The following is a 134854-nucleotide window of genomic DNA, read 5'->3' on the forward strand; positions in this document are numbered from 1 at the left end:
ATGCAGATGAACAAAGACGATATTACTCTTGTTTTGAAGATGGAAACTCCCTGCTCACCATCTTCTCACTCGACACCACCCGAACCGCCTCCTTGGCCTCCTCCAATTTCTCCGCTAGCTCACCCTTTTCTCCGAAGAGCTCAGAGTTCTTGCCCTCCAACTCCACCACTAGAGCCTCCAATCTCGCGACTTTGCTGGACACGGCCGCCACCTTCGCCTCCTTCTCCCAGAGCAACTTCTGCGACCGAGCCCTCACCATGACAGCTTCCTTGAACCGCGTGTAGACCTCACCCTTGGCACTCGCCTTCTGCGCCGCCCGCCCCTCCGCATCCTGGAGCAACCCCTGAATGGCGGCGAGGCGGGTACGGAGCGCGGCGACCTCGTCGGCGGCAGCGCGGAGCGGCACCGCGAGGGCGGCCTGCGCCACCGCGCGCTTGGTGGTGGACAGCACATTGGCGTCGGCGGAGAGCTCATCGAGGCGCGCCGTGAGTGCCGCCACCTGCCCCCGCCGCTCCGTCACCTCCATGAGCAGCATGGTGTTGAGCGCCTTCAGCTGCTTCGCCTTCCGGTCCCGCGCCTCCTGCGCCGGCGCGTCCTCCGCGGCCTTCACCGGCGGCACCTCCTCCGCCGTGGCATGGTTTCCATTGCCATTGGTGGCGGCGTGGTTGCCGTTGCCATTGGCTGCAGCGGGAGGGAGGCTGGCGGTGACGGCGGCCCAAGGAGGCCGGCGGTGACGGCGGCGGGGGCCGTGCAGGAGGGAGGCAATAAATGAGGGGTAAGGGTGTCTTCCATAACTTTTAGTCCACTTTAGTCGAGCCCCCTTGGACTAGAGGACTAAACCCTTTAGTCCATATTTTAGTCCAACTGTTTGCCACTTTAGGGACTAAAAGGGGCTAAAACGGGTGGACTAAACTTTAGTCCAGGTAACGAAACAGACCCTAATAAAATTTATTTGTTTTGGACTTCAAATTTAAGCGGCGACAAAAAGAAAGAGCAGACATTTAGGTTTGATAATTTCAGCAGTGTTTTAGAGATAAGTTTTTTTTTCTCAAAATGTATTCGATATGCTTGTTTGTTAAGATCAGCAGCGGAAATGAGTCATGATGCCTTCTTAAGGCACGGAAGAGGTGGGGAGTGACGCGAAGCGCTCCTGCCTTCTTGGATCTTGAAGATGAGCCCCCTCCTAAATTTGTGTGGGGCCGCCAATGACTAGGCTAGGAGATAGTAGACCAAAGTGTCATCAGCATCATCAACTAGGATCGTGGAGACAATTGGGCACTCCTAGTTGTGAGCTTAAATATCAAGTGACTAACCAATGTATATAGTTTTTTAATGGTAAAATAGCTAAATTTGTCCTTGAACTTTCGAGTTCGAAGGCCAACTTCACCTCCAGTTCTTGAAAGGTCCAGTTTAGTCCTCAAAGTTCTATTTTTGAGTCAATCTCGTCCTCCATATGTTGAGGATAGATTTCCAGGACCCGCAAGGAAGGAAAAAGATAGACTCCTATTAGGATTCCTCCTACTAGGACTCATACCATGTAATCCTACTAGGACTCCTTCTTGTAACCGACTAGTAATCCCACCCCCTGAGTATATAAAGGAGGGTAGGTGTACCTAGATCGACAGGCTCAGAACCATCATCAATAGCCAACAACCAGGCTACAGAACACCCAAGCGCAAGGTGCAATATACAACACCCCAAACAGGACGTAGGGTAGTACGCTACTTTGGCGGTCCGAACCTGTATAAATCTGCGTCTTATGTCCTCGCTTTTACCTTCGAGTACCAGGTCCGACGATTCCACACCAACAAATCTACTACCTCGGGATACCCATCGGTAGGTTGTCGGGTATAAAACACCGACATCTGGCGCGCCAGGTAGGGGTGAGCTTGAAAGACCTCATCATCAAAATCAATCTACTCGACAAGAAGAAAGTCACCGAGTCAGAGTTCCGAGCAGACAAATCTACGTCGAGACATAATTGATGCGCTCCGTGTTCCAATCAAAGACCGAGTCGGTTTCCGTTGTAGGCTGCTACGTATGGCTCATCGATCAAGTCACGTGCATATTGAGGCAAATAATCAAGTTGCCAATGACTACTTCGACTACTCGTCTCGACTAGAAACTAGTCGAGGGCGGGTTTCATGTGATCAACAACTAGTCATAATAGACTCCGACTAGTTGGCTTCATCAATGATCGACACGGCTTCGTCGGCAATCGTCCACGAATCAAGGTAAGTTATTTTTTTATTATTTTATATAAATTTTCCAACTTGTTTTTCGCATGCAAGACAACGCACCAACTACCTATCTGTGTATGTCTCTCGATGGTAATTACCCTCCAGAGCTAAACTTTACCAACTATTTCAAGGCATGTTGACCGACAGCCACGGGCTTGGTACACCGAATTATGGATGCTACAACCATGGGTTTGGTGCACTGAGTTTTGGAGGCACTGCCACGGGTTTGGTACATTGAATTTCAGAGGCAATAGCCATAGATTTGATGCATTGAATACTAGAGGCTCACAACAGCTACACCCTAAAAAGACACAAATCCTATGCGCACAACATGCACTCTTCTCGCTAAAAGTCAGAAACGTCTCAACGACTACTTTAAGCGCAATCGCTCTCTCTTTTGTCGCAATGCCAACTACTCATTTTCAATGTCTTCTCTTAGTGGTCGTCAATATTCTTGAGCAGAACACGCCTTAAATTCGTGGTAGCCTTAGATCTTCTAGCCTAAATGCTAGCACGCACACACAAGACAAAAAAGATCTTAGACGAGCAAACAGTAGTGCCAGTACGCGTACATGAGACACAAAGATCTCACACACGTAATGGCAATAGCTAAATAGGAACTGAGAGCCTAAACGTAACAGGCTAACTATTCGGTAGAAATATGGCCGAAATAAGAGCATGACACACAACATTTACATGACATTCATCACTGAATAAAATTCAGCAGTTCCAAAATCTACAAATATACTACATAATGTATGCATCTCTTTTTACAAGTCAAGCTTCGGCGAGGACTCTCATGGATGCTCAGTGTACCAACAATGGCTCTGCTAGCTCTCAAACTCGAGGGCTAAGCGTCAATAACTACTCAACGTGGCTCCTATGACTCACCTAGCGCATAAGCTCGAGGGCTGGACGTCGCAAAACTACTCGACGTGGCTCATACGACTCACCTGGCACATAAGCTCGAGGGCTAGACGCTGCAAAACTACTCTAATGATGACTTATGTGAAGACTAAAGATCCTCGAATTGATTATTTAATCATTCCAAGGCTCGAGGGCTCATAAACTACACCCAAGATTTTTCAAGATGAAAGAAGAAGATTCAAGATTGTATTAACTCTCAGCTTGATTCTTCAATTCAACCTAAGGATCAGGGGCAACTCCATATGGAGTGTGACTTATTCCACCCTCCATATCACATTCCAAAGATGAATATTACAAAATTAAGATGATCAAGGGCTTGAGCACACTAAAGTCTCATGGTAACTTTGAGAAACTTTGAAAATTCAGCAAGACAAAGTACTCGAAGAGCACCAAAACTACTCGGCGAGGATCTGAAAAGTACTCAAGGCTACTGCATTTGACTATGAAGCGCTCGGGGGCTTGTTGGGGATAGATCCCCAGTACTTGCAAGGAAGGAAGAAAACGGACTCCTACTAGAATTTCTCTGTAATCCTACTAGGACTCATACCATGTAATCCTATTAGGACTCTTCCTTGTAACCGACTAGTAATCCCGCCCTCTGAGTATATATAGGAGGGCAAAGGTATCTAGATCGGCAGGCTCAAAACCATCATCAATAGCCAACAACCAGGCTACACAACACCCAAGCGCAGAGCGCAATATACAACACCCCAAACAGGACGTAGGGTATTACGATACTCTGACGGCTCGAACCTGTATAAATCCGTGTCTTGTATCCTCGCTTTTACCTTTGAGTTCCAAGTCCGATGATTCCCCACCAACAAATCTACTACCTCAGGATACCCCTCGGTAGGTTGCTAGGTATAAAACACCAACACCATCCGACCTGGACCTCCATGTAGGCGCGCCACATCATCCAACCGGATCTTAGGATTTTGCTAGATAGGTCAAAAGTCTAAATTACCCTCCATTTCCTTCTATATCCAATTGCTCTTCTTTTTTTTTTCTCTCTCTCACAGCTGGCTCTCCCTTATCCCTTCCTTCTCCATCGCAGCTCCACCTCCAAATCGACAGCGCTGATGGTGCGTGGTGGATGGCATAGCAACGGAATGACAATATGAATGGAAGGAAGAACCCTCAGCGATGATGAATTGGAGCGCGCACGTGTAGAGATGGAGGTAGGCACCAATTTTTCCTCAAACTGGAATTTTGGGAATTTGGTGTTCAAATTGGTTCATTCCTACAACTTGTCGACTGATACATGGCGATTTTGATTGTTTCTGGCAGCTCGAATGTTTTCTCGACAACAGAAGGCATGTTCGCATGTTCTTACCGCCATGGTCAGTACCCGAGATTTCACACAAATGGACCAAGAGAGGAGAAGCCAAATGAAAGAAGGGCATATAGGATGTTTGTTCATTTGCTATAGTGGACCATGTGCTTAGGTGACGTAGAATGCCTAGTTGGCTATCCAGCTCGGATTAGGGATAGAATTGAACCTAAAAACTGAAGTTTGAGGACTAAATTGGACCTTGCAAGAGTTGGGAGACCAAGTTGATCTATTGACAGAAGTTCAGAGATGAATCTGACTATTTTACCTTTTTATCGAGTGGCCATGTGTTTTATAGTCTAATTTAAACAATCTCCGACAGGGAAACGAGTTATTAACAAGAACCCCCAACCGACATTTTCAAAAAAAAAACAACCACCTAAAAAAATAACTCTCAGAAAATGTCCTAATTAGACTAAAACCCTTTTGGTAATTGAAGAAATTCTAAAAACATCGCTAATCATCAAACACTCGCAAAAAAGCACTTTGGAATAAGGTTGTTAGGATTGGAATTCTAGGCGTACAATGGATCATAGGGCATACGTTATCACATTTTGCAAAATATACATTTTTATGTAAAAATGAAAATGTACAATATGTCATAAAAATGGCCTATAATTTGATTTTGATAAATTAAATTTATTTCTAAAAACTCAATTGGGCTTTTCACATTATTTTCAATCCTCCTTAATTGTAAACAATATTTTATCACAAATAATCATTTAAAAGCTCTCATATAACAATTATTACATTACTAGTATTGTATGACAACACGATAAATGAGTATCAATGTGTAAGGATATAATAAACCTACTGACAAAGCTCAATTTCTTATAAATGTGTAATTTTAGATGTCGATAATTTTTTCCCGTTGGGATCGTGATCTGTATAGGATCCTACCAATCTCATGGGATCGTGTAGAACTCATAGCATCGTGATACTATGAAAATTAAGATGCACAAGGTGGGATCGGAACCATTTCGGTTATGTAGCTTACCATTTCGGTTATGTAGCTAAGATCACAGTGTCTTAAGATTATCTGATCCGGATCAGGATTTCTGAGAAATTAAATGTTGAAACGTGGTAAATCTTGGTAGTGTACGTCTAGTAAACTCCAGGGAATCTTAATCAACAAGCTGGACGACGTACACGCACGCAAGAAAGATTCTATTGTAGATGAGTCTAATATAAAGTTATCCTAAAGAAAAGAACCCAATAATAATATGATCTATACCGGCTTAGTAGTCAAAGTCTCCGCATTCGAATCCAGGGAATCTCGGCAAAGGATAAGAGATGCACGATACGCATTACCTAGCGATGTCATCACCGGTGCGTGTCCACACTTAATTCCACTCATAGGAGATCGCTATCAGTGGTAGTGTAGATAGCCCACGTCATCATCCCTGATTTCCAATTATCGCCGCTGCTGCTTTCACACGTACGCTGGCTGTCGCCGTACGCGTGCGTGCCTTCACACGGGGACACAGACAACTCGAGGAAACCCAGAGATCGAAGCTAACGGTTTTCAGAGCTGTTGCGTGGATTTTTGGCATCCTATAGGCCCAAATCGTATCTCGAGTCAACGCGGGCGTGTGATGGTTTAATTTCAGCATGCTCTGCATTGCCTCCTAAATCAACATGATCTCTGCATAAATATAATCAACAGCTCTCCTGCTCAGTTCATTTTAAAAAAATAATTTTGATCAGCGAAGACGACTTGAACTGTACGTCCTCGGAATTGTATTCCTGCTAGAGGTATAATCTGAATTGTATTCCTGCTAAAGGTATGAACGCCGACTAGCCGTGCCGCTCCGTACCAAACGCCTAGTAGTATTATTCAACGGTAACCGTATAGCGATGTGATGGGAATCTACGTTCAGCTTGACTTTGAGTAAAACATAAACCACAGGCTAGGCAGGGAATAACGATCGAGATTTTCGGCTGACGCGGAGGGATGATCCTGTCGTACTCTCATTAATCCAGTAATTCGATTAACATTTTTAAAGGGCTGGCATGTTGAATGGGAATTCTTCTTCATGTCGATCTGCTGCACATTGCATGTACACTCGTAAGGTGATCTTCATGGACAGCAATGCCGTGAAGCCGTGACAGTGTCACAGTGATTCTTTGGAGGGAGCTCTCCGTACTCTCAATCAGAAGTTTAGAAACGCAGGGCCTGTTTGGTATGGCTCTGGAGCTAAACTTCAACAACTTCAGCTAATTTTGCAGTCAAATATCTTAGTTTCAAAATTTCATGGAGCTGCCAACTCCATAGAGCTGTAGTGCAAATGGAGGTGGAGTTTTGGAGCCTCCTCTTTTGCAGCTCCAAAACCACCCAATATGATGCCACTGATTAAAAAAGCAGTTCACTTCTTTCTCCCGAGACCTCCTACGCTGTGACTCCCTCCCGCGCGTGTTCCTCACACCCTCCCCCCTCCCCCTCCCCCACTGTCTAGGGTTTGGCCGCCGCCGACCGTCGTCGTCCACCCGAACCTTCCATCAACACACCACCGGCCGGCCCCTCCTGCTGCCCCTCCCTACCACCGCCGGCCGTCCACCCCCCTCCCCCGGCCGCCAACCCATCCTCTCTGCCCCGCCGCATCCCACCATGCCGTTGTGCCTATCCTACCGCGCTGCCACCCCAACCACACCGCCGGCCCTCATCTAGCAACACCAGCAAACCCATCCCACGGGCCGCAGCCTTGTGCTAGCTCGGCTGGGGCCTAGCGTTGGCGCGAGGAGGTCCTGTCCTGCGTGAGCTGCTTGGCTACCTGAGAAAGAAGAAGAAGGGAATAAGAGGATGATAGGTGGGACCATGAGTTGGGGGCAAGAATGACAATTCACCTTCAAACTCCTTTTTTCTGGAGCTGGGGATACCCTCCAGCCAAACACCTCCATCAGACAGCTCCACCTGAGGTGGAGCAACTCCCCCTAAAGTTAGAGCCATATCAAACAGGACCTCAGAAACTGTGGCCACTTGATTATTCAAAACGCCTAGCCTAACTAGCACCACTTGGAACCTTGTTAGGATCAAGCTCCATGGCCGGCGACAGAAAACAACATCCAACTAAACGAAAAACAAACACTTCTAGAATCGAATAGTAATATCAAGGGAGGAAAAAGAAAACAAATGCATGGCCGGAGAGCAAGTGTGAGTAGCATCCAATCAGAACGGTCAGCAAGTCAACGGGCGCCGTAATGAGACAGCCTGTCTCACACTCCCAACGCCGGGATGGCATCCCCGCCGTCCGGTTCGAAACGAACGGCAGCGAGGTTGCCCCTCTCTGTGGGCACTCCTCCTCACAGCCGCACGCGCGCGCAGCCATGCCAACGTTCCAACCGCGATAAATACTGACACGGCCTCAAAGGCCGCGCTCCAGTCAGTCCACACACAGAGACAGACGAACTCAGACTCGGAACAGTGCGGCGTCGGCCATTGGCCAACCCGAGATGGCGCCGCAGACTACCGCAGCCGGCGGCGAGGAGACGGTGGAGGAGGCGACGACGCTGCGCCACCGGCACAACGCGGCCAAGGGTGGCGGCGGCGGCGGCGAGGAGGGGCAGGCCACCCACCAGCAGGTGGAGGACGAGGCGGCGGCGGCGGCGGGGGCGCTGTCGGTGGAGCGCGCGTTCGAGGGCCAGCCCGTGCCGTCGTGGCGGGAGCAGCTGACGGTGCGCGCCTTCGTGGTGAGCTTCTTCCTGTCCGTCATGTTCAGCGTCATCGTCATGAAGCTCAACCTCACCACGGGGATCATCCCCTCGCTCAACGTCTCCGCGGGGCTCCTCAGCTTCTTCTTCGTGCGCCTCTGGACCAAGGCCATCGAGAGCATGGGCCTGCTCAGGCAGCCCTTCACGCGCCAGGAGAACACCGTCATCCAGACCTGCGTCGTCGCCGCCTACGACATCGCCTTCAGCGGTACGGTACCTTACCTCTTCTCTGCAACCTGCTGGCTTGCTGCAGAGCACTTTTGGTCTTTTAGACGGTTTTGCATTGGATTCTTTGGTTACTGATAATTGTAAGCATGAAGTCACGAACACAACTAACAATTTAATTATTAAAGTCAACTTCGAAAGGAAAAATCTCGCAGTCAGTCATTAAGAAACTGTTTATGGAGTACGTTGATTCTTATGTAACTAGCTACCAAGATGGTACACGCAAGTGGCAACTTGAAGCACGTCTGAATACTGGCGACCTCGAGCTGAAATAGATGACCTAAAATCCGGATGGGCTAGACTCTGTATAGCTTTGAATTATTTGAATACTTGCTTGACATGATGGGGTGTGTCCCAGGGATGTGACGCTGCTAACTTGGTAGAAGCATTTTCGCCTAATACTAACTCAAGCCTAATCACAATCAACCGTTGCGGTTGCTTTCTGCTTAGCACGTTCAGGAAAATATTAGATTGTTCAGCTGCATAATTAATTTCCTATAAAAAAGATGCATAATGAATGTCAAGTAACAAGTGCAATATTGCTTGTTACAAGGGGGACAGTGATGCCTTGCTTTTCTTCTTCTTCTTCTTCTTCCTCCTTTTCTTTTAGTTTTTTTTTTAAAAAAAAGGGAGTCAGGAGCACTGTCGCTATCACTTGTCCCGTCGTTTGTGTGGAAAGTTATGTATGTGATAAAATTGTGTACTGATCCATTCTGACTGATAGGTGGGTTTGGCACTTACTTGTTTGGGATGAGCGAAACCATCGCCAAGCAAGCAACGGAGGCTAACAATCCTCAAAATGTCAAGAATCCTCACATCGGGTGGATGATAGGATTTCTCTTCCTTGTCAGTTTTATCGGCCTATTTGCTCTTGTGCCTCTAAGAAAGGTGAATCTTTTACTTATTTCTGCGCCTAATGCTCTTGCTCATTACTAAATAGTAACATTATACACCAACATAATCGGCAACTGTTATCGTTGGTACAGATTATGATTGTCGACTACAAGCTCACATATCCAAGTGGCACAGCGACTGCTTATCTCATCAATGGTTTCCACACGCCAGAGGGTGCCAAGCTTGCAAAGTAAATTATCTGAGTGTCGTTTTCTTCTCTGTTGTAGTTATTGTGTGCGGTGTAATCAATGTTACTGACTGCATAAATTATATGTTCAAGGAAACAAGTGAAAGCACTAGGAAAATTCTTCTTGTTTAGCTTCCTTTGGGGCTTTTTCCAGTGGTTCTACACTGGTGGAGACAGTTGCGGGTTTCAGAACTTCCCTACATTAGGCCTCCAAGCTTATAAGAACAGGTCAGAGCATTACATTATCTTGGTAATAGTGCTCTAAATCTGAAAACGATTTTGCTAGTTTATGACACTAATGGCTTTGAGTATATACATGTCTGATATCTGAAACCAGCCTATTGTAAACTTATTGGTTTGGTTAGCAGAATGAAATCAGCTTCCATTACTGAACCTGAACTTCGTATTTCAACTTTCAGGTTTTACTTTGATTTCTCTCCTACCTATGTTGGAGTTGGGATGATTTGCCCACACATTGTGAACGTGTCTGTTCTACTGGGAGGCATCCTTTCCTGGGGAATAATGTGGCCTCTAATACGCAACAAGAAGGGGAGTTGGTATCCTGCCTCTCTACAAGAAAGCAGTCTTCATGGACTGCAGGGTTACAGGGTAAACATCAACAGTCAACACTATCACCCATCTTCTGTTTCACTGCTGACCTTTTTCGCTACTTGCAACCAAGCAGCTAATCTGCTGAACAATGCAGGTTTTCATTTCCATCGCTATAATTCTTGGAGACGGCCTGTACAACTTCGTGAAGGTGCTCATTCGCACCACTGCCGGCTTTATATCCATGATGAAGAAAGACAGCACCCTTCCAGTTTCAAACGATAGCAGCCCCATCACTGAATCTGTTTCATTCGACGACGAACGCCGCACCGAGCTGTTCCTGAAAGATCAAATCCCCAAATCAGTCGCCTATGGAGGGTACGTCGCCGTCGCCGCCATCTCCATCGGCACCCTTCCTCAGGTCTTCCCGCAGCTCAAGTGGTACTACATCCTGGTCGCCTACATCTTTGCACCGGTGCTGGCCTTCTGCAACGCCTACGGGACCGGCCTCACCGACTGGTCCCTCGCGTCCACCTACGGCAAGCTCGCCATCTTCATCTTCGGCGCGTGGGCCGGCGCGTCCCACGGCGGCGTCCTGGTGGGGCTCGCCGCCTGCGGTGTGATGATGAGCATCGTGTCGACGGCCGCCGACCTGATGCAGGACTTCAAGACCGGGTACCTGACGCTGGCGTCGCCGCGGTCCATGTTCATCAGCCAGGTGATCGGCACGGCGATGGGCTGCGTCATCGCGCCCTGCGTGTTCTGGCTCTTCTACAAGGCCTTCGCCGACATCGGCCTGAGCGGCAGCGAGTACCCGGCGCCCTACGCCATCGTGTACCGGAACATGGCCATCCTCGGCGTGGACGGCTTCTCCTCGCTCCCCAAGCACTGCCTCACGCTCTGCTACGTCTTCTTCGCGGCGGCGATCGCCGTCAACCTGGTCCGGGACCTGGTGCCGAAGAAGGTGGCGAGGTTCATCCCGCTCCCGATGGCCATGGCGATACCGTTCTACATCGGGTCCTACTTCGCCATCGACATGTTCATCGGCACCGTGATCCTCTTCGCGTGGGAGGTGATGAACAAGGCCAAGGCCGACGCGTTCGCGCCCGCGGTCGCGTCCGGGTTGATCTGCGGCGACGGCATCTGGACGCTGCCGCAGTCGGTGCTCGCGCTCGCCAAGGTGAAGCCGCCGATCTGCATGAAGTTCTTGTCCAGGTCGGTGAATGCCCAAGTGGACACTTTCCTGGGAAATTAGCTCAGTTGGGGAGTTCGGCTAGGAAAGGGAATTTCCTGGCTAGCCTGAACCCACGAACTTGTATTTTGCTGCTGCTGTGAAATGTAACTGATGCTGTATCATCATCAACCTTGTACTATCTGCTTTGCTGTATGTTAGTAGGTCTGTGCCACAGTAAAGGTTGCCAGCGTATACGCGTACTTGAGCAAGGGTAATTACATCTCGGTTCAGATTTCGTAACCACCTGTATCTCGTCATCTCGTCTCTATCCGAAGGCTAAACCAAAACGTATTTGACCCGAATTTGCCTTCTCCAAGCGAGAGAACATCTGGGCCGTGCAAATCCAATCGGAGGGCCGGTAAACCAGAGCGCTCCCCGGCCTCGGTTAACAACCAGCGCCAGCCCCGGCAGCCCACCAGACCATATCGTTCAGGATTCTACCAACTGGCTTCCAATAAATACGCCGGCTCCCAAGTCCCAACAATCTACCAAGTCACGAACAGAGAGAGGTCACCATGGCGACGCCGGCCAGCGCTCCCGGCGGCTCAGCCGCCAATGACGCCGCCGACTCCATGGAGCTGGGCTCCAACCTTCTCCGCCGCCGCCACGGCGGCGGCGGCGGCGGCGGCGGCGGGGCCGGCAATGCCGAGGAGGAGACGGTCTCGGTGGAGCAGGCGTTCGCGGGCAAGCCCGTGCCGTCGTGGCGGGAGCAGCTGACGGTGCGCGCCTTCGTGGTGGGGGCCCTCCTCTCCGTCCTGTTCAGCGTCATCGTCATGAAGCTCAACCTCACCACCGGCATCATCCCCTCGCTCAACGTCTCCGCCAGCCTACTCAGCTACTTCCTCGTCAGCCTCTGGACAAAGGCAATCGAGAGCATGGGCCTGCTCAAGCAGCCCTTCACGCGCCAGGAGAACACCGTCATCCAGACCTGCGTCGTCTCCGCCTATGGCATCGCCTTCAGTGGTAATTAAAAAGCCCAAACCAAAGCGCTTGCGGTCATTAATTTCTCTTTCTGTGCTGTCTTGCTTGTAAGATTTCTAAGAAGGAACAACGATTTTGGTGCATCACCAGTGGAAAGGCGCACTCTTGTTTATTTTTGGCTCTTAGCTTAGACTAAATCTAGATTAGATCTATGGCACGATAGTACTCACAAATTGTATTTATCAGAAAACAACTTTTCACCAAACAGTCTTCAGCTATCAATAAACCTGGTGGATATTTCAGAGTTCAGAAATTAATTGTGAGTGTGGGCAAGACACTATTCCCTGCTAACACTTTAGATTTACATTGCCTGATGATGATCCCTACAACTTTTCTTTACTTTCAGAATGGCAAGATAGTAAAATAACATGAAATCTCTTGATTTGTAATTCACAAATTTCAATTGAGCAGGTGGGTTTGGCAGCTACCTATTCGGTATGAGTAGCACTATTGCTAAACAGGCAACAGAGGCCAATGATGCTCTGAATATCAAGGACCCTCACCTAGGATGGATGATAGGGTTTATGTTCCTCGTCAGTTTTGTCGGCCTTTTCGCTCTGGTTCCTCTGAGAAAGGTAGATGCTTCCTTTCCCATTCTAGTTCTCGAATCTTGAGGGGCAATTATATGTTCAAACAAACTTTCTATTGTTTTATCAACTGAGAGTCTGAAATAAATGTTTTCAGATTATGATTGTGGATTACAAACTGACTTACCCTAGTGGAACTGCGACCGCATACCTCATCAATGGATTCCACACACCCGAGGGTGCCGAGCTTGCAAAGTAGGCAACATGAACTCAGCTGGCCAGTGATTGTGAAATCAATATGTGTTTACTGATAATACCAATAACCTATTTCAGGAAGCAAGTTCGAACATTGGGCAAGTACTTCTCACTCAGTTTCCTATGGGCCTTCTTCCAGTGGTTCTACACAGCTGGGGATGACTGCGGATTCAGCTCCTTCCCAACACTCGGCCTTGAAGCTTACAAAAACAAGTTAGTACCACTACACACTGGTCTCACATTAACAGTGCTAAATTGCCACACGGTTATTGACTAATGCATGCAATATTATTAATATCTCTAGCTTAGTAGTTGTCTGCTGGTTATTTGATCTTATGATAATGTTCTCCTGTTTTCTAGGTTCTATTTTGATTTCTCAGCTACTTATGTTGGTGTTGGAATGATATGCCCATATATTGTAAATGTGTCTCTTCTTCTTGGAGGCATCATCTCGTGGGGAGTAATGTGGCCACTGATCAGCACAAAGAAAGGAAGCTGGTACTCTGAATCTCTTCCGGATAGTAGTCTACATGGACTTAATGGTTATAAGGTAAATTGTAATTGGTCGTATTATCATGCAAACTTTTGCTTTTCACAACTACACACATAGAACTGACAGTGTAACACTGCAGGTGTTTATAACCATAGCAGTAATTCTTGGTGATGGCCTGTACAACTTCTTGAAAGTATTTATCCGCTCAGTATGTGCAATCATATCAGTGTACAAGAATAAAAATGCAAACACTCTTCCGGTATCCGATAATGGCACCCCTATCCCTACGATTGAAACCGAGTCATTTGATGACAAGCGTCGCGTTGAGCTATTCTTGAAGGATCAAATTCCCAAGGTAGTTGCACTTGGAGGCTATGTCGTTCTGGCAGCTATAACTATTGGTTGCCTCCCTCTCATTATCCCACAGCTCAAGTGGTACCATATTTTGGCTGCATACATCCTTGCACCTATACTGGCCTTCTGCAATGCCTATGGATGTGGCCTAACAGATTGGTCCCTCGCCAGCACCTACGGTAAGCTTGCTATTTTTATCATTGGTGCGTGGGCAGGTGCTTCGCATGGTGGTGTGCTTGTAGGATTAGCTGCATGTGGTGTCATGATGAGCATTGTGGGAACAGCCTCTGATCTGATGCAAGACTTCAAGACGGGGTACCTTACTCTGGCCTCGCCAAGGTCAATGTTCATCAGCCAAGTGATAGGCACAGCCATGGGCTGTGTTATTGCACCCTGTGTCTTCTGGTTGTTTTACAAGTCCTTTGACATTGGTGCAAGTGATGGCGCTTATCCAGCACCTTACACCATCATGTATCGTAATATGGCGATCCTTGGCGTGGATGGCTTGTCCTTGCTTCCAAAGCACTGCCTCACACTGTGCTACATTTTCTTCGCCATTTCCTTTGCCATCAATTTGATCAAGGATCAAGTGCCAGAGAAGGTTGCGAAGTTCATCCCCATCCCCATGGCAGCAGCAATTCCTTTCTACCTTGGCCCGTACTTCGCAATTGATATGTTCTTGGGCAGTGTGATACTCTTCTTTTGGGAATGGAAGAACAAAGCTGAAGCCACATCGTTCGGACCAGCAGTTGCGTCGGGCTTGATGTGCGGTGATGGGCTGTGGGCACTGCCCCAGGCTGTTCTTTCTCTTGCCAATGTGAATCCTCCCATTTGCATGAAGTTCTTGTCAAGGTCTGTGAATGCCAAGGTGGACTCCTTCCTTGGGAACTAGATGATGGTTAGATAGAGTTTTTTTTTTGTTTCGTAGTTGAAGCGGTTAAATAATTCTAGTCATGTAAATTTATTAGTCTCATTGGGCAGTGGTCGTTTTTTTAGTAATCAAGCACAATTGGAGAAGCTGTCTGGGTTGTTTAGTGCTGCTTGTCTGGTTGCTCTCTCTGAAATGAATTTATCATGGTCGAGATTATCTCCAGATTTCTGTTTATACTGAACCTTTTCTTTTGCTCAGATACAGTTGATAAATAATCACGAGAAGCAAGATTGCAAATTTTCTTTTTTGGCTAAGCCAGGTCTCTTGGTAGAGGGTCTAATCTTATAGAATTCAGACTTCGTTATAATAAATGAGAGTTTTGGGGCCGAGTCTTAAACAGGAACAGCCATCAGGTAGGTTCAGTTACGTAACCGGAGGACAGACTCAGCTTCAGGGCATCTCTTGCTTGAAATTGCCCTCGCCGCTGCCTGCCCATCGGTGGCGGTACCTTTGGGGGCTGTGATGGGCTGTTTTTTCACTGGGTCTAACAAAAGGCAGAAATGGACGCTCATCAAGTAAGAACAGACTGCAAACTTTTAAATATATATTTAGTTTTTATAAGTAAAGGACAAAGAATAGAAGTGGTTTCGGAGAAACGAAAGTACTAGTACACTCCAAAATCGCAAAACCTTGGCAAGTGTGACAGTGATAAAAGATAGGCAGCCAGTATGCCTGCATTCTACTTCTTTCTGTGTCTTTGCAGTGTTGGTGGCTGTTGCAGAATTGCTTGTCATTGTTTGACAATGTCTGATCTCCGTGATGCTAATTAGTACTCTTGACAATGCTGCATATTGTGAAGGCATCCTCTTCTGGGAACAACGTGGCCTCTGATAGGCAACAAGAATCTCCTAGAAACTAGAGTGCCCGGATTCTATGCGTTGGATTGAACCAAACATGGGGATGGCTGAAAACTAACCAGATGAGCGAGCCGATTCAACCCCCATTCAGTTGTTCAACCACCCCTAAAATTAGAACAGCAATGCATCTGGGAAACGGAAAGCATGCATGAATCTCGACCGGCAAACATCTGATCCTAGAAGCACGCATGAATCTCGAATCTTGACCAGAATCTCCCTGCCCCCAGCGACACTGACATCTGTCCCCGCCACCAGATCATATCAAACGCACGCCAGCGATCCCTAGTTCCCTACTGCCAGTGCCAAGTGCCACAAGCATCAGCCCAAGTGACGCGCACTGAGACGGCATGGCGCCGGCCACCGCCACCGCCAGCGCCTCCGGCGGCTCAGCCGTCCACGACAGCGCCGACGCCCTGGAACAAGGCACCAGCACCCAGCTCCGCCGCCGCTACACCGGCGGCCAGACGGGCGAGCTGGCCGACGACGGGATCGTCAGGAGCAGGGCGGGCAAGCAGGAGCCCGCGCCGCCGTCGGTGGAGGAGGCGTTCGCGGACCTCCCCGTGCCGTCGTGGCGGGAGCAGCTGACGGTGCGCGCCTTCGTGGTGGGGTCCCTCCTCGCCGTCGTGTTCAACGTCATCCTCATGAAGATCGACCTCACCACGGGCATCAACCCCTCGCTCAACGTCTGCGCCAGCCTCCTCAGCTACTTCCTCGTCCGCGTCTGGACCAAGGCCATCGAGGGCATGGGCCTGCTCAGGCAGCCCTTCACGCGCCAGGAGAACACCATGATCCAGACCTGCGTCGTCTCCGCCTACGGCATCACCTTCACCGGTAAAAGACCAGACCCCAGCGCTTCCCTTTCGTTTGTTTCGAGTTCGTTGTGCATTTCCCGGCTCTCGTTAATTACTTTTCAATTCCAGACTATATCCATATTAAATCTATGGTAGAATGGTATTCGATATTCATAACTTTATATATGTTTGAAGATGATTTGGAAGCCAACGCAACAAAATTCTATTAGCCCTCCAGGGCAGGATCTATAGTGTACAAGACACGTCGATCGTGAGCCAATAGTTATCTAACTAACTAACTCCTAGTCAATTGGATCTGTTCCTAAGGGTGGCTCTGATCGTGTTAACAATATTCATCAGAAAGTAAATAGTCAAACTACAGAAGATTAGTGCATGGTTGGTTCTTTTGCAGCATTTCAGGCGATCTGTCAAAATATGTTCCAGTTGATTTCCTCATTATCATTTCAGTCTCCAGCTCTATAGCAACATCTGTTTGCAATTTGCATGATGGAGTTGGCTTGTCCTCCAGTTTTGAGATGACTAGCATGCATCCAGTTCTTGGTCTGCCCAACCAAATCAAACCAGCAATGAATAAATTGAGAAAATTGAACACCATGTGAAAGGATTTGCAACTGCAGAATGCCACCAACTTGAAGCAAAAGAAGCCTCAATTTACATAAACATACAGAGAACCCTATACTAGGAGTTAAATCCAAGTAAAATGGAATCAACATAAACAAAAATAACATCAGATCAAGAACATAGAAGTCACTGAACAAAGAATAATTGCCGACTCACAGATAACATGCACTGTCACCATTTTGATTGAAACAATCAAAACATGCACTGTCGCCATTTTTACTGCAAACATCTCCGGTGAAGGCTTCTCAAATAAAATCATCACCAAAAACACACATGAATTATTAGATGCTGACCAAAGTGAAAGATGTTACTGCCTGAGGCTGAACGAGAATTCATACCGACATCACGTTCTCTAGTGCACCCATCTCGGCACCTCACACTCCCTGTCAAGCACCCTAGCTTGTTTAGATAGGCGAGTATACATGGAATCAATAACAACTACCAGAACGGAAAAAAGAAAGGAAAAGGGTGAAGGGATAACAGGTCATAAAATCGCTAGTCCAAGAGCTCATAAAACAATAACAGTACAGATACAATGGACACTGGATTGACTATCGCAAAAAATTATCTGACTGTTGTGTAGTAAAAATGCAAAATCGTGTGCATGTGGTGATATGCGTACAAATGAAGGGGGTGGAGGGAGACCAAAGGAACAATTGTCTTTAATGCTACGCAGGAATCAGCAGCTTCATTGAAGACAACATGGGTTTGGCAGGAAAAGGAAGAGGAATATCGTGCGGGGGAAACAGTGTTCAAACTTGCGACTTCTGGCAAAATTAGGCTTAGAGGGAGGGCCCCATGTCTTGCGTAGAAGAAATCATCATTTGAACACGCCACGATTTATTGGGATGGGTCGAACCATGTGAATGAATGAAAAGAGCCCTCACCTTCTTTGGCTGGATCTTCAAAGCTTTAGAAAACCAGTTCGCCACACCCCCTACCCCTGTTATCAGTCCTGTGTTGCCTATGCTAGCACCCCAAAATGATCCCTGACTTTGTACAATTCCGTAGGGCACACTACAGAAACACAACCTATGCTTGTTTGCTTGTCTTCTTTTCGACCACCCAATCCACAACAAATCTAACGGAACCACTTGAAATATCGATAAACATGGAAATTTTAGAAATTAACTCTGACTAGGCAAGGCATTGTTCCCTGGAACAAGGACCATGCGTGTATTTTGGGATAAAATCCCGGAAGAAGATTATGGATGCTATACTGACACAGAAAATACATTTAGATTTGACATTGCATGATGATTCCTACAATTTATTTTGTGGTACTTTAGCATGGTGAGATACTGAAACAATATAATCATATCATATAGTTACGATTCACACATTCTAATTGAACAGGCGGGTTTAGCAGTTATCTGTTTGGTATGAGCGGAACTATTGCTAACAAAGCAACAGAGGCAAATGATGCTCAGAATATCAAGGAACCCCACCTTGGATGGATGATAGGGTTTATGTTCCTCGTCAGTTTTGTTGGCCTTTTTGCTCTGGTGCCTCTGAGAAAGGTACATGATTCACTTTCCCACTCTATTCTCCAGTGACATTTTGCAAAAACAAACTTTCTGTGATTATCAACAGGAATACTTGTTTTCAGGTTATGATTGTGGATTACAAACTAACTTACCCAAGTGGCACTGCGACCGCTTACCTCATCAATGGATTCCACGCACCCCATGGTTCCGAGCGTGCAAAGTAGGCAACATGAACTCTGATAGCCTGTCATTGCTAAAAAAATCAAACATTGTTGTTGATAAGATTCATATTCTATTTCAGGAAGCAAGTTCGGACGTTGGGCAAGTATTTCTCACTTAGTTTCCTATGGGCATTCTTCCAGTGGTTCTACACAGCCGGGGATCACTGTGGATTCGGCTCCTTCCCAACACTCGGTCTTGAAGCTTATAAAAACAGGTCAGCATAAATGTGTCCTCAACAATAAGTAATTCCAATGCCAGAAAGAGTAGCTCCCAACTTATTTATAGAGTGATTATCACGCAGTCATGGACTAATGCGTGCTGTCTTCAGATGCATCAACTAATCCCTTTAGCTGAGTTGTCTGCTGGCCATTCTCGATTCTATGATCATTCTCTCCTGTATGATTAGTCATCGTCCTTGTTCTTAACTCGGTTAGCATTTTCCAGGTTCTTTTTTGATTTCTCACCGACTTATATTGGTGTTGGAATGATCTGCCCATATATCGTAAATGTGTCTCTTCTCCTTGGAGGCATCATCTCGTGGGGAGTAATGTGGCCATTGATCAGCACAAAGAAAGGAAGTTGGTACCCTGAGACTCTACCAGATAATAGTCTACATGGACTGCAGGGTTACAGGGTAAACTATAATCTGGTCCTACTAGCATGCAACCTTTTGCTTTCCGCAACCAAATGTATTACCCAGAACTGACGACGCAACACTGCAGGTGTTTATAACCGTAGCAGTAATTCTTGGAGACGGCCTGTACAATATCTTGAAGGTACTTGGTCGCATGATAGAAGCCTTTGTATCAAGGTACAGAAACAGAAATACAAACACACTTCCTGTGTCTCACGATGGCACCCCTGTCACTACCACTGAAACTGAGTCATTTGATGACAAGCGTCGTCTTGAGCTATTCGTGAAGGATCAAATTCCCAAGACAGTTGCATTTGGAGGCTATGTCGTTCTGGCAGCTATAACGATAGGTTGTCTCCCTCTCATTATCCCACAGCTCAAGTGGTACCATATTTTGGCTGCATATATCCTTGCACCTGCACTAGCCTTCTGCAATGCCTATGGATGTGGCCTAACAAATTGGTCCTTTGCTAGCGCCTATGGTAAGCTTGCAATCTTTAGCTTTGGTGCGTGGGCTGGTGCTTCGCATGGTGGTGTACTTGTGGGATTAGCTGCATGCGGTGTGATGATGAGCATCGTGGGAACAGCTGCTGATCTGATGCAAGACTTCAAGACTGGGTACCTGACTCTGGCCTCGCCAAGGTCAATGTTCATCAGCCAAGTGATAGGCACAGCCATGGGCTGTGTTATTGCACCCTGTGTCTTCTGGCTGTTTTACAAGTCATTTGATATTGGAGCAAGCAATAGCGCTTACCCAGCACCTTACACCATTATGTACCGTAACATGGCGATTATGGGCGTGGATGGCTTGTCCCTTCCAAAGCACTGCCTCACACTATGCTACATTTTCTTTGCTGCATCCTTCGCCATCAATTTGATCAAGGACCTGATGCCGAAGAAGGTGGCGAAGTTCATCCCCATCCCCATGGCAGTAGCAATTCCTTTCTACGTCGGAGCATACTTCACTATTGATATGTTCTTGGGCTGCGTGATACTATTCATATGGGAATGGAAGAACAAAGCTCAAGCAGACTCATTGGGACCAGCAGTTGCATCCGGTTTCATGTGCGGTGACGGGCTCTGGGCACTGCCAGAGGCTGTTCTTTCTCTTGCAAATGTGAAACCTCCCATTTGCATGAAGTTTTTGTCGAGGTCTGTGAATGCCAAAGTGGACTCCTTCCTTGCGAAGGAGTGACTTCTAGTTTGGTAGAATAGAATTAGCTTCCTTCCATAGTAGAGGTGGTTAAATAATTATAGTTATGTAAGAGAGTGTCATGGGGCAGAGTAATATTTTGTTTTTGTAATCAAGCAGATAAGAGAAGTTGTCTGATTGGCTGCTAGCTAGTTTGATAGAATAGAATTATCTTCCTTCCATATTAGAGGTGGTTAAATAATTCTAGTTATGTAAATTAAGAGTGTCATGGGGCAGCAGTCATATTTTGTTTTAGTAATCAAGCAGATAAGAGAAGTCTGATTTGCTTAGTGCTGCAATTGTCTGGTTGCTAACTCTAGAATTGAATTTCATGGTCCAGATTATCTCTTGTGAAGCAAGATTTCAAAATCTCTCTTGCTAAGCCAGAATCTTTATGTATGGTCGAATGCGATAAAATTCGGACATCTGAAGGAACACTTACACAGGAACGTCCATCAGGTTCAGGTATGGAATCGGAGGATGAATGCCTGACGCTTGAAACGAGATGCAGAATGCAAGCTTACCTCGTTCCTGTCGAGCTCGTGCTTCCCGAAAACCACCGCGTCCCGCAGGTTCGCCCCCTCCCCTTCCCATCGCCCATCGCCACTGCTTCCGCGCATCTCTTCTTCGAAACTGCCATTGCAGGCAGTCAGGCACCAAATCCGGGAGCGGACAGTACGGCGAAGCGGACATAGCCTGAATGCGAGAGGTGGAGTCCGGAAGGGGTCCGGAGATTCGCCGGTGTTGGTCGCCGAGCCAGAAGACATCGCCGCTGCGGCGCGTAGGGCGGCCACCGGCGGTTTGGTGCCTGAAGAAGGGGCGCGCGCGTCCTACAGTATCAGATCCAGAGCCGCGGCTGAGTGCGCTCTGTTGACGGTGCGGCGGCGCGGGATGCATCACGGCACCCGCCGCTGGCAGCGCGGGCTCGTCGGCCGGCGTGGAGTTTGCAAGGAACCCCCAATTTGCGATCCGGTATTTTAAAAAAAACCCTAATTTGGATCGCGATTAATAGTCACGATCCAAATTAGGGGGTTTAATGTAAAATGTAGATCCAGTATTTAAAAAAAACCTTATTTTGGATCGAGATTAATAGTCGCGATCCAAATTAGGGGGTTTTATGTAAAATATCGATCCAATATTTTGCGTTCTACCCCTTACTATTTACAGACATACCCCTCCTTCATATTGGCGATCGCCGCCGCCGACGACCTGGCCCGAGCCATCCATGCCCTCCCCCTCTTCAAACCCTAGCACCGGCTATCCACTCCTCCGCCCCGGCGCCGAGGACCGCGCGCGATTCGCTTCATCCGAGCCGAGGTACGCGCGCGCCTGCGCCTCGCCGATCCGCCGCGCTGCTTTGATCTATGATGCGTGCTTGGACGAGGTGTGACCTCCGGTGCTGTCGTGCCAGCGATGACCGGCGGCGGCGGGTCGCGATGGTGGGGGCACTCCCTGGTGCCCTATGTATAGCAGTGCAGACTTGTGCTCTTGCATTCAATCAGAATCTTAATTTGCTTCACTCGAAGTTGCAGACATTTGTCTAGACCAAAATTGCTACATTGACTTTTTTCTCCAATGCTGTTTTGTGAGATTATCAAATGGCCGCAGCAATTCCATCTTAAGATAGTTGGCTACTTGGATTTACACATCCTGTGCATATCCGCCTTACAGTCCGAACAGTTGCTGTAAAGATTCCTCATTAGATCGGATGCAAGTTCAGTTGCAGGCATTGCAGTTAGAACTGCCGAAGTATGTCCGGCACAGGATTCTGAATCATGATGTCTGTCACTATTTCTGAATTCTGGCGAAGCACTACTCTTTTCACGAAGACAGGCGTGACTTTTCCTACCGTCCTCGCTGCGATCCAGGAAAGGTCGCCGATCATCCAAGATGTCTGTTTTTGAGCCTTCTCGCTGGATCACGGGTGGGCAATACTGATCCGTTCAGGGTCCTGAACAACTGCCGCCTGCCCAGCCCCTCCATCAACGCCCGTGTTCTCGTCGATAAGCTTGTGCTCTGCTGCCGCGTCCGCAGTGCCGGTATCACTGACGCGCCATTTCAGCTCCAGTGCCGCGCCATCTGCCGGAAGGCGCCGTCTAACCGCTTCGCCGGCACGGAGATGCAAAGATTTCGTTGTTGCGAATGGAAAACTTGCCATTTCAAGCGTTCAGTCCTGCCAAACTAGCATAGCAAGAGCCGAGCCACGGGCGCACCGCCAAATCGCCATCAGCCGGGCGCACCACACCCCCACGCGAACTGGATCGCTCCGAGGCTCCAGTGCATATATGTTGGTGGCCGTCTTGCAGGAAGGTCGAAGGAGACTGATCGGTGATCGCTGACGTTCTGGTGACTGAAGATACGCGCATAGGTTTCGATCGTAGCAGAGTGGAAATCGCGAAGCCATGGCGTCCGCTTACGTACCCGCGCAAGGTGGCGCCGCCCAAATTGCGACGAGCCCAGTGTGTGGTTGGGTTCTTTTTTTTTTTGGAGTTGGAGTTGTGTGCTTCACCGACAAGGCTGGGCTTTTGTTTGGTTCAATTGACAGTTCAGCCTGAACGGATCCCAGTCTGCACTCTGCAGCTACAGCAAATGAACGAGCTGATGAAAACAACCTCGCTGCAATCCTCGCCCCGGCGTCTCGGTTCCTCAGCTGCTTTGTTGCTTCTTGCGAGACCAAGAGTTGCAGCATTTGTCTTCACGTAGCTATGGTCCGCGTTTCACGATGCATAGCTCGCCGAAACTACTGGATGCTGCGGCCGGCTGACAATTATCAAAGCTTCAGGCTTCAGCTGTCAGGATTCCTGTAATTACGCACGAAAGGTGTCAGCGACAGCCGCGATGCGCCCATGGAAGGACAAGAACGTATGTCTTCCTTGCTGCAGCTAGCCATTTCCAGGCTCCTGGGTTGTTTGCTCCGAGGCTCCAGCATATATGTTGGCGACCGTCTAGTGCGTTGCAGGAAGAGGCTGACGTACTAGTTACTGAAGATCAATCAGCTCTTAGCAGAGTGGAACTCGCGAAGCCATGGCGTCCGCCTACGAGCCGGCGCACGGTGACGCCGCCGGTACCGGCGGCGACGTGGACCGGGGCGAGGTGAGGCAGAGGAGCAGCAAGCCGCAGAAGAAGCCGGGCACGGACATGGAGGCGGACGACGGCGACGAGGGGAGGGGCGCGGAGGCGGCGGGCGGCGGCTGCGAGGTCACGGACTCGATCGAGTGGGTGTTCGAGTCGGAGCCCGTGCCGTCGTGGCGGGAGCAGGTGACGCCCCGGGCCCTGGCGGTGAGCCTCCTCCTGGCCGTCGTGTTCAGCCTCATCGTCATGAAGCTCAGCCTCACCACGGGCATCATCCCCTCGCTCAACGTCTCCGCCGGCCTCCTCGGCTTCTTCTTCCTCCGCGTCTGGACGGCGCCAGTCAAGAACCCCGGCAGGCGGCCGTTCACGCGCCAGGAGAATACCGTCGTGCAGACATGCGTCGTCGCCGCCTACGGCATCGCCTTCAGCGGTAACGATACACCGCCAGCTCTGCTCGGATCAAAGCTTAAATTTTGGCTTTGACTTTCCGCCTTTGTACGCTGGGATCAGGTGGATTTGGGAGCTACCTGTTTGGCATGAGCGAGACGATCGCCGCCCAGGCAGCTGAAGAAAACAACGCGGATAACGTGAAGGAGCCCAGGCTGAGCTGGATGATCGGGTTCCTCTTCCTCGTCAGCTTCGTCGGTCTCTTCGCTCTCGTTCCCCTGAGGAAGGTGGCTTTGAATCTATTAGTAGCTAATCTTCCGATGCAAATGTTTTCTTGGATCACTGATCGGATCTGAATCTGAGAAAGCGACTGATTTTACTTCAGGTGATGATTGTTGACTACAAGCTCACGTATCCGAGCGGCACCGCTACTGCGCACCTGATCAACGGTTTCCATACACCAGACGGCTCTGAACGCGCCGAGTAAGGCCCAGTTTAGTTCCTTTTAGTCCATGGATCCATGATTGGATCCATGATTAAAGGTGGACTAAAGTGCTATTTGGTTCTTGAACTAAAATGAACTGAAGGCATTAAATGTTGTGGAAGGATTACCCTTTTGCCTTTGCTGCCCCTGGCGCCAAACTGGTGCTCTAGAGCCAAAAACTTGTAACTTAACTAGAAGCCCCTAGAACATCTTAATCATTGGGCTTTCGCTCTTCTTATTTGGAATTGTGGTTGTGTCTATAGTACTGCTTGTTCTCTTGCGACTGTTACTGCTCAAAGGACTTGCTATGAAGCCTTCTTCATCTGGTTCTTCACCCTCCTCATCACCCAAGCCCCTCATCACCCAAGCCTTGAGGTGTAGAACCTAGGATGCAAGAAGCTTGTCCATCCACTGTAACCCCTCCGAACATCTCTATAAGTTGTCCAACATATGTAGGCACATGCATGAACTTCTTGCATTTCTGAAAACCACAAACAAGTGGTCAGTTACATAACAATAATAAGAAAGACATAGAGCAGTACATTACATATAACAGAAAAGTAATTCGGTTACCTTTAACTCCCTTTTCCACCATGTTGTAGATGTTATGATACTACCATCAAGTCTTCAGCCTAGAGCAATACTAGTTTTCAACATATTCCAGAACAAGTACAAAGTCTTGCATTGTGTCCATCTCTTCAGTTGCCTAACAGAAAGGTTGAGTCCAGTCTTAAAAGAGACCTTGTCTCATGTTATTATAACTTTTACATAACATTGTTCCATTACAACAATTCACTGCCCTTATTTGCTCAACAGCAAGTTTACAGTAAATATGTGTGTTTTCCTCGAACCAATCGGTCCTATCATGAAGATTCTATTATAGAAAATGAAGTGTCACACTAGGCATTGCAATGACAATCTACTGGAGAAAAATGGAATGACAGAATTAAATGGACCTAACAGATCACAGGCAATCATCTACAATTTCATCTATCATATCATGACATGGTCAAAATGGATTCACATGATCATAGTGTTATTGATTCACAAGCATTCACTGGCTTCACAAGTATACACACATGGATTCATAAGGATACATACCCAATTACAGGATACAAAGCCAATTACCTGGGAGGATGTTTCAGAGGCGTCATCTTCTTCTTCATCACCGGCGTCAACATCCAGTGGATGCTCATAGCCGTGGTCTCCAGAGGAGGATGCACCACGTCCTTCTCCCAATCTTCCTCCCCCACGGCTCCCCCCTGAGCCCCCTCTGCCTCCACGCGTAGCGATGGCTCCTCCATGTCCTCCGCCCACTCTCCCTTCACCGGATGAGGCGGACCTGGACCGGCCACCACGCCCTCCGCCACCACGTGCTCCCACCCTGCCTCCAAGGGCCCGAGGAGGAAGATGATGCTCCAGTCCAACTTCCCCCCTATAGGAACTCCTAGTACGAGCCGAGATTGGGGAAGACGCCAGCCTCAGAGTTGAGGTCCAGGTATTCCATGTGGCGGCGGGGAGCGAAGAGGGAGGGGGCCAGCGGTGAGGCGAAAGGGCCGAAGTCATCTTCGTCCACATCGTCCGGGGGAGTGCGGAAGCTTCGGGTAGCGGATGAAGACGCCTGAGACAGGAACTCCCGGTAGTTGTCCATGGGTGCGGTGGTGGGGAGGGCCGGGTGCGGTGGTGGGGAGTGCCGGGACCGGCAGCGTGGGGACAAGAGGGAGGGGGCGGATTCGGCGTGGGGAGGTTCAGAACTGGTGGATCCGGCGTGTGGAGGTTCGGGGGTGGCGGATCCGGCAGGGGGAAGGGAACGAGCGGTGGCGGCGGTCGGAACCGGGAATGGAGGTGGCGAGCGGCGGGCGGCATTCGAGAGGGAGCAAGCGACGAGGAGACTGGTGGCAGGGGTGGGAGGGCGTGGCCGCCGGCATCGGGGAGGAGCCAGCGGGCGGGCGGCGTCATGGGGGAGGGAGCGAGCGGTGGATGGGTGGCGTTCAAGGGGAGACTGGCGGCGGGGGTGGGAGGGCGCGGGGGGTGGGCAGTAAGGAGTGTCAACCAAAGATTTTAGTCCATTTCAGCTGGGGTATGGTGGGCTAGAGGATTTTAGTCACCTTTTAGTCCTGGTGTTTGGGACTTTAGTCCACCTAAAGTGCTCATATTAGTCCAGATTTTAGTCCAAAGTAACCAAACATCCCTAGGTACTAGTACGGTGACATATGCTTAGACTGATTATTGCAGCCATCATCAGCTTCGTTCAACGATCACAATTTATTGCAGGAGCCAAGTGCGCACACTGATCAAGTGCTCCGTGGCCAGCTTCCTTTGGGGCTTCTTCCAGTGGTTCTACACGGCCGGGGAGGGCTGCGGATTCGGGCAGTTCCCTGCACTAGGCCTGACAGCTTATCAGAACCGGTATCTGAAAATTCACTGAAAACACGCCGCTGTTTTCCTTGTTTCTTTTTGTTTCGAAACCAGCGACTTACCCCTGTATTCAGCTCCTTCGATTCAGTTGTCACATGAAACCTTTTTAGATATAAAGGAGTTGTCACATGAAACTGAACTACTACACTATCTTCGTCTTGTCAGGTTTTACTTTGATTTCTCGACGACCTACATCGGTGCAGGAATGATCTGCCCGCACATTGTGAACATCTCAGTCCTGCTCGGAGGAATCCTATCGTGGGGAGTCATGTGGCCTCTGATAGCCGAGAAAAGAGGGAGCTGGTTTGGTGCTGAACTTTCAGACAGTTCACTCGAAGGAATGCAAGGCTATCGGGTACTAGTGTGCCTATTTGTCATCATCTGTTGAATATATCCTGATTCCTGATCATGTTAAAGAAAACAGGACTTCAAGGTGATGTTCGAATCTGATTTAAGCTAGGCTATCTGAACTGTTGCAGGTGTTCATTGCCATTGCCATCATACTAGGGGATGGCCTCTACAAGTTCGCCATGGTGCTCACGTGCACTGTCGCCGCGATAGCAGCGTCAACCGAGAAGAGGAAATTCTTCGGCGCGCTCCCCGTGAACAGCGACGACAGAACGATCTCCGGCAGCGGCGCCGCTCCCGAGACGCCGCCCTCGTTCGACGACGCTCGCAGGACCGAGTTCTTCCTCAAGGACCAGATCCCGACGCCGGTGGCGATCGGTGGCTACGTCACCGTCGCCGCCGTCTCCATCATCGCCGTGCCTCACCTCATCTTCCCGCAGCTCAAGTGGCACCACGTCCTGGCGGTCTACCTGATGGCGCCCGTGCTGGCCTTCTGCAACGCCTACGGGATGGGCCTCACGGACTGGTCCCTCGCGTCCACGTACGGCAAGCTCGCCATCTTCGTCTTCGGCGCGTGGGCCGGCAAGCCCCACAGCGGCGTGCTGGTGGGGCTCGCCGCGTGCGGCATCATGATGAGCATCGTGTCCACAGCGGCGGACCTGATGCAGGACTTCAAGACCGGCTACATGACGCTGGCCTCGCCGCGGTCCATGTTCGTCAGCCAGGTGGTCGGCACCGCCATGGGCTGCGTCGTCGGGCCCAGCGTCTTCTGGCTCTTCTACCGCGCGTTCGACGGCGTCGGCACGGAAAGGAGCGCGTACCCGGCGCCCTACGCCATCGTGTACCGGAACATGGCCATCCTCGGCGTCGACGGCTTCTCCAAGCTGCCGAAGCACTGCCTCACGCTCTGCTGCGTCTTCTTCGTCGGAGCCATCGCCCTCAACATGGCCAAGGACCTGGCGCCGAGGAAGGTGGCGAGGCTCATACCGCTCCCCATGGCGATGGGGATCCCGTTCTACATCGGCTCCTACTTCGCCATCGACATGTTCCTGGGGAGCGTGATACTGTTCGCGTGGGAATGGGTGGACAAGGCGCAGGCGGACGCGTTTGGCTATGCCGTCGCGTCCGGATTGATCTGCGGCGACGGGGTGTGGACTCTGCCGCAGGCCGTGCTGTCGCTTTTCAACGTGAAGCCGCCGATCTGCATGAAGTTTCTGTCAAGAGGTGTTAATTACAAAGTGGATGACTTCATTGGAACATTGTCTTAGAAACTCGGGGAAGAAGCCACCTTTCCTGCTTTCCACCAGCACACACTCTGTTCTGCATTGTCATGCTCCAATTAAGACTGAAACTGTTCTAGTACTACCCTGCATTGAGTATCATGCTCTAATTAAGACTGAAACTATTATACCCTGCAATGTGAAGCCAGTAAATGAAAAATTGTTATGGTGAACCACTTGGCAGTGGAAACGATACTGTAGTACAGGATTGTGCCAACAAGTATTTGTTTCAACTTTCAACGAAAACTAGATATCTTCACATTTATTATCTGAACTGGGTACAGTAAATTGTGTTACCCTGTATTTGAGTTATGAACATGACCGGTCAATGGCAAATCATACCCATTGATGTTTATTCTTTACATTACAAATGACTATCTTAGTCTCACAGATATACCATTCAGATCAGATAGCCAGTAGGTTACAAACCATCAATCTATCTTCTGATCGAAACAAGTGGTTGCAACTTTCAACTTGAATTCCAGCATCATTTTGGCAGTAGTACCCGGCATATGGAATGCACTGTATGTAGCATTGCAGGATGAAGCTCCATCTGTAATTCAGTAATGCACAGTACTAATTCACTTAGGAGCTTTATCCAGGGTTTTCTTTAGATCAAGGAGTTTTGACCACCTTTGGCTGGAAATCTTCTTTCTCTGGTTACTACCATCTGTGATTTTTGAAGATAAACATTATTGACAAGGATCTCTACAATTTCAGCATCACCAACTGAAAATAAGTGCACTTAATTTGAGCAAGCGCTTACTTTGCCATACGACCGTAGACTTTTCGCAGGCCTCTGAACAGGAGCTCTGCATATGATGTAAACATACTAATCAGCAACATAGCAGGTAGTTTCATTCCAAAAGGAAAAGGGGTAACATAGCAGGTAGTAATCCTTAATCAACATGGCATGCTGTAGGGTTGTTGTTAGGGCCATTGTTTCACCTTAGCCGATGCCGTTAATCGTACGGTCTCTTGGATTACCGAATCAAGATCAACTTCCTCTCCCGGTCTCACATAGATGACCTGTTAAAGGATGAAAGAAGCTGTAACAATATCCTCATACTGATGTGTGGATGCAGCTTCTGAAATTGAGTAACAAATACAGAAATGTGAGTAGTGCTGCTTCAGAAATCAGAACTCATACCGACGGATCACTATCGCCGAGATAAGGCAGCCCGCTCTGATCTCTTCTAGATGACGACAGAACCGTGAGATTGAACTGCTCATCGATCTGCAGAGTGCAGAGCAATAGCATGTCAGCGGTTCTATAATGTGATCTAATGCTGCTCCGGGTTATTGCAGTATTTTAAATCGTGTCATAAAACGAAGAAGATTTCAAGTGAGAGTACAGTACGTTTGTGCAGTAGGGCGAGGAGCAGGAATCGCAATTTTTTCTGAACGATGTCAGGACTCGCCCTTTTATTGACATCCCAAACTGAGTGTGCTGAAAATCAGGCAGCACAAATATCAGTTCCTCGTCTGCATACCTGCTGGACCTCCCTCACATCATGTTCTTCAGACACAGACACTGCAGGCTTCAGGAGAGAAAGAGCACTCACGCCATAAGCCAAGGCGATTTACCTGCTGAACTACAAGGTGCACGAGCACATCGGCGTCCCTCTGCCCGTCCTCGATAAGATCGTCCAGGTGCAGCTGCCGCATCGTCAGGTCGAAGTCGCTGCTCCACTGATCCCCTCCGCCGCGTGCCGTTCCCACGGAGACCAGGCTCTGCCGCGCGCCGCCGGTTCCCCTCCGGCGGCTCCTTCGGACGCCCTGGGATCGAGTCAAGCAGCACGGAATGAGCTGCGGCGGGATCATCCGAACAAACTGCCGTGGATGGACGCTACGCTATGCACCTGCGTGATTTGCACTTTCTTCAATGGCTCGTCGTCTTCAGTCGAGAGCTGCGCGTGAACGGCGAGGTTTCTGCATCGGGCGCCGCGGCTTCGGCTGCCTGGGAGCGGCGTCGTGGCCGGATTCGGCAGCAGCCTCAGCGCGTGGTTGCAAGCTCTCGCCATGATTTCCAGGCTTCGCAGTTCAGCAGAGCTGTGCCTAGGCTGCGCTGGCGCTCAAGGCCTGAAGCTGAAGATACTACTGTTAGCTTATCAGCTTATCGTTTGCTCCACCGTGGCCTCAGTGACATGTGGCGCTGGTTCATCAGTATGTTGGTTTTACGGCTTTACTCCTAGACGTAACGTAAGGCACTGAACTACACGGCGTCATAAATATCATTTTTGCGTCAAAAATATAACAATGATAATACATGGCAAAATTATTTTTCTATAAAGGTACAAATTGTTACAGCTTGAGTTTTACACCCAACTTCTCAACAAAAAAAAAAAGAGTTTTGCACCCAACCATCCGTTATTACAAGTTTAGCCAGTAGTTGAACGATAGTTGGGGGGAGAGAAGATGGAAAACAATTAAGCACAAATCCTATTAATAAGCATCCACCAAAAAGATTCCAGAAGACCTCCACAATGTGCAACACACCCGCTTCATCTTTTCCAGGACACTCTCAGGCTAATCTTTTCCTTCTTCTTCCTTCTCATTTTCTTCTTTCTCCTCTTCATGTCTCTCAATTAAGTTATAATCTTCACAATTATCACACGGCCATGTCTTTCTGCACTGTGCAAAGAGTACTTACTGCAATCACTTATGCACAATGCTCTATGCTCATATACGCATCACTCTTACAGCCTTACCTGATGAGTTCTGTCAATATCTTCACGAAATCTTCTCTGACATTATACACAAATTTCAGCTATCACCACTAACATATCCTCTGCTGACCATAAAAGGAATATCCCTTCTGCTGACTTTGTGTACAACCCTCATTTGCTATTGAATTTCTTGATTCAAATTTTCAGAGTCGACTGTAACTGTGTTTGCTGCTGTACCAAGTCATGGCTGACCAGCAAAACCAAAATCTGAACAACAAAGAGGCCAGAACTGAAGATATCGTGTGAGGATGATATGCAAGAATTTATCACCATATCATTCTTCAGTCTTCACTTACAATTGTCAATCACTTAGAGCATGCGGCTTGTTTGTGACATCTGTTGCTGTCATGAGATACCGTTTGTTATCTTTTGTTCATCACTTCTTGTACCCTGGTAATTCGACACAGACAAACCTGAAAGTTCACTTGGTTGCCTGAATTTCATACATCTTCTGAATTCTGATCATCAGTAACTCGGTACTGAAACTCTCGCTTGCACCAAAAGGAAGGCATGGCATTTGCGTATGAGAATTCTTTAGTAAATCCGGCATCTTAAATCCAAACTACTATCTGAATATTGACCCATCACATATTTTATTGCTCTCACATAGCCTTATATCCTCAACTCTGAATATTTGAGGAACTTCTTCTGAACCTCTTTAGTCTTTACACATGACCTCTGAAATCTACAGCCCAAACTCACATTTGCAAACCTGCACTTGGCGAGTAGTTCATAGGAGAAACATTTTATCCAAGTATCCAACGAAATACTAGCATCTCATCCAAGGATGAAACCTGACAATCTGTTGCAGTAGGGGTTTGTGATCAGGACAGCTTAGTTTGCTTCAGAAATAGTGATTAAGTTTACCGCGCGACAATGCATTGCCCGGTCGCCGCCTCGTCGTTCGTCGAGCTACGCCGGTTTCAATGCGCCATCACGTTCTCCAGGCGTCGCTTGCTCTCGACGCGCCGGCCTTGGGCAGCATCTCATCTCCCAACGAGGCAGGGCCGTTAGCGGTGGCGCATGAGGGGGTCAGATGGCGGCGGCTAGGCGCGTGAATTTCGATTGGGGCTGGCGGCGTGTCAAGGGATGTATGACGGCGCGGCGCGGGGGTCGCGGAGGAACGCAGTGGCGGCGCGGGGGTTGCGGAGGACGGCGGTGGCGGCGCAACCTCGTCAGCGCCTCAGAGGCTGACCGCCAATATTTGCAAAATACACCCCGGTTTTGGATCGCGATAATCGCCATCCGATTATTCACATATAAATATATAATCCTCTCATTTAGATCGCGATTAATAGTCGCGACCGAATATTTTAAAAAAGAAATCGGTAATTTGCACGGGACCTTCAAATTTACTAATAGACCTTGATATTTTTCAAAACAACCCTCTAATTCGGATCGGGTCGTCCCGTCCGGCAACAGCCGCCGTTGGCGGCCTGCCGCCATCCTCGCTACCTGAATCCGCAATCCCCATTCACCCTCCATCCAGCGGTTCGCCTCCCTTCGAGCGGAGAGGAGCGGAGCGAGCAGCTGCGAGGTTTGATTTCACATCGGGAGCCTGAGCATGACAACGGTCCGTAGCTGTTTGGCATGCGATCTGACTGATATGGTTGCACAAAGCTAAATTTCAATTCGACCGTCACGTCTCGACCACATGGTCGATCTGATCACCAGGCACCAGCTGCCCACCCACTTGCACATGGTAGTGCCCGCTGGTCCTTTATCTCTTCAGCAAGCAAAAAAGAACTCCCGTTCTCTTCTCCCTCTCCGTCAGCCCCACTGGAGCGGCGGCCCGATGGATGGGAGAGCGCGGCCATGCGGGTCGACTCCGCTCCGGATCAGCAACATGTGGCACAGCGTGGCGAGCGGCGAGCTCCCGTCGGGAGTCAGTTACGCGAGGAGCGAGCTCCCCGTGGAAGGTCCCCGTCGGGAGCCGGCGGCGACAGCACCAAGCTACCCGTCAGGAGCCAGCGGCACAAGGGCGAGCTCCCCATCGGGAGCGGCCCAACCTGTGCGAGAGCCGGTGAATCTGCTCATCTGGAGCAACAGATTTTTTTTTTCCTTTTTCCCTATCCCCTAATTTTTGTCCTAAATTTTGCTTCAAATATTTTCTTCACAATTTTTTCCTAGAGTTTGCTTCAAAATTTTTGTTGCACAACTTTACTTCAAAATATTTGTAAGTTTGGTTGCAAATTTTTGTTGAAAACATTTTGTTAAAGTTTTTTAATAACTTTTTCTCCGTAAACTTTTTTAATAACTTTTCTTAATTTTTTTGCAAATTTTGCTACTACAAAAGTTTCATTTGCAAATCTGTACGTCTGAATAAATTTATTCAAAATATTTGTCATAAATTTTGTATGTAAAAGTTTGTATATATTTTTCTTGTGATTTTAAAAATAAAATGATGACCTGTGTTGCATGTAGGCCTGGGGCAACGCGTCGGTTCGGACCGTTTGTCGGAGATCGACTTCCTCACAGGCGATCGTAAACTTGCGGTGACCATGTGGTTGCTACTCCATACCTCTATATTTAGGCTGAAACTGCTTGGTCTGGGAATTGGAATAATTGACTTTTTTTGTTGCTGGAATTTCATCTAGGGTAGGCGAGATAGCAAACATGGAGTGCGACTCTGTTTGGTGTTGTACTGCTGTACCAACTCCGGCGATGAGCCGGTGCCCGGTGATCGACCATGGCTGCTTCGAGTTGCTGCTGCGGCATGGCAAGCGAGGTAGGAGGAGGTGCAGCGAACGGCGTCAGTGGGGCACGGGCGGGTGGCCGAGATTCAGGGTGAGCCGCATGGATTGACCTGGTGTGCATGCCGCCTCACGCCGGCCAGTGCAGGGGAAGCCGTGAGCCCACTCGTGATGGTAGCTTTTTCAGGAATTCCGAGTTGAGCATCAATGTGGCAGTAAGCAGAGTTTCAAATAGAACTAGGGAGTTGTTGTTGGCTGGTCTCACAAAATGCTGCAACTGATTGAATGACATCTCAAAAATGAGTCCCAGTGCAAGCACAGCAACTGAACAAATTCCTGAAAACTGCCTACCCTCACAGATTGAGAAAACACAGCTACAGAGTGCCTTTTTTCTAACCAGGATTTGAAAATTTGTGTGGGAAATTAGCTCGTGTAATTTAGGCTGAAACTGCTTGGTTGGGGAGCTGGAATAATTCACTTATTTTGTTGCTGGAATTTCATTCGGAGTATACGAGATAGCAGACATGCAATGCGACTCTGTTTGGTGCTCTACTGCTGTACCAACACCGCGATGAGCCGGTGACCGACCATGGTTGCTCCGAGTTGCTGCTGCGGCATGGCAAGCGAGGTAAGAGGAGGTGCAGCGCATGGCATCAGTGGGGTGCGGGCGCGTGGCCAAGGTCCAGGGCGAGTCGCGTGGATCAGGGCCAGTGTGCATGCCGGCTAGTGCAGGGGAAGCCATGAGTCCACTGCCATTGCAAGTCGAAGTCCTTGTGTTTGTGTAAGCCGTGATGGTAGCTTTTTCAGGAATTCCAAGTTGGGAATCAACGTGGCAGTAAGCAGAGTTTCAGATAGAACAGTTGTGTTAGCTGGCCTCACAGATTGCTGCAACTGATTGAGTGACATGTGAAAAATGAGTCCCAGTATAAGCACAGCAACTGAATAATTTTTGAAAACTGCCTACCCTCACAGATTCAGAAAACACAACTGCAGAGTTCCTTTCTTCTAACCTGTGTGTGGAAATTAGCTCGTGCGGAGCACTGCAAATCAGAAACACATGTTGCTGTAATGCTCAGTTGTACTCAGGGAATTTGGTATAGACAAACCTGAAGGTTAAGGAATGGGCATGCGCATATGAGAATTCTTTAGGATCTCCAGCATCTCTAATCTAAATTAGGACGAGCTGACTGTTGATCACACGCATCACAATTTTTTCTGCTCCCATATCATCAACTATATAAGGAACTTCTTCACACGCATCACCATCCAAATTATTTACAAATAGATCCCGGATTGCAAAGTGCTCCCTGGTTCGGATCGGCAAGGACTGGATAGACCGTCGCCATCCTCAGCGAGGATTCCTCGTCACGAAATCATCATTCTCCGTTCGATCCCCTCCGATCGGTCCTCCGATCCGCTGCCTAGAGCAAGGACTAACAGGAAAAGAAATAAGATGTGTGGTTCTTCGCCCTCCAAGCGGAGCTGAGCGAGCAGCAGCGAGTTTTTTTAGTTGGAATGTTGCGATCCATTAATCACGATGTCCATCCAAATCGATGGGACAGTAAAACAGTTAGACTCGAATACATGGTCTAAAAATGCATTTCTGTCCATATACATCAATCTATACCTACTATTAAGTGAGAAACGTTTCTGCCCACTTTTTTTTAGTTCGGTCCAACTTCTATCATTGACGGGTGGACCCTTCCAGATGAATTATCAGTCCGCTGCCTCCCGTGCCCGTCGCTGCCCCTCCTCTCTTTTTCATCCATCCTGACACTCTCCCTCTCTCGTCCGCCGCCTGTTGCTCTGTTAGCCGTGCACCGTTGCTCCACCCCATGCCGGCAACCCAGCATCGGCCACCCCTGTCTCCGGCTGCGCCAGGGCTGGCGCCTGCAACCTCGCCAGCTTGCCCTGTCTTTAGCCCGCGCCGGTGACCTAGCACCGGACACCCCTGCCTCAGCCAGGGACCAGGTGGCCTCGCCTCGCCTAGCCTCACGCTAGCCGGGCGAGCCCCACCGTCATGTCCATCCGCCTCCCTATGTACGAGCATCTTGATGGGGGTGGCGGTGGCCTCGATGCGGCCTGAGGAAGTGGTGGTGGCCTCGATCCTCCCTGCGTAGGAAGTTGGAGGGGGGAATTGTTGATCTGGTGCTTTAATTTGGAGGAAGGATGGAGTAGCTGTCGATCTGCAGCTCTGCTCATGGAGAAAATGGAAGGAGCAGACAAAAATTGCAGGTGGCTTGCATCTCGCAAGGAAGAAGAAAGAGGGGAAAAAAGAGATATGGGCGTATATGGGCAGTCTCACACAGCTTTTGCCCCAACAACGAAGTATCGGTAATGAGATATTAGGAATCTGCGGAAGGAGATAAAGAATACGTGGAAACTAGAATGTAAATAATAAAAAAATATATGTAGATTCAGGCAAAGAAAAAAAATCACATGTTAAGCACGTTTCGCCATAGTAACGCACGGACATCTTGCTAGTAAATTAGAAATGTAGTCTTCTCGGGACGGAGGGAGTATCCATTTCTACAACTAAGCGCCATAGCAGCTAAAGTATGAGCAGCCATAGTACACTCCGGGGTAGAAAGTTACATGACATACATTAAAAGCAGAGTACGATTTGGATCTAATTTCTCTGAACGTAGTGCCCAGGCCCCAGATATTTGTCGGCCTATCAATCCCTGGCCAAGCCGGGGCAACGATGGATGGTACGACACAATTCAACAGACCAGCAGGCTGTACTGTCCAGACGGTACTTTTGTTTTTAGATATAAAACTCAGGCCGGTACTGGACGGCCCAGCCCGACATAAGTACATAACAGTCGAGAGCACGCGGCGTCTCAAGTCTAATCCCGAGCCCAAGTCGTGTCAATCAAAACGGTGGGAAAGCTGGATCGTACGGCCACGATCTAGATTGGGATTCCTGACCGCTCCTGCCTCCTGGCGGATGCCTGCTGCTGCGCTGCCTGATGCCTGGCAACAAATCTCGCTTCTGGCCGGTTGGCTTGGCGAGCACATGGAAAACGCCAGGCACCCTGGAATCCCTCGCCGTCGTGTCAGCGCAGCAGCTGGCCGCATCAGGCATCACCCATTCTATCTAGTAGTCCGCGGCGAGCACTAGCGGCCGGCCGTCGCTGCCTTTTGGCGCCCGGGTGCTCTCAGGTCTCGGTCAGTCGGTCACAACTCACAACTTCACAAATAAACAAGTGCGGAAGTGAAGTGCCCCTTCAATCTATTCGTAGTCCTTTACGCTTTTCGGCCTTCAGTAACAGCAGGATACACCCCACTCCGGCGATTCTTTTTTCTTGAGCATTTGGACGCGTCGGCCAATCCCCGTCTGATCTTTCTCCCGGAGGATATGGGATCATCATCATCATGCCCTAGCGAGTTACGTGCACGAGCCATGTCTATTTGTTGCCAGCACTTGTAAAAAGCGTGTGCATGCGTAGAAATCACGTTGCGACGGCGCCCAGGTTCCAGTTTCAACCACGTCGGAACGCCGGCCGCTGCTGCGATCCTATCCTGCGCGCACTGGACGAGCACTGTAGTTTTCACGGCCGGTTCTTTCCGATCTGCGTGCGTGGAGGAGTGGAAATGCACGCACCTTCCGGCCATCGGCGGCCGAACTTTCTGTCGGGGAGGCGACGGGTGAACGAATCCGGTTGCGGCGATACACGTTGCAGGAACCAGGCACTCCGGATGTGGAGGGAGCGAATTGAGAGTTTTGCATTGGCTCGTGTTCTTTCAGGGATGATGACAGTATATTTGCATCAGCAGCGGGTGCTCCCTCCTGACCTCGTCCACGAACGACCCGACGTTCCGGTCCGCCGCGCGCCTCGCCTCCGCCGCCACGACGCGCTCCCTCAGCGCCCGGACCTTCTCCCGCAGGCGCCTCCCCTCGCCGGCGTCGTCCATGACCCTCCCGATGCTGCCGCTCACGTCGCCCCACGTCATGCCGCCGGCTAGCCTGAGCCCGATCCCCCACGGCCCCGTGATGTAGGCGCAGTTGATGAACTGGTCCCCGGACACCGGGTAGCACAGCAGGGGCACCCCGTGCCGGATCGCCTCCAGCGTGGAGTTCCAGCCGCAGTGGGTGAGGTAGCACCCGACGGCGCCGTGCCGGAGCACGTCCTCCTGCGGCGCCCAGTCCACCACCTTGCCCCGCCCGGCAGCGGCCACGCGCTCCGCGAAGTCCTCGGGGAGCCCCGCGCGCCAGGAGGGGTCGCGCTTGAGCGCCCACAGGAAGGGCCGGCCCGTGGCCTCCAGCCCCAGCGCCAGCTCCCGGACCTTGTCCGGGCCGATCGACCCCACCCAGCTGCCGAACGAGACGTACACCACCGACCCCGCGCGCTGCGCGTCCAGCCACCCGATGCACGTCGAGTCCGCGCGCCACATGCTGGGGTTCTTGCCGTCGTTGTTGTTGCCGCACGGCGGCTGCTGCTGCTGATGCTTCGTGCCGCCGGGGAGCAGCGCCGGCCCAACCGGGAGGACCTGCGGACTCTGCCGCGCGAGGCGGTGCACGTCATCACCGGCGGCAACGCCGGCCTCGCCCGGGAAGGAGTTGACGAGGACCCAGCGGAAGCTCCTGGCGCGGTGCAAGTTCTGGAGCCAGAAGGCGAACCGCGACCTCTGGGTGGCCGAGTCGCCGACGAGCCACGGTAGCTCCCCGGCGCGGAGCTCCACCTGCGCAGGGAGGATCTTGAGGCCCCGGATCATCTGGTCGCCGGCGTCCTGCTGCTCATCGTCGCCGTCGGACGAGTCGCTCGACGAGATCGGTGTACCTTCACGTCACGAAAAGAAAAATAACACGAGCTGTTAGTTCAGGGGAACAGAAAAGACGGCGATAAAGTACATGGTAACCGTGCAAGGTTCCTAGGTACTATGCGACGACGTGCTCGATCGCGACGATCTCCGCGCGTGTCGCGAGGCACCGGCCGCCGCCCCGTCACCTTCGGTTCCGCACCGCACGTGTTCAGTTCTGGGCCAATCGCATGGGGAGTTGAGGACCAGAACGTGTTCAGCTGTCTTCTTCCGTCCGTCCAGAATCCAGATGCCCGAGTGCTTGCAATTCCCGGACTGATACTGTGCCATTAGACTACTACTAGTAGGAAGATTATACATCTAGAACTCCCCATTTGGGGCCATGTCGTGCAGATCAGGGTCAGGACCACACTTTGCTCCTCGTGGCACGGCTAACTCCGATCCGTTTCTTTCTGCATCATGGCCACCGAAGCACCGAGAATCGTGCTGGCTCCAAAGGGGACGTGGAGATACTCCTATTTGGCATCCTCTTTTTTGTCTGTGACCGAATTATTCTTCGCTATCCACTCCGAGACGCATTGCAGGAGATCGTGCCGGAACAGAATATTTTTCAAAATCTCAGCACGAAAAGGAGTACTTTTAAAAACGAAAAAAAATCATGCTGGACCTGTAAGGAAAGGTAGGAGCACATCACGTGTCGACTAGCGCTGAGGGAGATGAGTCAACTTTTTTGCGAGATGTGGATGTGATCCTGCTGGGCCAAAACTGAGCCGGAGGCGCACCTCAAAAATGGCAGAAAAGAACGTGGGTCTGGCCCAGCCAGTCAGATGGATGGATGGACCGGATCCGATCCAGAGTGAGTGGTTGGGTGGATGGGGCCGACGCCAAAAGGATGACGGAAAAGGAAAGATCGGGTCCCTCACTCTCTCGCCCGGCTCGGCTGTCGCAAGTCGCAACGCCTGAGCTCAAGGAGGAGAAGGTAACAAGCTTGGCAAGTCTAATCATGCGACGTGCCACTCCACATCAGCTTTAAAGCTAGCGAGTGATTGGGTGACGCAGCTGGCAGGAACATTGTAAGCGTACGAGTGGTACTTCGTACTTCTATTGTCACATGCTCCAGTTGGACGTACCACTCAAAACTTTTTGAAATTTTATAAGACGAAAAAAGTGCTACCCTCCTATCTGAGTTTAAAATACTGGGTATAGGACAAGTTAATTAGTTTGTTTTTCTTTGCTCCTTTAACAAGATAATAAGTCTACTTTTGAACTAATTAGCTTGCCCTAGGCATAGATTTTAAAAAGAGTTAGACTGTTATGGTGTGTGTGTGTAATGACATGCATTTGCTCACATTATTCTTTTGCTAACATTACTCTCTAGAACAAAACTGCAGGCTCGCATGCCTAGGGTTAACAAAGAAGCAAACCTTTTTTTTAGAAGAAGACAGACTTACTTTGTTCATTTTTGTTAAAGCTTATACCAATTTCCACTTGTTCCGTGGTGGATATACACTTCTGATTCTTTATATTACTTTGCGATGTCGGGCAGATTATGTTAGTGAGTGGAAATCCCAGGTGAAAATAAAGGAAAGAGGGAACACTTTTATCCGAGGAAAGTTATGTGGCAACTACCTGAGATGGAGTTTGCGCAAAAATTAAAACGAGGGGGGTTTCTCCTAGACAATGCATGGAAAACTTTCTACGTTCCTAGGAAGCCTTTGTATAGCACTAGTCGGAACCTATGATTCAGGATCGTGCCTCCCGGCGGCACAATCCAGATTCCAGAAGGATCTCAACCAACAGTTGTTTCATGCATGAAGCTAGCCCTGTGGTCAGCTCGCTACCATGCCAAGCATATGCACAGGTGAACGAAGGAACTCAATTGTTTTTAGTTTCCTCCATCGCAAGGTCAACTCTAGCATGTTACATGTCCGGTGCAACTCGGAACAAGGAAGCTGTAAGGCGCGTGCGTGCGGGACTGCGAGTATGCGTGTTATTATATCGTACCAGATTCCGAGATGAGGCCCTTCTCGATGAGCTCCGGGATGGCGGCGACGATGCGGTAGCTGGCGAGCATCGCGGGCCAGAACCCGACCGCCGGGACGCCGCAGCGCGTGGCGACGGGGACGGCCCACGACGCGAGCACGTCGACGACGACGCAGGCGACCGGCGGCCTGCTGCGGGGCGGCGAAGTGAGCATGCGCTCCAGGTGCGCGGGCATGTGGTGCTCCATGGCGTGCACGATGACGGCGAACCCCGGGGCGGCGTCGGAGCCGGAGCCGTCCTCGGCGATGCCGCTGGGGATGGACGCGAGCGCCACCCCGCCGCAGGCTGCTGCCGCGCAGCCGCCGCCGGAGATGCGGCGGTGGATGAAGTCCGGGACGGCGACGGTGGCCGCGACGCCGTGCGCGGCGAGCGCGCGCGCCAGCTGCAGCATGGGCGTGACGTGGCCCTGCGCCGGGAACGGCACGAGCAGCACGCCCGGGTGGGTAGTCACCGCCTCGGCCCCCATGCGGACGTCTCGATCGATCAGCGTCGTCCGTGAACGAAGGCTACGGCCTACGGAGGGGGGTTTCCTTTGCTGGCTTCACCGTGGTCTGGGATTGGCGAGGCACCGAGCGCAGCGTGCGCGAGGTTTTATAGCCGCCGCGCCACTGTCCGGCTGGCTCGCTCACCTTCCCGTTTGTTTAGTGGGGGCTTAGGGGCTTTCCAACCTCTTCTATCCGAGGCAGGTTACGCTAACGAGTTGGCATACATCTCATCAGGTATGGTAGTGTGTCGTATAGCGCGGCCTCCCGCCCGTGTCGCCCCCAGGTGATTCGAAGATTCGTCGCGGGCTTTTTTGGTCGCGCTCGCGTTCCCTCCCGTGTCCGGCGGCGACCACGGCGAGCCCTAGCTAGTCGCCGGGCGGTAGCTCGCAGCACGCGCGCGCGTGGCTCGCCGAGGGCGTGAAGCATGTGTGCCGACTGCCGAGTTGTAAATTACTGCTCCTTTATATTAGAAATTTAGGCATTTTACGGTATATATTAATTCCGAATATTATTAAGTAAATCATGATTATTGTGAAGGGTTCAGAACATGTGCAAGTATTTATGTTTAACATAATTTAATCATGAACAGAATGGAACAAAAGAACCAGAAAAGGTTTAGAGTGTACTCAGGGGTAGGACCATTGTCGGAGGCAATGGGTGTGCCGTTCCTAGAACTGGAAGTATCAGACATTGTGCTTTCCTGAAACTTCAGTTCGAGCTGTTCGATATAGTCGATCAAAGTCGATGCAGTGATGATTTAGTGCAGCGTAGTCCCTCGGACGGCCTTCGGGAAGTAGTAGGACATAGTCGTTCGCAGCGAGCAGTCGCGCAGAAGATGCGCTCCCTCGCAAGCTTTGTGCGCGCAGAGGCTTGTGACGGAGATGCGAAAGTAGCAGCGGGCAACAACAAAAAGGGAAGAGAGAGTGGTTTATCTGTGTGCGTTAATCAGGGGGTGTTTGGATCCTCAGGCTTTAGTTCCTGTCACATCGAATGTTTAGCTACTAATTATGAGTATTAAACATAGACTATTTACAAAACCAATTGCACGCTAAACGGCGAGACGAATCTATTAAGCCTAATTAGTCCATGATTTGACAATGTGTTGCTACAGTAACCATTTGCTAGTGATGGATTAATTAGCCTTAATAGATTCATCTCGTCGTTTAGCCTCCATTTGTGTAATTAGTTTTATAATTAACTCATATTTAGTTCTTCTAATTAGCCTCCGAATATTCGATGTGACACGGACTAAACTTTAGCTCCAGAATCCAAACACCCCCTCAAAGTATGAGCATCTTTTTATAGACATAATTCAACGAACTTGGACACGGTTGATAACCATTAACCAGCCATCAGTTACTAGTAACCTCCAGCCGTTACTAGTCATTGGTGACATAGCATCAGTTATTAGCTATCAACTCGTGATTAAAAACTGCAAAACCGGACCAAATTCAGCCCACACATCACCGCGCCGCGCTGCGGCACGGCGAGTGAGCCTGCGTGGCATCCTTTCTCTCTTCCTCAACTTCTCAATTAGTGGACAGATAGTCCAGGTTAAGGTACTCCTTAACCTATTTATGATTAACCAATTTAACCACCTAGCATTAATCGTGGGTCTTGAGATTAAATGAAATAAATAGATCTAGCTCAAATATTCCGACACTCGATTATATATGTCAGCTGTTTGAATCGGACATGGCTTGAGTCTTACTCAAAGAAATTCGTACTCGTCTTGTCGTGGAAATTGCACGGACGCAGGGGATGTTAGGTGGTCAGAAGCACCTGGCCTGACCCCCGGCGGCAGAAATCGATCAAAATACAAACACTGCCTGTTACTGCCTATTTACGCAAGTGTACAGATCCCCGGGCGTGTTCGGATCCACGGTTTGCAGTGTTCATGCTGTGTTAGTACTGGCCAATCACGTCTCTGTTCTGCATTTACGCGGGGCAATGCAATTTGCCACGAGGAGGACAGGCGGCTGATCATGACCAGCGGGGAGCTCGATGTGTCAACTTAAAATAGCAAGCCACTACATGCGTGCCATATCGAAAGGACCACAGGCCCGGTGGAATTGCGCTCGTGCCAGACTGCAAGATGAGCCTTTCCGCTTTGCCGATGGGACCGGGGTACGGGAAATTGCCAGATTATGTGGTCGGAGCTCGGTCTGTGCTCCCTTGCTCAGGCGCCACTGTGTGCCGACCACCGCAGCGTCATCCCCATGCAAAATCCTGCTTATATATAACTCGCTTTTTGCCGTAGGTCTGGCTGTAGGCTAGCTCTGTGCAGTGTACGTAGCCTTTGGAGAAAAAGATCGAAACGTGCTTAAACGAAGCGGACTTTTCGAAGGGAGTGTATGTGGACGTATGGTTAAGCATATGCATCGAGACAGATAAGGCTGTTTCCGGAAAGGAAAAGGGGCTAGCGCGACAGATAAGGCCGTGCAGCGTGCATGAAAACACACGTGTGAACATGACCGGCTCACAGTCTCGGTGAACTGGATGCTAGCACGCTGCTGTCATACTCATACGGTTGAGTTCAAACCCTCACTTTCGCATCCGTAAGGAATATACTGTGTCAGGTTTCTTCTTATTAAAGCTCTGAGCATGTGTACATGTCGTCAGGAAGTTCTTTTCTCCTTTCACGGACGTGTCCGTGTCCAAATCCGGTCATGAAACGAGGCGATATGTGCTGATCACTATTGCACGCTGTACTACACTACTAGCACCGGCGACGTAGCGCGAACACAAACACCGGAAAAATTAACAGGCGAGAGCCGACTAGTTAAGGCGGACGGCTATGTTCATCCGTTTGATGAATTGATTGGACGATCGTTCTCGTTCATTAGCTTAAAAGACGTCACTGAAACTGCTAGAAAAATGTAAAGCGTTCTCTTCCATAAAATGGCAATCGGGCAGAGATGCGCCTGCCCAGTGCCCACTTTCATCGTGCTGCTACATTTGCAGCAGTGGGCATTGGCCCGTTGCTGTGCAGCAGTACAAAGGCCCTTTTTCCTCAAGGAGAGAACCATATTGGCCACTTGTTAGCAAACACATTACAAGTGTGCGCAGACATCCTTGAGCCTATGGAGCTGAGAAATATATTTGCCTAAGGTGTTTGGTTCACGCCACACTTAGCAAACTCTATCCCATATGCAATACACTTTATTACAATACCTTACATAAGGCATGGTTAATAAATTGCTAGCCACACCTTAATTGAAGTACGGCAAAAGTTATGGTAACTAGCCAAACACGGTGGGTCTACTAGTTCTGTATCCCTCAACTTGGGAGCCGCCAAGACCACAACTCTCAACTTTTGAAAGTGTCGCGATACACTGTATTCACCCACATCATAGCGATTTTGACTGATGTGGCAAGGTTTTTGAGCACACATCGTGATATGGACATCTAACTTCAGCGTTAGTGAGCACTCATCACACCATGAATGTCATGTCATGATCGATGTAGAATTGTATATGGAAACCCTCTTTCATCTCTGCCTCATCTTTTTAATGCCATATATATCAACAATTTATTCGGCAAAAACTATTTGATTGAAGATCATTTATCACTTGTTCACTGTTCACATGCCTCGTCCAACAAGTTTGGCCGGCCCAGATCCGACTGGACCAACCAACCTCGCTCGAAGCGACCGAGAGAGGCCCAATCTCTTTTCCCAAAGGGCCCAATCTTCTCCTATGGGCCCAACCTCTCTAGCGAGGGAACCGAAAAGGCCCAGCCCACGAAAAAACCCAAACCAATGACAGCCTCACCCACCTCCCTCATTCCGGTCATTCTGTCCCCCTACCTTGCGGTTGCGGTTATGTGAATAGTGCCCACAAGATTTGATCCTCCACCGTCTCACTCTCACCTTGTCCTCCCCCCGCTCCCCACCATGGCTCCTTTTGGATCCCACCCTACCCCACCATGCGCCCCCCTGGCCCCACTCGTCTGACTCTACCCCCTACCTTCCCGTCCCGGCCTCGCCTGGTCACCGCCGCGCCCAAACCCAATCCCCTAAACCCTAGCGCCGCCGCCGCCATGCTGCGCCGCCTCGCCGCCGTCGCCCCGCGGGCCTTCTCCTCCTCCTCCTCCCCGCACGCGCCGCCTGCGGCGGCGTCGGGCTACACCCCGCGCCGCGAGTACGGGCTGGTGCCCATGGTGATCGAGCACACCTCCCGCGGGGAGCGCGCCTACGACATCTTCTCCCGCCTGCTCAAGGAGCGCATCGTCTGCATCCACGGCCCCATCTCCGACGACACGGCCTCGCTCGTCGTCGCGCAGTTGCTCTTCCTCGAGTCCGAGAACCCCGCCAAGCCCGTCCACCTCTACATCAATTCCCCCGGCGGGGTCGTCACCGCGGGCCTCGCCATCTACGACACCATGCAGTACATCCGCTCCCCCGTCACCACGCTCTGCATCGGCCAGGCGGCCTCCATGGCCTCGCTCCTCCTCGCCGCGGGGGCGCGCGGGGAGAGGCGGGCGCTGCCGAACGCGCGGGTCATGATCCACCAGCCCTCCGGCGGCGCGTCGGGGCAGGCCTCCGACATCGCCATCCACGCCAAGGAGATCCTCAAGGTGCGGGACCGGCTCAACAAGATCTACGCAAAGCACACGGGACAGGCCATCGACCGCATCGAGCAGTGCATGGAGCGGGACATGTTCATGGACCCGGAGGAGGCGCACGATTGGGGGCTCATCGACGAGGTCATCGAGCACCGCCCTGTCTCGCTTGTGTCTGATGCTGTTGGCGGTGATCCGCCGAACCTCGGTGGAGGCGGAAATGGGGAGAATAAGGGAGCGGAGGAGCCATCATCGGCGTGATGGATTGTCACAAGGTGCAATCCTTTTTGCGTTTCCTTTAGCTGTCCTGTTGGATTTAAGGTTTCATTCATACATGAGGTGAATAACTTAATTTCCTGGCTGCTTGGGCTTATCCAGTAGCTACACTGTTGTTTTGCTACTTGGATTAATCTGTTGCTGATAACGAATGCTACGTGGTTTTAGCCTTCATCTGTGGAAAACTGATGATAGATGCATTGTTAAAGGCTTAAAGTGTTTGTCTGGATTCAATCAGTTCTGTTTATAAAGGATAAAAATCAGTAATCACAACCTCGCAACATTGGGTTGCATTTTGTACTGGCCCTGATTTGGAGTACCATTTCATGATTATCATTGCACATTCCCTGGTGTTTCTAGTTGTGTTTTGACTTTGAGCATTATGCGATGTTAGTATTTCAAGTAAGTTCTATAATTCATCAGTACTCTGTCATCCTCTAGAGTTTTTCTTCCACTTGTTTGGTGCATGTCACTTGATAGTTTTTTTTTTGAGGGGCTGAGTTCAAATACAGTTTTCTATCTATAACTGAGTGAGCCTCTCATTTAATTTCTTCTGGTAGCACAACTGGATACTCAATTTTCTATGTTAGAAACTGGAAGTGACCCCGACATATAATAGTAGTCAACCTTTAAACTGAATCTCCTATGTACGAATATTTCTGTGCTGTCCTTGTGATATGCCAGTATGACACATGAAGCTGAGCGTAGTGCTGTTATATCGACCAAATGGTTAAAGTCATCCAATATTTTGATAAACTGGAATGGAGCTAATGCATGTGTGTACTTTGAGTATAGTTTCCCTGTTGCCTACAATGCCTGTATTAGTGTAACAGACTATTACAGGTTTTGGCAGTTTTAGGCTTAGTAGGGCCTCCTTGTTCCTAGGACCTTGCACTGATAAAACTGCATATCACTGAACGAACAATCTGAGGTACTGACAGCAATATTTGTTTCATTTAGGGCTTAGATCGTGTCCAATAGTTCCATCTAATCCTGATGTTCATAGCAAGACTCAAGGACATTTCTAAGAGCTCTTTTAAAGAGCATCCTTTAGCTCATGTATGTCTTCATAGCAGCCTGCATTTTAAGTTACCTTTCTTTTGCTTAGTCTTCTCATTACAACTACTATGAGCTCCCTTATCAGTTGACATGTGTACATTTGGATTCATAATACATGAACACCACATCCTTTAAAAATCTGAAATTACTATCTTTTAATATCATTAATGTCTTGCCTTCTTGTTTGCTTTTACCTTTTTGTAAGGACTAAGTGCTGTTTGGCAGATAGAACAGTTGAACTAAAACACATCAACTCCATGATGTTATTGCAGGAATATCTGAGCACCCAACTAGATGTTCAATTCGATTGATGATTTATGCCTAGAGTTCCAGATGGATGATGTGTGCTTGATTCTGGTCTTGTGAGCTGGAGATTTTAATGGGAGTTTTCAGCGGTCAATATAACATAAAAGCTGAATCCTGACCACTGATAGGAAGCATAGTACATTTTAAATCTGCCATTTCTGATTCTGTTTTGAGCGCCAGGGCCTACATTACTGCTTGCTGCTTTGTTGTTCCTGAGCACCTAGTCTGAACAATCTTTTCCTTTTTTAGCCTCTAATGCTTTGATTTCTGAATCTGTACTTTGTTTTGACATTCATCACGCAACCCAAAAATTGAGTGCATCGCTTGTTTGTGTTGCTTCGATCTTCTGTTGGGGCAGTTTTCCACACTGTTCTGTGGATGATGAGACATTTGTATCTTTTGGTTAACTACCCAATTCAACAGTCTTCAAAGAAGAATATTGCTGATAGTTGGCAGTTCTGGGTTGAAGATGCTGCTTTGGTGAGTGGTGGTTTTCTGTGTTTATTTTCAGAAAAAAAATGCAGTGAGCTGCTTGAGTAGAAATCGTCAGAGGCAGCCCTCAGACCGTGTAACTACAGCAAAACGTGTTCCTTGCCCTGTTCTGTGTCAGCACTTGCTACACTGCCAGCTTGCAGTAGATTTGATCAACTAGATCTAGATGGGGGCTTGTTGCAACACAGCGCAATGGTGGTACTGCTATGTCGAGTTAATTCATCAGTACCGAGTCATTCTTCTGTACTTCATAGTTTTTTCTTCCACTTGTTTGGTGCATGGCACTTGATAGTGAGGGGCTGACTTCAAATACCGTTTTCTATCTATAACTGAGTGAGGCTTTCGTTTCATTTCTTCTGGGGCCTGGGGGAACAACCGGATACTCAATTTTCTATACTAGAAACTGGAAGAGACCTTGACATATATTAGTAGTCAACCTTTTAACCGGATCTATTATGTATGAATATTTTTGTATAGTCTTTATGATGTGTCAATATGGCACATGAAACTGAGGGTAGTCCTGCTATACAGACCAAATCGTTAAAATAATATAATATTTTGATAAACTGAAAATTGAGCTAACGCATGTTTGTACTCCTGAGTACAATGCCTGAATTAGTATAAGGCCAGTCTCAGTGCACAGTTACCAAGATTGAGAATTAGGTAACTGTGCCTGTTGAGTGTCATTGGGATGAAACTTCTCTCACATATGATGAAACTCCTCATTCTCTCTCCTCATAAATACCTTGCCAAGTCAGCAAAATTGGTGATGTGGCATGGAAATTAATGCTCATGAAACCCTCTATGAAACTCCCATTGACACTAGCCTAGCAGATCGACAGGTTGTGCCAGTTTTGGGCTCAATTGGAGCTTTCTAGGATCCAAGACTAGAAATAGTGTAATACTGCATATGGGACAGTCTGAGATGCTGGCAGCAGTATTTGTTCTATTTAGGGCTTAGATACTTAGATCAGATCCAATAATTCCATATAAGGCCCAAGGATATATCTAAGAGCTCTTTTAAGGAGCATCCTTTGACTCATGTATGGCTTCATAGATGACGCCTGCGGCGTGCATTTTAAGCTTCCTTTCTTTTCCCTAGTCTCATTGCAACTATTATCAGCTCCCTAATCGTTTGGCTTGTGTACATGTGGATTTGTGGTATATAGACACTGAATCCTTTAAAAATCTGAAACTACTATCTACTTATATCACTAACGTCTTACCTTCTTGTTTGCCTTTATCTTTGAGTATGGGACAGACTATGTGCTGCTTGTCAGGTAAAACAGCTGAAATAAGACACATCAACTCCATGATGCTCTTGCAGTTCAGGAATATCTGAGCACCCAACTAGATGTTCGAATTGACCGTTGATTTATGCCTAGAGTTCCAGATGGATGATGTGCTCTTGATTTTGGTTCCTTGAGCTGGAGACTTTCATGGACTTTTCATCGATCGGTATGACATAAATGATGAATCATGAACATCGATAGGATATTACATTTAAATCTGTCATTGCTGATTTTAGTTTGAGCTCCAGGGCTTACATTTATGTTCTTGTACGACAGTTTGGAATTTGGAGCCCATACCATAGTCTGAACGATATTTCTTTTTCTGTTTTAGCCTCTAACACCAGTTTTGGATTCTGGTACCTTGAGTGCGCTGCTTGCTGTTTGTGTTTCAGTTTTCTAATTGGAAGTTTTCCATGCTCTGTTCTGCGGATGAAGAAACATCTGTAGCTTGAGGTTAAACTACTTAATTTAACTCCCTTGTAATTAGAGTATTTGTTGATAGTTGATACCCTTCAAATATGCTACATGCTATTTGGCAGACAGAATAGTTGAACTAAAACGCATCGACTCCACGATGTTATTGCAGAAGCGCCCAACTTGTTGTTCAATTCAACCAATGATCTATGCCTTGAGTTCCAGATGGATGGTCGTGTGAGCTGGAGATTTTAATGAAGTTTGCACCGGTCTAACATAAAAGATGAATCATGAACTCTAATAGGAAGCATGTTACATTTTAAACCTGTTATTTCTGATTGTTATTTTGAGCACCAGGGCTTACATTACTGCCTTCTTCTTTGTTGTTCTACAACAGTTTGGACATCTTTTTTTTTTTTCTTTTTTAGCCTCAAATGCTTTTGACTGGAATCTGGTGCTTGTTTGATGTGTGTCACGCAGCCAAAGATTCTGAATGGATAGCTTATATCTATTTTTCACCAGTTTTCCATTGGGCAATTTTCCACTCCGTTATAGGGATGACGAAACATATGTACCTTGTGGTTAAACTACCCAATTTTAACACCCTTCAAAGGAGAGTATTTGTTGATAGGTTGGCGCACAATTCTTGGTTCTGTGCTTCAGATGCTGCTCTGGGAGAGTGGCTGTTTTCTGTGTTTATAATTGATCAGAGAAACATGCCGCGAGCCGCCTGCCTAGAAAATCGGCAGAGGCGGCCAAGACGTGTAACTACAGCTGACACGTACAAGACGTATTCCCTGCCCCTTCTCTCAGTGAGGGCTTGGTATACAGCCTGCTTGCAGCAAGATTCGATCAAAGATCAAGATGGCTACTTTGTCGCCTTGTTGCATATTGGAGCTAGGAGGGGATTCCATGGAACGTTTACATCTGCCTTCCCGTTGAAGATTTGCAGGGGAATACAGTCACGCAACACATAACCCATTCAAGCTCAAGCTTCGTAGCTAAGCAAAACGATCTACTCCTGCTACTTCAGCAGCTGGCGCAGCGAGTGGGCCGGAGAGCTCGCTCCCCGGCGGCTAGCGGGTGCGCGCGGCCGGGAGGTCCTGGCCCCGGAGGAAGTGGTAGAGCATGGCGAGCGAGCGGGCCGGCGCGAAGAGCGGCACCTGGTGGCCCGCGCCGCGCACCGTCACCAGCGTGAGACCCTCTTCGTACTCCACCGCCCACCCGGCCACCTGCTGCCGGTAGTACCACGCCCGCCACCCGCCCCACTGCGCCACCGCGTCGGCCGCGGCGGCGGACGCGTTCGCCCTCAGCCTCTCCCGCGGCCGCAGCCCCATGGCGTTGATGCTGTACCGCGTCGACGTCACCGGCACCCGCCCGTCCGTGTCGCCGCTGCAAAACGTGCCATGCCATGCCATCGCGGGGTTTTCAGTTCATCAGTGACATGGCTCACCGTCAGTAGTATGGCAGAAAAAGGAAATGCTCGAAGTCATGTACCTGTAGACCCAGACGCGCAGCCCGGCGGCCATGAGCTTCTTGAGGATGGGCAGTATGGTGGCCGGCGAGTCGTTCCATTTCCTTATCACCTCACTGCAGCACAGGCACGCAATAAACAACCGTTACGTTCCGTCAGAGCGGATGCTGAAACCGTGCAGCAGCTTCGCAGGAGACGAAAAATACGCTACAGCCGGTGCAAAGCAGAGGAGTCAATGCGCGTGCAAGTTGCAACCGCGCCAGATCTGAGAAGGAACTGGCCGGTGCTGCACTGCTGCTGATAAACGTATTCATGGCGGCTGGTGGATGAGTAATTGGTGGACCGTGGACGACAAGGTAAACAGTGCACGCGCGCTGGAAGGGCCGGCCGTAGGCTGGCAGCATATGCAGAGAGGGAAGAACAGTGACTGCGGAAGCCGGGCGTGCGGACCTGCAGGGCGAGTACGGGTAGGGCAGGCCTGTCCGGTTGGCGTGCAGCGCGCGCTGCACGTCCCCGCGGTTGAAGTACTTGGTCACGTACGCCTCCGTGCACGGGTCGTATCCCGCCGGCACACGCTTCAGCCTGTGCCACGCATCCTGCAGGTGCCCCAACGTCACGGGCAGCCAGGCAGACGAGAGAAAACCAATCAGCCAGTCACATCTTAACTTGTGCCCTGTCGTGTTCAAGGACAGTGGGGAGAGAGAGCAGCGTACATGCTTGGAGAGGAGGCGCGGCGCGGCGACGAGACTCGCCGGGCGCCGGGGCTTGGCGGCGGCGGCTGGCAGCAGGCACGTCGGCGTGTAGATGCTGTAGATGTCGATGTCGTCGTAGGCGCCCAGGAAGGCGCGGAGCGCCGGGGAGCAGCCCTTGCCGGGCCGCCCGCCGTCGGCCTCCTCCTTGAAGGAGTCGCACTCGCGGCGCACCGCCGAGTAGAGCTCGTCGGAGATGATGGCGTGGCTCCAAGCGTACTCCACCATGCCCAGCTGGTCCGTCGCGTCGTTCAGCACCGCGTTCCCGATCTGCCACACCATCGCCCCGTCAGCAGCAGAAATGGTTTTGCTTTTCCGACAGAGCGGCGAACAATGCACGCATGAAATTACTTTTATTTTTTTACTAGAGTTCTAGGGAGCATGCGTGAAATTATTACTGCCAGAGCAGGCGCAAAAGGGTTTGTCACGAACCACGCTTTTTTTTTTACCATGCTGGTTATTGGAGGATTATTAAAACTAAAGCGGTAAAGCTCCCAGGGCGGGGTATATCCGCATGCACGCTTATGTCTGCCATCTACTTTTACTACAGCGCAGCAGCACTGATTCACTTCTCTCTCTCTTTTCCTTTCCGTCTCCGCTTTATCTTTCTAGAATACTAACTGATGGCCGATTTGCTGAGCTAAGGCTGCTTAGTAGTAATCCTAATGGCATGATTGCAGGCTTAAGGGGCCCCAGCTTTGCTGTCAAGTTTCCTCGTAAGGGGAGCTCAGGCCTTAGGCAAAGCTTACCATGAAACCTTTGATGTTGATGGCTCTTTCCCTGCTCGCCCCTTTCCTCCCGTCGTAGATGAGCTCCGCGAGCTGGGGAACATAATGCCCTGAAAAAAGCGCGATGCAGAGGCGTGTCACTGTTTTTTCTTTTTATCGCAGATTATGATGCAGCTTAAGAAAAAAACTGAGGTTTTGGGCCGTCTGATTTACCGGCGTAGCTCTCCCCGGCGATGTAGAAGTCCCGGGTCTTGAACTCGGGGAACTTGTCGAGCCAGTTGAGGAGGAAGCTGTACGAGTCCTGCGCCGTCACGCGGTCGCCGAGCCGCCGCAGGTCCGCCGTCCGGTTCGTGTAGGAGAACCCGACCCCCACCGGCGCCTCCAGGAACAGCAGGTTCACGGCTGAGAAACCATTGCAATCGAAAGGACCCAGTCACACAAGATTCATCCAAAATTCAGAATTCAAATGAGCAGCAGAAAACTTAAAACTGTGCTTTGATGTTGCTTGCTTGCCTTTGTTCCACGCGTAGGCGTTGCGGGTGAGGTTAGCGCCGTAGCTCCTGACCAGGAACGGGCCCAGCTCCTGGGCGGCGCCGTAGGCAACAGAGGAGCATCCAGGCCCTGCAATGGCACGTCGCGTTCTTCAGACCATCACAGGCATCAGTCAGAACGGAAAATCATCGTCCGATCACGCGCTTGCTACAGTGCATTCGTAGCGATCGAGTGTTTCGCCACAAGGGCAGCCTTATGTGTCCTTATCCGTTCCTCCATTGGTTGCTACTGCAGTTCTCAGAGGCGCCTATGGGAATTGTTTACAGGCTAGATGCGTAGGCTTTTTGGGCACTGTCTATACCGAGGCCTTGGCCTTGCAGGAGAAAAGAAATGCAAAGGTGAGGACAGAGCGGAGAGCGGGGCGACGAGACAGCTGATTTGCCAATCAGAAAGGCCGCTCTGCCCTTCCCTGGCGGTCAAAGCGTCAAAGACTCGTACTTCCGTGCAATCAGTAATGCCTACTACCCTTTCTTTTCGGACTATAACAAATTATCAACTGCAGATAAGAAGATTATCACTGAAGTCAGGAGATATAGCAAGTAATAACTCTGACTGACTGACAGAGTCTGAGACTGAATGATACGCGTGAAGCGTCATGACAAAAGACTTGGATTCTCTAGTTTGGTTTCAGACGAACACATGCTCACGTGCATTAGTATCAACTTTAAATCATATAATATAATCTAGGATTACGGCTCATAATCCCTCTTTTTATCTTTACTGTGCCGTCCTTTGGTGGTGGTGGTGCCCCATTGGCCCCCCTAGAGCTACAGCCATGTGAAGGAATGCTAAAGGACAAGTCGAAAGAGAGAGAACAATATCTGGTCGCCTGATGGCTTAACAGTGTCGCCAGTGCTGCTGCAGCGCAGGTGCGGGGGCGAGAAACTGCATCGCACTCGCAATGTCCCTCCGTGGTCGCCGGCCGGCCGGAACAGCGAAGCTTTCTCTCTTCCAGGACCAGGGCGCAGGGCCCTGCTTACCGCTCGTACGGCGGCGTCGAGCCTTCTTTTGCTCTTTCGCAGCGTCTTTTCTCCTGCGCCGGGAGGGAAGGCTTTGCTCTCTGCAGCCTGCCCCGAGATCCGAACGCATGCTCTCGGCTCCTCTCGTCCTCTCCCCCTGTGGATCCTGGTGCTTTGCTTTGGGGAGCTTTTGCTGCCGGAAAGCATCGTTCTTCCGGTGCAGCACGGTGACCACCACACGGGGGGCCACGGCCTGTGCTTTCCGACTTGCCGACGCATTTTTCGTTGGTGGAAAGAACAAACATGAATGCGAGAACATCACTGATCCTACAGTTTTTACTTGGATTCGTGTCATCTACCGCTATATGTGACGGTTTCTGTTTATCCTATATTACTATCACGTTTTTTGAGGAATCATATTCCTATGTCACTGCCTAGAGATGCAACTATATTTGCAAACAAACAAACGTTTCATTGAAATGTCACTGCCTTTCGTTTGTGAAATGAGAAGCAAATGGAAGAATCAGAGATGGGCAACAATCACGGGATCTACAGAGCTAGGGAAGAAACAACCCCAGAGGCCAGAGGCTCAAGTCGTGCGTACCTCCGTTGAGCCAGAGCAAGAGCGGCTTCTTCTCCGGCTCGCGCTCAGCCTCGAAGAACCAGTAGAAGAGCGCCTTGCCGCTGCCGCCGCCGCCCGAGCCGACGTCGACGTAGCCGGCGTAATGCCTGAACCCGACGGCCGGCTGTCCGGGCAGCCCGGTCACGAGGTCCGCCTCCGGCCGCGGGCTCCTCGGGGACACTCCGGTGGCCGAGTCCGGCGCCGTGGCCAGCGCGAGCATGAGCACCGCCATGGCCGTAGCCACAGCCATGGTCGTTTCTACGGGCAAGCGCGGCGTGTGGCGATGTGCTCTGCCTCTGCGCGTTTGACCGGAGTGGTGAAATGGGGGAGGGAAGGGCGGTTTTAAGGGCACGTTTGGTTGGTTACCAATTGTGACCCTTCCAAAAAATTGGCGCGCCCTCAAAATTTGGCCTGGGTTTGGTTGCCTGCCGATCATTGGCTGCCAACTTCCTCCTTTTTTTTTTTTGATAAAAGCTGCCAACTTCCTCCTAGTTGCACCACAGAACCAACGCGCGCAAAAACACAGGCGGCCAAATCGCTCGCCAACAATTTGGCAGCCAACGGAAGCTCCAAGAGCTATGTGGCAGCAGCTTATTAGCTGCACGAATACCCAAAAACAAGGATTAATAGGCTTTGATCGATAATATCTCCTAAACGGTAAATCTAATTCACAATATGTTTGCGTATTAATACTTATTACAATTAAATCTACAAAACAAAATCTTAGTTGACTACATTTAGAGGTAAAAAAATTCAAGACATGTGAACCCCACATGTCATGCTTACATTATATACAATATTTGACAACTACCAGTAAGGTCACAATCCAAACATTACTGTGCCCCGGTTTTGGCATCGCCCATGATTTAATCGTAACCAATATTTGGCGCGGTAAACCTGGCACGAACCAAACATGCCTTAAAAGCAGAGGAGGACGTGTGGGGGTGGGGATAAAGTGGAGGCGAGGGGGTTGGCAGTAAATGTTTTTCATTTTTAAGTTGCCGTAGCGGGGGCAGTTAGGAAATGAATTTGCTAACCACAGTGGGTGATTGGAGGTACCTTCTTGGTTATCTGGCTCACATCCAAACTTTTGATTCCTACTAACTGCGTGTCAGAGCAGTTGTTTATACTACTATGTACGTGGGGTTTTATAGGATTTCTAGGATTCTATCACGTGACCAGGTTCTGAATTCAGATTGTAAGAGAATGCAATTTGGTTTTGTCATTGTCTTGCATTGAGCGCTCCTACATTAAAAAATGCCAACCGATTTAGCGACTGAAGTTTAGTTGGCAGTTCGTGCGTCAATGGGATTGGGCGTAGTGGCGGGATGTCAGCGGCTTGTAACTGCCAGGCGCAGCAGCCGGCAGTCTGAGGCACTGCTGCCAGGAACAGTTACGGACATGATAGTATGCCAAAAACGGGACGGTTTCAGCGTTGAATAGCATCTCCGTGTTCATTCTGGAGAACTTGCATGCCTACATTGAGCACTACTAGTAATGCTAAACGACCAAGATGGCTAGCTACAAAAGTGAACAATGCTGCAGCACAGATTGATCAAACGCATTACTCCGAGATGTACATCCTGCACCTGCAACGTCACGCTCCAAGCTCACTCTCTGATCGCCCAAGCTTCAGCGAGATCACGGCACCCTTGCAGCTATTCTCCTCGGAGAAAAACGCGTTCAGGTCGATCTCGTCAAGAAGCCTCTTCCTCGCCTCCTCCACTCTCCGGCTGCACGCGAGCCGCTCCAGGGCCTGCTGCTCCCGCCCATCCGGCGGATGCGGCGCGCTGCTGCTGCCTTGGGCCTGCAGCTCCTGCCCATCCGCCTGCGCCGCGCGCTTGCGCTTCTTCCTCGGCCTCTTGGGCTTGTACTGGCCGAACCTGGCCTCCAGCTCCTGCTGGGGGCTCCACCGATGCCCGAACGCTTCGAATCTCCTGAGAAGGGGGATTGAGAGCAGAACACAAGAGGGACGTAAACCATGATGAACGCAGCAGCGATTGCCATTGTTAGAATGGAACGCGTACGTACCTGGATATTTCCTCCCAGAGTCCCACCTTGCCGAGCGCGTTGGCGAGCCGGAAAGTCTCGTCCATGCTTCCTCTGATGCTGTAGAACAGCTGCGTCTCTTCTTCGCTGAAGGGTGTCGACGACGAGGAGCTCTGCTGCCCAGGATCCATTGGACTTTGACCGTGAATAGTTCCTCTTAGCTTGAAGCTGCATAACGAAAAGGCAAGAGCCGTTAAATTGCACTGTGACAAATTGAAAGCTTAGTGTGAGCAACTGAAATAAGTGTCCTCGCTTAGATCAGTTAGACTTCTTAAAAAAAAAACAAATCAATGGTCGAACATAAAAACAATTTCAACCTCAAGTGCATTTCCTTGATCGCTTGCACGCACACGTATAGTTGTGATTTAAGAAAGGTGCCTTCAAAATTTCTTCCAACAGCCTCGAATATTGCTGAAGGCACCTCTGAGAAACACATTCAAACTAAGCATCGAGGCAGAGTTAGCTACAAAATCAAAATCCACCGAATTGTTTTTGGAACTAACAAACGAAACCACATTGGAAGCAATATTTGTAACCAGGCACAATAGAATCAGCTCATGATCAGCTGCAAGTAATGTTCCAATTAGTTCCATTGCTTTATCAATCGACCGTAGGAGTAGATATGATCCATATGCAGGAATGCAGGATGCGGATACTGGTAGCGCACGAAAGTTTTATGGAGTGAGCATAGAAATGTTCCCACCCATCCGATTCGCACTATAGGTACAGACAGAAATATAGAACCAAACAATTCCTGAAACGGGTATATCCATTTAGGAGCTACTCGCGAAATTACATAAGAAATGGGAGATCATACATTCAAGATCTGATTAATAGCAAAATTAGTACATAAAAGATGAGAGATAAAAGATCGAATCTGGAGATACTATCACAGGAGTACTAAATTAGTGCGCATGTCATATTGTAGTGGCAAACGAAATGATTGTGCTAGCGCAGAACAGTTAGACATCTGAGAAAATTCCTGCTCTAAAACGTCACAACTGAAACCGATTTGAACCTCAACAAGTGCAACGACATTTCCTTGATCAACTGCACATATGTTGCTAATCTCTTGTAGGGACTGATCAAGCATGGCGCTACTCGTTGAATAGAATTCTTGCAAAAAAAAAAAGGAACAATCCGGCCGCGGCTTTAAAATCGAGGGCCATCTCAACAGAGAAGTCGGTGAACGGGTGCTGCGCGAGGACTGAGGATTACCTGGATCGCCTGGTTGGTTGTAGGCTTGTAGCGGTAAGCATTCGCGCGCTTGGGGCCGCGCAGGCGGAGCTCGGCGATGGTGGCGTAGCCGCGTAGGAGCTTTCGGCGAAGCGCAGTGGAGGATTCGTACCGGGGCTCGGCGACGGCGTCACCAACCGGTGCAGCGTGCAGGCAGGACTAGCGGTTGAGGGGCTCGGCGGAGGTGGAAGCTCGGCGACAGCGGCGTGGGTGGTCGAAATGCCGGAGGCGCGGCTGCGTGATGGCAGTGCTCAAGGGGGGAGGACCTCCGCGGCAGCGCGCTGGCGAGCCCTAGCGGCAGCTCAAAGTGATGGCTGGCTGGTGGCTAGCTCGCTGCTTCTCCCCATATATCTCCGTGTGTGAATTGACCTGCGATCCAGTTGGAGGGTGCACAATGACGGTGGTCGGCCGGCCAGGAAGGTTAGGCAGGCGTTAACGTCATTTTCCCAATGCAAGAACGAACAAACCGGGAGTAAAAAGTTGATTCGCGCAAAGTGGGTTTGCGCGCCCTGTTTCCATGTATCCACGGCTCCACGCCAACCCAAGTCGCACTAGCCCATGTGACAGGTGCGTGTTGTCTGATTATGGGAGCAGTCAATTTGTTACCACTATTAGGACAAGGTCTACCTCGTAGGCTCGTCGTAGCTACACTACCAGCGCAGTAGAGTACATCCTTGCATTTGCATTTAGCCCCGATTTGATTTTAAGGAGTTCCTAAAATTCCTATCGAAGGTTTAGATACTAGTTAGAAGTATTAAATATAGATTAATTATAAAATCAATTGCACAGAAGAAGAATCTATTAAGCCTAATTAGTCCATGATTTGACAATGTGGTGCTACATTAAACATGTGCTAATGATGGATTAATTAGGCTTAATAGATTCATCTCGGGAATTAGTCTCCATCTGTGTAATTAGTTTTATAATTAGCTTATGTTTGATCCTCCTCCTCCTTCAAATGTTCGATGTGACATGAATTTTAAACACTCCTCAAACCCAAACCCCCAGATTCTGTATTGCACTGTGTGACATCGATCTCTCTATTAGGCCGTCACACGATGGCACCGTGACAACGACCTCAAGTTACCGGGGAGTGACAGCCGAGTTGCTGTGGTTTGGGAGCCCCGACAACCAGTGGTCCAGTGGCACGAGAACACCATGTCCATGTCACCTTTGTATACGTGTCTTACTTGCTGTTGACCATGAGTTTGATTTTTTTTTTTTGGGTATGTGCACGCAATGTGATCGGTCACGACTCACGACGCAATGTAGGTGGAGTGACACGGCCGAGCTCAAAATATTTTGGAAGCTGTATCTATGACTGTAATCAGCTCTTTGCTTTGCGCGGCGTCGATGCAGTGCATCAGGCTACAAAACCAGATGGCTGCATGCACACGCACTGGACCAGTGTTGAGATATAGTCCTTGCAGATAACAAGGGATAAACTCTATTTTAGTAATACTAGCAAAATGCCCGTGCGTTGCTACGGTAAAAAATCTATTGTGTTTTCCAAACTAATGACATTTTATACCAACACAAATACTGCCGTATCCTTTTTTTCTTTTCGGTTCCCCATAACAACTATATCCAACATTTTCTAAGTTTAAGAAGTTGGTTACCACGCATCAATTCTAACGTCCAAGAGCGAAAATATATCACATCACATTTAAACAGTACTCCTATCAGTCATATTGTTTGCTTGATATTTTCACCATTACCCAAAGAATGAGTCGCCCCAGCTATCTGATTGTGCAATTTAAGCAGAAATGCCACACACGGCAAGAACTCCACGGCTCTACTTGAACATACTTCACCGAGATGTTATATATAGACTGTAACAGAATAGAATAGCTTAATGCAGAAGAGCCAGCACAATGCAGCAACTGTCAACTGGAGATATTTAAGGCTATAACATTGCTAGTATGGCTGTAAAGCAGATTTCATGGTAGATGCTAGATAACAGCCTACCATATGCACAAGGATGGTCATTTATTAAAGCTGCCAGATTAAAAGATTGGATGATCACCATTTCAAAAAAAAGAAAGAAAGAAAGAAAAAGAAGACAGATTGGATGATGGTCTTAAATGATTTGCCTACGCAAACCCAATTTAGTATTTCTGCACATCAGGTGCGTTCCTCATGCTACATCTTTTGATCTGTGCCCTTGAATTTCAGGTAAGGTAGTGCATTACCTGCTCAAGAATTGTAAAGAAAAAAAATACTCGCAAACACAAAACTATTTTAAATTTGAAGTAAGCATCTCAGATTTCCATGTTCGTCAGTATAATTTTCATGTGTTTCTGATACAAAGTGCATTTGTATGCCTGCCTGAAATGCGATCTCGAGATCGTGCAACCCTCGTTCAAGAAAAAGAGACCGTGCAACCGTGGTTTCAATGTGATCTGAAAGAATTTTCTGCACATTATATTAGTCTGCTGCTAAATCATTCTTGCACTTTGAAGGTCCGGCCAGGTATAGCAAGCACACACCTGAAATAGTTTTGAGGGAAGTATCACAAAATGTTCATTGTAACAGACAGTAGCCTGCTGTTTTGGCACTTGACTTGAACATGAAGCTTTTAATTTCTAATTGTTTCTTTCCCCCATCGGCAAGAATGCTACTAACACCACTGGTGCATTGTGCCATTAAGCCATAATTTTAATTTTGGGGTCTCATCTTTGGGCTACCGTGTATGGTTCTGATCTATGTTCATTTGCTTGCAGCTCCAATAACCATACAGCAGATGGGTCAGAACAAATAAGCTTGGCCTTCGTCTGCGCACACGGAAGACATCTGAGTTAGCTGGGAGATGATATTGAAGGTCAAAATAGTTCCTGTGAATTGTCTAAAATTCCTCGTATGGTAGTTTAGATTCACATGTTCCTAAGTTGCGCATTTGTATGTCTGTAATGCGATCCTTCAGAATTCAGATCGTGCAATCGTAGGTTGCTCTTCTTGTGCCCTTCAAAGGCCAAACCAGGGAGCACTCTGTTTCCTTTGTGCGTTTGCTTTCCTGTATTTCCTATTACTCTACTCTAAAATCATCCATTATGCCACAAGAACTGATGCTTAGTAATGTCAAGAAAGCTGTCCTAAATGTTCAGCTATAATCTCGGAACTGTGTTCTTACAAGAGAAATCGTTGCTGCACTCTGCATGCTACCACAAACCACATTGACACCTAGTACTGACAGCGAAATTTTACGAGAACACGAAACAAGCAAGGGTTTGAGTTTGGGGCTTGTGACAGCGCACCATTTCCTGGAGATCTCAAAGGAACTTGTGGCACTTGGGTTTGCTCGGATCGTCGGGCTCCTCCGCTTCTGTTGGGGCCTTGACTTCCTCCGCAGCATCAAGAGAGGCCCGGCAGAGTTCCCCGGTCGTGGTCGTACCAGCGCTCTCGCCGACCGCCGCCCTCTTTCCTCCAGGCAATGCCGCCGCCGCCGCCGTCTTTGCACCAGAGTCCTTGTCGCCCGCCTTCCTCTTGAGCCTGGCCCTGCGGCCGCTGCCTCCTCATCAATCTCCTCCTCGATTCATCATGGGGATTGGCGGTGGCGGGCAGAGGAGCACGAGATCTGGGTGATGACGAGGAGCCCAAGCTCCAGGCGGAGGTTGGCAGCGGCGTTGGGCGGTGGCGGCCAGGCGCGCGACCAGGACACGGGGCAGCAGCGACCTGGGAGGCGGGTTCGAGGCGCGGGCGGCGGCGTGGAGCACGGGAGCGCAAGGCGTTGGGAGGAGGTGGCACGGGTGAGCAGGTGGTAGGAGGTCGCCCCTTGCCCTCGCCCTCGCCGCGCGCAGGGGCAGCGGTAGCCAACGGGGCACCCGCTCCGACTGCCGCCCGCACCCTCGCCCCTCGCCCTTTGCTAAGAAAGGAGAATCTTTTTGCCGTTTAACCCCCTCTCTTCTCTCATTTTATCACCTGAACCCCTTTCTCTTTAGAATATGGACTGCTGATTGATTTCTAAAAATTTCAGGGGCTTTTTTGCAAAATAGGACGACGGACGAAAAAAGTGTGGCAGAGACACTAATAATAGGTATAGATTTTGTAAGGGCCAAACGACATGGTTGCACACGCATAAGACCAATGAGATAAACTCCACTTTAGTGACATTTGTAAGAAGGGCCAAACCTGGGCTGTTCACAAGAGATAAACCACATGATGTGCTATGGGTCATGGGCCTTGCTAAAGGTTTGTTGGGCCGGTGCGGACATGAGCTGCTGTTGTGCGTGTGCGGTGTGCCACTGTGCCCAGCAAATACGTCATGACGCGGCGCCAAATTTCACCTCTAAGTACAGCTTTCTTAATCAAATCAGCATTCAACGCAACAAAACTGATAGGAAAAGAACACACAGGTAGTCCGCACATCATTCTCCACATACCTTTTACATTATTTGGGCAGATAATAGCACAATATCAGAGTTCTGAACAAGTTTTTTTTTGGGTTGCAAAGAGATATCTGAACAGTGAACAAGTAACAAGCACTGCATAATCGGATCTGCAGAAAGGAGGAAACACAGATAGCATAATCTGAACAAGTACATAATGTTGGCCGATCCAACGAAGACTTGGTGTTCAAAAAGCATACACACAAGGGACCCAATCACTAGGATGCATTGGGCACGCACACGAACGCGATGCAGAAGCGCATGCAGTTCAACTGACACAGATAAAGGCGCGGAGAGCACCCGGATCACCTCACTTGGCCACCTTCCCCAGCGCCGCCTCGAACCGCATGCAGTCGACGATGTAGGCGAAGCCGTAGGCCATGTTGGCGAGCGTGGCCTCGTGCAGGTCCCGGCTGGCCGTGGCGGTGGCGTCGGCGGAGAAGAACACGCGGAACCCCCTCACGAACGCGTCCCGCGCGGTGGTCTCGCAGCACAGGTTGGTCATCACGCCACACACGACCACCTCCTCGGCGCCCGCCCGCCGCAGCGCCTCCTCCAGCCCCGTGCCGGCGAAGGCGCTGTACGTGCTCTTCTCCACCACGAGGTCCCCCTCGGCGCGCCCGGCGCCCGGGAGCAGCTCGGCCGCCGGCGTGCCGGCGTCGATGCGGTCCCCGGGCCACCACTCGCGGAGCGGGCGGCTGCGCGGGACGTCGTCTCGGTCGACGTGGCGGGTGTGCACGACGGGCATCCCCGCGCTGCGGCAGAGCGCGACGGTGGAGGCGATCGCCGGCATGATCGGAGCGGCGAGCGAGGCGAAGTGGCCCTGCACGTCGATCACGAGGAGAGCCGCCTTGCGGGGGTCCGGGTCGCGCCGGCGCGTCTCGTACCTGGTGTACGTGGGCGCTGGAGGCGGCATGGCGGGCGGGGGACGCCGGCGGTAGTGGAAGGTGGGATCCTGGCTGCGTGCGCGGATCAGGGAGATCTCGAGGGAATCAGGAGGGGTTTGGGCTGTGGGCTGTGCTGGTTGGTTGGTGCCGACTGCCGCCGAGTGGGGAACGAGAGCGAGGGAGCTAGGACTCCGGAGACTTCCAGACGCGACAGATACACCCGGACACCCCCCACCCGGGCAGCAGGAGCGCGAGTTGGAGCGAGCGGCCCAGGCCTCCCGTTGCCGGTTTCGCATGCAGATCGACTCGCGACGACCGTAAGGCAAGGCACGCAGCAGGTGGCCATAAAGGGCCGTTCCTGGCCTCTGAACAGTAGGAACATAGCGCATGGTAGGCTGTAATTTTGTAATCTATTAGATATACTAAAGTGGCTGGCTTCGGGGTGAGATCCATGTATTGTTCATGTGGGATCCACAAACTGTTCAGTGGGATCCATGATGGACCCACGTACTATTCAGGTGGGACTTGTGCACATTGGTGATGCTACGGTCCTATCGAGTGAGTTCCATTATTAAAAAATTAGGTTTTTCCCATTATTTGAAAGTATAAAATATATTTAATTATTTCTTGTATATAAAACCAATAACTAACCTTTGTATACCGCATTCACATGTGGTAGCCTACTACTTTTTGCACTGCTTTTACTTCATAAACTCATAAATTATGATTGAATTATTCGTTCATTGCTAATTTTATCCTTTGTCCCTACAAAACTAATAATCAATGTAAACCAATCCGTCAGCTATATCTACTAGCACCCAAAAGTTAGTGAATTCCTAAGTAAAAAAGTTATTTGTACCTCTATATCAAAATGTTTGGGATTGGCGCGTTCTCAGATTATGAGCTACTGTGCCACCGATTTAATGTAGCTTTTGAATTTGATTCAATACATCGTTATGATGTTGTTTTGAGTATAGTAGAAGACAATATTTTTTCATTATTACTTTAGATTAATCTTTTTGTATGCGGGCCTGGCTAGTTTATTTTTCAAATAAGTGGCAATTGTACCAGTAATGGGCTGCTCCCCGTAACCTTTTTAGACGATAATGCAGACTTTGTCGTATTCTGCGGTATGTAGACGCACCCGCGTCCTCTGGGGTCTGGGAAGTGGGAACGGCTCCACGCTCTCGCTCTACGACACCCCCGTCGGCATCCGCGCGCTCGTCTGCTGGGAGAGCAAGATGCCGCTCTCGTCGGTTCATCCTGGGCTCCTGGCGCCCTGGCGGCGAGTCAGTTCTGTACCTCAGGAAGGAACTACTCGCCCCCGCCCGGGTACGCCATTCTCCGGCTTCGACGAGGAGCCCGCGCCGGGCGCTGTTGTCTCCCGCCGGGGCAGTGTGTCGTCGTCTCGCCGTCCAGGACTGGACCGTCCTCGCGGTGCCCAAGTACGACGGCGAGGGACTCCCCACAGCCGATCTAGGTGCGTACTGCATTATTTAAGAGGAAACGTGTCGTTGTGCATCTCCTGGCGCTGACACGTTTGCTCTGTGCCCTGCTAGTTGGATTACTCTGACCCACACCAATCCACAGCAAACTCAGCTATATTTGTATTATCTAAATCCAAACCAATCCACGTAGAACTCATGAGTTTGTTATAAAAAAAACTATGGTTCATAAAAAAAACTCGTATATATTTGAAATAAATATGAGTCCGACATGTAGGTCCTACATCAAGAGCCGGACTCTAAAACTAAAACGTCGTGTTCACACTGAAATTGATCGAAATTTGTTGAAGATGACAGAGTTTGAGTGCCCGCTACTTTATGCTAAATAGTATGGCTAAACATACATTTGGGTCCTGCATTAAGAGCCGGACCCTAGAATTAAAATCTCACGTTCACACCTTAAAATTTTAGCAAAATTCATCAAAATTTGTTGGAGATAGCTCAATTTGACTGTCCACTATTTTGTGTACAATAGTATGGCTAAACATACGTGTGGGTCCCACGTCAAGAGCCGGATACTAGAATTAAAACCTCGCGTTCACACTTTAAAATTTTAGCAAAATTGATTGAAATTTGTTGGAGATGACTCAGTTTAAGTGTCCGCTATTTTGTGCAAAATAGTATAATTGGATATATATATGTGGGTCCCATGTCAAGAGTCGGACCCTTGAACTACAACTTCTCTTTCACACTTAAAAATTTTAACGAAATTGATTGAAATTTGTTGGAGACGATTTAGTTTAATAATTAGCTACTTCATGCACAGTTGGACTTATATGTGGGCCCACATCAAGAATCGGATTCTTAAATTATTTTGTGAATCAAAATAATACAACCCACTCTAAACCACTCCTAAACTATTTCTTCTTAGGAGAAATCTAAACCAAACTAGAATCGGCCTATTAATAACCAATCTAAACAACTTTAAAAAATCCAATCCATTAAAACTATTATACCCGATCCAAATAGCAGTGCTATCTGTGCGTGACTTCAGTGAAATCGTTCCGGCCAAGTTCGATTTCGACGTGGTTGGACACTCCTTGAGACTTTGGGGTACGGTTCCGGTGTTCGACTTCGACTTCCACTTCCACTTCCGGAAGGGCTTCACCTGCAGTCCTTGTCCTGCATAATACGGAGTGCAATCACTATTCGAAGTCCTGAAGGCATGAACGGCTGAAACTCATCGATGGACAACGGACTCCCGGTGAATATAGCAGGCTTATGCCAGCGTGTGAATAAATCTCACAAAACGTGTCATCTCGTCAAGAAAATATTGCATCAACGAATCGTTGTAGGAAGAGTATGTATATACGTAATATAATTCTACAATAGTTGATCGCACCGTGCAATTGCGCGTGCGGCGTGGCTTATCTGCGACGTGGTTATGTACATTCTGCTCGCGTGCATCGCAAACTTGCGTGTCAACCCGGGCAGGAACAGCTCCGATTCTTTTCCTCTGATCGCTAGCTACAGACTACAGTGTTTGCCCAATGCTCCAAGGCATATGGATCAGAGTTCTGCAGCACTCCTGCAGATTCGGTAGACCTGATCTCACCTTTCATGTAGAGACGACCACTAGCTCATTGCAATAAAAATTAGCATAAGATACAGCTTATCCAATGATCTAACTCTAAACACGTAATTCAAAATATAAATAGATCCACGTATCAGCCCCACGTAATAAAATATATGTACGAGACTACCTCTTGATTAAGAGGTAGCTCTTCTTTCTTTTTTTCTTTCTCCCTCTTCCACTAGATAAAATATTATATTTTAATCTTATGAGCTAGCTGACAAGACCTTAGCTTGTGATGATGCCATCGAACCAAAACAGGCCTGCTCGCTCGTCAGCACTGTCATGGGCCAGGCAAAAACAAACAGGTCTTTTTACTAGTAAGGCCCAAGTGTGGCCTGGCCCCGAAACGGGCGGTCTGACAAAAAAAAAAACAAGAAGAAGCAAGGACAGTCCTGGGTGGCTCGTGCACTCGTGATGATCCGTGATCAATCACCAGAACTAAACTGGACCATCTCTCAAATTCTCAACAAGTTAGGTTAAGAAAAGCACACGATTTGGTGAAGTGGAGTAGAAGACTAAACAAACCTCAACAGGTAGCGTAGGTAGCTTTGGCGTGACTCCTGGAGCACGGCGGCTACAATTTTACGTCGCCCCACGCTGAGACTGTGACGGTGCGAGCGCATGGTTTTCTAAGGGAAGATCACGGCAAACATCTTTCGTGTCCAGAGCACGTATCTTTAGTGCAACGATCCTATGCGGCTAAAAGCAACATCCCACCACACCGGCGATAATCTTTGGAGACGCCCTCTTTGCTCCTTTGCCCGTCCTCATCAAAGTGCTGTGGCACGCCTTTCAAACTTTAAAACCGAACATTGACGGCACGGTCCAGAGGCTAAGCACGATCTGTAACGGAAGTGTGGCACGCCTTTCAAACTTTAGACTGAACATTGACGGCACGGTGCAGGCCTAAAGGCGCGGCCTAGCTAGGCACGGTCCGAACGGAACGCAGGAGATTGTTCAGCGACGTAGCAACCTCGAGCCGCGTACTGACTGACAGCACTGAAAAAGCTGTGCTTCAGGTACTGCGGTTCTTCAGTACGGTAAACTGAATTTTCTGAGAAAAAGGACACTCGAACACGTTCGATTGACAGAGCAATCGCCCAAATAATTGGAACTTGGAAGACAGCGACAAGGGGGAAAGGACGGTCAGCTACTGTTGCCTGTTGGCAGCACGAAGCCGCGAGGAAGATCCCGATTTGATGCCTGGAGGGATGATTGGATTGGGAATAATTGTAGCCATGACCGCGTACGGCTGGCATCAGGCTAATCCTAGTGGTGGCATCGTCAACAAGAAGGTGAAAGAAGGTGAAATTATGTTTGAAACTACCCCTTCAATTTATAATTTCATGACACATTCAAAGTGGGTTTTCGTACCAGAGAGTTTCATCTAGATGAAACTAGTTCCTTCTCTTCCCTCTTAAATTTCCTGCCATGTCATCGGATTAGCTGATGTGGCACTATATTTAATGTGTATAAAACTCCTGTAAAACTACCACGGGAAATAGCATTACAACCTCACCCAACAGCTAGCTACATCTAGATGAAATTAGTTCCTTCTCTTCCCTCTTAAATTTCCTACCATGTCATTAGATTAGCTGATGTGGCATGTGTATAAAACTCCTGTAAAACTACCACGGGAAATAGCCTTACAGCCTCGCCCAACAGCTAGCTAATCTCCCCTGTCGATCGATGGTCCAAGGTTTTGCAGGTAAATAAATACGATAAAGCCCGGCAAAGAAAGAAAAAGCGACACAAAGGTAGGATGGATGTTGGTGGTGCCCCAAGCGCCACCTTTGCGAGCGAGGCCCACCAGGCCGCGCTAAATACTTCCAAAACACAAGCTCGACGGGCGCGGCTGCATGCACAGTAGACACACAAGATGACACTGTGACAGTCCAATTGATAATCATTGCACCAGATGGGAAACACTGCTGCTACTACTCGATGCCTAGGCAAATACTGTTAGGCTGTTCGGTGTGTTCGGCGTTTGAAAATTTTGGTGTGCAAGAAATGGAAACGATCGTCCAGGTTTTGGTGTTTTCGGTACGGTGTTCGGTTTTACTGAAGTCAAACCGAAGTCCATACCTCATCTTTGGCCCTGTCTAGTTCCCCTCAAACTCCCAACTTCGACACTATGCAAAAAGAAGATTCCCCATCACATCAAACTTGCGGTACATGCATGGAGTACTAAATGTAGACGAAATCAAAAACTAATTGCACAGTTTTGTTGTACTTTGCGAGACGAATCTTTTGAGTCTAATTAGTCAATATTTGGACAATAATTCACAAATACAAACGAAACGCTACAGTGTGCTACAGTGCTACAACAATAATTTTGCATCTCCAAACTTTGGGCAACTAAACAAGGCCTTTGTTGTGGCTATCCCTGTCCAAGCCTAGTAGGGAGACGGAGACCGCACCATGCCGCCCTGCAAGCGCCTGCCCTGCGGTCGTGGGTCGCCGTTGCTTGGGACGTGCACCGTGGTCGGCGGCCGGTCGCCCGCACTGCCGTTGCTCCATGCATGCGTAGCGCTGCAGCGGCCGCTCGCTGTGCCCCCACCGCCACGTGCCGGACCAGTGGCCGCTCGCCCGCACCGCAAGCTCATAAAGCCGCACCAGCCACTCGTCTTGCTGCCTCGCGCGCCTCGAGGACGGGATCCTGCGAAGCTGTGGTGGATAGGGTGGGAGGCGCCGATGCGGGAGCAAGACGGGGAAGAAGAGTCCGATGGAGGGATGGCGAAAAGAGGATCGATGGTGAGATGATAGGGCGGTGTGGCCTTGGGCTGAGATAGGCCAAAGTCCTTATGCGCCCACCGGAGAGTAAGGATTGAACGGATGCCAGTAGTACATCGGTGATTCGGCTCGGCTCGGAGCTGAAACCGACACCGACGCAAAGGACCGATTTGGGAAAAAAATCAAAACTGACACCGACCCGAAAAACCAAAAAAGCCAACATTTCAGTTCGGTCGGTTCAATTCGGTGTTTTTTCTGTTTTGGTTTAAAAGTGCCCACCCCTAAATACTATCACAGCCTGTCACATGATCCGGGAACGAGATGGAATGGGATCTATGTGGGAACGAGATGGAATGGAATCTATCTTAATAGGAATAGTTCTCCTTTTGACCGCTAGCGGGGATGTTTGGATCCATGGACTAATTTTTAGTTCGGATCACATCGGATATTTGATACCAATTAGAAAGACTAAACGTGAACTAACTATAAAACTAATTGCATAAGTCGTGACTAATTCGCGAGATGAATCTATTAAACCTAATTAATTCATGATTAGTGCATATTTACTATAGCATCACATGGTCAAACCATGGACTAATTAGGTTTAATAGATTCGTCTCGCGAATTAACCTTCATTTATGCAATTGGTTTTATAATTAACCTATATTAATACTCGTAATTAGCATCTAAACATTCGATGTGACATGAACTAAACATTCAATGTGACGTGGACCGTACTTTAACCTATATTAATACTCGTAATTAGCACCTAAACATTTGATGTGACATGAACTAAACATTCAATGTGACGTGGACCTACTTTAGTCGCTGTAACCAAACGGGCTGAATCCACAATCACCACCTGTTCCCAGCTACTGACTGACGCGCTGCAAGTATTTGCGAGCGTATTTAAAAAGCGTCCGAGTAGATACAGCTATTAAACTCCCAGCTACCCGCCAGAATCGCGCATTTAAAAAGCGTCCGAGTAGTAGAGCTACCACGGCCAGATAAGCCGCCGGTCCATCATGAGCCTGGTCCACGCGCCGCGTGCCCCCGCACGTCCACTAGCGCCGGTCTCCCTCGCTCGTTCCCCGTCGACACGCCGCCGCCGGGGAGCCGAGGGCAGCGTGCGGTGCGAAGCCGTGAAGAGGACGAGCTCAGCTCGGGGGAGAGGAAGGAATCTCTCCCAACCAGCCAGCACCCAGCAGCCAGCATCCGTGCTCCCGCAACCTACCTCCCCCCTTCCATTCCCCAACAGCCCCACGGCCGCGTCGCCTTCCCCTTCCGGCCGAAACCACCCGCTTCCTCATATCAATATATTCACCGAATATTCAGCTCGGCTGATCCGCTATAAAACGAACCAAACCAAAAACCAAGACCAACCCGCCCGCCCGCGCGACATTTTATCCGTTCCGGTTGGACCCATGAGATATTTCGTTGGGATCCCGACGGCGCACGGGAGGAATTCCGTGTGGTGGTAACCGATTACAAACTCTCCAGAGTCAATTCATCAGCCCATAAAAAATTTTATGGGCGGATCACCCGTCGCCGCCCAGGAAGCGAGCGACGACGACGCCGCCCGGGTCGTGGTGCCAGTTGCGGGATCCCACGTCGAGTCCGCCTCCAACCCCCTCCCTGCTGCGCCGGGTTCGGTGACCCCTGTGGCGGAGGGCGACCAGGAGCACTCCAAGCGGGAGGCACCGGCTGAGGCGGCACCGGCGGCGGCGGCGGCGGCGGCGGCGGCGGCTTCGGTGGAGGCTAAGAAGGAGGCGGCGCCAGCAGCAGCAGCAGGCGTGGAGGCCATGGCGGTCACCGTGGTGCGGGACGTCGAGACGGGCCTGGACGCGAGCACCAGCGACCAGGGCGGGGACAAGCCTTCCTGGTTCACGCCTAAGAGGTAACCCAACCCCGTAGCAGAGCTCGATTGAGCACCATCGTCTTGTCGTGGAACTCGGTTGTGGTGGGTTTGATCTGTTTTCGTTGCATCTGGTTTTCTGGGAGCTCTGTGGCGGTGCTGGCCTCCGCCGATGGTTCGAGGACCTTGGGTTCTCTGGAGGTCCAATTGAACGCGCTGGAATTTAGCTGTTTGCTTGGTCTGGGAAATTTGGGTTCTCCGGAGCTCCAATTGGACGTGTCGGGCCGTAGCTCGTGGTGCGAGAGATTTGGGTTCTCCGAAGCTCCAATTGGATTGCTGCTTGGCAATGGCTCGGACTGTGTATTTTTGAGCTTCTGGCGATGTTCAAGTTGCGGTGGGATCTAAGCAGGCCAACGGAGATAGCCATTAATTCAGTAGTTCGATGGGACTAACTAATCATCGGGGATGGCGTGTAACGATGTTCCGTTAGTTTAATCCGAATTTGCTTAACGCGCTGGTTGTTCCATTCGTGGCTTGGAGTTTTCGAATTTCTACGTTTCTCCTTGTTTGCTTGCTTTCGTGGTATGGATCTGCGTTTTTAATTCAGTGTTGGTTCGATCGATGGGCTTTGTTTTATTAGGCAACAGCTGGCGACCTTTTCCAGTGAGTATAAGGTTGCATTTACTTTGATGTGCATCGAAATTGGAAGGGGCCTGGAGTTTGGTTTGATCAGCTTTTATTGCCTGTATTCTGCTGGGGCATGGAAGCGCTTTGGATCTCAGTGTTAGCGAGATGGGAGCTGGAGAGAAAGTTTGTTATTTGGCTGTCCTCTGGTCATGTGAACATCTGATATGAAAATGAGGTTTCTGCTGTATGGTCACAGACTCACAGTTAATACTTTTAGTACATCATCATGTGCTCAGCATTCCACTGAATTAACCTCAAGTTTCATGCTCCTTTTATCTCACTTTAGAGAGAGGGGAGGTTGTAGAGGGAGAGAGAGAGAGCTGTTCACATGATTTATTGTCACAATCAGCTTGTAATGTAGTAGTCTACAAATTCTTCTTTATGTAGATTGCATTGGCATGGTGTATCCGGGTATATATGTATCTTCAAGTTATATATTTTGCTTGAGTTTTATTATTTTTCTACTCGTGCAGATTACTTGTCATGTTCTGCATTATCAACATGCTAAACTATGTTGATCGAGGAGCAATAGCAAGTAATGGTGTCAATGGTAGCCGCAAAAATTGTTCTGGTGGCACGTGCACCTCAGGCTCAGGAATTCAGTAAGTTTTATGAGAATTTTTTCTTAAACTGTTCATCTTTAACATATATATCAAATGGAATTAAAGCTGGAAACTCCAGAAAAGTTTTATTCAACTTTCTTTTGCTGATGTGATCCCCTCCGTATTTTTTATTAATATAAGTCGCCACTTGTCTACTTTCTTAAGATGCAATATGTTGGCCACACTCTTTCCATTTACTCACTATCTGTCTTACCATGCTTGGCCTCTGTAGGGGAGACTTTAATCTTAGTAATGCTGAAGATGGTGTGCTGTCCTCAGCATTTATGGTTGGATTGTTGGTGGCTTCACTGATATTTGCTTCCCTGGCAAAAAGGTTAGCTCTCTCTTCATTCTTGTGTTTAGGGCTATGGACGTCCAAGTTGTCTGTTTGGTGTAGGGTGGATGGGATAAGCCAGTTTTTTGTGTGGTTGCAGGGATGAAGTGGATGGAATTAGAATATAGTTAACTAAGATATATATTCTTAGCTCTATTTAGAGGTTTCTATGCAAGTTCTCAAAAGTAACAGTATAGTATTAGAAACTGGATAATGAAATGTTCACTAATGGAGCTCTAGCTCATACTTATTGATATATAGTTATATTAATTATGGAAAAGCAAGAAGTATTACCAATAAGAAGAGGAATGTTCTAATACATACTGCAGATTAACAAATAATAACAAGTATGTATTGCGAATTGCGATGGAGGTGAATGCTGTAATTCATGTTTCATGTCCCCCAATATGAAGCGCTATTCATTTTCCGTTTGTGACCAATTTCCCTTCCTTGCAGACATAATCCTTTCAGGCTTATTGGTGTTGGCTTGTTAGTATGGACTATCGCAACAGCTGGTTGTGGGGTCTCTTTTGATTTCTGGTCAATTACTATATGCCGCATGTAAGTGCTTTTTCATCTCTTTCAAGTATCTGTTAAGAAAGGTTCAATGCCAATCATCTAATTGCATGGTCATTATCCAATTTTTTGTTACTCAGGTTAGTTGGTGTTGGTGAAGCTTCATTTATAAGTCTGGCAGCTCCATTCATAGATGACAATGCACCAGTAGCTCAGGTTCTGTTATTGTACTGCCTTTGAGATTGCTTTACTGTAAACATCTGTCCAAAATTAATAGCTACCTCTGTGTGTAGTTGTGGAGAGTTTAGTCCCACACTGGATAGTGCTAGCACACACTTGGGATCCAAACTTGGTAATTCTGGGTTAGCCCCTTTTGGATGAAAACTAGGACAAATGTCCAAGGGAGCTAGTATGTATGCATAGGCCTGCCCCAAGTCGGGATTGGGCCTTAGCATACAAGGATTCGTGGGGCATGGCATTTACACCATAACACCAAGCTGTGCACATATTCAAGCAATTCTCTCATCAAGCTATGCTATACATTGTTTTTAATGGTTACTGCTATTTACAGTTCTTCATGTCTTTAATCAGCCAATAACTTCCTGCTGCTAATGTTACCAGAAAACAGGATGGCTTGCTATGTTCTACATGTGCATACCAACTGGAATAGCATTAGGCTATGTTTATGGTGGACTGGTAAGTCTTATCATAAGTTCTGGTTTTCTTCCTATTCAGTTTTGACTTGAGTTACAGTTTGAGTAATACGCTTTTTCAGCATTATTTACATGAAGCACCTGATCCTTGCAATCTTATCTCTAGCATCTCTGCCCATTACCCATCAAATGGCTATTTCTTTCCCTTTGCTAAGGCTTCTTTGTTTAAGGCAGTGTAAATGAATATCCACCGTGGAATAATTTTTGGGGTCAAACGATACCATAAATTCTCTCTTGTTTATGATTTAAATGATGGAACTCCTTCATTATTGAGCTTGTTTTTGTACAAGTGTGCTATCAATTTGTATGAACAGGCTAAACAAATTATGTTATTCTCACCAGGTTGGGAAAATACTGAACTGGCGTGCTGCTTTCTGGGGAGAGTCAATTTTGATGATTCCTTTTGTTATTCTAGGCTTTGTGATAAAGCCACTAGAGCTGAAAGGTATGCCTTTCTTTTCTTACAGTTATTGTTAACTAAGCAAACAGCTCACTATACAGCATTTTGTAATTGTCATCCTGTGGTACCTGATGTTTTTCACTTTTTGTGCCTCTTTGGGGGCTGGGATTTTGTTTACCAGGATTTTCTCAGAACAGAACAAAAGAATACGGCCAGATGCTTAATCCTGAGGTTCAAGATCAGATAAGTATGTGCCTTGTATCAATATTTATCCTCCCATTGGACAACTAACAGTTTTTTTTGTTGCAATTTTGCTTTTTGGTAGAGCATAGAAGAATAGTCTCCATTGGAGCCAGTTGTTCTTTATATGCTGAGATTCTTCTGGATTCTGATGTTCTTGTGCTTCTGTTCATCTTTGTAAAACAAACAATTCTGAGCCGCAGATCTAATTTTATGATGAAATTGAACTAGCTTGGCTTTTATAAGCATCTCAAATAGTTTGTAAGATAAATATTTTAAGACTAGCTTGGCATTCATAAGCATCTCAAATGATTCATAAGATAAGTAATTTAAGAAGTAAGGCAGGTGTTTTGCTAAGGATGTTAGCTTATTTTGAATTTCCTTCTATTTAAAATTCAGAGCGGCGACCAAGTACTTTTGGGGAAGTTAGCAACTAAGTTATAGATATGTTTTTGGTGGCCCTCATGCATAGAGCTTGTGGCCTTCATGCTAAGTAGAAGCTGCCTCCTCTTGACTTATGGCTAATGCTCCCTTATTTTTGCTTTTCTGTTTATTTCTGTCTGATCCAGATAATAATGGGACAAAGCGTGTTATGCCTGGTGGAATCGATGATCTTGCAGGAAAGGTCCCACAAAAGTTATCCTTGTAAGCACTTCTAGACATTTTTTTTTGCAATTGTCAAATATTGATTTGTTTTAATGTTTATTGCCTTTATGTAATGTATTTCAATGTAATATGATGATTTATCTCAGTTGTTCAAGCAGGTATAACTAAATGTTTTAGATATTTAAAGTGATCATTGGAGCTATATGTACATGTGCTTACTAGACTTTTCTGGACCTTTTAACGATCTATCTTAAGGCTCATTACACATCTCTGTTTTGATCCTGCAGCTCCAGGTTTGGCCAGAGTCTCATGACTGAAATTGGTCGTTTCGGCAAAGATATGAAAGAACTACTACAAGAGATGCCTTTTTTCATCGTTGTCTTAGGTCAGATTGTCCTCTCAATGTCTTGTGTGTTCCACACTTTTTGTACATCTATTTATGATTCTGAAGTTTCCTTTCCCTATATTATTTCAGGTTACATCTCCTATAACTTTGTCATCGGTGCTTATTCCTACTGGGGCCCCAAGGCGGGCAAACAGATCTACAATATGGTAGAAGTCCTGTCTTTCACTCACATGTGGCAATATGTTTGCATATTACATATAATCATATATTAGATGTGTGACCATTATACATTTCTTATTTAAAAAAGACTGTTCAATCTCGATGGACCACAATTTAAGTCCAGTTTAGCACTGATCTAGATTAATACTCTATTTCATAATATCCAACTGACTACATTTCTCATTGAATTTTTTAATCAGGCGAGCGCAGATCTTATGTTTGGTGGAATAACTATAGTATGTGGAATCCTTGGAACTCTATCAGGAGGTATCATCCTTGACAAGATAGGGGCTACAATTCCTAATGCTTTCAAGGTAAGAAAATACAATACCTAATCCTTGACAATATAGCAGTCGAAATGCAGTTTGTTATTTTCATAACCAAATTATCTGTGTTTTTGTTTTGTTTTTCCTTCCGAAGTGAGCTGCAAGCTAACATTCTGCAGTCCTTATTAATAAGCTTGAGTAAAATACACCCATGGTCCTTCAACTTGTGTTGCGATGTCATCTCCCTAAACTGCTAAAAAACGTATGATCCCCTAATTTTGTTTTCATTCTTTTTCCTATTTGGTTTCTTTCTTTCTCTCGAACACGCAGAAGAGTTGTGTCATTCCCTTAAGAAGAAGAAAGTATACGATGCAAGGAAGTGTGTAAACCCTACCAAAACAAACACACCCACACAGAGAACTAGATTACGGCAGTGCCGATTACAAAAGTGTAACGACCAGCCTGCACTGCCTATTTGGTTTCTTATCATCATGATTACAGTAACATTAAGGGCATGTTTGGTTGGACACTAATTTTACACAACTGTATATGAATCACTAAACCCTCAGAACATTGAGTTGCTTGCATCTGGGTTGTTATTTTCTTCCTTTGTTGTATTCCCCAATCTGGGTTTTCATCTTCCTTTTAATATAATCGGCAGCTCTCCTGCCTGGTAAAAAAAAGAGAAAGTTTATGTGTGAATTGTTTGGGGGCAATAAAGCTTAACTAAGTCATTTCATGTACCGCTTTCAACGATCATAACTAGTCATATTATGTGTACTTCCATGGATTCACGGGACTTCCCTTGCAGCTTCTCTCTAGCGCAACATTTCTAGGGGCAATATTCTGCTTTGGTGCCTTTTGTTTCAAGAGCCTATATGGATTCATATTCTTCTTTGCAATTGGGGAGATTTTGGTTTTTGCAACTCAGGTAATTCCTTTTCTTCTGTTCAACATTTATACTACTTCAAGTCCTAGATTTGTTGCCATTATTGCCTACCATGGTAATTGCTGCATGGGTATTGTATGCAACTATTGCTTTATTTTGCAAAATCGCCTCTATCTTGATTTGCTTTTCACGCCATTGAGCAAATAAGCATTTCTTCAGTGTATTTAGATGAATGCACCTAGCTAACATCTGCGTATGCTTAATTCTTTTGACTTGCAGGCACCAGTAAATTTTGTATGCCTTCATACTGTGAAGCCACATTTGCGGCCATTGGCAATGGCCGTATCCACTGTTTCAATCCATATATTTGGTGATGTGCCTTCTTCACCTCTTGTTGGGCTTCTTCAGGTACTTGTCTGTTATTGTTGTTGATGTTGTATTCTAGTCAGTCAAAACAGACTGCCTCAGCAAACTTGCCATTTTCCTTCTACGTGATTAAAATATAGGTCCATCATGTATATGAGATTGGCCCATGTAGTGCAAATAATCGCTGAAAATTTGGTATATTGGATTCTGTGTGAAATACGTTACTTCACATCTCAGTACTTCTAAGCTCTGGTCTCAGCTCAATGCATTTACAAGTTGCATATAGGTTGTTGTGTTCTTTAAGTTTTTTCCCCTGAGAGATGCTTTTTGAACCTTGATGCAGGACAAAATCAATAACTGGAGGTCCACGGCTCTTATATTGACATCCATCCTTTTCATTGCAGCTGTGTTCTGGTTTATTGGTGAGTTTAAAACCCTACAGTGTCACAAAGTCTATGTGCTCCCTTTTTTTGCCTTCACATGCTTCAGAGAAGCCTGTATGAAGCATGATCCCACTGTAGGATCATTTACATGTTCTGAACACTTGTGACTTAGCATCAATCCACCCAAAAAAAAATCGCATGCTTATTTGTTTGGTTTGAATATTCCTTTTCTATCGAGTAAAATTTTAAGCCTGGAAATTCCTCTGATTTCCATGAACAAAGTAAAATTTCCCACATAGAACAAGGGCCTGATGCACCTTTTAGTTGCCCCTTTCTTCTTGATTTTTTTAGCCTTTTTAATATAATAATAACCAGTGACTTTGCAGCTCCAGCAGATGATCCCCCTCAGTTTAACATCATCGTCCACAATGCTCAGTAGTCAGTAGTACACTGATGTCTGGATTTGTATTTTGTGATAATTCAACTGAAGTTGAGATGATCTTCTCGTTGCAGGCATATTCGTCCCCAGCGTGGATCGGTTCAAGGAAGAGAGCGAGGATGCTGTTCCTGCCGCCGAGAGGTCAAATCTCAGGCCACTGCTTGATGACAACGAGGGGGCACGGACATCTGACTAAAATCCGTGCAAGTGCGGGTCATAACCCTTTTCTTTTTTGGAGGGTGATCTTAGCCGGATTATTTACCATGTGCTAGCAAACATGCGAAATGTAAATTTGCACGTCAGTTGGCTATACCCTGTACATATGATAGGCCCGTTTGGTTTGCGTTCTTTTCTACTCCCTCCATCCCAAATTATAAGTCGCTTTGACTTTTTTGGTACATCCACTTTGCTATGCATCTAGACATATTGTTATATCTATATACATAACAAAGTGAATGTATCAAAAAAGTCAAAGCGACTTATAATTTGGGATGGAGGGAGTACTTTAGTGTACATACTACAGAAACAGGCAAGTGAATGCCAGTTTTTTTTCTTTATTTACAAATGTGAAACATTTCAGCAGCTTTGTGCCACGATCTAGCTTCTGATTAGAATTCAACAATGCTGGTTTGGAAGACCGCTCTGCCCGTTTCACTGTTGATATGCGTTCGAATACCAAAATCTGGCGTTGGAGTTGTCTTGTAAATTGTAATTGTAATAGTCGAAAAGCTTGGGAGAAGTATGCTTCCCATGATCCAGCAGAAGAATCAATGGAGGCTATACAGCTGGTGATGCCATGAAATGCCATAGATGGATATGCAACCGATCTCTTTCGCAAGTGGCATAATGGAGCATGCCCAGCATTTGTCTATATGAAAATAAAAAAAATGAATTTGTTGATGCATAGCAGAGGTCGACACCCAGCCATGGTCCCTATCATTTCAGTACAGCTAGTACATCCCGGTAGGTCACCGGAATAAAAACGCGGCGTCAATTCCTGACTGGAATGTGGCGTGTACCCTACACAAACGCAAGCCGGTGCTCGCGCGGGCACGACGAGGCGCAGCTCAGCGCAGCGCAGAACCGCAGAAGCGAGAAACCACACCAGGTGGTCCAGGCTGGGCTCAACTGCGACCTGTTGCGTTGCGTCAGGGCCAGGAGGTGAGCCGTCAATCCTCCCGATGATCCAGCCGCTCGGCGCTCTCGGCCCCGGGCTCCACGCCACACGCAGCTACCGTCCCGTAGCAGCGCAGGGTGAGGCTGTGACATGTCTGCATCTCAGCTCTGCATCCACTACGAAGGGGCTCACCGTTCGCCGGACCGAGCTCCTGATTCAGATTCAGGAGGGGGCTATCCCTTCTTGGACTATCGCCGGCAGTATCTCGCCCCTCGCTGCACGCGTCTCCCGGCCCTTTTCTGTTTGAAAATGACCTGTGACGGTTTGGCCCTTTTTGAGCGAAAATGACCGCTATTTATTAAGCTCCGTCGCCATCCATAGCCATCGATGCGGATCTTTGCTCTCGGCTTCTCTGCATATGGTATAGGAGTAGGGCTAGACTGAAATTTGAAAAACAGCTCCAGCTTAAACTGAGGCCTGAAACTTCCTCTCTGCGTCCAATTATCAAATACTTCATCACCTAGAATTATGACCTTATCTATAATGCCATGGTCGATGTCACGCTAAAGGGTGTTTGATACTACATGCTAAACTTTAGCAGTGTCATATCAGATGTTTGGATGCTAATGAGGAGGACTAAACATGACCTAATTATAAAACTAATTGCAGAACCTCTGTGCTAATTCACGAGATGAATGTATTAAGCCTAATTAATCCATCATTAGCAAATGGTTACTGTAGCACCACATCATTAAATAATGGATTAATTAGGCTTAATAGATTCGTCTCGTGAATTAGAATCCATCTGTGCAATTAGTTTTATAATTAACCTATATTTAATACTCCTAATTAGCATCCAAACACCCAATGTGATAGGTGCTAGACTTTAGCAGGGTATCCAAACGGGGCTTAAGTACAGTAAGGATACGAAGCGAGATGAGATCATGAGATTTGAGATCACGTGCCAATTAGGTCTGCTAATGGGTTGAAACCCGCACCAAACCCACCCTAACCCGCAATAAATTAACTCATTCACCCACCCGCCCCACTTCATAATTCTACTGTGTAAACCCAACCTAACCCGCCCCACAAATTGATATAACCCGTGGATTTGGTACATGAACCCATAAATTTATACAAACCTCATGTTCACACCTTAAAAAGTTTAGAGAAATTGTTTAAAATTTGTTGCAGGTAAATTAATTTGACAGTCCGCTACTTTGTGCAAAGTAATACGACTAGACTTATATGTAAGCCCCGTGTCAAGAGTCGGACCCTAAAATTAAAACTTCGTGTTCACACCTTAAAATTTTAGAGAAATTAATTGAAATTTGTTGCAGTTGAATTAGTTTGACAGCTCACTACCTTGTGCAAAGTAATTGCGCTGGACTTATATGTAGGCCCCGCGTCAAGAGTCAAATCCTAAAACTAAAACCTCACGTTCACACCTTAAAATTTTAGAGAAATTGACCGAAATTTGTTGCAGATGAATTAGTGTGATAATCCGCTACTTTGTGCAAAGTAGTGCGGTTGAACTTATATGTGAGCTCCACGTCAAGAATTCACACCTTAAAACTTTGAAGGAATTGACCAAAATTTGTTGCACTTGACAGTCCACTACCTTGTACAAAGTAGTGCTGTTGGACTTATATGTGGACCCCGCGTCAAGAGTTGGAACTTAAAACTAAAATCTTACGTCCACACCTAAAAATTTTTAGAGAAACTGACTAAAATTTGTTGCAGATGAATTAGGTTGGCAGTCCGCTACTTTGTGCAAAGTAGCGGCTGAACTTATATCGTGACCCATGCTAAGAGCCGACCCTAAAACTAAATCACTTCCAACCTATCCCGTACTTGCGATCTACCCGACCCATCCCAATGTTAAGCCCCCCCCCCCCCCCCCCCCCCCCCCCCCCCAATGCAGGCTGGAACGTGGGAATTCGAGGTCTCATGAACGAAAAAACTATTTCAACCGCCCCACTAGCAGCCCTAGTGCCAATTGCGAGAAGCCGGCCCTGCGGGGTTACAGGCTTACAGCAAAGTGAGAGCCACCACAGCAGGGCCGGCGGACCCAGGCACCCCAGCGTCCCCATGTGCCCTGCCCGCGCCCCCCCCGGCCCCAGCGTTGTACAGTGCACAGCGCTGCGTGCCTGTCCCTGCATCGCCACTTTGTAGACTCTAGTCTAGTCTAGAGACGGACGACAACGTCCAGTCAGGGCTGAGGCGCCTGCAACTCTTTACTTCCTTCCTCCCCATCAATAATTGCGTAAAAGGAACCCCCCCTGAAAAGACCGAAATAAAAAATAACAGATCCAGCGTATATGCGGATATACGTATCAGCCAAAAATAATGAAGGTAGAGCTTCCAAATTCCAAATCGTGGTTCTATGGGATAATTGCAAGCCGGACTGTAAGATCTGGGCTTCCTTTCAGCAAAAGTACTGAACTGAAATTTCTTCAGATGTTGCATCCTTCCATAACTGCAAACATTTACCAAATCCATATGTTAACGCGCTCCCTAATCCCTATGTTACCAAATACGTACACATTTTATCAGAAAACGGAGCACATTTGTGTTCCATCAAATTTACCGACTCTAAGTGAAAAAATAGTTTTTAATGTAACTTTTTAATTTTCGCTAATATTCAGAGCACCCTATGTCAGCAAGCTACTAAGCTCAACTCCTCATGTACCTGATATCCAAATATCAAGTAATTATCAGTGTTTATTAGAAATGGATACTAACTTTTTTTTAGGATGAATACTATAACTGAGCATACTGGCGGCCAAAAAGAAAGGAAAGAATTAGATAAAATTGGCATAAAAAATCAAGCCGCTTTATAAATGGTTCCACCCGGGGGCCAAGGGCCTGGCACGGCCCTATCCCTATCCGGCTATCCCCATCACTACTCCCCACAAGCCCTGTCCACCAACAACAAACTCGTTGTACGACGAGAGAGAGCGCTGCCATGGCTTCTCGTGACGCCGCCACCTTCCAAGTCTACCGGCCCATGCCCGCGCCGTCCCCGGCGCCGGCGCCTATGTCGCTGGCGGCCGCCGCGCCCGCCTCCGACGTCGCGGCGCCCGCGCCGAAGAAGGCGAGCCCGGGCGCCGGCAAGGACCGGCACAGCAAGGTGAACGGGCGCGGGCGGCGCGTGCGGATGCCGATCGTGTGCGCGGCGCGCGTGTTCCAACTCACCCGCGAGCTGGGGCTCAAGTCCGACGGCCAGACCATCGAGTGGCTGCTCCGCCAGGCCGAGCCCTCCATCCTCGCGGCCACGGGGTCCGGCACCACCCCCGCCGTCTTCTCCTGCTCCTCGGCGCCGTCCACCTCCCCCGCCGCCGCCCACCCGCTCCTCGGCAAGCGCCCGCGCGAGGACCACGAGCCGGCGCCCGCGCCCGCGCCGTTCTGGGCGACCCTGCAGGCGCGACCCGTGGCGTGGGGCCTCTCGCCGGCGCAGGAGGCCGCGGCGCAGGCGTACGCGTCGGTGGCGGCGGCGCAGCAGGGCCACCACCTCAACCTCCTCTCCGTGCTCTCCGGCGCCACGAGGCCGTCCGAGGAGGAGTCCCGGTGACCGCCGCCGCAGCATTGCTACGTTAATTGCATGCGTGGACGCGTGGGCATGCCGCGTGCTGTGCTTTTGGGTCTCGTTTCGTGCATCTCCGGGGTGCATTCCGTGTGTTTTTCCTGTGATCTGCGGTGTGAGAAGAAGGTTGATCTGAACCGAAAGGTCAAGAATGCGCGATCGGATCGGGGGGTAGCGGTTGTAGATAGCATTCGTCAGGGTTTGTGCTTGTGATGAGCTTGTTCGTTGTCTTGGGTTTGTGCCGTGGTTCTGTGCTGTGATCAGTGGTCAGTGCTCTGCATGCCGAATTGTCAACTGATCTGAATTCTAACACAATGCCGGCGTGTTACTCTGTATGTCACTGCTCGCTCGCTGTTTCAATAGAAACCTTGTCCTGAGAATTCAGAAGCTGTTCGTTCTCTTGATGCGCGGAGGTCGATAATGGCTGGTGAGATTGGCTTCTCCTGCGACTGTGAAACAATGATGAAGTGCTTTTAAAAGGAAAAAGAAACAGCGATGAAGCACCTCCACATTATTCACCCTCTCATATTCTCATCTCAATCTCATGGCAGCTTGCTGCACCTTACCTTTCCTGCAATTCTGCAAACCCAGGCCACATGCTGTGTAGTCGTTGGCAGGGAACAGGGCAGCCCATGCTATCCCCTCCTTTTTCTTCTCGACTAGGAGTACGTGAATTGCTTTGTCTCTGCACTGGAGCAAAAGCTGCAGCTGCAGCTCCAGCCCTGCCCTGCGTCTGTCGATGGCGTCTGCACTTTGCCTCTGAAAGGTTCAGGCTGTTTCGCCGGACATGATTCGTGTCAAGCTGTAGGCCATTCGCTCTGTAAAAGGCGCCCTGCCTTGTACTACAGACCATGCTCGCTCGCAGACTTTTTGCACAGTATCAAGTATATCAACGGTTCACTGGTACCAGTACAAGTGTACAACTACAGCTACTGCAGGTGCAGGTTGTACTCCGTGCAGAATTGCAAGAAGTACTGGCTCCATTTTCTCGGCGGATGAAAAACGTGCAGAGGCTGATCGAGATTGAAGAAGATGAATGATGGGTGGCCATGGCAATGGACCTCAGGCGCAGACTGGCCCATCTGGTAGTAGGTTGGTGCCTTGGTGGCGGCCAGCTAGCGAGCTGCTATGGATATTCCTTCCAGTGGCTGTTGGCGCTGGTCCTACGCGACATGTCAGTAATGTGTACTGGGAGGGGTCCCGTTTGGTTTGAGGTGAAAACAAAAGATCTGACTCCTGCTTCGGTGTGCCATGCAGCGATTGGTACATTACGTGTCCACATCTGGTGAAAACAAACTGTTATAGATCTATAGTTATATAAAATAATTATGAGAATTCCTTCACTTAGCGGGGATAGCTCAGTTGGGAGAGCGTCAGACTGAAGATCTGAAGGTCGCGTGTTCGATCCACGCTCACCGCATATTTTTCATGCTCTGATTTGTTATTCCTTTTTACCTCTCGCCATTTTCCTCTCTGAATCTGTTTGTTATACCTTTTTCCCTCCCACCATCCTCCCTGGAATGCCTGCTACCAGTCTCTCTGCAAAATAAACAGAAGAGGGATATGCAGCCCTCCACTGGAGATTTTTTTACCCTCTTCTTTTTGTCATATTTCCCCTGCTACCTCCTCTCTGCAATACAAACAGAGGGATATATTTTTTTTAGCGAAGAAACAGAGGAGGGATATAGGGCGCTCCACTGAACAATTCATTTGCATGCTCTAAGATCAGATATTTAGATGTATTTCCTTTGAGTTGTACAGTTCATATTGCTACCGTCAGTTCAGTCCGCCGAGCCTTTTATTTTGGTGCGAAAAATGTCCATTTTACTCCCTTCGTCTATTTACTTTGTCCGCTTAACCCTCTGAATAAAATTTAGGCTCACTTTGCTCTCCCGAACTATTTCATTTGGTTCAATCTACCCCTAATTAGATTTTTCTTTTTTGTTTCTTCACGTACAAGTTGAGTTTTAATTTTAGATTTTGTCAGTTGACTTCTAACATGATGCTCTACGTTAGAAAATACATTAGAATTTCTTCATGATTACTTTTCTTACAACTTTATATATCTAAGATCAATTTCATATTAAATATTCCTAACCTATAAAAATAACCATGAAAAATTCTTAGTATAATTTTTTAACATAAAGCATCATGTTTTGTATCTACTAACAAAATTTGAACTCAAAATTCAACTCATACAGAGAGAAACAAAAAAAAGAGTAATCTAATTAGGGGGTAGATTGAACCAAATGAAATAGTTCAGGGGAGTACAATGAGCTAAAATTTTGTTCAGGGGGTTAAGGGGAAACAAAAAAAAAGAGTAATCTAATTAGGGGGTAGATTGAACCAAATGAAATAGTTCAGGGGAGTACAATGAGCTAAAATTTTGTTCAGGGGGTTAAGGGGACATAGTGGATAGGTGAGGGGAGTAAAATGGTTTTTTTCCTTTTGTGCTTTGTTAGGCGAACGCTGAGCTAGTCTGAGCAACAGTTTATGCCAATGACATTCCTCATGCATTTGTAAGAGTTATCGACAGATCTTGCTCCTGAGTCTTGACCCTGTTAGATTATCTAGCACTCTACTACTATACTTGCTGGCTAGCTGATACTGTGCGCATGTCAACGACGGCTTGCTTTGTTCAGTGATGATAGTATAGTATAACCCCATACATTTCTCCCTGACGGTACGGATTACTGGGCTGAATTATTGGAGCTCAACCTTGGTCTGGCTTGCTTAGATGCGCGATACAGTTCTACGGTAACTTAGAATGTGATTGCAGTATGTGTGACAAAAATATAGGATTTGTATCTTAGAAGAGGAAAGGCAAAAAGGAGAAAAAGAGTCTTCACTCAGGACAGAAAACTGCATAAGGGTAAAATAAAAAAACATGAGAAGTAAACTACAAAAAGGGGGAAATAGCAAAAGTACATGAAAACTAAACTGCAAAAGTGACATTTTTAAAAAACTATGCCCCCATGCAGGATCGAACTACAGACCTTCAGTTTACAAGAAGGACGCTCTACCACTGAGCTATAGGGGCTAACGTGAAATTTGATTTATTGGTACTTTTTTAATTATTTATTTCCGCCAGTTCGACCAACCACCACGACCGATTAGATTAGTCCCGCCACGGGCTATCCACTCCCACTCCTAAATCCACATCCATTTCAAATGCGGAGGATTTGGATAGAAAATTATATACCCATTAGAAATGAGGAGGTATAATCAATCAATTTGATATATATATATATATATATATTATAACAAAGTTAATTATTTCTGGATGGGATTGTTGAGGGTAAAGAGTGGATAATAATTATTTGGATTTGGTTGTGAACGAGCGGTTTGCCTATCGTTGGACTAAGGCCCCGTTTGGATCCGCTTATAAGTGGCTTATCGGGGGAAAGAAGTGAGAATCCCGCCAAACACTTTGCTTATTTCCACCGATTCTCGCTTATGTGGTAAGCCGCTTCAACGATTTGAACTACGAGAAGCGAAAAGCGAGAAAATCTTCGTTTAGATTATAATCCAAGCGTGGCTAGGAAAAGCGTATACAAACAGGGTCTAAGATTAGTGGCATCGCCTTTAGCACCCTGATCGTTGGACTTTGGACCTGGGCTGATGTGTTGCCGATTTGGCCACCGCGTCTTGTTTTTTCTCGGGCGGTGATGAAGCGGCCGCCGGACCCCGGATGGAAGGTGCGAGCATCGACCTGATGGTGCCGATGCTGATGGGAGTAATCTCGGTGGGGTTCGTGGGATACAACGGGGAGGAGATGGCCAGAGGCGCCGAGGCGGCAGCGGCATTGAAGAGCATACTTTGGCAGCGCCGTTGCTCTTGGAATCGTGAACAGCTTCGAAATGAAGGTCATGTTGGCCGGGGTGACTTCATCATCGGTGCAGCCATAGCGGTGTGATCCAGGTGCTGGAAGATGCGAACATGACGTCTGGAAATGAAGGTGCTTGCGGAATTGATGTGTATATATCTAGAATAGTGAAGAATTAAGCATACAGAATCATCAGAAATCGGATGCGGAAGGGAGGGCTAATGCTGAAGGAGGAGCGGGGATCCATTTGCCGTGGCGAGCGCGACCGTCGCCGTCGCCGGAGGAGGACAGGGAGGTAAGCCACTAAATTGGGGGGCTTTCTAAAAAAGTTGGATCGAGATTATTAATCACGATCCGATTTAGGAGGTTAATTGAACATATTTGGATCGTGATTATTCATCGCTATCCATTTCAAGGGTTTATATAAATATCCGGATCGCGATTATTTTTCGTGATCCAATTGAGGGGTCATTTGTAAAATTCTCTAACCGCAGTCAAGTAGTCCGCACGCAGCACGCCCCTCCTCCCTTCCAGGCTTCCACCCCTTCGCCGCCTCTATCGTCGCGGCTTTATCCCGGCCGCCTCTCTGCTCCCGCGTCGGCGACGAGCGGCCACCGGGCTGCGTCTCGGCCACCGCGAGGCCCCACCACCCTGATCTTCTATCCCGGTGGCGCGGCCCTAGCAGACGTTGTGGTCCCCCGGCGCACCGTACCAGGTCCCGGCTGCCGCCCGTTGCCCCTTGGCGGCCGCCGGTAGACACGGTCCTCCCAGCTGCCGCCCTGCGCTGGTGCCGGCGCTCTGTGCCCTGGTCGTGGATCCCACCTCCCGGCCGTCGGCCTGCACCCCCACCCAAGCCGCCGCCCCACGCCTCTCCCGGCCACAGTCCGGCGGCCTGCGGTAGTAGTGGTCAAGGTAAGCAGGGCCCTGCATCCCCACCCGAGGCACCAGACTCCAATTGGTAGGTCAGCCTGCTCTCCGATTAGCATATGCACTCCTATTTGTTCAAGATATATAGCACATACACTCCGATTTGTGGATATCAGTTCACCCCCATCAGTTGAACAACCGCTGCAGCTTGTGAGATTCCACAGGCTTTTCCTAGAATTAAATGCTAATTTGTCTCATCTTAGTGAACTTACTAGAGATAACCTAAATGAGGAGGGTTGTATAGGTTTTTTAGCTGTGTCAGTTAATTATTCTTTTGTGCACCCTCCTCCTTGACAAGTGTAGTTTTTTTTTTGTGTGCATTGCCAAACCGGGAAAAAAAGGAATATCAAGTGTCTTTTCACCTTGACTCCTTGCTGTACCATGATTTTTTGTTTAACCATTGTCCATGTACTTCTGCCTGTGCGAACTGTGTAAATGGTACTAATAAGTATAGCTTTATGAACTTTGTTCAACTAGAATAATTAGATATATCAGCTTACCTGGCCTGACTACAGAAAAACATCTTTGTTCTTTTCCAAAGATATTGTTATTTAAAAAATGCTTACTTTTTGTTGACATTTGATTTACCCTGTGCTTATCCTTTGCTAGTTGACATTTATCCTATGCCTTATCCTTTTCTCATGCAGTGCCCTCAATTTGCCACATGTTTTGTTTATAAAATATTCCAAGCACGAATAGAAATTGAAGAAGTTTTTCCCATTAGGAACAATCACATTGTATTCTATAATGAAAAGATTGTACATTGTAACTAAACCAAATAATTCTACTTGGAGATGCCAGTTGTTAGGAATTGTAACATTTTTAATATATTCGACTTTTTTATGAGCAAACCTATATGTTTGAGCTTGCTAACCTGTGCAACTGCGCGGGGGTTCCTATTAGTGTTTCACTATTGCCTGTTTGTCTTGTTCGTAGATTTGTATGTATGGAAATTCGATGCACTTTCTAACATTAGCCTTTTCATTTTCATATTGCACGCGCTCTATTTTTATCTTGGTTTTGCCACTGCTAATCTGCTTACGTTGAATTGCAGAGATGAACGTGGCAGTGCCACCACCACCACCACCACATCTTCGGCTATATGAATTTGCCAAGACCGCCCTCATCAAAATTTTTTCCTTTCCTTATGCTACGGTCTGTTATATGCTGCTCTCTTTTATGATTTACAATTTGTTCCAAATCAGCGAGAAACTCTGCAGCAGAATCCTGAAACTAATATTGCATTTGCTGGTTGTAAATGTGTTAGGTCTGTGACTTGTATTGCGATGGTGGAGTTGATACTGACAAGTGGTGTGATGCCCAGGTTGGCCACTACATAGGAATCGGTAGGCTGCCTCCACTAGCCTGAGCCCTCCAATGTCTATTATCAGATGTCAACAAGTTAATTTGATCATCAGACCAATTTCTGTAACAGATGCCTCTGCATCGGGTGTCAGCGATGCCCGTGAGCTATGGGAGAACAAGAGGAAACCTTTCACTGCTGAGTTCATCGAGTTGGATCCTTCTGATGTGCACCCTCCATCCATGCCTTCCAAGATCTTATTCCTACACATACAATTGCACTAAAGTGCTGACAGTTAGCTTTTGTTACATTTACCTGGCAGGATGATTTTGAAGCTCAAGTGCAGGAAAAGGGCATCCAAGCAGATATAGTTTGTTGTATGCAGCACTTGCAGGCGAGTTGGTGGTTCTCTAGAGTCTAGAGTTCTGGAATATGATATACTTGTGAGCTTTGCTAATCTTCATAGTTTATCCTTTTTGAAAGATAGTTATGCTTCGAGAGTGAAGAACGGGCAAAGAAGCTTCTGAATAATGTATCATCACTTCTCAAACCTGGAGGCTACTTTTTTGGCATGACTCCTGATTCATCTACAATATGGTATAGTCACGGCCTTTTTCTTCTTATGTTTTAATGTCTTCTCTTTTTTCTTTAAGCTATTATTCAGAAAAAACGTCTTATAAGCTTGGGTGGTCATCCACCAACCAAGTAAAATATGTAGGCTGACATTTATGCTTCACTGCAAGTAAAGCTTAATTCACCTTCTCTTATACAAATTTAGCGTTCAATGTTCTTGAGAAAAACTCCGCCTATGTTGTCTCAACATAGCAGGTCCCAAGCCCTGGTAAAGGAGGAGGGTTGTGATAGGTTTGGTGAGCCAACGTTAAACCTAGCCATTCTAATGGAGATGAAACCCAAGAGGCTCTTGTTGGGTTTCAACTCTAGCCTACCCCAACTTGCTTGGGACTGAAAGGCTATGTTGTTGTCGTAATGTTCTTGAGAAAACTCTTTTCTTTTTCTAAGTTGATTTGTATTTTCTTTTTATTCTGTAGGACAAAATATCAAAAGAATGTTGAGGCTTCACATAACAAAGGTCTGAAGACTGTTCCAAATAGCATTCGCTCGGAGAATTATACCATTACCTTTGAAGTTGAGGAAGAAAAGTATGAATTTAAATTGTATCCTAAATGTACCTGAAACTTTGTTCATATTGACTTCCTGAGGGAATCCTTTGTGTATGGTGCAGGTTTCCTTTCTTCGGGAAAAAGTACCAACTCAAATTTGCGAGTGAAGCAGTATTTGAAAATCACTGCCTGGTCCACTTTCCCAGCCTTATGAGGTCATATTTTCCTAATTTATTTTCAACATTTTTTTGCATAGCTTCATTGTCATGGTAGCAAAATCTCTAGAAATTTGAGCAGATCGGATGATAAGAGTTTTCACGATGGTTGGTTGTGTTGAAACAGATTAGCAAGGGAGGCTGGACTTGAATATGTGGAGATCCAGAATTTAACTGAGTTTTATGATGATAACAGGTAGCTATATCTATGTCAAGACCTTTATTATTTTCATGGAGTCATTTTCTTGTTGGTTATTCATTTGTATCTTTTGAGTTACTCCATTCATAACCTGCTGTCCAAAGAATTGTAATGTGGTGACTACCAACAACGTGGGATGTCCAAACTGTATTTGACTTCTGGTTCTGAATGATTCAGAATACAATTTGCTCCAATGCTTGGTGGTTACAGTGCAAGTTTTTTGGATGCTCGTGGAAAGCTTGTTACTCGTTCCTACGACATTTTAGGTGGTGTAAAATTCTTCTTTTTTGCTGCATCAGATTGTAAGGTCCCAGTTTACTCACTTTTTTCACCTGGTTTCTACAGGCTTGTATTCAACTTTTGTATTTCAGAAGCCTGACCCAGATGCAATACCACCTATTGTAACACCCGACTTGCATGATACTGATAATGCTCACGAAGAGGTATGTTTCTTCTGCTTAGTAGCTAGATGTAGTTTTTTTTTTCTGTCTCATTGGAGAATATTGTTGGTCTCACACTTTGTTTGAAACAATAGGAATGGCTCCGACGGCAGCAGGCATCAGCAGATGATGGGAGGCGCTCCCATACGGATGTGCTTCCCTTGGATCATGAGAAAGGCATCCTGGGTCCTGGACCTGCAGATATGAGGCTTTGATGGTGGTAATTCAAATCCTGCTTGAACTCGGGTGATGATGCTTTTAGTATTTGTTTTTCCTCCCACTGAGGACAATTTCTGGTGTGTGCACTAAGAGTTCACGAAAATATCAAACAACATTAGGAGGCTCCCAATCCTGGCAGAGACGGGTTTTCTAGCTCTTCGAGTTTGTCCAACTTTCAAGGCCCCAAGGTGCCTTGAAACCCTTCCGATGTAAGCCTTCATCTTCAGAGACAACAACATATTCTGGTTGCAAGGGGTTCTCAAGCGTAAGTATCAGGCTGTTAGTTGTTAACAATGGCCAACAGCAAGGAATCTCTTCTTCATCAGATCCTTTTGCTTCCATAATTTCTTGCCACTATATATCACTTGAACCGTGTTGGTCCATCTGCTCCACTGTATGAGTAGTAAAATGCACCCAAAGCAGACAGGAAGTCTTCTCGTCAGCTCTTAATCACTGTGATGAAGAGGATGTCACTGAATTTAATTGCCGTGTCGGCTCAGATTTAGCAAGTGCCTCCAGAACGTCAACTCATACTGATCACTCGACACAACACAGTATGTCTATCTATGCGAGTATATTGCGGTTGCGGGTGTCGTCGTCCTTCTGTATATGGTTGGTTACTCGGCACTCGGCAGCTAGTATAAATGATGTTACAACACTGGTAGCTCGCCCCGTCACCCATCCCTAAGCTTGGTCGATGTCTCTGCACCCTCCAAACTCCAAGCAAACCTTGTGTACAGGAGCGAATGGGCTATTCCAAAAGATCCTGATATGCTCCATAATCTCAGTTGACTGTTCTTTTCTTTCTCGAAAGTAAAAACCATAACATGCAGAAGAGCCAAGGCACGGCAACTTAATGAGATTCTGAGTGTCTGTCTCGACGATAACTTAATCTATGGCTGAAGCCAAACCATCTTTCCTTATTGTTCTTTTTTTTCCCTGAGATAATGGGAAAAAAAAAGTAGCTGTCTGGCCGTCAGGAAATCTGATACATGCATCTGGTTGATGGAGCTAGGTGACGTCGTTCTGTATGTGCGGACTATCAAGATGCATGCAACTGCCATGAGGCAATCACATAATCTGATGTTCCTGGGAAATTAGTTCATGTGCATGCCATTTCTCAAACTAAACACCCTACACCCCTATGTTTATACTAATCAGGTCAATATGAGAAATGTTGTGATGATAGATGAGATCAACCCATTCTATTTCTCAAACCAAACAAGAATATGGGTGACAAGACAATGAATCAATACACCCTCAAACGAAACATCCCCGAGGACACTGAACTCCAACAATTAATTTGCATCCCTCAACTTCGTCTGGAAAAACAAGACTCCCCCCTGTGTCCAATTCTTGACCTGGCTCCTTGTCCAGGAGCGCATTCAGTGCCGGTCCAACTTGCTTGTGAAGAACGTGATCGACGACGCTACCCTTTGCCTGGCAGCGGAAGAAGACTGCAACCACCTAATGCTCACCTGCAGTTTTGCTTCACGGGTCTGGCTACATCTTGGGATCGACATATCTCGAAAAACTGTCACCGAGCTTTGGGAGCTTCGACGCCCAACAACGATGCCAGCAAAACATTTTTTTAGGAACAGGAGGGGGAGTTCCCGGCTGGATATATATTATAAAAAAATAGATTGTATAAAGCGTTACAAGTTAAGAAACAAAGAAAGAAACAAAGAAAATCAAGAAGATTACAAAATCTGATCTAGTCATTCAGACATGGGTTTTTTCCAGTCCTCTTTTACTCTATGAATAACTTGAGTAAAGATAAATTTGAAGTGGAGCAAAACACTCTGAACTGATGGGGCAATTTCCTTAAAGATCCGGTCATTTCTGGCCATCCATATACACCAACTCATGAGAATTATGATTTCAAAAAAAAACTGAACATGGAGCTGAATTTTGAAACTGTTGAGAATTGTGTAAGGTTCATCTGGTAGATTAGGAAATAAACCTAAGTGTATCCAACATTCAAATGCAAAGGGGCACTCCAGCAAAAGGTGAACTAAGGTTTCTTCATTGTTATGCTGACACAAGACACAATCATAGGAAGGAAGATTCATTTGCTTTCTTCTGAGAATATTTCTTGTCCTTAGCCTGTCCTTGAGAACTAGCCAAAAGAATACCTTGTGTTTGTTCTGGCATTTTGATTTCCACAGCTATTTAAATACATGATGCACCTGTCTATGCCCAGTGAGGAAGCGATAAGCTTTTGCTGATGAAAAATATGGACTACCCCAGATGTATGTCCAAATATCTTGTTCATCATTAAGATTCAGGCCTTCCAAGTTGGCAACCAACTGGTGGAGTTGGTCAAAAGCTTGAAATGAAAGGGGTAAGTGAAATAATTGGTGAATATCAGCAACTTCGTATGCTCTCTGAATTGAGATATCCTACTTCTTGGTGAAAGATAAAAGCTGGGGATATGCTTAGGCTGGGACCTGATTTCCCACAAATCATGCCATAGGGAGCATGTACTGCCATTTTTTACTGTTACTATTGCCAACCCCTTATATTTATCGAACAACTTCACAACATCTCTCCATCAGAAAGAACCCCTTGTCACCTGTCCTATGCCAGCAAAACATTTTGATAGTTTCCTTCACCGCATCTGTTGGCACTTGTGGAAGCACAGGAATGATGTTGTGTTTAACCAGCCGCTGGCTGCTCATACCGGTTCTGGATGGCTTTCAAGGAGGATGCCCATATGTGGAGCTGCCGGTGGCCAACAGAGGAACGCATCATTGCTGAGTCTTGGTGTTTATTGTTTCCCAATATGTAATAGATAGATAACTTTTATTTTCTCCCATGAATCCCTTTAACTGCTACAAGCACCTTTACCGGTGTTTTGGCTTTCCAACAGCCTTAATATAATCTTAGGTGCTCCTCCCCCCTACATTTAGATTAGGACATGCAGCCCTTCCGTAATCTATGTCACAGCGACGGGTTCCTATACCGGAGGCATCTCTACGGGAGGAACTAATGACTCCTAACGTATAAAGAGGCCTAAGGCCTAACAGCTCGGAGCACCCCAAAGCAGCCCATATGTCGCCACGGCCCATCTCCCGACCTCCCAAGGTCGGTTGCAATAGACCACGACCCACCGAGCCACCTAACTTGGGGGTGGGACCGTGTGGGGCCTGGAGTGCTCCACCTACCTGCGTGGGGCTAGCGCATTAATTGTGAGCCATGGTACCCTGACCGTTCCACGCCAGCTTGCGTACAGGGACGTGACCGGGCCAGGGGGCCGACCTCTAACTAGGGGTCCAAGGGTGAGGCCGCATCCTTCGGACCGTACCAGGACGAACCGAGGGAAGAGGCCACGCGGCCCGTACACGCACAAAGGGCACCTGAATGTCATAATGATCCTCCCCACTGTAATGGCCCATCGGGGTCAGGACAAGGCAGCCACGGCATGCCTGGTACGGGCCCGACGTACGAGGTGGGGCCCAGGACTAGACCTTACGGCGTTGAGTAGCCGTGAGGGCGCCCAGCAGGTCGGGAAAAGATGGGGTGAGTGGCACGCCTCATCCAGCTACTGACCCGGAGCCCGCCTACTCACTCCAGTTACGGACGTCAGCAACAGTATCCGTCCCGTTCTCTGGCGCGGGGTTGGCAGAAGGGACGGAGGCATGCCCCGGTGCAGGCCACATCGCGCGTAAGCGCTCCATGCCGCACAGGGGCTACTGTGCTGACCGTACGGGCCCAAGACCGACGAAGGAGAACAAGACAAGCGGGCCCCGCAGGGAGGGTCCCACATCGCCTGCTCGGGTTGTACTCTTCCGACCATCCAACGACTTCGGAGCTCTAAGGTCAGAAGACCCCCTCTTTTCTTCAAAATGTTGCCCAGTCCCTGGCCTGTATAAAGGGAACCGGGCCTTCTCTCTCGCTCTCTCGATTCCACGACTCACAAACCCTCACACACGCTCATCGCATGAACTAGGCGTAAGGATATTTTTGAACCAGTATAAACCCCGTTGTAAACTCCAGTGTACTTGAATCCAAGGAACACGACTCCTGCCGAAAACTAAGTATAAACCTCTTGTTCTTATGTACTAGCCACCATAAGTGAGGAAGGCGTGGCGTATAATCACTAGTCGGCGGTATAAAACACCGACACATAGATGCATCTTTTACTCTCGGAGTCGCTCCATGTTCTTAAGTTTTTCTCTGCATCATAACGACTTAACGAGCGATTCGAGATTGAGGGATACTTAAGTCTATCTTTCTAATAATGGAGTAGCTAAGAGCTATAAAGAAGCGCTAGTTGCCTAGTTGCATCTCTGTTTACGTGCACACCAGGTGCATCATACGGAGATAGCGACCGTGGAGTTCGTTGACTGCATCTCGTATGTGATCACTATAAAGAAGCTGTTTTGCTAAGGGTTCCCATGCCCAAACTAACCATCTGCGAGGCATTGTCTTCCTCCATGAAAACCTCTCCCTTGCAAACCGAGACAGAAACAGACGCGGAAGCCCAAACTAATCCAGAACTCTACCAGCACTTTGCCAACTTGGTCTCCTCCTTGCCGACCTCAGAAGGCTTGTCCAGCAACCAATTCCACCGCCATGACCAACGTTGGTATTGCAGCCTGGTGCCCAGTGCCATGGTCGCCGACGCGTGCTTCACCGCGCGGCCATCGGGAATCATCATCGCCACCCTGCCCAAGTCCGGCACCACGGGATCAAATCGCTCCTGTACTCCACCGTGCACCGGAGAGAGCACCCCGTGGACGCCGCCGACCACCCTCTAATCTCCTTCGGCCCCCACGGGTGCATCAAGTTCTTCGAGTACCAGCTCTACACGAGGAACAAGATCCCCGACCTCGACAAGCTCCCGGACCCAAGGCTCTTCGCCACGCACCTCCCGATCGTGTCACTGCCGAGGGCCATCGCGACATCGGGCTGCAAGATCGTGTACGTGTGCCGCGACCCCAAGGACCACCTGATCTCGCAGTGGGACTTTGCGAACAAGTTCCGGGCCATGAACCAGCTCGAGCCACTCTCGGTGGAGACTGCCGCCGACCTGTTCTGCAGCGGCTTGTCGCCGTTCGGGCCGTACTGGGACCACGTGCTCGGGTACTGGCACGAGCACTTAGCGGGGCCCGAGCAGGTGCTCTTCTTGAGGTACGAGGAGATGCAGAGGGACCCTGCAGCACACGTCCGGAGGCTGGCGGAGTTCGTGGGTCATCCGTTCAGCGCTGGGGAGGAGGAGGCCGGCGTGGTGGATGCCATTGTGAGGCTGTGTTCTTTTGAGCACATGAGCACGATGGAGGTGACCAAGAGCGACAAGACTGATCTTGTCATCGGCACGGTGGAGAACAGCTCGTTCTTCCGGCGTGGCGTGGTGGGGGATTGGGCGAACCATCTGTCGGCGGAGATAGATAATACTAAAAAAAAGGGTAAATAATACTAACAAAACATTACGAAAGCCAACCTTCTAACCTAGACTTTGTGGTCAAAAATTCCCTTACTGATATATATCAATATTGCGTACGGTGTTTTTTTGTAAAAAAATGTTTATTATACGTCAAAGACGGGGTTTGATGGACGTTCAAATGAATAATTAGCTAAGTGGGGCATATGAGACCAGCATACGACAACTAACATTTCGCAATCTCTTATTAGCAATCTCGTGCATCACGCGAACAGCGACCCAAAGTATTAGGTAGACTTCGTTCCATTAGAGCACCCGCAGCGGCGGACCTCGATGCCGAGCAGAAAACGTCCCATCGATGCCCAGCAGCGAACGATGCACAGCATGCTGCAACGTGCAGGCATCGGTGGTGCTAGGTCCCTAGCCAGCTATAGGTGGTTCTTTGTCCGAACTAAAATCCACGTCACACCGAATATTCACATATTAATTAGGAGAATTAAATATGAGCTAATTATAAAACTACTTACATAGATGGAGGCTAATTCACGAGTCAAATCTATTAAGTCTAATTAATCTATCATTAGCACATATTTACTGTAGCACCATATTGTTAAATCATGAGATAATTAGGTTTAATAGATTCGTCTCACAAATTAGTCTCCATCTGTACAATTAATTTTATAATTAATCTATATCTAATTAGTATCAAATATTCGATGTGATAGGAATTTTAGGAAGTCCTTGTGAACAACGAGCACCCACTTAAAATGCCCGTCCCTTCATTTGAGTGGCTCGGACACCGCGGCAAGGGCACACAACAATTACCCTGCGCACGGAGAAAAGATATTTTACTTTGTGGCATCGACAATCGAGGTATGTACAGGCGTCGAGGTTAGAAAATTTTTCGGCTCTCACAAGTGTGCAATCATCGGTGATTCATCTTCTTTTTCCAAACGGAGCATCGCCTTTCTTCAACAATGCGGGTGCTCTTAGTAGTAACCTCAAAGATTCTACCTCACCAAAAAGACACAAAAACAAGACTACAAAGATGCTGCTGACATACGAATCCCCATTTCACTGCATAGCCATGTCTTCCTCCTTCAAGCAACCCTTTCTCTCACAAGACGAGGAAAAAACGAACGCGGAAACAAAAACCAACCACCAAGAACTCTACCAGCGTTACGCCAACTCGGTCTCCTCCTCGCCAAGCGCGGAAGGCCTGTCCCACCTCATACTCCACCGCCACCACCAAGGATGGCATGGCAGCCGAATGTGCATAGCCGGTGCCATGGCCGCGGATGCGTGCTTCACCGCGCGCCCCTCGGACATCGTCGTCGCCACCCTGCCCAAGTCCGGCACCACGTGGATCAAGTCGCTTCTGTACGCCACCGTGCACCGCCGAAAATATCCTGCTGATGCCGCCGACCACCCTTTCAACTCCTTCGGCCCCCACGAATGCGTCAAGTTCTTGGAGTACCAAATCTGCACCGGCAAGGAGACCAAAGACAACCTCGACGAGCTCCCGGACCCAAGGATCCTTGCCACGCACGTCCCGTTCGTGGCGCTACCGGCAGCCGTGGTCGCGTCGGGATGCAAGATCGTGTACATGTGCCGCGACCCCAAGGACTCCATGGTCTCGCTCTGGCACTTTGCGAACAAGCTCAGGGCCAGCGAAGGCCTCGAGCCTCTCCCGGTGGAGACCGCCGCCGGGTTGTTCTGCTACGGCATGTCGGCGTTAGGGCCCTACTGGGACCACGTCCTCGGGTACTGGCGCGCTCACCTGGCGCGTCCCGAGCAGGTGCTCTTCTTCAAGTACGAGGAGGTCTGGAGGGACCCTCCGGCGCACGTCCGGAGGCTGGCCGCGTTCGTGGGCCTCCCGTTCGACGTCGAGGAGGAGGAGAACGGCGCGGTGGACGCCATCGTGAGGCTGTGCTCGTTCGAGCACATGCGCGGGCTGGAGGTGGCCAAGAGCGGCAAGACGGAGTTTGTGGTTGGCGCGGTGGAGGACAGCTCGTTCTTCCGGCCCGGAGGGGTCGGGGACTGGGCGAACCATCTGTCGCCGGAGGCAGCGCGGCGCATCGACGCTATTACTGAGGCCAGGTTCAAGGGTTCCGGTCTCAGTGTTTAGCCAGGGATCAATAGCATTACGCGTATGAATTGTCTGTTGTTCAATAACAAGCATGATAGGCGCGCTTCGCGCCGCTCTCGTAGAAATTATATAAGAAAAAATATGTAAATAATATGTAAGAAGTTTGTATAAAAAATTGTATAGAAAAGAAGTATTGAAAGCATGTTTGTTTTGGAAAATAAAAATCTTCAAACATTTCAACAGAAAAATTGCATAACAAATTAGAGAACATACGGGAAAGCAACATTTTGAAAATTCAAAGAAAAATTCAAAGAAAAATATTCGAGACAAAAATTGAAAAAAGAAATCGGAAACAAAAGAATAGGAACACAGCTTTTGCAAAAAGAAAAGAAAAGAAAAAAAACGTCGGAAGCGGAGGCCCTCGTCGCTCTGCCGCCCCGTGTCGGCTTCGCCTGGCTGGGGCCGCACCTTCGCATGGGCTACAGGCCCAAAGTTCATCCGCGCGGCTCCTCGACGGTCGTTGGGCCGCCGCACCGCCCGCTTGTCGTCGCCTGGACGGCTGGGCGCGCTCGGCGGGGCCGCCGCGTCCTCGCCGGGGCTGCAGGCGCTCGACGAGGCCGCCATGTGCTGGCTTGGTGGTGCCGCCGCGCCCTCAGCTCGGCTGACGGCCAGACCGGCTCGCGCACCATGTCGTTGCTGAGAACAGCCCTCGTCTCCGTCGGTCGTCTGATTTTTGGAGCAGGTGAAAAGGTGAAGGTAAAAAATCTGAGGAAAGAAAGGAAAACGTGAGGGTCTTGTGTTGGGAGGTCGAGGGGTTTTGGGTTCTTGTCAGCTCTCGTGATTCGTCCATTCCAGATGCAACAGTTCCGACTTGGCCCATCTGTTAGTGTCTCAGAAATCGGCAAATCGCCCAGGCCAGCAACTTTAATATAAAAAGTAGTACATGCCGTGCTCGTATTGCTGTATACGTTAGCTAGGTCACTCACATTATTCATCCATAATACCCCACACGCATTATTCGGCATGCACACGCACGCTACAAGCACCCCCCCATCACATTCACGCAGGTGTGGGTGGCGCCTTCTTGAACACGACCACATGAGGCTCGTCGGACACGGCGAGCCACGCGCGGTCCCTCTCGTCCCTGAACACGCCCAGTTCCTCGCACTCGGTGGGCACCCCGCACCACACCAGAATGTACCCGTGGCTGTGCCTCTCGACGCGGAACACCCTCTCCCTGCCGCCCGCGGTCGGGGCCAGCACCGGGCCGGTGACGACGTGCCGGGGGCCGGACGCGAAAGGCTCGTCGCCGCGGCCGGCGACGTGCCACTCGGTGGTCTGCACGCACGTCGTCACCGCGGCGAAGTGGATGGCCACGTCGAAGGAGACGCGCACGGTCCGGTCGCCGCCGTGGCCGTGCAGCGGCGTGAAGCGCACGGGGAAGCCCCTGCGGAGCGGGTCGTCCTCCTGCGCGACGAAGAGCGGGCACCGGAACGTGTGGGGGGCCATGGTGAGCCCGCCGCCACCCCCGCCGCCGCTCCCGCGAGGGGCCGGGAGGACGTAGTAGTCCGCGTCGGCGCTCAGCTCGTGCCCGTCCATGTCGTACACCGGCGACGGGGCCGCGGCGACGCGCGAGAGGGAGGCGGCTAGGACGGAGAGGAGGAGGAGGACGAGGCGCACGGCGCCGGCCGGGCCGCCCATGGCTGAAACCGTGGGCGAGTTTGCTTGGATTTGCGTTGGAGGACGAGGAGGCCGGCGTGAATCTGCCTGTGACTGCGAAGCTAGTTTGCGGTTTTGCACGAGTACCTCGGGTGAGTATTTATACTATTCCGGAGTGGAGTCGCCAGCTTTCCTTCCTCCTGGATTTGTACGTGGCGTGAAGTCATTTTCTTGTCGCCCGTGCACGTACCTGGCCAGCAGTAGTCGGCCCGTCAAGTCACACCGCGCATGCATACGGCGGTGCCGATCTGTACAACGCTACCAGCGACTGGGAAACTGCAGCAATGTGAAACTAGTACGTGTGCCTTTTCTGAAAACAACGCAGCATTTGTGCTCTGGGAAACAGTGAGCCTGAGCCCTGAATGAAGGAAACCTTTGACTACCCCCACTCCGTCGACTCTCCAATCGTAGTAAACGTATTGCGTAGCAGTGTGGAGTAAGAGAGTTACTGTGAACAAGTAGAGATAGAGTGGACTTGCGAGACGTTTTATCTTAGCCGAACGCGGGACACGGATTGCGGTGGTGTGTCATCTGGATTGGCTTCCCAACCAACCTATTTTGGCTCCTCCGGCGCGGTTCGGCGCTGCAAGAGATTGTGATCGATCTGGACACGGGGTCGACGCCGATCAAGCTCGCATGCGCCGACCGCGTACACGGTATATGGGACGCTAGGCTTTGCTGGGATCAACTTTGTTTGCATCACCGACCGCTTGGCCGCTCGAGCCTCCTTCCATTCCATGTGGTTTTCGAGGGGAAAATCCGCCGCAGCGAGTACCTTCTTCGCGGCACACCGCCACGTTTTTCGCTTTGGTCGACAACGTGGAACTCTCTTGTCCTGTGCCTCGCAAAGCAGCCAACCTATTTGGGATTCGGGTTCAGCCCAGCACAAACATGTTCATGTTCGATGCTGTCCCAAAGGCCGAAGCCCAGCTTTGAACCACGCAATGATATTCGGCCTCATCCCCCTTCCAATTTTAGCAGTTTAGTCGGCCTGGTCTGGCTTGGGCTGCCTTGTGGTAGCGGATGTCTTAGAGCAGTTATCGCTATATGAGCCCAAATAGTAACTGGCAGTGTTAATATCCGTACTATTTTACCTCTAAAAATTATTTTATTTTTTTGCCAGTAAACTTTGTTTTTCTTGCGAAGGTCGTGCGAGTAAACATGAACACGCAGATCGGCAAAAAAGAGCATGAACAAATTTGTCTTGAATAACAGTTTCACAACATTTTCAGGTTATAAATCCCTAAATCTTCTGATACATACTAGTGCAAGATCATAAAGGCACAACTGGAAACAATTCGAAAAGGTAAGCTCTTCCATTCAAGAACATGCACAAAATGGTTAATTTCTCGGTCCGTGCTACAAAGCAACCACTTGGAGCAACACAAAGTTGATCCAAATCGTACGCGGAAGGAACTAAATTGCGCCGATCCGGGATTAGATGGGGCAATCCTAGCTACGGCTACTTCGCAACAAAAGATGGCGAAGCAACCGGTAACATCCTCTTCTCATCGTGCCGACAGGGCAGCCACTAGCACTGCACCGGACCTCCTCATCAACCAGGCCCCAGGCCGGCCGTGCAAGTCATTGCAGCTCCGAGACGGCCTGCTGCATGTACTTGAACGACCGCTGGTAGCTGACGAACCCCATGAACCAGAACTCGAAGCCGTCCACCGTGGCGACGTGGATGTACTTCTCCTCCGGCCTGTCGGCGTTCTCGCTGGGCCGCACCTTGCCGATCCTCCGGAGCGGGATCACCACCTTGTAGGTCACCCGCGCCGTGTCACCCTTGGGAGAGGCCACCGTGATGGGGCGGTCGCTGCGGAAGGCGACCTTCTTGGTGGACACGAAGAGCATCCCGGCGATGGGGCCGCCGGTGGTGTAGAGGTAGCACTGCAGCGCCTTGACCAGCCGCTCGCCCTTCTCGGCGGAGAACGCCTGCCGGAACACGCGCTCCACCCCGCCGGCCTGCAGGATCCGCGCGCCCAGGCTCAGCTTTCCCTTCACCGTCTCCGACAGCTTTGGGCCCAGGGTCACTGCAACATGATCGATCGCACACGGATTAGGGTTTAATTAATTAGTAGGACATGGTGTTCACGTGATCTTGACTGATCAACGGTCCTCGGAATGAAGCAGCCACGGAACTGAATGCTAACTCACCATGCTCCCTGAAGCCTTGCGCCCGCCTGCTCAGCTTGCTCACCCAGCGGATCACCTGATGATCTTTGCTGCCTGCAGGAACACATAAGCCATAAACCACATCAGTATCAAATGATTTAACAGTAAAAACACATGTTTTCAGTTAGAAATCCCATGGCATGAATGCATGATCACGATCAACACTTACTGTGCTTGTAGTCGAAAGACGCGTAAGGGCTGGGGTGCGTCAACGAGACAGCAAGGTGATCGCCGTCGCTCTTCCTGCACGTTCCCTCCTCTATCCCATACGCCTTGGAGGTGACCGGAACTCCGATGACATGGCCGCTGCTGCCCGACTTCCTCATGGCTGTTAGGAGTGCTAGCCGACTAGTGACCACAACACAAGCTAAGCAGAGAGAGAGCAGAGAGCTCGGCGCCGATCTAGCCTGCTTCGCGCTGAATGAAGCGAAGAGCCGAAGAGGATGCCTTAGCGTGTAAGGAATTGCGGATTGGTACCGGAGTGCAGCTGCCGAGGACGCCATTTATAGGCGCCGCGCGGTTGTGGAATATCCTTTGAGCTTTGTTGAATTGGCGAAAGGCAAGTGGATTTGCGGAGTCAGCAACCGGTCCGGCCGAGTCACCAGCGGCTCAGAAAAGGCGCGGTCCACGTTCGCCTAAAGCAGGCGTAGACCCCCTCCTCCCGCCTACTGCTTCGCTCGCAGCCGCTCGCTTCGTGATGTGCGGCCGCGTCGGCCACCCCGGCCGGCCTAGAAACGGAGCTCCGCCCCCCGCCATGTGAAGGCCAGGTGCGTGCGGTATATTCATTTGCTCCCAAAGGCAAAGGATTCTGGATTTCTCTATGGGATCCGGACCCCGGTGGCGGTGGGGCTCGCCTCGCTGCCGCTTTCCGAGAAGCGCCCCATGTGCCCGCACATTCTCGCTCGCACCGGGCTACATGGAAAAAAGGGTGGCGTGGTGTCGGGGGCAGCAAGGGCCCCGGTGCGCTGACTGCTGAGGCCGCGCCTTTCTTTAGAAGGGGCCACTAGTGTTTCGCGTAGGGTAGAGGTCGTTCGTGCGTTGCCCTGGGACAGTACAGGAGTAACATGCGTGGCCGATCGAGTGATGTTGACGGCCTAAATCACGTAGGGGAGGGACACAAACCACTGTTCCCGAGATCGCGTCCTCAGGCGATCGATCGGGCAGACATGGCCCATGACCCACCGGTGATGTGGAGCCGTGGAGGCAGGGCTCCAACCCGACGTGTAAAACGGCCAGCTTTTCCAGAGGCGATGGATCCGGCAAGGCAACAGCTGCATGCGTCCCTCCTCACGTCGAAGTCGCCATTCCCGCCTGCGCCCCCCGCGAGTCCAGCCGTCCTGGTCACCTCCCACGCAGCGCCGAGTCGGACGAACCGCGACCGCGCATCACCAACCGACGCAACCGTCGAGTACGAGCGCGCGTGCGTGTCCATCCGGTTGTGGCGCGGCGGCATCGGGCAGGCACTGTGGCATGGGCGCCGCGCCGTCCCTGTCTCCCGCAATAAACCCGGCAGCCGGGAGGGGCGTTGCCACGCGAGGCCGGCGGGTTTGCCGTTCGTGGACGCGGCGGGGGCATGGCGCGGGGCGCGTGTGCGCTGCGTCCCGGCCCGTGGCTTTGTGCGCGGTGCGTTGTCAGATGGAGGAGGAAAGCCTCGCAGCTACCCACTCCGAAATCAGAATGAAGGGGATCCGCGGGGTGGGCTCCTCCTCTCGTTTCAGCGTCGCGATCGGCGTATCTCCGCCGTGCCATACGTGTCGATGCACAGAAGCATGAGGATGTCGCCGACCCGCCGGGTGGAACGGAATCGTTTTCTCGCCGACCATTTGTCCTTCCAAGAAAAGGGGAATGGCATGGAACGAATACAAATGCGATATCCCCAGTTTTGGATTTTTTTAAAAAAAAACTTTTGTTTGTTCTACATTACTAGAAGCTAAGCCAAAAATGCACCTTTGTAAGATTGCAACTCAAGTGGTTCGATTTTTACTGCAGCGTGCACTGTGCACGCACAAGTGGTCCCGTAGCCGAACCAGCTAGAGTGTGGCTTCATTCATGAAAAACTAACAGAATTGTAATTCTTTCGATTATTGTTTCAAAAGGAAAATATTCCAATGACGAATATAAAATATAAAAGTATGCACTCCCTCTATTCCAAATTGTAGGTTGTTTTGGCTCTTTTAGATTGATAGATATTATTATGCATCTAGATATACACTATATCTAGATGCATAATAATATTTATGAACCTAAAAAAGTCAAAACAACCTACAATATATTTGGAACGAAGGAAGTATATACCGAATGATACAAGTATTTCAGGATTCGAAAAGTAGAACACCGGCGCCAACCAATCATTCCAATATTGGTTGAAAACGGACCGAAAATGAACCTAAAATCTTGGGTGCAAAGCACTATACTAACAAAGTAGCATCATCACTTTTCTTTACGCCCACAGGCCAATTAACATAGCTGGTGCTTCGCTGTTAAGGCCAAGCGCTGTGCTGTCTCTGTGCTATTGATTGGATTCTGAGGTTCACTTTCTACTAACTAGTGAGACTGCTTAAAAGTGGTATTTCCAAAAAAAAGACTGCTTAAAAGTGGCAAAAGAAAAAGGCACCAGTTATACTTCTCGCGGAATCATAGATTGCAACTTAATCATACATCAAAAAATATTGCTGTAATGTGTCATAAAACATAAAGTTAATTATAGATTTTTGTGTGTTACGCCTGCAAGCTCTCGGTAGTTTAGTTTAGGTGCGACAACGCGCCGCCCGCAGCCTGCATTTGATCCCGATCAGCGACTGCACTCTTTCACTAAAAAGAAACTTTTACTTCATCCTTTTGAAATTACAATGCGTATTTCATTTCATTATATGAGACTTTGACCAACAATAATTACTCTGTTAAAATATTTTTTTCACAAGCTTGATGTTATTAGATTTGTATTACAAAATACTTACGTTATTATGATTTGTATCACATAAATGACATACTAGTAGAATAATTGTTAGTCAAAACCTAGTCATAAAAAGAATGTCTTAGTAGTTTCAAATGGATTGAGTATTAGTATCTGATGCTTTTCCAGACTTTCATTTCTCAGAAAATGTTGCTAAGCATCATGTTAGGGCTTTTTAGCCTAATCTGTGAATTGTGAAATGTCTATATATTAGACCAAATAAGTGCAAACTTCTTGGTGCGAACCTTGGCAGAACTAAATGCGGGAGTCTGTATAATTTATTACCAACTATTCTCCGATGCCAGAAGACGAATATTTGCATGAGCATGCAAATATAAGGCCACTACATTTGGGAAAACGAATATAAGCAAATAAATAAAGGAAATCACTACGCTGATATAAAGCTTTCTTCTAGTATATATTTCTCCGTAATACAATCAAGTTGAAAGTAGTAAAATTTTGCATAGTCTTGTACTCTTGTAACATAGTCCACCTGTACATCCACAGTCAACCTGGTAATCTTGAAAAAAAACACTGATCTTAGGGCAGCCGCAGTGTAGCGAAAAGCCGATGCCCCATCAAGAAAGAGAAGGTCCAAGCATCGAGTTCAACGTTGCAGGGGGCGATGCTTGAAAGAAATTGATGCTCCGTCCGTAAAAAATTGATTGCTCAGCTGCATATGAGGGGCAGCTGTACTTTGTTTACTCCCAACTCCACCATGAGTGGGCCCAGTGGGTCCCATGCTCGATGCTCACTTCTCTGATGCAGGGCTCAAAAATTTCAAGCATCGGCCTCCACACTGCGGGTGCTCTTATGAGAGAACCTCCCTCGATCGTAATAGTTCTTCAGATTCCATTTTGGTACCATAGCTTTAGTTGGCCGGAGTAAAATAAGAAAGGGGAACTAAGTAACTAACATTCATCTGTCCAGATTTGCAAAACAGCAAACCGACAAGTAGGATCAGTACCAGAAATATAAGTGTGATCAGAATTCAGTTCACAATCTAGAAATTTCACAAACATTTTTTGTTTCTTTATTCCATTTGTAAACCGCATATGCGCCACTTCGCCCGTGGCACCATAGCAGAATTACCCAACATCACAAATCTCTTTGACCTAAATTTCCTCCTATCATGTATATCGGACTTGCTCCACTGCCAAAAACGCCAAGCAATCCACCAAGAATTTTAAGCCTACTACTGCGTATGCACAACAGATTAACCAAGACTTCAAACACGCGACGCCCGACCGAACTGAGCCGACCGACGGACCACAAAGGCCTCAGGTCATTGCGACTGCGCGATGGCCTTCTCCAGTTCCTGCAGGGACACCTGGTACCTGACGAACCCCATGAACCAGAACTCGAATCCGTCGTCCGTCACGACCTGCACGTACTTCTGCTCCGGCCGGTGCTTGTTCTCGCTGGGCTTGGCCGTCTTGACCCTCCTCAGCGGGATGGCGACCTTGTACGGCACCCGCACCGTGTCGCCCCTGGCAGAGGTCAGCGCCAGCGACCGGTCGCTCCGGAAGGCGATCTTCTCCGTGGATATGAAGAGCATGCCGGCGATCGGGCCGGCGGTGGTGGAGAGGTAGCACTGCGAGGCCTTGAGGAGCTTCTCGCCCTTCTCGACGGAGAACCACCGCCGGAAGACCTTCTCCACGCCGCCTGCCTGGAGGATCCTCGCCCCCAGCGACAGCTTGCCCTTCACGGTCTCGTAGAGTTTTGGCCCGAGGGTCACTGCAAATCAGGCAAGAACACGGTCAGACTGAATTCGCGATGGCAAAGGATGAAAGGAGACATCAGCCATCCGATCCAAAATTAGTTGGAGAGAAGAACTTACCATGTTCTTTCAGGCCTTGGGCGACCCTGTCTCCCGTCCTGCCGAATTTTCCAGCCCGCCCAAAATTGGTTGGGTTCTTGGCGTCGCCGTGATAGGCGCCCCCTTTGCTCGGGAAATCCGCCGGCTCCTCAATGCCGAACGCCCTGTTGCTCACTGGGATGCCGATCACATGCTCGCGCCTGGCCTTCTCCATCTCTTCTTGATCGACGCGACGACCGAGGAACACCGAAGACTTCTCTTTTCTTTGTTGCTTGCTGAATCCGCGGCTGAGCTCCCGGACTCTGCGGTGAGGTGGTTGCTGGTGAGCGGGTGGGTGGCCTGTTGGTGCGTGCGTGGGTTGTTGCTGCTCGAGCTCCGTGCTCCAAATGGGAAGAGGAGGGTGTCTTTTATAAGCCTGGAACCTGTCAATTAGCCAGTAGCAATATTTTTTTATTATTTTTTTTGCCGTTCACGACGTTCAAAAGCTGGGGGCCTATCCAACTCGCTTTCGGATGGAACAGTCATCCTCCTCCATGAGGAGTTGAGGAAGTAAAGAAGATTTCCAATGTGCAGTTGGATTGGACCCCTACCTAATGCCCCGTCCTCCTGCATGTGCAAGGCCCCCCCTGCAGCTCTCTGTTCTTGTGCCATGAGTGGCATCCACGCATGCACCGGGCCGTGGTGTATATCCATGTTCATCCAACCTGTTACGTGCATGCATGCAGTTCGGGGCCCGAAATATCTACGCATTATACGACCTAAAAAAATGTCATGGTTCCGAATTGCCAGCATAAACAAAAAAAGAGACAAAGTACTATCTGATGCAGACGAAATCGTTTGGATTAGTAGTTTGCGTCTTTGCGATCACTTTGCATTATTCAGGCCAAAGAATGAAATTAATGAAACGAAATGCACACTGCACTACCACTATTGCCAGTAAGCGTCCGGTAGAATCTGCACGTTGCGGGAGCTTATTTGACGCCGGGGATGACGTGGAGACAGATAGAAGGATCCATTGAGCGGCAGAAGCATGTCCCACTACGACGTTCTGGATGACCACGAAAGAAGGTTCGCGCGCGTGTATGGAAGACACCGTCACACGTTCGGTCACAACTCGCAACACAGCACGAGCAAGGAAGGGTTTTCTCCTCTGCTTTCCACCTTTTCCCCCGCTTTTCTTCGAGCCCACGGCGGCCCTGAGTCAGCGTCGCGTCCGACTCGGCGCCGAGTCACGCCCGCGAGCGCGAGCGCTGTGCCGGTCGCCAGAATCGACAGCACCGATCCGGTCGTGGGTTGGTCGCCGGTGCCGATCGAGCCAGCCGGGCGAGACGAGACACAGCTCGCTCGCCCCTGGGCCCTGGCCCCCTGTCATTTTCTATCACAAAATCGCGAGCTCATTCGTAGGTGGAACTCCATGCCTCCATGCGCTGGCTGGTTCAAGCGCGTGCGCGTGTGTCGAGCCATTAACCTGCGTTGTCAGCGGTGATGCGATCCGGCACGGACGCCAGCTTTGGTTGGGTCTATGCGTGTCTTGGCCGATCGGGATTCGTGGTGGTTGCAGCCTTGCTGGTTGGGGTTTCGGAAGGTCAAAATGGATAAGGTCGACTTGGCTTTATTTGCATTGACCCCAACTAAAGCTGTTGCGGCGAAAAGGTCGCGAGCGCACAAGGAAAAGGGCGAGAAATCGGGGTCTGTACTCTCGACTCGAGAGCCCATGGAATATAGTATTTTCGTTGCTATATACCTGGTGAGTAGATAAGGATTCGGATATATTGAAAACGTGCTTACACATAGTAGCCCCCTAGTGTTCAGTGCTTTATTGGTGCCGGAGATGAAAGCAGCGTGTGTATGGTGCCAAATTGGTCCTTGCATGCGTCGGTGTCTCAAATAAGCACAATACCGTCATTGGATAAACTACCCCGTTTAGTGTAATGTGTGTAGTGCATAAATGACGTACGGGTGTTAAATTCAAATGATAATACTTTAGGAAACACAAAAGGAAATGTATGTAGTGTATAAGTAGCCTTAAAACTTAGGTTTTTGAAACATAACTTGTATACGTAAAAGGAGGTAATATAAGCTAAGGTCCTGTTTGGATCTACCCATCTAAAGTTTAGCTCGCTAAAGTTTAGAGATTTCTTTTTAGCTGGCTAAACTTTAGCAAGGGGTGTTTGGATCCACTAGCTAAATGCTAGTTATTAAAAATAAATTACTATGATACCCTTCATTAATTGTAGTGGGGACTTTTACCGAGATAATGGAGGGGTAGAATTGTCTTTAAACATCTTTACTTGGGTTTAGCTGGTTTAGCAAGTTGGAATCAGCTAGGCTAAATTTAGTGGTCTTTATATTAGCCACCCTGTTTGGATCCAAATGAGCTAAATTTAGCTAGCTAAAGTTTAGATGATGGATCCAAACAGGATCTAAGAGGTGAACGCTGCAGAGTTCATTGAATTGCAATGCAATGCACTATTTAACTGTTACCTTTCATTGGTAGTGTTGATAATCCGCTACTACTGCTATTGCGGGGGACAATTGCGGCGGCTAGCTATTCAGCGCCTTTGGTTAAGGTCAAGGGATGGATAAGCTTTCACTATTACCACATGACTAATCCGATGATCAAATATCAATATGGTTGCACACACGAAATGCATTCAGCTTGTACTTAGCCGCAGGTGCGAGTGCTCTGCTTCTTTTTTTTTTATACCTTTTGCGTGCCGTGAAGTGTAAACTCCGATCCTGGCCCCACTAGTGTAGTAGTGTTCCTTCCCGCTAGTGAGGTGGTCACCAAAATGAATCAAACCAGTGGATGTATTGAACATTTAAACTTACCTGTGGAGCTGACGACAGGACACACATGATCGATTCTCGTTGCCGATTCAAACACTGAGGAGCTCTCTTACCGTTCTCTTTTCCTAATCTGCGAGCTCAGATACTAGGCTTTAGTGAGCAACTACGCAACCAAACCACTGCGTTCTTTTATCTCCGCCATTTGAATATTTTTCACGTCTTCTCCTCTTCGCTTAACGGGGGCGCATGGTAATAAAGACAGGGGCAGTGTAAAGTTGTAATGGAAGGGGCAAAATACTCCAATGGGCTCGACCGTCATGTCACATGGAAACTTTACAATCAGAAAAGCAATGGAACAGTATAGATTATGACATGGCCGTAATCAAGAAGTTTAATTAAGGATGGGGCCTCCACCATGTGGCAGATGATCAGGAACAGCAACTCCGCGCATCATGCTGCAAAGGCTTGCACGCATTACGAGCGCATGAGACTTTTTGTTTAAGTTGATGTAAAGAAAAGGGCTTTTTGTTAGGTTATGCTCTGCGTGTTTGCTTCCCAATCAAGAGCTTAATTGCTTGAAGTGGCTGATGAGTGGTGATGGCCTAAAACAAATCAGATCAAACGGATCAAGGCGAAAGGGTGTTGTGCGCTGCCGGCACGGCCTGGCCTGGTGGTTCAGGTTCAGGTCCCGCGCGCCTTGTTTGGTTTCCTGTTGCGGTGTTGTGTCACTGATGAATCAGCTAGTACTTACTTCTTAACCAACTCTTTGATTTGCTCCCGTCTTCTCACATCAGTGGCCCTGTGTGCCTGTATGGGATCTTCTCCGGAGGACAGGATTATATTTCATATTTCTTTGTTGTCTCAAATATGAGCTGAAATCGTATTCAGTACGTAAACAAATACTTAACTGTCCTCCGTACTGCATTTTATTACGTTTAGTGCAAATTCCTGCTCTCCGCAAAACAGAAGTAACCAAACTAGCAAATGTAACGGGAAAGGGTTTATTAATTCATCTATTTAAGATCATTTTAAAGCTAGTACATACGTGTGAAGACACACTAGTATCACAATAAGACGCAACGGTTTTCCCTAATTTTTTTTTTTTGTGTATAGTATGGTCGACGAAACTGATAAAGACCAGCATGACAGCAAAATTCCAACCAGAAAGGTCCTTCCTCACACTTTGGAGTACAAAGATGCTAACTATACAAAACATGGCCAATCAGTGAGCCGAGCTGTCACAACGATGCTCATTCCAAATCCATAAAAGTCGCAAATCCCGTGCACCGACTGGACTGGACTGACGAAGCATACTACGCGGCAACCAAGTTAATGGCGATTAGAAAGCTCCCAACTTAAGCCGTGTTCCCCTTAATTTTGTTCTGGCCGGCGGCCGGTCATGGGCCTCGTGGCCTCGCGGTGCACCGGCGTGGCGACACTTGTGGCGCTCTCCGGCTTTGCTGCACGGAGATGGGAGTAGGACGAGGAAAAAGAAGGATCTGCGGTGATGTTGATCGCGGAAATCCTTCGCTCCATTACAAGGAATCTGCCGAGCTCGTTCCGTGGTGGCGTGATCAGTTAAACAAAGTCAAGAAGTAGTCCTACTATCGCGGAAGAATCTGGATGGATGGTTCATTGCTTTTTTTTTTTTTTGAGATGGCTCTTTCCTGGAACGAAATTGTGGCAGTGCTGCTGACGGATCATGAAGTCAGTGTTTACGTTGGCGAATCATGAGTACTGTTACCCAAAAATGGATATTTGCCAATTAGTGATAGTTCACCAGATGGTTTTAACTATTATTATATGGTTTTAAACGCTACTGATAGACCCGCTTAGATCCACTCAGTTAATCTATTAGCGGGCTGGTTAGAATTAGTCATTGGACTAAGCAAAGAGTTTCTCTGTCCCAAACTATAAGGTGATTTTAACTTTTTTTTTTAATTCATAGATTTTACTATGCACTTAGATATAACTTATATCCAAATACATAATAACATTTATGAATTAAAAAAATTTATAATTGAGGAGGGGGGAGTATTAGCGAGTGCGTCTAGATCCACCCTAGCTAAGATTAGCCGGACTGAAATGGATTCACAGATTGTTACCTGGTTTTCAATATTCGTTGAATTTCTAAAATAGTTGGTACTTGGTAGGTCTTACGAATGCTGATGGGTAGTGGAAATGGACTTGGAAGTTGTACCGCAAGAATTTCCAAGGAAGAGAGAGAGTGGGCGGCATATGGCCCATCATTTGGCAAGGAGGGGAAGCCCGGGAACAACATCGGCCCATGTGGGAACAGAGTACCCACTATTGGGAAATATGATTAGGCCCATGTGAGATCCGATTAAATATAGATATCAATAATTAATATGGATCTAACGCTAGGGGATGTAGCTCAAATGGTAGAGCGCTCGCTTTGCATGCGAGAGGCACGGGGTTCGATCCCCCGCATCTCCAGAGTTTTTTTTTTTGCTTCTGCACTGAATTAGGAGTATACTGACTAAGTAAAAGCACAAACGAGCATGTAAGACCATGGGCCTCAAAGTTAATCCCAGATCATGCGCTTCCTACCCCACAAAAAAATTTGCTGGTTGACGGTGTACATTCATAAGTAATTTGTTGCTCTGTCGTGCATGCAGCAAGCAAATGGCAACACCCTTGATTGAACTATGCTGCATCAGATTACCTCTGTCTGAAGCTCTACAGAGTACAGACTTCCGAGGATAATTTCAGACGGGAACATTATAAGGTTTTGAGTTCATCGGGCAACAGAAGTTCCATGCCATGTTAGTATGTTACGCTCTTGCGCTTCTCGGCAGGCAGATCGCGATGTAAAAGGAAAATGTGAAAGTAAAAAATCAGAGAGGAGAAAGGGGACAGTGACGAGGGGACCTTTCGCTTTTACTCCTTTTGCCCTTTCGTGAGATGGAATGGAATTCCCCAGATTCAACCACCACCTAAGCTTTGCCCGCGCCCCGAAGAGATCACGATTCGCGTCGTGGTCGTCACCTTTGACTATGGTGCGAACGCATGAGATCATCCGAAGATGGGCGAACTCGCTGGTACGTTGTTCTTGTTCCCACTGCAATCTGCACAGTCGTTTCCCACGAGAGCGAAAGCGGTACTCAGGCGCTGTGTACGCAATTTTTTTCCGGACTGATGATACTTGACTACTGTTCAAAGAAGCCGACGTAGGAGGGGTTCGGAGCCTTCAGTCTTCAGTCTCAACTCATTTCTTTCGCTGGAACTGGTTGCTAGGAGTATCGTCTAATGATCGTGCCTTCAAATCCGTTTTTCTTACTCTCTGCTTCCTGTTCGCACGATAGCCCTTTGTATAAACTCATCGTGTTCTCTAATCCTCTCATATGCATCTTGACATCATGACATGCAACAATGGAATGACCAGACCTGCTATATATAATAAACAGCACGGCGCAACAGAAGCTACAAGAATCAAGAACGGATGCATCGTTTGACACCGTCGACTCGAAAAAAGAAATGCCCATTAAGCAGCTAGAAAACGGCGACGCACCTCCGACCCACTCCTTTGATCGATTGGCTTTTGCCTAAACTAGCTAAGAAATCCAACACCGTTAGCTAGCTAGTAGTACTCCGAGGCGATCCGCAGCAAGGTCAGCCTGTCACCGCACGAAGTCAGCGGAGCCGTGGCCGTCGTCGAAGTTGAGGGCGTAGCTGAGGGCGTCGTAGTGGAAGCTGCTGAACCGGCTGCCGCCCCTGCGCCACCTCCCCGCCCGCTCCGAGTGCAGCCTCCGCAGCCCGGCGCGCAGCCTCCAGTAGAGGCTCCTCACCAGGTACGACGACCTGCCCTTGCAGGCCCCGCTCGCCACCGCGGCCTCCACGGCGACCACCACCGCAGCCATCCGCGTCCGAGACTCGGAGAGCAGGAGATGGTGCCAAGAGCAAACGGTGCGCAGCTGCAGCTCTCCTTTGCTTGGTGGCGCAGCCCTGCAGCGTTGGTTTGTGTGGAGATTGCGATGCGGGCAAAGTGCCGCGAGGGCGGTGGAATATATAACTCGTCTCTCCGTCCGATCGGACGGAGCTTTTCCCCGTCCGGTTACGCCCAGGGCAGGTTTTAACAGCGCTGCGTGCGCCCACGAGCTGGGGAATGGATCGGTCCGATCGGCGGGGGGTGGTCTGTCTTGGTGGACTACTGGGTGCCTGCTGGGCCGTGTGGATCCAGCTCGCGATGGGTCGCAGCACTGCCACACCCCACCATGTGGGCGGCTGAGGAATTTTTGGCATGGCTATTTCGGCCGCCGCCGCATCGGGCGCGGAATGTTGGGCGCGCGCGCGGATCTCCGTGCCGGTCACGGAGACGGCATGGACTCGTGCCGCAGCTACAGCGGACCGCCTGCGCCGCTGCACGCGCGCTCCGGGGGGCGGTGTGCCTGCCTTCGGGGTGCGAGACCGTGGAAAGGCGCGAGCGGCCTTGCGGCTCTTGGACGAGCGTCAGCGGCGCACATTTTCTCCATGTTTTGCGTTCCGCCTGCAGCCTGCGTCTTTGCCTCTTTGGTTGGCTGCAGCCTGCAGCAGTGAGCGGCAGCGGTTGACCCACTGCTGCATTTGCATCTGCAGCGCTGAGAGGTTGCACAAGGTCGGATGATGCAGATAGCGTCCTGGCTAGCAAAACACACTGGAGCTGGATATACATGTACCCTTGGCAACTTGGTCCAAGCACAGTACAACATCGAGCCTCGACTAGTAGTACTTCTGTACCGGGAAGTCGATCATGTACGTGCATGTCAGCAGACAGTAGTCCTTGTGTCCTTCCTTCAGTCATCAGTGTTATCCCGCGTCAGCTCGTGGTGTAGACTTTTGGATGCAGGCATCCGAACTTTTGTGATTGTTCGACGCCAGCTCGCGACGCGAAGTAGCGTCACATCGATCGCCCCAGTCGCCTCGCCTGGCCACTGGCCTCCCCCAAAGCACGGCCATACGCCGATACGAGCAGGACAGCCGCTGCCGGAAATGTACTATCGAACGAACTATTTTTCTCTCACAACAAATTAGCCGTTTCAGCTTTTCAGCCGGCTCATAAGTCTAGCTCGTAATTTAATACTTGCCAGTGCAGTTTCTAACTCTCCACAGTAGGAAACACAGTACCGCACTAGCGCGACGTCGGCTCTGCAGATTTGTCTGCTGGTTCGACGCGACCACTCGGCCCTTCCCCATTATCCTGTATCCGATCCCGTTGCGGGGGGAGAGGCGCGGATGCACGGATCGAAAACGCTTGTCTTTGGTGAGCCCAGCCCTGGAGCTGACGAACTCTGATGGGGGCGCCTGAATTGATACTTCGATCGATTCTCACGATGCTTCGCTTGCCTTTTACCCCCTGGCCGGACCCCGGAAGCTGCGAGATGCACGCTGAAACAGTGAGGTTGGGCCGTGCAGAGCTGGTGGCTGTGATGGCGTACGGTACCATTTTTTTTTTATTTGACGGAACCTATCACTTTCCCTCGTCTGATGCATCGTGCATTCCCTGGCACCAGCAAATCAAAGAATGTGTTTTTTTTTCCTTTGAGAACACGACAAACCGTTCGTCGTTCTGATCGGCTAATACTAATACTCGCCTCCAAACCTGTTGGTAAGTGGGCTTTGCTGAAGGCCCAAAAGGCTTGGTTTGGTACTGCGTTCGTTCTCGGAAATCTAGGCCTGCATGCACGCGCGGGTGGGGGGATTTTTGGGCCACCTGGATGGGCCATGCCCATGCCTCCCATTCACTTCGCACGGCACGGCCCAAATCAGTGCAAATATCCTGGACCTTCCTCCGTCCTCTAATTCCTCAGTCATTTTCGGGGGCCGTAGGCCGTAGCATTGCTCCTCCACAACCACAAGAACCAACACGGCAACCTCCTCACGAGTGACAGCGATGGACGGACTAACAACAAGCTGCGTCACGCTTGACAGATGGCAACTGACAATGATACGTGAGGAAGAGCCGAAGAAACAACTTTTCATATTCACCATAGTTCAGTATAGAACAGGGTTGTGGCCTGTGGAAGGGTCGAAAGTCGAATATCAGTCAAACTCCATCTGTATCCATGTCCTTCAAGTCGAATAGATTTTAATTGATGTTCTTTTCTCACTTTATTCTTAAAAAAATTATAGATCCACACAAAATTGCGCCATCCATTCTCCTTTTTTTCAATAAAACATGGTTATGACCTCAAGCTCTAAGAGATAAACTATAATGGAACGAAGAAATGCTTCAAACACCCCAACAGAGTTCGGGATGAGAGAAACTATTAGCTGATCTTAATGCCAAAATTACATCCGCGTGAGGTCGTATCCAATGTACAGCGTGCAAGAACACCATGTCCTTATAAGGTGAAAAAGAGGTATGATGCAGCGCAGTAGAGGATACTTTAAAGTGAAACGACTGTTATAGTTCGGCGTTCATAGCGTCTTGTTTCAACAACAGAAAAATAGTTTGTGTGAAAAACAGTTTGTGTGAGGATATTTCCTTTGAGATAGTGAAGGTGAACTAGATTTACACCACGCCAGGTTCTCATTCTTGGACCCTTCCAACTATCTTTCACATCCGACCCTTCCAACTAGCCCACTCAAGGAAACAAAAATCCTAGCTTGCCTACCATAGTACCACTCATGGCATCATATATACGTCACACCTTTTCGCCATAAACAGTTTGATCACGTCACAGACTCACAGCGTCTCAAGTATCGATTCGCAAAACAACAAGAGTAAACAACTAGTGTCTTGCGCGCGCCCCTGCGCGAATTAGGTAGTACAGAAGAACAGGCGATTAATATTAACCTGACATATATTGATACATGTTGTACACCACATTGTGCAGGGTGATCTAACGTAGACGGGCATAAAAAAAAAAGGGGAGTTCCGCCTTTAATTACTAACAAACTATATCCCGCAGATACCATGGTGGGAGCTGGTACAAAGGAAAAGGTTGAGAAAACTAACATCAATTAATGAGAGCTCCGTGGAGGGATGAGTGAATTGGAAAACGAGACGGGAAGATAAAGGTAGTAAACATACAGGAGCGAGGAAGCACCATTAGTTAGGGTTATGAAGAATAATCAGGTGGTAAATGTCGATCCAATGGCAGGATGTACAAATCGAGGTTCCAAATCCAATCCAAATAGAAAAATGAATATATATCTATATATAATTATTTAATCTCTAAATCACAACAAACACCTTCAGTAACATCAGCCCAAAACCAGAAGCAGGGAAAGAGGAGTCGGAGGGGAGCAACACAACGCGGCAACTGCTACACATCGTCGCCGTCGCGGCGCTAAGGGGCAGCAGGCGACGGCAGGAGGTGTAGAAAGCGGCGCTGCACTTTGGGGCGAAGCAGAGCAAGCGAGGGTATCTCGAGTCTTCCGAGCCTAGATTTTTTTACCGATTGAATCACCGTTTCACGTGTGGGCCGCACGGTGAGGCGGAGTCCTCAACGTAGACTAGCTATCGACGTGGGTAGCGCGGTTACGCGCCGCGTTTGTTATATTCTAATGGCGTGGACTGGGACGAGGCAATTCGGAGCTTACCTGCCCCGTCGGGTATCCTTTTACGACTGACACGTAGCGGAGAGAAAAGAGGAAGGATGTGTTGTGCGGTACTAAACTTTATTCCCACGTTAGATGAACTAAACTAAATTAAAATAAAAATCCTTTTACCTTCTTCCCTACCCTCCTGCTACCCCAGCACCTACTACCGCCGGAACTCCAACTATCGCTGGTTGAAACTTCTGCCCACTGTCCGCCGCACCTAATCTCCATCTCCGACGACGGTGGAGCATTGCCCGGACGTGCCTAACCTACCCCGCCACATGCGAACTCTTGCGCGGTGTAGGCAAGATCCTTCGTGTGTCGGCGAGTAACGAAGCGAGCGGAGGATTGGCCCGAACAGAGGAGCCTTGAATCGGCGACGAGACGGAGGCTCGTCGATTCGACCGCAAGGTGAGCTCAAGCGGGTGGCGTCGCGTTGATTTGGACGCTGGGAAGCTCAACGAGGCAGCGGAGCGTCGATTTGACCGTTGAAGGACCCCGATGGGGTGCGGCAGTCCTTCTCGTCACCTCTACCCTATGGCGGGCGAGCACCGTCGCACGTTGAAGCTTCGCCGACCTAGCTGCGGGGCAAGCGAGCTCCAACGGTGCAGTCGAGCGCCGCTGCGCAGGTGAGGGGAAGAAGCAGCGGTGGACCCGCATAGGTAGGCAGCGACGGCGAGGGGAGGGGAGCAGCGATGGGTAGGCGCAAGCGGAGGAACGGCTGCATGGGGAGGCGAGCAAAATGACGACGATGGCGACGGGCGGGAAGGAGCCGGTGGGAGAGAGCGATAAATGAGGAGCAAGGATGTCCCAGAACACCTTAGTCCAATTTTATGAATTAGAGGACCAAAGGGTGTAATCCGAACTTTAATCCACCTGTTTGGGGTGCTTAGAACTAAAAGTGCAAATTTCTAAAAATCTTTAGTCTGCGCGGAACGTTTCATGGAGATAATGGTACCGGCGGGACCAAAGAACCATTATATATTTTTTCGGTATATATTGTAGAAATTACTCCGATAATTTATTTTCAACTACTTCCATAAAAATTAAAAAAATGAATGCTACTTTTTTTAAAAAGGACAGTTTCTACGTATTATTGCGCACATTTTCTGAACAAAAGAAAATCAAAATATTCATATGCAAACCAATTTTCTTTTCAACATACATGAACCACGCGAATGTTGCTGCAAACATCTTCCATCTATTTTTTCCGCAAATGTTACATAAGGGCAATTTCATAACAAAGTTACAGGCATATAAAAATCATAAAAATACTTCATTGTATTAGAAAGCATGAGCTTGCAAGAAAAATAAAAAAACAACTACTTTCAGATCTTCAAAAATAGTGGAAGGCATAATTTCAGATCTTGTGCTCTTCTCAAGATGTTTTCGAGTGATGTCCAGACACACAACATCCACATCTTCCAATCTCGCAAGAAACACCAAGCAATAACATGTTTGTCGCCGCATTACTTGCTGTAGTTGTACGCGTGGGGAAGGTTAGGGTCTTGGGGGATCCACAAAGACCGTAGCGGGACCCTACCTCCTCCTAATGGCACATGCCTTCTCCGGCGATGTCGAGCCGTGCGCCGCCGTGGGGAGGCTAGCGGGGGAGGGGGAGCACCTATGGTGGAGGATCCGAAAGTCGATGGCCTTACCTTTCAAGGATTGCACCGGATCTGGGCTCCAAGCGCGTGGCGCCGCCGGCCTCCCCAGCGAGCTCCTCACTGTAGTAGCTCGACGCACGGGGAGAAATCTTCCATGGAGGCCGCCGGCGGCCGAGGGGATCCTGGCGCCTCCTCCATGGATCAGGTGCGGCTACATCGTTGCCGCCCGATGGATCCGCTGGAGCATTGTCATGACCCGCCTGCCCCACCGCCTCCGCACCTTGGCCACCTCGCCGGATTAGGGACTCGGTAGAAACTGAGAAAGGAAGAGATGAGGAGAGAGACGGAGGGGAAAATGAGGAGGAGAGAGAATACCGGCAGTAAATGGCGGAAGGTGGACACCGGGTCCTTAATTACTTCCGTAATCGCTTTCTCTCTCTCGAAACGTTCGGCCGTTGATATTTGATCCCACGGGGCAGGAAACCACCTCCGGGGTAAATGCCATCCGAAGTTGATTTTCGCGTGGACTGGCAGCAAATTTTCTAACAATCCAGCCAAAGCCTGCACCTCTCGTGTGCCCGTGGTACCCCATGGGCAGAGCGAACACGCTGCCATCCTCGTGGTCGAGGGTTGAGGCCAGCGGCCCGCGTCGGCTCGTTGTCGAAGCTTTCACATCCGGCCAGGCGGCCAGTGTCGTCGTGACGGGATGCGCAGGCAGCCCGAGCCCGCTGGTTCTATCGTGCCCGCCGCGCATCCCGACCAGTCTTTCTCAAAACCCACAGCCACGCCGCACCTGTGAACGAGTCGTACCACTGTACTTGTAAAAAAAATCGTACTACCAAAACTCACCACCAGACGCCAGCCCCACGGCGGCGCGCCAATGTCATCGCGCCATCCGTTTGGCCAGTGCACTACACAAGAAAACGGCAGCTCCGGGCACGGGCGCGCGTCCGCCACCCCTTCTCGCCGATCGCGGCCACGGTCAGGTTCACGCCCCATCCGGCTCCGGCCACGGCCAGGCAGCGCGCGCGCGTGCGGCCGATCGACCGGGCGGTCACCATTGCCAGCCGCCCCAGGGCGCGCGCGAGTCGCGACGCGAGGACAGCGTCGCGCCACGGCCGCATGCACGCGCGCGGCAATCAATGCGCGACGTCGCGGGCTCCCCCCAGATGCAGCTGCGCGCGCGGCTACGTGAGGCCCATCTGCTTTTGGGCGGTAACGACCCGCTGGCCAGCCGCGGCGCTGCCCTGCCGCCGAGGGAACGACGGCGAGCGCGCGCGGCTCACACGTGCTGCGCGCCGGGACCAGCCTGGGCTAGCGGACAAACCGTAGCTTTTTTCCGATATTTGTTACCCGGATTCGGCGGGGTTCCGGCACTCGATTTGGCTGTCCGACGAAAGCTCGGTTTGGGATTTTGACCGCAGGTGTAGCCGTGTAGGGTTGGAGCCCTGCTACGCGGCGCGCTGCGGTTCCTCCGCCGGCGGCCTCTTGGAAGCTTGATCACTTGATCTCGCCTTCTTCCTCACGGAAAATATCCAGAATCTTCGTGCGGTGCCGTGCAATCGTGCATGAATGCTTGTGCGGTAGTACGACGGTGAAATTCATTCAGTCCTCGGAGAGCACCGGCATACGGAGTACTCCGGCCATATAGGTTTGCAGTGAGAAAAATGGTGCGCTGGTTTGCCTCGCCAAAGAAAGAACACGGCAACCTCTCGTGGCGCATCCCCTGGATGCAGCTTTCACAGGTGGAAAACCGACCTTTAGTCCCGGTTGATAAACCTCATATCTCTCGAAAAACTAATTAGGACTAACTATTCGGGACTAAAGAAAGATTTTTTTTCTTTTTACTTTAAATTCTTTTCCATATTAATGCTAATTGTTGCTACACATATATACATATACATGTACATATACGTATACATCCTTAGCGTACACTACCTCCACGTATATGCTCGTATACAAGTCATATATATTTTTTATGATAGTATATGCATAATATTAAATATAACTACTATATATACAATTCTTAGTATATTATACACATCAAACTAGTATTTATACTATTACTATATATACAATAATTTGTCCTCTTCATTCTTAGGATCCTCCCGTTGTGGTGTTGCTCCATTCTACAATGTCCATCGTAATAAAATTCTCCTTTATGATTTATCACCTCGTCCACCAGAAATCCTATAAGAGTTTCTTGGATTGCCAAAAGCCTCTCCTTCTCCAAGAGTTCTTCTCTAAACAATTAAATATAAGGAGCTAGAAAATAATTAATTATTAATAGTTTTATTTTACGTACAATTATGTTATCCGATATCACCTTGTCCCTCACAAAATGATACATGTGCTCGCAGACGTAGTATCCACATAAATTATTCCCTTGTTCCTGTATCAAGCACTTTAGTGGGAAAAAATAAGTTATGAAATATTCGTGTTACAGAATGTACAAAATGTGGAAACTTTATACGTACCGGGAACGGCGGCGCAGAGGGCCGCGACGGAGGCGGACGGCTGTGCAGGGGCCGAGCATCGGTGGACGGCTTGTAGAAGACCCGACGTCGGGAAGGGGGCCAGGCGATGGTGGATGGCGGCGGTGCTGCTGCAGTGGTGCCGGTGTCCGGGTGCTCAGCGCACGACACCGTGTGGTGGGGGAGAAGCTGACAGGCCGGGGGAGGAAGAGGGCGCCCGACTGGGAGGGCGCCACACCGCGGAGCCGGCGGAGGAGGCGGAGGGGCGGCCGGCGAAGGAGGAGAATGGGGCGTCAGGGCGTCGATGGGCGCGCCGTGGAGGAGCTACCGGCCGGCGGCATGACGGCTAGGGGGACGATGATGATGCAACGGCCGGGGGGACAACGACGATGCACGGTGAGGCAGCGGCGGGCCGGCTAGGCGAGTGGGGGTCGCGTCGCGGCTGTGGAGGAGAATGGGCGGCGTAGGGAATGTCGGCGCTGAATGTCGATGGGGAGGCGCGGCGGCAGCAGTCGAGGAGGAGAACGGGTGGCGCGAAGATGTGGGGCAGCGGCGTACGCGGCGGAGCACGAGAGGTGGCGGATCGGGGGAGTGAAATGAGGAGGAAGAAGGAGGCGGAGAAGAGGTAGTTGTGTCGTCCCCCCCCCCCCCCCCCCCCGGTCCCGGGTGTCCTTTGCAACCGAGACTAGGGGGCCTCCTTTTCGTTTCATGCTGGTTTTGTAGTTTTAATTTATATATGTTTTAAGTTGTTTTGTACTACTGTTTTTAAAGAAAAATAAAAAATTACATATTTTGAACATGCCAAAATATATTAAATTAGTAATTATATTTAAAATAAGTTTGAATTAGTCATTAATTCTATACTAGTTAAATAATAAGTTTCTAAAATAATTATTTTAATGCATCAATTGATCAACAAACTCTTTAATTAAATTATTTCAACGCGCAAAAATACAATTGATGTATGTGGTTAAGTTAACATTGTTTGTATTTTTTGAAAAAAGGTTCACCATAAAATATTAAGATATAATTAAAAGGTTCTGATGGCTATAGAGCATTACATAAAGGTGCACCATATTTAGTGCATTACAATGTAACGTTAGAAAACTTTCTTGACGAAAGTTACTTGGTCATGATCGCGGTGTAAGTATGGAGCCTCTTGTTTGGCTAGCATGATGCTTGGATCAACTTCGACAGTGAATGGAGGCATGCTATCAAACTGATCATAATCATCTAACTGGTCAGTTTTGTCCTCGACTCCCACGATTTTTCTTTTACTTGGAAGAACTATGTGGCGATTTGGCTCCCATGGATGTGGCGATTTGGCTCACATGATTTTTCTTTATCTTCTGAATTTTTCTTAGGTTCGCGAGACATGTCCTTCACATAGAAAACCTGATGCACATCATAAGAAAGGACGAATGGTTAGGCCGGATCCATTATTGTTATTTCATACTGATCTTTCGTTACGCCACCTCCAGTTAGCTTCACCCATTGGTAATGAAATAGAGGGATGTTCAACGGTCTGTATTCGAGTTCTTAGATCTCCTCTATGAAACCTTAATACAAGTCCTTGCTCCTGTTGTTGTCTATGTCATCTATATGGACACCACTATTTTGATTAGTGCTTTTTTTTGTCTTGGGCTCTCGTGTAAAATGTATAACATTTATCTCGTAACCTTGGAACTTCACGATTGTGCTAGAAGATCCCCTGGCTAACTAAGAAAATTGTTTGTAAATCACGGAGTTACTCGTAAGGTGTTGATGCAACCAAGAGGGAAAAGTATCCATGTGATGACGTATAATTTAGGCATCGAATTTTGTCGGGTATTGAAAAAATAGAATCTGTTTGTGTTCCTCGATATACGAAGCCACAAATGATGATTATTGCAGAATCGTGAAGTGTGCTTTATGGAACAAATCACTATCATTACTTAAACTTGATTTTCTTCCAAGGGTGTCCGTTCCCCATAGCATCCCCTCGTGGCGTGATGTTGGAACCCCAATTGAATACAAAACTCAATGATCTCCTTTGTTCCATATCCCTTGGCGATGCCTCCTTCTGTACAGGCACGATTAAGAACATAGTTTTTAGACTGACATGAAACTCTCGAAAGGCCACATATTGTGCAGGAATACTGGACCGAGAATAGTATTCTTTGACTAGGTGAATAGAGAGGTGCGTCATAATATTGAAGAAGGATGGTGAAAATACCAATTTAAAACTGATAAGACATTGTACCATATCATTCTGTAGCTTGGTTGGATTGATTGCCTTCTGCGAAATCGCATTGAGAAACGTGCATAGCTTTACGAGTGTTAATCGTACATTCTCTAGTAGAATAACACTCAGTGCAACCGGAAGCAACTGGGTCATCAAAATATGACAGTCATGGACCTTTAGATTTATGAACTTCTTTTTTTCATATTTATTATTCTCTTTATATTCGAGGAGTACCCAGACAGAACCTTGATACTATTCATGTAGTCAAACATGCTATCCTTACCTTCCTTACTGAGAGGGTAACTGGTAGGATGTAAGTAGTGCCGTCCTTTATCTCTGTTTTCCAGATGTAGATCATCTCGTTGCTTCATACATTTCAGGTCCTATCATGCTTCCAATGTATCTTTTGAGTTCCCACAAAACCTAGCACGTTCATGCAAAGATTCTTTATTAGGTGCATCACGTCTATTGCGTCGTGGACCTCTAGGATTTCCCAACAAGATAGCTCCCGAAATATAGACTTTTTTTTCCACATGGGTGCATGTCCGTTATGGTCGTTCGGAACAGGTTCGCTACCAAGACCCATTCCATTACGATGTGCAGGTCTTTTACGATGGTCTAATACCCCTTTGAAATGCATCCTCTTTCTTTCTTAACGGGTGGTTAGCAGGAAGAAATCGATAATAACCCATATAAACGATCTTCCTAAAGTGTTTCAAATACATATTGTCTATGTCGTCTAAACAGTGGGTGCATGTCCGATATCTTTTGTTTATCTATCCTAAAGGGTTACTCAACGCAGGCCAATCATTGATGGTTATGAACAATAATACTCGTAGGTCAAAACTCTCTTGTTTATCCTCATCCCACACATGTACACCTTCTTCCTTCCAGAGCATAAAAGTTCATCAACCAATGGATTTAAGTACACGTCAATGTCGTTGCCGGGTTGTTTTAGGCCTTGGATAAGCACCGGCATCATAATGAATTTCCGCTTCATATACAACCAAGGAGGAAGGTTGAACATACATAAGGTCACAGGCCAACTATTATGACCACTACTCAACTCACCGAATGGATTGAATCTATCAGTAATTAAACCAAACCTTATGTTCCTTGCACCACTTTCAAAGTCCGGGATTGCTCTATCTATTGATCTCCACTGGGCCCCATCCGCGGGGTGTCTCAACATCTCATCTTGCTTACGTTATTTTTTGTACCATCACATCAACTTAGCATTCACCTTATTTCTGAACAAACGTTTCAAACGTGGTATTATAGAGAAATACCACATCATCTTCGCAGGAACTCTCTTCTTGGAAGGCTACCCCTTAACATCACCAGGATCATCTTGTCTGATCTTATACCGCAGTGCTCTGCACACAGGACAATTATCCAATTTCTCGTATTCATCACCACGATATAGGATACAATCACTAGGGCATTCGTGTATCTTCTGAACCTCCAATCTCAGAGGGCAAACAACCTGTTTAGCTTCATATGATGTGGACGGCAATTCATTATTCCCGGGAAGTATGTTCTTTACAATTTTCAATATCCCCTAAAATGCCTTATCGGACACACCATTTTTTACCTTCCATTGCAGCATTTCCAGTGTGGTTCCTAGTTTTTTATACCCCTGCTTGTAATATGTGTACAATAATTTTTTATGATCATCTATCATGCGCTGCAACTTTTTTGATTCCTTCTCAATTTCGTAGTCGTTCTGCGCATCCCGTAGCACCTGACTAAGATCATCAATAGGTCCGTCTTCTGCAAACTTTTATTCATCAGTCTCGTCCATTGTAGTATCTACAAAATCTTAGCTTGCAGCCCAGTTCGGAATGTTGTTATCATCCTCCTCTTCTTCCCTATCTTCCATTATAATCCCTCTTTCACCATGCTTGGTCCAAACCAAATAGTTAGGCATGAAACCATATCTAAACAAGTGGCTGTGAAGAGTCCCCCAGGAAGAGTAGTCCTTCTTATTACTGCATCGGAAGCATGGACAACATATGAATCCCTTCTCTAGCTTGTTGACTTTGGCTACTTCGAGAAAATAATGCAAGCCATCAACGAACTTCTTGGTCCGTCTATCTGCATTGTAAATCCATTGCCCGTCCATCTGCATCGTATTATGTGAAAAATGGACATAGATCTTCGTATCAGATAAAAAAATTTGATCAATATTAATAATTTACACCAATCAACCTTCATAAAGATAAAAACAATTTACATGAAAATTACACCAATCAACCTTCATCATTCACTAGGTCAACAAAAATAAAACTGGTAAAATTCTGAAATAAGACAATAAAGATATATATACTACAGACGCTTCGCAGTGGATTTCATATAGTCAATAATCCTAAAATAATGGTACAACATAGCAGAATGTTCGCTCTTCAAACCATCTCTGCACATGACTCAATCTTCTACGAAGTGTATGGAGAGTCACCTCCACTCCTCCAGTACCAAAAAATAATGGTACAGCAGAAGATCTTGGAATCCACATACTCGGATTGAATATCATAAAAGAATCTTGAAATAATTATCCAAACATCTTTTGAAGCAAGTGCCATATTTTCGTAATAGAAGTATGGTAGCACACAATAGCCTGTCAAGGTAAAAGATTTGTTCACTGAGCATGACCCATTTTAGCAAACCAAAACTAAACAAAATTTGATAGGTCAAGGTCAGTGAACAATGTCTACCTGAACAGGCTATTGGGCCAATATACTTCTATTATGAGAATGTGGCTCCAAAAGTTATTTGGAAAACTATTTTAAGATTCTTTTATGATATTCAGCTTGAGTTTGTGGACTCGAAATTTTTCTATTCTACCATTATTTTTGGATTCCTAACTTCGTGAAGTTCACTATAGAGCGTATGTAGTCTTTAGTGTATCTTTGTTGCCCTGTTCCACAATTGTAGCATTAAGTTGACCAGTGTAATTTTCATGTCACTCTAATTTAACATGCAAACTATCCAGAAAATTGTAACAATGACCAAAAATTCTATTTCTTACGCCTACAATTTATTTACCTTAATTTTATTTCTTACACCTACAATTTATTTGACTAAATATTAAAAATACATTTACTTTATTTTTCCCCATACCTAATATTGATCAAGATATTTATCTAATACAAATCATATATAACAAGCAAGCTATCCATCAAATTCTAATTCAAAAACATGTATAAATAAAAAATCCTCACCATTCTCCCTCATTCTAAAAAACTTATTTTTCTCTATCTCTACAGCATAAAACAAAATATAATAACAATAAATGAAGGGAGAATGAAGTAGCTAACTTTTACAACACTTTAGATGAGTGAAATTCCCACGAAAATGAGGAAAAACATTGGGTAGCACCTCCCTAAGCTTGCTTGCTAACCATGGAGAAGGAGCCGGAAGCTCGGTCTGAGTGGCTCGGGCTCAGGAGGAAGAAGCTGAATTTTAAAGGTGAGGCATTTAGTCCTAGTTGAAAACACCAACCGTGACTAAAGTTCCCTACCGGGACTAAATGTGGGCCTTTAGTCACGGTTAGTGTTTTTAACTGGGACTAAAAGCTCCACCTGATTTCCTCATCCCACTAACTGTTACAATCGGGGCTAAAGAGGTCTCTAGCTCATCGGTGGCCGTTTTACTGGGATTAAAAACCTTCTTATCTCGAGTTCAAAATCGACCGGGACTTCAAAACGCTGGATGGAAATTCGGATCCAAAATCGACCGGGATTTAAAAACCCTGGAGGGAAATTCTCTAATTAGTGCTTCGTTTCCCTCGGGCCAACCGGGGAGCTTGAACGATCCGCCGACGAGAGTACTCGAGTTCGTTTAGGAGTCCTCAAACTCGGCTACTGCTGAAAACGAGGCCTGATCAGCGATCACGTGGTGACGCACGCGTGAGACGGAGACGGACCCCAGCCAGCAACAGCAGGCCGACCTACTACCAACCAGTGACCCGGTTCACGTTACTCATTGACTAGCATCTACTACTACCTGTACCATCATATCAGCTGGCGTGGCCGCCGTCGCATCCACATCCGCGCCGAGATATTTCCCCGGCCGGGGCGGTGGCCATGTCAAGCCTCGCCACTTGGGGCCACGCCATCGGTGTCGCTTGCAAGTCAACATACGGCCGTGCCGTCGGGGACACTTGTCCGGCCAGAACCGCCCGGCTCCGCATTGTTTATGCGCCCGTCACACGTGAAAGCGCGCTCCGGCGAGCGGGAACTCGCCGGGATCGCGCCACCTGTTGGCTACAGTTCGCCGGCAGGCAGCCTCTCGCCGAGGCAACGCTGCTCCAGTGCAATCATGCAACTGTTCATACCTGACGCGCTGTTGGGTCGCAATTATTGGCCAGTGGAAATTCTAGGCCCGCTGTTGCTTTTTTCGGAAGGTTCTGAACTTCTGAATTCTGATGCTCGGCGAACAGAACCAACAAGTGGAAAAGGCTCTGGGATGAAGCGACTAACCGCAAGAGGAAAGGATGCGATGTCATCCGCAATCATCTCCAGCGAAAAAGCTCTGGAGAAAAAGGCTCTTGTAGCACGCGCGGATCACTACTTTATCTGCGCTTTTAGCGAGGGTTTTGGCAAAGCAACGTGGGGGTATCAGGCGTGTATCTTTGCTAGCTCTGTTTGCCCTAGATGGCGTAGTACTTTGTAGCAGACACTCTTGCGTGTGCTGTTAGCACTGTTCACTGGCATGCCAATCTCTGCAAAACTTTCAGCGTAATCCACAGGACAGATCAAGCTTTACGGGGTCTTACCCATTTCCGGTATGAGCTAGAAAGACAATACACAAATACAGGGTGACCACAGAGTTCAGAAAGAAAATGTCATTGACTGAAGTAGTATACCAAAGATCACGTGTCGAATAGCTTGTGAGAAATGTGCTCGAGTGTCTTGCTCTGTTAGTTGCTCATGCTTTTTCTCTAGATCATGAGGCCGAAACTTTGTTTTCAAGCTAAGGGTGCAGGCGATGCTTATCCAGAAGAGGGGAAGGCTGCCTGAGCACTCAAGCGGCACCGGCGCCTTTCCCCTTTCGGCACGAAAATGACACACACGTTGATGTCAACCGCGCGCGGACAATCTGGGTGCCCATGCTCAGATTCCTAACGCTTCTTCCACATTGCAACAAAAAGCCTCCTCCACAAATCTTGCTTGGACAGTGGACACGAGCTAGTGTGTAAGCACAGCATCTGCCGCAGATACGCATGGGATCGGAAGCACATCAGCAGCGCATGTGTGAAGATTTGCTGAAAATGAAGTGAAAACACATACTGTTTGGCCTGAAGAATCCATGGACCAAAAAACTGGCCACCACACTAGCTGTGCAAATAAACAAATGGCAGGATTACCTCATCAGAACCAAAGAGGATTAGAATCCACTTGCAATTGAGACCAAGCTTAATCCATGACCAAGAGAGGTTAAGTGTAGCTCCATCAGGAGGCTTTGCTTTAAGCTTTGATGTTTAGTAAGACCACCAAAACACTCCAAATGTGTAGCGATCTGGACCTAACTATACTATGATGAGCGGTGGCAGCCGCTCTTATTTAATCTGATCCAGTGCGTTAAAATAAGTGCGTGGTGTTTTATGTCACGCCGTGATCCAATCCAACGCTGGAGTTAGTTATGTCGTGACGTCCGGTAGGCCTGCAACGCAGAGACTAAAATATCAGGGTTCCTCATACAGCATCAGTGTGTTATGCACACACAATTGAAACAGTCGTTATCTATGATAATTCAAACTTGAAAACCACAAGTTAGAACACGCCACCACTTTCTCTTCCAAATGGATAACGAATCCTCCATTTCAATGAGGTATTTTGGAGTGAATTCAGCCTGAACCTTGTCTCGACGTCTGCTGTTCCAAAATTCTCAGAGTGAAGGACCAAAAGGGAAAACGTAGACGAAATGTCCGCCTGCCTTGACACTCCGGTCAAGCCTTTCTTTCTCCCTTTACACGAGAGTTTCAACATGTACGATCAGATGATGATATTCGCAGCCGGGGGACCGACATCTGTTATTCTATTCCGGACAGGCGACACAGCCATACAGGTGTCTCGATACATTATTTCAGAGCAAGGAACCCCCCGGTAGTTCACGTGATAATCCTCTCCCCATCGGCCATCGTTCCGTGCAGGCCGGGGGGATCACAGGTTCGTCTCGCTCTCGCAGGCACCAGTAGGAGAGAGTCCCCGGCTCGGGAGCCGCAGCCAATCCAGCCATGACTCACCATGAGATCTTTTCTCCGCGGGTTCCGTGCAGGCTGACCAGCTGTGCGCTTCATAATTGAGAGGGCCAGATTGCATTCGCATCAGCGCAAAACCTTGCCCCTTTAAATAGACACAGGTCATCTCAGTCTCAACCCTGTAGGCTTCTCTCCTCTCCTCTCTCTCTCCTCTCCCTCTCTCTCCCTCTCTGACTTCTTCCTCCGGGAGTCCAGCTCACCAGGAGGAAGAAGTTCCATTGCCTTCTTCGCTCATCTGCCTGCGTCCACACTCGAACAGTTGAGTCGTTCTTCCCCTCCCAAATCCCCATTGTTTTATCTCCTGGCGTTCTAGAACCGTAAGTACCTGCGCTCGGCGGCAAGAAGCAGCAAGCGCGGGGTGACGTTCCCCGCGTCGTCAAAGGATTAGGTGGCTCCTCGTTTTCCCCTGGATTTCGCAGCTCGATTTCACGATCTTTGGGATAGCCTTTTTCAATGTATTTTATCATTTCAATATGGCGGCAGAGGCATTGCTCGATCGATCGCGTACCGGTAGCACTAGCTAGCGCAGGCATCCCCTGGTGTTTTCTTTTGAGTTTTTTTTTTGGGTTTCCGATGGCACAACTTGCCGCCGATCCACAAAAAAACAACGCCTTTTCGGGGCGAAAAGTATGCCAATTTGGCCGTACGTTACGCCAAGTTGCACTCCTGTTCCGATGTTGATTACTGGTCCCCCCCTGCGAACGTTTTAAAGGATAAGAGCTGCTTCGTCTCGCTCACTTGTGTTCGTCGTGGTTTATTTCTTCGGTTGTGCGCGCGTGCAGAGACTGCAGAGACGGGGAGCGGAGGTAGTAGTGGTGGCGGTGGCCCTTGCTGGGTGGAGGTGGAGGCTTCGATTCGGGCGGTGGCTCGTGGCCTGACGAATCCCGGAAAGGCCGCCGGAAAGGGGAGGACAAAGGTGGGAGAGCTTTTATTGGTTTCTTTCCTGTTCTTGTTCGATGGTGCTCTCTCTGATTGGTTTGTGCTCGCGTACAAGTTACAATCTTCCGCGCTATCCTTTCTGCCCGAACATTTCTTTCAAAAATATCCCTTTTACTGCAAGAGTTTCCACGATCCTCGTTTCCGTTTCTGCCGTAGATTCTTAGTGCAGTTAATTTCTTTCATCTTCTTGAATCCGCGATGTGGTTTGTTGAATTGTTGTTGAGTTGCTGATGTCGTTTTTGTTGCTGGTCGTGAATTCGCGACGCTCGCAGGTAAACAGGCCGCTGTGAAGCCATGGGGTGCGGGGCGTCGAGCCAGAAGGACGCCGCCGGCGGGCCCCGGAGACGGCCGGGGAGCGTCGGCGACGTGGTCGTGTTCCTCCCGGGCCTCCGGGTGCCGAGGAGCGTCGACCTCGCCCAGGCGCTCGGCGGGCGCCTGGACAGGAGCATTGTGGAGCGGCTGTCGGCTCTGAGAGCGCGCGTCGTCGAGATGGCAATGCAAGAGTCGGCGGTGGCGCTGAAGCCGAGGCGGAGGGCGGCGGCACGGCACGGTGTGTAGGGGAGGGGGTGGTGGTACAGCGCCTGAATTGGTAGCTAGTTTTGTCTGCAAGCGGAGAAGACTTCACAGAGCTGACCTGGGTTTGCTTCCCTGCAGGATCTAGTACAGCCAATCTCCTACAGGCTCTTGAAGAATACTTGCCCGTTCTGCTAGGATTGGTAAAAGAAGGTGAGGAACTGCTGCAGTAATCTGGTGGTCTGTTCGTGTTTCAGTTCACAATTTCATTTTGGTGTTCTGATTCATCCAGCATGCAAAATGTGCAGGTAGTATGTTGAGGCACGCCGTGCAATTCACTTGGACTAACCAAGAGGATAATGCTGAGGTATGTCCAGCCCTGAATATGGCGAACTCATTGCTGTTTTGTTGCTCCTAAGCTGTATGTTAAATCAACTTTCCATATATCAGGAGACGGCCATGGCAGATGCCTGGTACGAGGTGCTGTCCGTGTTGCATTTGATGGCCATGGTCTGCTTGCTGCAGGCCAACACCCTGCTTCTCCCCAGGTCATACGGCGATGGCTATGCACCAAGAGTTTCTGAAGGTGCTACAACTGTGAACTGTACATCCGAAGTGTCCTTGTCCTAGAGACTGTTGTTCCAAGTTTGTGCTTTTAAACTAGGTTCATAGAAAATATAACGACCTGTTGTGCATTGAAGTATTTCCATCTATAGTGTTCATGTGCTGATATGGCGACAAATTTCCAATGTGCTACAGAGAGCAGAAGGGTCACTGTTGATGTTTTCTTGAAGGCAGCTGGATACTTAGACTGTGCAATTCGGCATGTACTTCCACAGATTCCACCGGAACTAAGGTTCTGTACACCTTGGGTAGCTTTCTGGTAGTGTTAGGCATCCATTCGAATTTTAAAACATCTGCTGAAACATTCCCCTTCAATATATGGATCACAGGAGGCAACTTCCAGTAGACCTCGTTGAAGGAAATCTCAAAGCTTTAAGCCTGCAAGCTCTGGGTCAGGTAGTGTCTTCTCAACTTGGAAAATTGGATTTTTTTTTGAACAACTTCTTAAATGGTTCCACAATATAAATCTACAGTCCATTTAAAAAATATTTCCGATGAGAATACTGGACATATGCTTAGAAAGAAAAGAAAAGAAAAGAAAAGAGCACAGAAGATATTATGCCTGCATGTGATTTTGAACGATATATTTCCTATTACTGCTGAAGCAGCATGTATTGAATAGCACAATTTTATACTTCTTAAGTTGCAATTTGTTGCTGGGAACAGCCTAAGAAACCTAGTACTAGCATTCTATTTATCATGGTTTATCAAATCTACACTTTGACATGTCTGATACATTAGTCCTATTATTATCTGTACTCTTGCTAGCCAATACATTTGATATTAGATATTTCATTTTTTTTCCTGAACATTGGTTTCTTTCTACAGGGGGTGGACATGCAGCTTGGTTTGGCTATCGATAGTCCAAAGGCCACTTTAGCAGTAAAACGGCGCTTAGCCTGTGAAATGATCAAGTATTGGCAACATGTTCAGGAAAGCATTCCAGATCTTCCTGGCTCTGATGGATGGGGGAAAAAGCACCGGCTGTTTGTCAAGTGGAAATATGTTGAAGCAAAGGTATATACCTCGTCTCAAACTCTCAATCAAAGAGACTAAATTTCATCAGATTACATAGCTTTTGATCTCTAATGTATGATATTTGAAGCATTCATACTGTCTGACATCTATTTACATGTTTATCTCAGGCTGCAGCATACTATTTTCATGGTTTGATTCTTGATGAGGGAAATACAGAGAAATCCCACGGAATGGCAATAGCCGCACTTCAAGCTTCAGAAGAATTTCTGAAAGAAAGCAAAAGGGTTTCGGAAGCCTTCCATGCAACTCCTCCAACATCGAGGTAGAGCATTGCGCCTGCACCCCCCTCCCCCCCCCCCCCCCCCCCCCCCCCCCCACACACACACACACACTTCACTCCTCACCATATTTTGTTTTTTTTTATTTTAAAATTTTCACATTTGCCAAGATAAGGGTGCTCGATAATCTGTTTGAGGAACAGCTGTTGCTGTGATTTGTAATAACTAATAACACATTCATAGTAAGGGAGACTGAAGTTCATACCTGTACTTTGCAGGAGCCCTACTCCATTCGGAACAGCAAAATATATGTTTGACAAGATCCCAAAAGATGCTTCAAGCAAGGTCCGAATCAACCAGGACCTGTATACCCAAGAAAAGTAAGAACCATCAGCACTGAAACATACTGGAATTGCGAATCCCATGTACTAATGTGTCATTATGGGGAATTTGCAGGGTCATAGGAACTCCGCCTCCCTTACCAGATTTTGCATTGGCGCTAACACCTGAAGACTATGATCTTCCTCCATTAGATCCACTTTGGAACAAAGAAGACAGACGTCATTAGGTGTATATGCAACAGAATGGTTTCTTCAGACGAAAAGCTTGGCGTTAGAGAGAAACAAGAAGCACCAAGATCTGCCATGCGAAAGCTGAGCATGGTAAAAGTGTACAAAGTATGTTTGAACCAAATTTCGTATCAAAAAAAAATCCAACCAATTGTTAGGAAGGCCTGAAGATAATCTGAAGAGCATTGTACAGGCGATTTTTCTTCTGATAAGGGAAATGCTTTGTCAAAGGGTTCATTTAACATTCTCGATCCTGATTCCTGATGTTCCTGATGCTTGCATTTTCTCGACAAGGGCATAGCTTTGGGCCCGTTCTGATTTATGTGTGGTCCCTCAATAGCTTTGCCAGATTCAATGATATTTCAAGAACTGTAACCTTCAGAGTTTCATAATTTGATTGGGAACCAGCCTGGGACCAAAAGTGGCAGCTTTCAACTTGTATTTCATAATGTCTGTCATAAACGTTTGCATTGGCATCTTAAAACGTGCCTTGGAACAATCAGTTCCAATCAAGCAAATTTACATGATATGAGCAAGATTGTCACATAATCAGGGTGCCCCAAAGAGTTACCCCTTTCCTATCATTTAGGGAACGAAAATGTCAACAAATCATGATTTTTCATATGAAAAAAAAGATATCTCATATGATCTATTCATGCCATCTATGAGATGTAATCTACTGCTAGATAGTATGACCCGACTAATACAAATGATGCAATCCCACTATGGGCCATTCGTAGTCCGATGCCACGGAACAGAACATTCCTATCAGCAGGAGATATCCCTGTCTTTCTCTCTATCCACGTTCCTGGTGCTTTCCACTTAAGAAACTTCCTCTCCATTGCGATATACTGAAAAAAAAAGGAAAAATAG

General features: G+C 48.3%; 18 protein-coding genes, 2 long non-coding RNA genes, 3 other non-coding genes and 1 pseudogene across 29 annotated transcripts in view; 14 read left to right on the forward strand and 10 right to left on the reverse strand.

The window, feature by feature from the left end:
• Window positions 1-7869: 7869 nt before the first annotated feature.
• LOC117865497 (probable metal-nicotianamine transporter YSL12) lies at window positions 7870-11534 on the forward strand. The gene is made up of 6 exons (XM_034749719.2): window positions 7870-8413; window positions 9155-9318; window positions 9417-9514; window positions 9605-9739; window positions 9931-10120; window positions 10218-11534. The coding sequence occupies exons 1-6, from the start codon at window positions 7948-7950 to the stop codon at window positions 11313-11315; spliced, it is 2151 nt and encodes a 716-aa protein (XP_034605610.1). The 5' UTR covers window positions 7870-7947; the 3' UTR covers window positions 11316-11534.
• Window positions 11535-11665: 131 nt separating this feature from the next.
• On the forward strand, window positions 11666-15016 carry LOC117865498 (probable metal-nicotianamine transporter YSL11). Its single transcript, XM_034749720.2, has 6 exons — window positions 11666-12257; window positions 12687-12850; window positions 12960-13057; window positions 13136-13270; window positions 13418-13607; window positions 13690-15016. The coding sequence occupies exons 1-6, from the start codon at window positions 11810-11812 to the stop codon at window positions 14794-14796; spliced, it is 2142 nt and encodes a 713-aa protein (XP_034605611.1). The 5' UTR covers window positions 11666-11809; the 3' UTR covers window positions 14797-15016.
• A 618-nt stretch (window positions 15017-15634) lies between these two features.
• On the forward strand, window positions 15635-20877 carry LOC117862819 (probable metal-nicotianamine transporter YSL11). The gene is made up of 6 exons (XM_034746341.2): window positions 15635-16523; window positions 18482-18645; window positions 18735-18832; window positions 18914-19048; window positions 19279-19468; window positions 19557-20877. The coding sequence occupies exons 1-6, from the start codon at window positions 16040-16042 to the stop codon at window positions 20661-20663; spliced, it is 2178 nt and encodes a 725-aa protein (XP_034602232.2). The 5' UTR covers window positions 15635-16039; the 3' UTR covers window positions 20664-20877.
• LOC117862820 (uncharacterized) lies at window positions 16683-19287 on the reverse strand. Of its 2 annotated transcripts, XR_011898845.1 has the most exons (3): window positions 18574-19287; window positions 17282-17508; window positions 16683-17046 (listed from the first exon to the last, which is right to left on the reverse strand). It is a non-coding gene; the product is annotated as an uncharacterized lncRNA (long non-coding RNA). The 2 variants fall into 2 exon arrangements; XR_011898844.1 differs by having other exon boundaries at window positions 16683-17508.
• Window positions 20878-23673: 2796 nt separating the features above from the next.
• On the forward strand, window positions 23674-28733 carry LOC117864437 (probable metal-nicotianamine transporter YSL12). The gene is made up of 6 exons (XM_072295078.1): window positions 23674-24162; window positions 24243-24406; window positions 24505-24602; window positions 26878-27012; window positions 27187-27376; window positions 27501-28733. Exons 1-6 carry the CDS (start codon window positions 23685-23687, stop codon window positions 28635-28637), a joined length of 2202 nt encoding a protein of 733 aa, XP_072151179.1. The 5' UTR covers window positions 23674-23684; the 3' UTR covers window positions 28638-28733.
• A 150-nt stretch (window positions 28734-28883) lies between these two features.
• LOC117864439 (large ribosomal RNA subunit accumulation protein YCED homolog 2, chloroplastic) lies at window positions 28884-30792 on the reverse strand. Its single transcript, XM_034748548.2, has 7 exons — window positions 30512-30792; window positions 30237-30428; window positions 30010-30099; window positions 29800-29886; window positions 29598-29678; window positions 29416-29461; window positions 28884-29319 (listed from the first exon to the last, which is right to left on the reverse strand). Exons 1-7 carry the CDS (start codon window positions 30671-30673, stop codon window positions 29231-29233), a joined length of 747 nt encoding a protein of 248 aa, XP_034604439.1. The 5' UTR covers window positions 30674-30792; the 3' UTR covers window positions 28884-29230.
• Window positions 30793-32734: 1942 nt separating this feature from the next.
• On the forward strand, window positions 32735-34571 carry LOC117864440 (uncharacterized). Its single transcript, XR_011898761.1, has 2 exons — window positions 32735-33884; window positions 33976-34571. It is a non-coding gene; the product is annotated as an uncharacterized lncRNA (long non-coding RNA).
• Window positions 34572-36487: 1916 nt separating this feature from the next.
• On the reverse strand, window positions 36488-41668 carry LOC117864438 (UDP-glycosyltransferase 82A1). Its single transcript, XM_034748547.2, has 2 exons — window positions 40840-41668; window positions 36488-38855 (listed from the first exon to the last, which is right to left on the reverse strand). Exons 1-2 carry the CDS (start codon window positions 41342-41344, stop codon window positions 37819-37821), a joined length of 1542 nt encoding a protein of 513 aa, XP_034604438.1. The 5' UTR covers window positions 41345-41668; the 3' UTR covers window positions 36488-37818.
• A 3568-nt stretch (window positions 41669-45236) lies between these two features.
• LOC117864107 (uncharacterized) lies at window positions 45237-47887 on the forward strand. The gene is made up of 2 exons (XM_034748120.2): window positions 45237-46201; window positions 47534-47887. Exon 1 carries the CDS (start codon window positions 45291-45293, stop codon window positions 46185-46187), a length of 897 nt encoding a protein of 298 aa, XP_034604011.1. The 5' UTR covers window positions 45237-45290; the 3' UTR covers window positions 46188-46201; window positions 47534-47887.
• A 2732-nt stretch (window positions 47888-50619) lies between these two features.
• LOC117864106 (serine carboxypeptidase-like 35) lies at window positions 50620-55157 on the reverse strand. The gene is made up of 8 exons (XM_034748119.2): window positions 54832-55157; window positions 53230-53337; window positions 52930-53118; window positions 52738-52826; window positions 51953-52258; window positions 51690-51835; window positions 51263-51355; window positions 50620-51157 (listed from the first exon to the last, which is right to left on the reverse strand). The coding sequence occupies exons 1-8, from the start codon at window positions 55097-55099 to the stop codon at window positions 50842-50844; spliced, it is 1515 nt and encodes a 504-aa protein (XP_034604010.1). The 5' UTR covers window positions 55100-55157; the 3' UTR covers window positions 50620-50841.
• Window positions 55158-62507: 7350 nt separating this feature from the next.
• On the reverse strand, window positions 62508-63708 carry LOC117865490 (nicotinamidase 2). Its single transcript, XM_034749706.1, has one exon. It carries the CDS (start codon window positions 63700-63702, stop codon window positions 62830-62832), a length of 873 nt encoding a protein of 290 aa, XP_034605597.1. The 5' UTR covers window positions 63703-63708; the 3' UTR covers window positions 62508-62829.
• A 6651-nt stretch (window positions 63709-70359) lies between these two features.
• On the forward strand, window positions 70360-78720 carry LOC117863776 (probable sphingolipid transporter spinster homolog 2). The gene is made up of 16 exons (XM_034747619.2): window positions 70360-71117; window positions 72236-72364; window positions 72597-72698; window positions 73155-73259; window positions 73355-73430; window positions 73836-73910; window positions 74270-74372; window positions 74509-74574; window positions 75137-75212; window positions 75461-75558; window positions 75649-75725; window positions 75939-76052; window positions 76816-76935; window positions 77173-77301; window positions 77603-77681; window positions 78156-78720. The coding sequence occupies exons 1-16, from the start codon at window positions 70750-70752 to the stop codon at window positions 78275-78277; spliced, it is 1839 nt and encodes a 612-aa protein (XP_034603510.1). The 5' UTR covers window positions 70360-70749; the 3' UTR covers window positions 78278-78720.
• A 3318-nt stretch (window positions 78721-82038) lies between these two features.
• On the forward strand, window positions 82039-83164 carry LOC117862985 (uncharacterized). Its single transcript, XM_034746547.2, has one exon. It carries the CDS (start codon window positions 82167-82169, stop codon window positions 82770-82772), a length of 606 nt encoding a protein of 201 aa, XP_034602438.1. The 5' UTR covers window positions 82039-82166; the 3' UTR covers window positions 82773-83164.
• A 967-nt stretch (window positions 83165-84131) lies between these two features.
• TRNAF-GAA (transfer RNA phenylalanine (anticodon GAA)) lies at window positions 84132-84204 on the forward strand. Its single transcript has one exon. It is a non-coding gene; the product is annotated as a tRNA-Phe (tRNA).
• A 1548-nt stretch (window positions 84205-85752) lies between these two features.
• On the reverse strand, window positions 85753-85824 carry TRNAT-UGU (transfer RNA threonine (anticodon UGU)). The gene has a single exon. It is a non-coding gene; the product is annotated as a tRNA-Thr (tRNA).
• A 1266-nt stretch (window positions 85825-87090) lies between these two features.
• LOC117865218 (mRNA cap guanine-N(7) methyltransferase 2) lies at window positions 87091-91359 on the forward strand. Of its 3 annotated transcripts, none has more exons than XM_034749371.2 (12): window positions 87091-87572; window positions 88592-88692; window positions 88805-88883; window positions 88973-89067; window positions 89163-89234; window positions 89328-89437; window positions 89890-90000; window positions 90084-90176; window positions 90304-90372; window positions 90553-90641; window positions 90721-90818; window positions 90911-91359. In XM_034749371.2, the coding sequence occupies exons 2-12, from the start codon at window positions 88594-88596 to the stop codon at window positions 91028-91030; spliced, it is 1035 nt and encodes a 344-aa protein (XP_034605262.1). In that variant the 5' UTR covers window positions 87091-87572; window positions 88592-88593; the 3' UTR covers window positions 91031-91359. The 3 variants fall into 3 exon arrangements, with proteins under 3 accessions (XP_034605262.1, XP_034605261.1, XP_034605260.1); XM_034749370.2 differs by having other exon boundaries at window positions 87091-87568; XM_034749369.2 differs by having other exon boundaries at window positions 87092-87522.
• A 4092-nt stretch (window positions 91360-95451) lies between these two features.
• LOC117865408 (cytosolic sulfotransferase 1-like) lies at window positions 95452-96539 on the forward strand (annotated as a pseudogene).
• An 830-nt stretch (window positions 96540-97369) lies between these two features.
• LOC117865312 (flavonol 4'-sulfotransferase) lies at window positions 97370-98622 on the forward strand. The gene has a single exon (XM_034749479.2). It carries the CDS (start codon window positions 97469-97471, stop codon window positions 98546-98548), a length of 1080 nt encoding a protein of 359 aa, XP_034605370.1. The 5' UTR covers window positions 97370-97468; the 3' UTR covers window positions 98549-98622.
• A 785-nt stretch (window positions 98623-99407) lies between these two features.
• Window positions 99408-100574, reverse strand: LOC117865313 (alpha-amylase/subtilisin inhibitor). Its single transcript, XM_034749480.2, has one exon. It carries the CDS (start codon window positions 100208-100210, stop codon window positions 99569-99571), a length of 642 nt encoding a protein of 213 aa, XP_034605371.1. The 5' UTR covers window positions 100211-100574; the 3' UTR covers window positions 99408-99568.
• A 951-nt stretch (window positions 100575-101525) lies between these two features.
• On the reverse strand, window positions 101526-102931 carry LOC117862894 (putative GEM-like protein 8). Its single transcript, XM_034746444.2, has 3 exons — window positions 102576-102931; window positions 102389-102460; window positions 101526-102264 (listed from the first exon to the last, which is right to left on the reverse strand). The coding sequence occupies exons 1-3, from the start codon at window positions 102907-102909 to the stop codon at window positions 101813-101815; spliced, it is 858 nt and encodes a 285-aa protein (XP_034602335.1). The 5' UTR covers window positions 102910-102931; the 3' UTR covers window positions 101526-101812.
• A 3438-nt stretch (window positions 102932-106369) lies between these two features.
• On the reverse strand, window positions 106370-107570 carry LOC117862666 (GEM-like protein 4). The gene is made up of 2 exons (XM_034746167.2): window positions 107200-107570; window positions 106370-107096 (listed from the first exon to the last, which is right to left on the reverse strand). Exons 1-2 carry the CDS (start codon window positions 107390-107392, stop codon window positions 106645-106647), a joined length of 645 nt encoding a protein of 214 aa, XP_034602058.1. The 5' UTR covers window positions 107393-107570; the 3' UTR covers window positions 106370-106644.
• A 4782-nt stretch (window positions 107571-112352) lies between these two features.
• Window positions 112353-112425, forward strand: TRNAA-UGC (transfer RNA alanine (anticodon UGC)). The gene has a single exon. It is a non-coding gene; the product is annotated as a tRNA-Ala (tRNA).
• Window positions 112426-129997: 17572 nt separating this feature from the next.
• On the forward strand, window positions 129998-134223 carry LOC117863635 (uncharacterized). Of its 4 annotated transcripts, none has more exons than XM_034747436.2 (12): window positions 129999-130468; window positions 130863-130996; window positions 131292-131569; window positions 131674-131745; window positions 131841-131899; window positions 131983-132118; window positions 132292-132388; window positions 132486-132552; window positions 132985-133173; window positions 133302-133456; window positions 133691-133792; window positions 133869-134223. In XM_034747436.2, the coding sequence occupies exons 3-12, from the start codon at window positions 131314-131316 to the stop codon at window positions 133978-133980; spliced, it is 1245 nt and encodes a 414-aa protein (XP_034603327.1). In that variant the 5' UTR covers window positions 129999-130468; window positions 130863-130996; window positions 131292-131313; the 3' UTR covers window positions 133981-134223. The 4 variants fall into 4 exon arrangements, with proteins under 4 accessions (XP_034603328.1, XP_034603327.1, XP_034603326.1 ...); XM_034747435.2 differs by having other exon boundaries at window positions 129999-130338; XM_034747437.2 differs by lacking the exon at window positions 130863-130996 and having other exon boundaries at window positions 129998-130338.
• A 170-nt stretch (window positions 134224-134393) lies between these two features.
• Window positions 134394-134854, reverse strand: part of LOC117863636 (mitochondrial tricarboxylate transporter 1) — a 2647-nt gene continuing 2186 nt past the window's right edge. The window contains exon 6 of the mRNA XM_034747438.2: window positions 134394-134832. Within this exon, the coding sequence (XP_034603329.1) occupies window positions 134644-134832 (189 nt within the window). The 3' untranslated portion in view covers window positions 134394-134643. The remainder of the gene's footprint in view (window positions 134833-134854) is intronic.

This window comes from Setaria viridis, chromosome 7 (genome assembly GCF_005286985.2).
Source record: "Setaria viridis chromosome 7, Setaria_viridis_v4.0, whole genome shotgun sequence".
Classification (NCBI taxonomy): Eukaryota; Viridiplantae; Streptophyta; class Magnoliopsida; order Poales; family Poaceae; genus Setaria; species Setaria viridis.

Excerpts from the sequence above, each read along its gene's own strand:
- LOC117865497 (XM_034749719.2), top strand. The coding sequence starts at position 7,948 with ATGGCGCCGCAGACTACCGCAGCCGGCGGCGAGGAGACGGTGGAGGAG. Across the intron at positions 8,414-9,154 it reads CTACGACATCGCCTTCAGCG|GTGGGTTTGGCACTTACTTG; the intron begins GTACGGTACCTT and ends TCTGACTGATAG. Across the intron at positions 10,121-10,217 it reads ATGGACTGCAGGGTTACAGG|GTTTTCATTTCCATCGCTAT; the intron begins GTAAACATCAAC and ends TGAACAATGCAG.
- LOC117865498 (XM_034749720.2), top strand. The coding sequence starts at position 11,810 with ATGGCGACGCCGGCCAGCGCTCCCGGCGGCTCAGCCGCCAATGACGCC. Across the intron at positions 12,258-12,686 it reads CTATGGCATCGCCTTCAGTG|GTGGGTTTGGCAGCTACCTA; the intron begins GTAATTAAAAAG and ends TCAATTGAGCAG. Across the intron at positions 12,851-12,959 it reads CTCTGGTTCCTCTGAGAAAG|ATTATGATTGTGGATTACAA; the intron begins GTAGATGCTTCC and ends AAATGTTTTCAG.
- LOC117862819 (XM_034746341.2), top strand. The coding sequence starts at position 16,040 with ATGGCGCCGGCCACCGCCACCGCCAGCGCCTCCGGCGGCTCAGCCGTC. Across the intron at positions 16,524-18,481 it reads CTACGGCATCACCTTCACCG|GCGGGTTTAGCAGTTATCTG; the intron begins GTAAAAGACCAG and ends CTAATTGAACAG. Across the intron at positions 19,049-19,278 it reads CTTGAAGCTTATAAAAACAG|GTTCTTTTTTGATTTCTCAC; the intron begins GTCAGCATAAAT and ends AGCATTTTCCAG.
- LOC117864437 (XM_072295078.1), top strand. The coding sequence starts at position 23,685 with ATGGCGTCCGCCTACGAGCCGGCGCACGGTGACGCCGCCGGTACCGGC. Across the intron at positions 24,407-24,504 it reads CTCTCGTTCCCCTGAGGAAG|GTGATGATTGTTGACTACAA; the intron begins GTGGCTTTGAAT and ends ATTTTACTTCAG. Across the intron at positions 24,603-26,877 it reads GACGGCTCTGAACGCGCCGA|GAGCCAAGTGCGCACACTGA; the intron begins GTAAGGCCCAGT and ends AATTTATTGCAG.
- LOC117864439 (XM_034748548.2), bottom strand. The coding sequence starts at position 30,673 with ATGGCGAGAGCTTGCAACCACGCGCTGAGGCTGCTGCCGAATCCGGCC. Across the intron at positions 30,429-30,511 it reads AGAAAGTGCAAATCACGCAG|GGCGTCCGAAGGAGCCGCCG; the intron begins GTGCATAGCGTA and ends ACTCGATCCCAG. Across the intron at positions 29,887-30,009 it reads CCTCGCCCTACTGCACAAAC|ATCGATGAGCAGTTCAATCT; the intron begins GTACTGTACTCT and ends TGCACTCTGCAG.
- LOC117864438 (XM_034748547.2), bottom strand. The coding sequence starts at position 41,344 with ATGGGGGCCGAGGCGGTGACTACCCACCCGGGCGTGCTGCTCGTGCCG. Across the intron at positions 38,856-40,839 it reads GGGCCTCATCTCGGAATCTG|GTACACCGATCTCGTCGAGC; the intron begins GTACGATATAAT and ends CGTGACGTGAAG.
- LOC117864107 (XM_034748120.2), top strand. The coding sequence starts at position 45,291 with ATGCGCCCCCCTGGCCCCACTCGTCTGACTCTACCCCCTACCTTCCCG.
- LOC117864106 (XM_034748119.2), bottom strand. The coding sequence starts at position 55,099 with ATGGCTGTGGCTACGGCCATGGCGGTGCTCATGCTCGCGCTGGCCACG. Across the intron at positions 53,338-54,831 it reads CTTGCTCTGGCTCAACGGAG|GGCCTGGATGCTCCTCTGTT; the intron begins GTACGCACGACT and ends GTGCCATTGCAG. Across the intron at positions 51,836-51,952 it reads CGCGCCTCCTCTCCAAGCAT|GATGCGTGGCACAGGCTGAA; the intron begins GTACGCTGCTCT and ends GGGCACCTGCAG.
- LOC117865490 (XM_034749706.1), bottom strand. The coding sequence starts at position 63,702 with ATGCGAAACCGGCAACGGGAGGCCTGGGCCGCTCGCTCCAACTCGCGC.
- LOC117863776 (XM_034747619.2), top strand. The coding sequence starts at position 70,750 with ATGGGCGGATCACCCGTCGCCGCCCAGGAAGCGAGCGACGACGACGCC. Across the intron at positions 73,431-73,835 it reads ACAATGCACCAGTAGCTCAG|AAAACAGGATGGCTTGCTAT; the intron begins GTTCTGTTATTG and ends TAATGTTACCAG. Across the intron at positions 77,682-78,155 it reads AGCTGTGTTCTGGTTTATTG|GCATATTCGTCCCCAGCGTG; the intron begins GTGAGTTTAAAA and ends TTCTCGTTGCAG.
- LOC117862985 (XM_034746547.2), top strand. The coding sequence starts at position 82,167 with ATGGCTTCTCGTGACGCCGCCACCTTCCAAGTCTACCGGCCCATGCCC.
- LOC117865218 (XM_034749371.2), top strand. The coding sequence starts at position 88,594 with ATGAACGTGGCAGTGCCACCACCACCACCACCACATCTTCGGCTATAT. Across the intron at positions 90,177-90,303 it reads CACTTTCCCAGCCTTATGAG|ATTAGCAAGGGAGGCTGGAC; the intron begins GTCATATTTTCC and ends GTGTTGAAACAG. Across the intron at positions 90,819-90,910 it reads CTGATAATGCTCACGAAGAG|GAATGGCTCCGACGGCAGCA; the intron begins GTATGTTTCTTC and ends TTGAAACAATAG.
- LOC117865312 (XM_034749479.2), top strand. The coding sequence starts at position 97,469 with ATGCTGCTGACATACGAATCCCCATTTCACTGCATAGCCATGTCTTCC.
- LOC117865313 (XM_034749480.2), bottom strand. The coding sequence starts at position 100,210 with ATGGGCGGCCCGGCCGGCGCCGTGCGCCTCGTCCTCCTCCTCCTCTCC.
- LOC117862894 (XM_034746444.2), bottom strand. The coding sequence starts at position 102,909 with ATGGCGTCCTCGGCAGCTGCACTCCGGTACCAATCCGCAATTCCTTAC. Across the intron at positions 102,461-102,575 it reads GTCTTTCGACTACAAGCACA|GCAGCAAAGATCATCAGGTG; the intron begins GTAAGTGTTGAT and ends GTGTTCCTGCAG. Across the intron at positions 102,265-102,388 it reads GCAAGGCTTCAGGGAGCATG|TGACCCTGGGCCCAAAGCTG; the intron begins GTGAGTTAGCAT and ends ATCATGTTGCAG.
- LOC117862666 (XM_034746167.2), bottom strand. The coding sequence starts at position 107,392 with ATGGAGAAGGCCAGGCGCGAGCATGTGATCGGCATCCCAGTGAGCAAC. Across the intron at positions 107,097-107,199 it reads CCAAGGCCTGAAAGAACATG|TGACCCTCGGGCCAAAACTC; the intron begins GTAAGTTCTTCT and ends CCTGATTTGCAG.
- LOC117863635 (XM_034747437.2), top strand. The coding sequence starts at position 131,314 with ATGGGGTGCGGGGCGTCGAGCCAGAAGGACGCCGCCGGCGGGCCCCGG. Across the intron at positions 131,900-131,982 it reads ACCAAGAGGATAATGCTGAG|GAGACGGCCATGGCAGATGC; the intron begins GTATGTCCAGCC and ends TCCATATATCAG. Across the intron at positions 133,174-133,301 it reads GGAAATATGTTGAAGCAAAG|GCTGCAGCATACTATTTTCA; the intron begins GTATATACCTCG and ends TGTTTATCTCAG.